At 44.7% G+C, this 117,366-nt stretch overlaps 3 protein-coding genes across 3 annotated transcripts in view; 1 reads left to right on the top strand and 2 right to left on the bottom strand.

The window, feature by feature from the left end:
* The first annotated feature begins 32,996 nt into the window (after positions 1-32,996).
* CYSTM1 (cysteine rich transmembrane module containing 1) lies at positions 32,997-69,054 on the top strand. The gene is made up of 3 exons (XM_028738261.2): positions 32,997-33,156; positions 46,349-46,602; positions 68,443-69,054. Exons 2-3 carry the CDS (start codon positions 46,368-46,370, stop codon positions 68,547-68,549), a joined length of 342 nt encoding a protein of 113 aa, XP_028594094.1. The 5' UTR covers positions 32,997-33,156; positions 46,349-46,367; the 3' UTR covers positions 68,550-69,054.
* A 5,022-nt stretch (positions 69,055-74,076) lies between these two features.
* PFDN1 (prefoldin subunit 1) lies at positions 74,077-102,876 on the bottom strand. The gene is made up of 4 exons (XM_028738259.2): positions 102,727-102,876; positions 96,321-96,487; positions 86,695-86,779; positions 74,077-74,337 (listed from the first exon to the last, which is right to left on the bottom strand). Exons 1-4 carry the CDS (start codon positions 102,808-102,810, stop codon positions 74,254-74,256), a joined length of 420 nt encoding a protein of 139 aa, XP_028594092.2. The 5' UTR covers positions 102,811-102,876; the 3' UTR covers positions 74,077-74,253.
* A 10,430-nt stretch (positions 102,877-113,306) lies between these two features.
* Positions 113,307-117,366, bottom strand: part of HBEGF (heparin binding EGF like growth factor) — an 11,824-nt gene continuing 7,764 nt past the window's right edge. Inside the window, exons 4-6 of the mRNA XM_028738258.2 lie at positions 115,469-115,624; positions 114,488-114,579; positions 113,307-113,870 (exon numbers count right to left, since the gene is read on the bottom strand). Of these exons, the coding sequence (XP_028594091.1) occupies positions 114,507-114,579; positions 115,469-115,624 (229 nt within the window). The 3' untranslated portion in view covers positions 113,307-113,870; positions 114,488-114,506. The remainder of the gene's footprint in view (positions 113,871-114,487; positions 114,580-115,468; positions 115,625-117,366) is intronic.

Here is a 117,366-nt window from a genome sequence, read left to right as displayed (position 1 = left end):
GTTTGTACCTGGTTTACAAACCTTAGTTAACGTTAAACATAGTGCAGCGTTATGTGTGAACCCAGACCTCCCTCAACTATGATTAAGGAGCCATCACAACCTAAAAGTATTCAGAACCAAACTCAATCCTAGACAGTATTCTGTGATGCAATAAACCAGGCACATCCAACTCCCAAGAGACTGTGATCTACCCCCAGTATAAAACAACCGGAAGTGATCTACCCATTGTCTTTGGTGGGGGGAGGTTAGAATTGCTGAGCTTTTTTTAGTGGGGGAGGTCAGAGTTGATGAGCTATTTTGGGGGGAGGGAGGTCATGAAACACTCAAAAATACACCCCCACTAACAAGCAGACGCAACGATACGGACAAGTTTAGTATCACAAACGACAGCCCATTTCATGCTAAAGACAGACAGAACGAGGGCGGGCGTGGGGGTGGAGACTTTTGACACAATGCTTTTATCAGCCTGAGATTGAAAGGGAGCCTGCAATTGACCTGATCATCTGGGGATCTACATGTCGATAGCGATCGATTGGTTGGACATCACTGCTCTAGAGCTTAACTATGGTGCAAGTTAGAGGCTGCAAACATCCATGGCTGCAAATCTACAAGCACTACAGTTGGATTACAAGGTGCCTTAATGGTGTTAGAACAGCATTGCAAGGAAGGTTCCCTAACAAAAAATTACCAAAGAAATCAAAGATAATGGCCTTTGGCATTATCTCTGGTATACGACCGGGCTTCATTTTTTTCCTGGGTTCAACTGCTCATCTGGAGCTACTTTGTCTTATCTTTCCTCTCTCTCTCTCTCTTTTTATTTTTTTGGTATGTGAGCTCTGCTTTATTGATGTACAAAGTTGTACTCTACGACCTGATGCACCTGTTTACAGTAGTAAATCATCCTGATTATTTATAGAGGATAGTGCTCAGGAAACATGACTGAACTTGAACACAAAACACAACACTGCAACAGGCACACAAGCATGCCAAACAAAAGAAAACTGGTCCGAGATGAGGAAACTGGAGCCTCATGAATTAGGAAGAGGAAACCCCAAACGAAAGTGACCATTCCGCAGAAGTAAATCAGCTGCAATACATCCCTCTTTGGCTAGTGAACACAAAACATGACATTGCAACGGGTGCACAAGCAACTCCTAACAGCTTGAGATGTGGGGAGTGTATCAGGTGAAAGGTTTTTGACTGCGCTGCTCAGCCCTTTAAAGTGCCATACACGAAATCTGCCATTTTTAGTTTTTTACATTATAATAAACCAAGGTTTTAGGTAATTGTCTGCAAGATGCCTCAGCTTTAACTATGGTTAACATTAACCATGGTTTGGTGTTATGTGTGAAGCAAGCCACTATAATGTTTCCAATAAGATCGAAAATGTCATACTGACTTCCTGTGAACTTCTTGGTATTTTCTTTCTGGAGGTCAGCCATATTCTATCTGACTGTGGAATACAGTTCCATGGGGTATGAGGGATTTCTAAAATATTTCAGTAATCAGAAATCTAAATGCATAGGGAATTGCACAGTGACTGTTGGACAATAGGAGGGTTTGGATGTCTTGTGCTTTGTAGTTCTTGTGTTTCCTTTGGTGTACTTTATACAAGAACTTAATGTAAGAGGTAGGCTTGACAAAACAATTTGTGGTTACATCAGTTTTGTTTTACCTGACTGTATAAGGGCTCTACTGATGTACCTGATGAGCTGGTAGACAGCTTTGATGGACCAGTGCATCATCTCAGAGGGTCATCATTCCTGGAGGCCACCTGTTCCATGGCAGCCTGTTTCCTAACTGATAGGCCCACTCCTAGCTTTCGTTTATTGGTGAGAAAATGGTTTCCAGTTCTCATGGTTTTCCAGAGAAGCTTATACTGCTCTTTGCATTTCTAGAAAATGCGAATGAAATTTTAAAAAATAATTGAGTGTAATATACATTCCTTTTTTAAAATGGCACTTCCCACTTTTTGTTTCTCAGTGACATTTGCAGAAGATGCTTTTAAGGTGCTCTTGATGTCAAGCTGATTCTGCAGCTTAGTTCTAGGCTTAACGGAAAATTAACTGCAGCAACTCAATGCTTCCTTCTTCCTTTGAGATGATTCAAAACTCTTCAAATTTAGTTGCATAGAAGTATTTTACAATAAAAAGCCACCCAATGGATTGTTTATTTAAATATTTATAAATCACACTTTTGTCAAAATGCACCCTTCAAAAATGACCAAAACAATAAAACACCAGTAAAAAGATGCATGAATACTAGTTGGCAAAAGGAAAATTCACATTTCAAAGGCCTGTCTAAATGACACCATTTTCAGGAGATGTCTTTTAAAAAGCAGCAATGGCTCCTGCTGAAACTCTGCTGGCAGGGAGTTCCACAGTGCTGGGCTTTCCACCCTAAAGGGGATCTCAGAGATCAAGGTGGAACCAAAGGACTCAGGCCGTCCTTAAGGTACTTTGGACTCAAGTTGTTTAGGGCTTTGTGAATTAACACTAGGACCTCAGAACTGGCCTGGGAGCAAATGGACAAGCAGAGCAGTTGCATTTTGCTCCTGTGGGCAGTCTGGCTGCTGCGTCCAGCTTCCAGACCTGATACAAGGATAGCCCCACTTAAAGCGCTTAAGAATAATCAGGTCTTGAGGTTAACAATGCATGGACCACTGGGGTCAGGCTATCGCTGTGCAGGAACAGTCATAGTCTTCAATACTGTGGCCCCAATAGAAATACGGCCAGTATCATCCCTACTAATGTTCAGGTGCCTGGTTAAATTGGTTTTATTTTGGGTTTTTGCACCATGAATGATGCTCAGATGCTTTCAGGTGTTTTAAATTTTGTCTAGTGTGTATTCTCATTTGTTAGTTTCATGCAGATGTGAAGAAAAGCCAGGAAATAGATCCACACAAACAGAACACCAACATCTTAGAAATTGTTGTAAGAAAGTATGTAATCCATTTAGTGTGAGTTATTCTTGCTGATGCAGGATCCTAGAAGGAAATGACAATGGAGGCTAAAGCGGTATTAAAAATCTAGAATATTCTTAATAACACACAGTTATTTGTTTTCCTAGCATCTAAAAATTAAGATAAAAATAAATGTGAACAGCTGCATACAATGTGAACAAACATACAAAAGTGGAAGGAGCCCCACTTGAACGAAAGAGATGCTGAGATACCATTCTAATGTAACAGAGAAAATGGTGAAATAGCAAATATATTTATCAGTGATATTCATAAGGGCCAGTAGTTGGTAACACATTTCTAATTAGATTCAGATATGAAGTGGCAGGTTCTGGTGACTAGGAGGCACCTTGAAGAGTCTTGCAAGCGAAAACAGACAAGTCGCTGTTCCTGGTAACCTACAACCAAAAAGAGGTGATTGGGAAACAAGAGGGAGGCGAGAAAGAAACAAGTGCCGGGTGGATGGACATGTACAAATTCAGTTCTACGTGCTTAAGTTTGGCTGCTGTTGACAATAATGAGGATATGCCAACGGTCACCTATCACCAGATGGTCTACTTGCTATGTTTAACTCACATTAGCAATGCAGGAGTACAGATATCACTCCAATTTCACTTGTATGCCGGGAAACTCTAAAATACTGTAAAGGGGCCTAACCACCTGCCAGAATCCCTTCTAGAAAGGCACACTGCGTAGGGCAGTAGCCTTTAATGGGGAACAGTTTTTGTCAAAGATCTCGTTTACCTTTGACCTGCTTTGTTTAATTGTGACCCAGTAGGCTAATAGTCCATCTCATAGAGGGTAGCTATAAAAGGTTATTTATACTCCCATGCTAGCTGCAGTGGCATCTCAGTGCTGACGTTGTCCTGAGGGCAGTATGAAGGTCAGGCGCACCACTGAGAGACTATTAGCATGCATTTGTTTCTGTTTAATCCGCTGTGAAGCTGGTCTGACCCCATGTCAAGCAGCCAGAGGAGCAGGAGAGGACCCAGGGGGGAGAAAGCGCCGTGAGTGGAGGGGGGCCTTTCTCCATCCTCTGGACCCCCTGGGAAACTCAACAAACATGCTGCACCTGGAACTGGGTGTGGAGAAGGCAGCTGGACGGGACACGGCTGTGGACAGCCTGAGGAAGGGCCATCCCTCGTGGGCCTGCCCATAAAAAGCAAGTCTAGAGGGAGAGACTAAGGTGATGGGACCAGCTGGTTCCAGGAACTCTTCTTGTTGGGAGTTTTGTGGGTGAGCTGAGAGTTTGTTGGGTGAGAATCAAAGGACTAAGAGGGAGGGTGTGTCAGAAGGAAAATGAATTGATAACTGATTTTTATATATGTTAGTAACTTTGTATTGATATAACATTTTTATATGTAACTGTGTATTTTTGTAACTTTTTAAATGTTGTCTGTTGTTGCTTCTTTTTTTTACAGCTTAGAGATGCTTATAATATATTAAGCAGTATAGAAATCAATCAATCAATCAATCAATCAATCAATCAATCAAGGCACAGAAGCACATGACAGAACTGATAAGTGTTCCCCTCTATAGTTCTCAATTCACTTTTCACTGAACCTCTAGGAGACCTCATTAAAACCGTTTGCACAATCTCTGAAGGTTGGCTTCTTCTGAGATATTTAGGGTTTTGAAATCCAGAATCCCCAAATTTGGACAACTTAGGCAGCTGTTTGCTTATATTTGCATTCCACCCAGGCACAATTTCATAAGATGACACAATGTGTATAGAGAAATGTTACATTTTAGGCTTTTGTTGTTGTTGTCCTTCTGCACCAGACATGTTGGCTTTTCGAAAGAGATGAAGAGTTAACTTCATGCCATTCAGACTTAGCAGAGTAGAACCTATGTGCAGTGATTGATCTGAATTCCTCTCTATCCCAAATCCAGTTGGTATCTCCCTAGCTGTGTCTACATATAACACAAAGATAAGCTCCCCAGAAGGAGATTGCAGTTGTTTTGCTTCTCCCTGGTCCTTACAACTGAAAAATGATCTAAACTCTATGTACACATCTGCATGCGCCCCATTATATTTTAAACTTAGAGAGGCCTGTGAACATACATCTTATTTTAATGAATTGACTTTTGTGCAACTTCAGAAAGCTTTTAGAGTTACGATTAAATTCAATAAACTCTGCTTATAGAGATGGGAGACACAGAGGCATACCAACAAACGAACGTGTTTGCATTAGGGGATGTCCTGAAATAGAGGACCTTATGCATTATCTATTGCGCTGCCCCTTATATAATGAAGCAAGAGAAAGATTTTTAGCACCTATAATGACAAGCTCCCCTGGCCAGAACCCCTCCGACATGATTTTATATCTCCTTGCAGACACAGATAAGTATGTGACCTGGCGTGTAGCACTCTTTGCAGCTGCCGCTAGGAAAATTAGAGCAAATTATATAGCCAATGTAGCCACCAACCGTAAAGGAGATGAATTTATTTGACCCTATCTACATCAAGCTATATTCTATCTTTATCACCAAACTCCAAATATAATTGCACATTGTATTAATTAACATTATTTTTTAATATATTAGTGGCCATGTGATAATTTTAGCTTACAAATTTTATTGTTTAATGTCTTAACTTGTATATTAAGGTACTTTTATAGCTCTGTTTAGAGCAGGTATGTCTTGATAATATAAATGTTTTAAGTTTTTTGTATCAATCCAGTGTATTTTCTTTTAATTGTTGAATGATTCTGTGTACTTTGCGGCAGCCTTTGGCTATGTGCAATAAAACGGACTGACTGGTCCTTACAACTGAGCACAGCAGCTGGTTAAGCAGAAGAGAACTCCAGCACAGTCATGCGTTCAGCTGACGGACTTAACCAAGCTTCACTTTACCTGCTGCACTGCACTAAGCAAAGCAGCTACAATATCTTCTCCAGGATCCAGGACATTTGCACAACCCCAGTGCACCATAATTTGGCTTACTGTGACATGTGAACCAGGCCCATATGAGAGGTCACATTTCAACAAGGACCTTTGCATACTAAGTCCAGGATGTGTAGTTAGAAACAGTGTGATTTTGGAGGGATACAATGGCATGGATTGGGCCTACGCACATTGGACCCTAGGCTCCTTTTCGTTTGGGGGCTCTAATTCTTTTTAAAATGGGGAGGGGTGTTGCCCCCCCTGCCCTACACAAGTAGGATAGGCAGTAAAAGTTGTTGGCGGCTGGGGGGGGGGGTGTCCAGCAACTTTATAACAGTTAACAGTGGGAAGAATGAAGCACAGATGGGCTGATTTAAAGGGAGTGATAAAGAGAATGTTGCTGTTCTCTAGGTAGAAGCAGTGGCCCAGTCCTTCCTGCCAGGGTGCTCAGAGGGGGTGAGCAGGAGAGAGGAGCTAGGAGCAGAAGCAGAAGCAGTAGACCTCAGAACAGCTGCTGCTATGAGGAGGGTCTCCCCCTGCCTTTCTAACTTCTGCTGTGGGGAAGAGGAAGAGAGGTGAAATTGCTATTTACTGTTCATTGTATGGTTGGCTTCTTTTCCTCAAAACAAAAAAGTATGCTTAAGTAATCTGTAGTGTAGTTTGACCCCTAGTATTTCCTTCCAACCAAACTATATGGGATGAAGATGCTGCAGTTCAACAGAAACGTCTCCCACGCGGCCTGGAGCATCCCTCTTTATTCAAGATGGCAGAGGAAGAAGGCTCAAAGAATGGAATGGAATGTGAGTAACAGCTCTGAATAATGTCAAAGAATATATTGTGCTCCTAAGTACTTTTTCAGTGTTCCAGTTGTATTCTCCATCACTGAGAAAGACATATATACAAAAAAAAAGGTGCTATTGAAAGCTCTGTGTATATGAGCACTACAAATATTCCAGTTGTGATGACCTTTCCACATTATAAGCAAATGTGGGAACTGTGAAAATGTAGATTCTTCGCATTTATCTTCACTGTGAAGATGTAGGGCAGATTCCCTTTCCTAAGCTTGAGTTTTTCAGCAAGGAGTCTGAGGAACTGAGGTACACAGTAGTGACAAGAGATGAAGTTCTAGTCCTTACTGACAAACTAAAAAATAAGAAAATATCAATCCAAACGTGAAATTGATGTTTTAACAGAACTATGTAACTTCTCCCTAAGATCAGCCTCAGAGGACTGGAAAGGAACCAACATTAACACCAATTTTTAAAAAGGTATTCAGGGGAAATTAAGGAAATTACACATCTGTCCTGGGTAAAATGATGGAAAGATAAGATGACATTATGAAGCATATTAAAGAACAAGTCTTGCTGAAGAAGAATCAAGATGGCTTCCACCAGGGTAAGTCCTGCCTCACTAATCATTTAGAGTTTTTTGAGAACAACAATAAGCATGTGGATTGGGGTGATCTAGTGATCTGATGGGCTCCTGACAAGAGACCCTGGGAGCATTGGGGGCACATTGAAATGATCACCCACAAAAAGCTCAACAACTCATGGTGATTGCTTGAAAGAAACTCAATAACTTTTGGAGCAGTCTCTCCAAAAAAGCTGCTGATCGTCCAGATTTTTACTTCTTGAAATATGGCAATCTTATTATAAAGGATCTTAAGTTTAGGTTGATAAAGGGATGTCTCCAAACTGGATGAAAAGGTTAAAATGGTAAATGCAGTTCAGTATAAGTAAGTACAAAGTGATGGAGCCTGGAGCAAAAATCCTAACTTTTTATATACATGTAAGGGTCTGAGCTCAAGGGTCTCCATGTCATGGTGTATAGCTTAGAGAAAGCATAGACCTAGTTTGCGGCTGCTGTGGGAAAAAGGCAAATTCTTTATTTGGGATAATTAGGAAAGGGATTTGCAACAAAGCTTGTCAGTATCCTTAAAGGTTTTATACAAATCTATGGTTCGACTGAGGTTGTTGATATTTCTTCCAGCAATCTTAATTCCGGTTTGGGATTCAGCCAGTCCAGCATTTCGCATGATGATTTCTGCATATAAGTTGAAAAAGCAGGCAGACAATATACAGCCTTGCCATACTCCTTTCCCAATTTTGAACCAATCAGTTATTCCATATCCAGTTCTAACTGTAACTTCTTGTCCCACATAGAGATTTCTCAGGAGACAGATGAGGTGATCAGACACTCCCATTTCTTTAAGAACTTGCCATAGTTTGCTGTGGTCGACACAGTCAAATGCTTTTGCGTAGTCAATGAAGCAGAAGTAGACGTTTTTCTGGAACTCTCTAGCTTTCTCCATAATCCAGCGCATGTTTGCAGTTTGGCCTCTGGTTCCTCTGCACCTTCGAAATCCAGCTTGCACTTCTGGGAGTTCTCAGTCCACATACTGCTTAAGCCTGTCTTGTAGAATTTTAAGCATACCTTGCTAGTGTGTGAAATGAGTGCAGTTGTGCGGTAGTTGGAACACTCTTTGGCACTGCCCTTCTTTGGGATTGGGATGTAGACTGAGCTTCTCCAGTCCTCTGGCCACTGCTGAGTTTTCCAAACTTGCTGGCATATTGAGTGTAGCACCTTAACAGTATCATCTTTTAAAATTTTAAATAGTTCAGCTGGAATATCATCACTTCCACTGGCCTTGTTATTAGCAGTGCTTTCTAAGGCCCATTTGACTTCACTCTCCAGGATGTCTGGCTCAAGGTCAGCAACCACACTGCCTGGGGTGTACAAGACAGCCATATCTTTCTGGTATAATTCCTCTGTGTATTCTTTCCACCTCTTCTTGATGTCTTCTGCTTCTGTTAGGTCCTTTCCACTTTTGTCTTTTATTATGGTAATCTTTGTACGAAATGTTCCTTTCATATCTCCAATTTTCTTGAACAGATCTCTGGTTTTTCCCTTTCTATTGTTTTCCTCTATTTCTTTGCATTGCTCATTTAAGAAGGCCCTCTTGTCTCTCCTTGCTATTTTTTGGATATCTGCATTCAATTTCCTGTATCTTTCACTATCTCCCTCGCATTTTGCTTGCCTTCTCTCCCCTGCCATTTGTAAGGCCTCATTGGACAGCCACTTTGCTTTCTTGCATTTCCTTTTCATTGGGATGGTTTTAGTTGCTGCCTCCTGTATAATGTTACGAGCCTCCATCCATAGTTCTTCAGGCACTCTGTCTACCAAATCTAAATCCTTAAACCTGTTCCTCACTTCCACTGTGTATTCATAAGGGATTTGATTTAGATTGTGTCTTACTGGCCCAGTGGTTTTTCCTACTTTCTTCAGTTTAAGCTGCAATTTTGCAATAAGAAGCTGATGATCTGAGCCACAGTCAACTCCAGGCCTTGATGACAGAAAGTGAGGAGGAATTAAAGAACCTTTTAATAAGGGTGAAAGAGGAGAGCGCAAAATATGATCTGAAGCTCAACATCAAAAAAACTAAGATTGTCATCACCTCCTAGCAAATAGAAAGGGAAGAAATGGAGGCAGTGAGAGATTTTACTTTCTTGGGTTCCATGATCACTGCAGATGGTGACAGAAGTCACAAAATTAAAAGACGCCTGCTTCTTGGGAGAAAAGCAATGACAAACCTAGACAGCATCTTAAAAAGCAGAGACATCACATTGCCGACAAAGGTCTGTATAGTTAAAGCTATGGTTTTCCCAGTAGTGATGTATGGAAGTGAGAGCTGGACCATAAAGAAGGCTGATCGCCAAAGAATTGATGCTTTTGAACTATGGTGCTGGAGGAGACTCTTGAGAGTCCCATGGACTGCAAGAAGATCAAATCAAATTTTATTAAACGGTCACAGACCAGGTTAACTCGTACAGCTAGTCAGCGAAGCATAACACCGGAAAAAACAAAGGACAATTTCAATACAGATTAGGCCATAACAGCAATTTGAAATTAGACAGCATAAATAAAAGAAGATCAAACCTATCCATTCTTAAGGGAATCAGCCCTGAGTGCTCACTGGAAGGACAGATCATGAAGCTGAGGCTCCAATACTTTGGCCACCTCATGAGAAGAGAAGACTCCCTGGAAAAGACCCTGATGCTGGGAAAGATGGAGGGCACAAGGAGAAGGGGGCGACAGAGGACGAGATGGTTGGACAGTGTTCTCAAAGCTACGAACAGGAGTCTGACCAAACTGCGGGAGGCAGTGGAAGACAGGGGTGCCTGGTGTGCTCTGGTCCACGGGGTCACAAAGAGTCGGACACGACTAAACGACTAAACAACAACAATTGGTTGGACTGCACTTGCAATACTCTGTACAGTTGTGGTCACCTCAATTCAAAAAGGATGTAGAGTTGGAAAAGGGCAGTCAGGGGCTTGAGCATCTTCTCTGCGAAGAAAGGTTACAACAAAAGCTTTGGGGGCTTTTTAACTTAGAAAAAAAGGCGACAAAACAGAGGTGTATAAAATTATGCATCGTGTAGGTCAGTGATTTCCAATTACTACCATATTATCAAAATTTTCAAAAGAAGGGGGTCTACGGCTTGGCTTTTGAAAAATAGGAGGTCCTCAGTAATTAGCTAACTGGTGTCGAGAAAGTAGTTAGATCTCTTCCTCTACTCCCAGTTTCCTTCTGCACCATCTCTCTCCTTAGGTTGTAATCCTGAGGGCAGGGACTGTTTCATCATTGGCAGGGCCTGCCTCCCCCCCCCCCCCATGACGCAAGGCGAGGCGACTGTGGCAGAATCCACAGGAGCAGAAGATCCCAATATAGGTCTTTATTCTTTCTTCCCTTGTATTTATTTCTGATCTCCATATCTTCAGACATGATGGGTGTTTTTGATGCTGAACTGATTCCTGAGCTCCTTTGCTTGGCAGTGCTGCCTGCACCCTCCTCCTTTGCCATTATGGAGACTTGTGCAGGAGCAAGAACCCTTCTCCCTTTCCAGACATCATGCGTTTCAAATGTGCCATCTGTAGTACAGTAAGCATGATTGCTCTGCTCCCTCGTGCTCATTAAGCTTCTTACATTTTGCATTTCTTCAGAATATAGAACCTTCTTTCTCATCTTGAAGGATAATTGTGTTCTGGGGGCTCATCAGAAACAGCAGCACACAAATTGGTCATATCCACACGGTGGTTAAGCTGCAGGAGGGCCCAGAGCCTTTCATATGATATATCCAGCCCTGGTCATGGGTCCTTGTTGACAAAAATGGCAAACATATACAGCAGAACTTGTCTACTGCTATGTGGAAGGCTCCAGAACACGCTTCAGTGGCAGTGCTCCATGTGCTGGGCATAACCTTTGTACTGAGCACCTTTGTACATGTGAGTCAGTTCAAGTACATGTTCTCTCGGATAGCCAGTTCTGGCATGGAGATTCCAGTCATTTGGCCTGACTCACTATATGCTCAATGCGTGTGACTCTAGAGAAGCGTTTGGTGGCCTCCACATGGGATGAGGAACAAAGAAATGACGGCTTAGGTACCACAGGAAAGAACAGGAGCGAGACTTCTCATCCTGTCATAGGTAGCTTAGCTAAACATCTGCAGGAGGAGTGAGTGGGAATGTTTTGTCGTAAGCAATGTACCAAAGCTTACCAATAATTCCTGAAATAAAGTTGCATATATGAAAATGGTGTTTCTTAAACAAAAAAGAAAAAGATATCAGCAGTTTTTCCTGAGTAATTCCTAAGAAGCCAGCCTTCCAGCTTCCCCCCCCCCCAAAAAAAAAGAATCTTCATTGTCTTTGTACTAAAAGCCTAGATCACAGTTAAGGCACAAACTAATCAGCTCTGTTTAAAACTAGGTCAGCGCTGCCTATAAGTGAAAAATGAAGAGGAATTTAAAGGGGCTCTAGGCTAGTTAAGGACCTAAGACAGCTAGCACATATTCTTGTCTCTATCTGCCTTTTCCTTTTATCAAAGGTGCTTTCCAGTTTTTCGTACTTCTTGCACTTACTGTGGTAGAGGCCAGGGATTCCTTTCACCCTCCTCAGAAGGTTTTTGGCTCTTTTGGCCATGTTCACAATCTGCGGAGCATAAATTTTAAGTCAAATCTTAGACTACTGCAGGGCGAGGAAGACCCCGGAAGATGATGAATAACCACTGATCTGCAATCTCAACATTCTCCTTGTTAGAGATGGCAGATTTTTCAACAGAAGTCCGGGCTGCAATTTTATCCAGTTGTTACACCACACTTTTGTCCCCACGTATTAGCCTAACAAAAGCCCTTTGACATAGGCTAGACTGAGGGAAATTGATTGAATCAAGCTCATGCCGTGCATTTGGCAACTTAATGAGAATTTGAACCTGGGGTTTCCATATTCAAACTCAAAACACTCTAGATAATGTGTCACACTGGCCTTAAAAAAGATAGAGTGCAATATAAACTCCACTTTCCACCTTTAGGATAATATCCTGGATAGACTTTGTGTCATAGCCTGTCTGAAAACCCAGCTGGCAGGATTCAGCAGCCTTGCCTGGGAAAGGAATATCAGATTTGAGAGAGCAACTTACTACAAAATAAGCATCAGGATTTCCTTTTCTGTTATCAGCCACACTGGAAAAGGCATGGGTCCCTGCTTTCTCTGAAAAAACTAGCCTGCTGTCTGTCCCCATCAATTTTATTATTCAGGAAGAGCGTCCTGGGCATTCTCCAATGTAGCCATCAGACTAACTATCCTTTGCAACATAACTTATTAAATCGTGTGCCCTCACTTTTCACAGACCACCACCACCAATAATCACATGAGTTGTTCTGGCCATTCATGTCCACTTTAAAGGAACTAAATGGAAGATGGACCACTGTGAATTGAAGGTGGGTGGAAAAAGTAGTATCTGCTCATATCACTTCATTGCTGCTAAAGTTTTTACAGGTGCTTATAGTGTTTCACCTGGAGAAGGAACTGGCAAGCCACTCCAGTATTTTGCCAAGAAAACTCTTGCCAAGGAGAAGCTTTGAGAAGAAAGTGAGAGTTTCCAAGGCATGCTCTGGTTCGTGGGGTCACGGAGAGTCGAACACGACTAAACAACAAACACAATAGTGTTCCACAGACCTGCAAAAGTGGCCAGAGTTGACCAGAAAAAGGTATGTATGCACGCTATGAAAAGCAAAGCCTCTCAAGTTAGTTACAGCTCTCTTAAAACTGTTGTCTCTCTCCACCCTTAATGTGTCTTACTGCCTTCTCCAAAAGCTGAGGAGGCTTCATGTCCTCTTTTTAGGAGACCTGCTCCATCCAGGCACTTGGAAACCAGACCAGCCAGACAAGCAGAGTTTGGTGGCCTCTCACAAAGAGTAGCAGGTCACTCTGCGCAAGGACTGTGCCATTCTAAGGAAGCCACAGCCACCTTCATGATCTAAATGTGATTATGGTGATGTGGGGGAAGCTTGTATCTCCTGGTTTTTATTATGGTGAAAACTAAATAAATGTTTTCCAAATGCCATGAAAATATAACTCCATTTTCAGTTGCTGGAAACAGCAGGAATGTTTGTCCCCGGAAGTGGGGTTCAGAGGAGAGATGGGAGGCAGCTTGGGTCCTCAGAGGGAAATAACATCAGCAGAAAAAGTGTCAGGAGCGCTGGCCAAGTTTTTCTCAGAGTAGACCCACTGAAATGAACATGACTAACTTAGGTTCATTCATTTCAATAGGTCTACCCTGAGTAAAACCTACTTGAATGCCACTCATTGTCTTATGGGGGGGGTGTAGGTGGTAGGTGGATTTTCATATGAAGGATAATAAAATTAATTGAGCTATAATTAACACATTTCAGCAGCATGCTGAAATCAGCAACAACAACAAAAAAACCCACCCAAGCCTCTTTCCTTGTTCTTTGGAGAGAATGAATTTGTTATAGTACAGTGGTACCCCGGGTTAAGTACTTAATTCGTTCCGGAGGTCTGTACTTAACCTGAAACTGTTCTTAACCTGAAGCACTTAACCACTTTAGCTAATGGGGCCTCCTGCTGCTGCCATGCCACCGGAGCACAATTTCTGTTCTCATCCTGAAGCAAAGTTCTTAACCTGAAGCACTATTTCTGGGTTAGCGGAGTCTGTAACCTGAAGTGTATGTAACCTGAAGCATATGTAACCCAAGGTACCACTGTACTTTTCTTCTGAAGGGCTGTTCTTGCCCTTCCAAACCAGAGGGCGAGAAGCAAAAAAGGAAACATCACACCCATCTGCTGTATGGTGTCTACTCTCTTTTGCTGCATTTATGGTGCATTTTTATGGTCATGTGTCTGGCTGCTAGTGAGAAGGTTGGTGGTTCAAGCCCACCCAGCGACAGGTGTGGGCAGGATACCTCCTGCGTTGCAGAAGGTTGGGCTAGGTGACTCTCAGGATCCCAGGCCGCAGCTGAAGACTTTGGGCAGGATTCAGCTCATGAGCCCTGACAGTGGAGCCTCACGCAAGGACTTCCACTCTCCCTGTGGTGTGTTCAGTTCAGAAAAAGAAAGAAGAGCAAGATTTAAAATCTGCCACCAACCCAAAATGTGCTACTTCAACACTCCCATTACCACCACCACAAAGGCTTAATTTAGTAAAATGTGAAAAACTCTGGGAAAGCCATAGAATCCAAAGTGGATGGTCCAGCAACTAAGGCAGGCTGTTGCCTTTACTATTATTTATTTTTTGTAACGGCTTTTCTCTAAGCGTATGAGCATCACGCTCTGTGGATGTGCAAAAAGTAAACATGAATGCACTACTAGATATGGTTTGTACAACAGACTCAAACGGAAGTGTATAATAGCTTGTAAACATATGAATTGACCCATTCCCAAACCCACACAATAATGACGATGACAGTGAATAGATTTAACCTTGCGTTGAAGGTTTTGTTTTTTTTAAAAAGAAAATGTAATGTTTTTTGAAGATGTTACTCGTTTCGAACAGTTCTGTTTCCTCTGTTACACAAACACACACACAAGTATAATTAAATATTTGGAACTATATAAAAATAGCAAGAATCAAAACTTACACCATTAATAGGTTACCCTGACACAAAGAAACAAATAGGTTTTTATTTAATTAGACAAGTTCAATGCAGTGCTAAATGACAAAGAATTCTGTAGTGGCTCCCCGTTTGTGGGATGTTCTCCCCAGGGAGATTTACCTGGCGCCTTCATTAGACACCTCTATGTGCCAGGCAAAAAAGCTCCTCTTTAACCAGGCCTTTGACTGATGGACATCCAACGTCCTTTTAAAGTGTGTTGGGGAGGGGACGGGTTATTAGGTTATTTGGGGTTTTTTATGTATTTGGTGTTATTATATTGTGATTTTATGTTGTAACTGCCCTGAGACCTGTGGGTATAGGGTGGTATACAAATAAGAAGAAGACGACTAGGAAAACATCATAGGTAATAACTGAAACACAATGATGGTAAGTGTATACCAGTTTTTCTATGCTCAAACTGCAGTTATGTCATCCTTAATAGGACTTTTCTCTCTCTCTCTCTCTCTCTCTCTCTCTCTCTTTCTCTTTCTCTTTCTCTCTCCCCCTCTATTCCTTGGTTTATATTGCTTTCTGTACAACCTCCCCATTACTCTGCCTCCATCACCTCTCTCAGATTCGGATGTTCTGGCTTCAGGTGTTCTAGCCCGAGGGAGGCTAGTCTTTTAGGGCACGTCATTTTAAGGGGTGCAACTTAATTTTTGCAAATTTCTTCATTAAGGTTCTTTAAAATGTTTTTGGGTGTGAGGAATTAAAATCTGCTATTAGTTTTGTATTTGGACAACATTTAGCTTCGTGAGTCTGTTTGATAAAGAAGCACATAAAAACTGCTTTCAGAAAACCAATTTTGATTTTATCATCTGGGTTTTAATTTTACCATCTGAAAATGCCAGTTAATGCTAAATAATAATAATAATAAATAAATAAATTTTATTAGTACATAATATGACTGCAAGTACTTGGCAAACATTTTTAATGATTTCTATGTAATTTTACACACAGTTTACATATGAAGCAAAACTAAATAATATTAATTTAACCATAATATCTTTTGAAGCCCCCAAGTCATGTTACAACATTTTAGCCCCTTTCATTTTTGGAATTTGAAAGTTGAAAAATTCAAACGCCCTACTGGCCTGTGGTCTAAAAACTCACAAATTCTCTTCACAAGTTAATCTAAAAAATAAAAAGATATACAAATCCAATTACTATATATATATATTATTGATTTTGGCCACTGTCTCCAAGGAGTCTGTTACTGGTTAGGCAGCCTTTTATAACATAGAATAATATCTTGTGAGCATATAATAATGTAATGTCAGAAACACGCCGACTGCTTTAATTTGTTTCCATATTATTTCCTCCAGTGGAAAGGTGATTTCGCCCCATGTTGTAAGAACAAAAACACATCCACTCCACATTGTAACAAAACTTTTCCAGTGTCTGTTCCAGTATCTGCATGCAGACTAATAACCAGTGACTTTGTTGTTTGTTCTTCTTGTAATAGGTTAAAGATTAGAGAGGGAGGCTCACCCAAGAAGGGGGCGATGTTCCATTTTTTCACATGTGGTGGGAATGTAAGAAAGTGAGGGGGGTTTGGGAGATGATACATAATGAGTTAAAGAAGATGTTGAAATATAATTTTGTAAAGAAACCAGAAGCCCTTCTTTTAGGAATAACAAGAAATGAAATAAATAGAAAGGATCATAAACTCTTTCAGTATGCAACAACTGCAGCGAGAATATTAATGGCCCAAAAATGGAAGCAGGAAGAACTACCGACCCTTGAAGAATGGAGAATGAAATTAACGGACTATGCAGAACTGGATAAACTAACTGGTAAAATAAGATACCAACGAGATCACAAGTTCATTGAGGATTGGGGAAAATTTTCTGAGTATTTGAAAAGTGTATGTGAGGAGCAAACAACGCTAGTGGGTTTTAAAGAAGCTTTGTGAAAGAATAAGGAATATTGCAAGAATGCAAATATGTTTGTAAAGGTATCTTAAAAGGCGATATTAATTTTGGGAATGCGTAGATAATAAATTCAAATACGAATGATTGTCAGAGAAGTTGAGGGAGGTCCAAAAGAGAAAAAATATGTTAATTGGGAATTGTTAATTGGAGATATTTGTGTGAAACTTAATAAAAATTTATTTAAAAAAGAAAAAAAAGAAGGGGGCGATGTTCCAAGTCAAGGAGCAAATAGGATAAGGAATGTGACCCAGACTTGTTATATTACTGTAAACGGGCCAAAAGAATGAAATCAAAAGTTGGTGATAAGATACAAGAGGAGCTGCTACAAATCCAAGCCTAGAAGAAGAAGAAGATGGAACATTTTGGCAGCATCCACCCCAGCAGCTGAAGAAGACAAACTGTGAATGTGCATCTGTGTCTACAAAACAAGGACTAAGGTCAAACTCACCTTCCCAGTTACCCTTTAACGTCTGTTGAGATTGAAACACAAAGTAATCCATAATTCAACCAGGAAGATTCCCTCAGCAGTTCTGAGGACAAACACGAACTGCCCCTGATCCTGAACATACAAAATAAGGATGATCAGGTGAAGGAGGAGGGGCTGTTGAAAGTGTATTGCAGTCTAAGGGGCTAAAATACAAAGTGTACAGCAACTCATAAAATGATCTTGTCCTGCACTTAAGGCAAAAAGGCTCACTATGAATGACCGAGGTGAGGGAGGGAAGAAAGAGAGTGAGCCCTGGTTCTCACATAACTGACCTCCACACTCTTTCCCCTCCAAAAATGCTTGAACCTCTTACATAATGGTTCATACGGAGGCCCCACCCATGCGATTTAATTCTCTCCATCAAGTGTTGCAAACAAAATCAGGTGATCAGACAGAAGAACTGTTTTGGGGGGACTCCCTGGTCCTGAATGGGGTAACTGTGCCCCTGAAGGACCAGATGCGCAGCCTGGGAGTCATTTTGGACTCACAGCTGTCCATGGAGGAGCAGGTCAATTCTGTGTCCAAGGCAGCTGTCTACCAGCTCCATCTGGTACGCAGGCTGAGACCCTATCTGCCTGCGGACTGTCTCACCAGAGGGGTGCATGCTCTAGTTATCTCCCTGTGATGCACTCTACGTGGGGCTACCTTTGAAGGTGACCCTGAAACTGCAATTAATCCAGAATGCGGCAGCTAAACTGGTGACTGGGAGCGGCCATCAAGACCACATAACACCAGTCTTGAAAGACCTACACTGGCTCCCAGTACGCTTCCAAGCACAATTCAAAGTGTTGATGCTGACCTTTAAAGCCCTAAACGGCCTCGGCCCAGTATACCTGAAGGAGCGTCTCCACCCCCATTGTTCAGCCCAGACACAGAGATCCAGCGCCGAGGGCCTTCTGGCAGTTCCCTCATTGCAAGAAGTGAGGTTACAAGGAACCAGACAGAGGGCCTTCTCGGTAGTGGCGCCTGCCCTGTGGAATGCCCTCCCACCAGATGTCAAGGAAATAAGCAGCTATCTTATCTTTAAAAGACATCTGAAGGCAGCCCTGTTCCGGGAAGTTTTTAATATTTAATACTGTATTGTTTTTAACACTTGATTGGGAGCCGCCCAGAGTGGCTGGGAAAACTCAGCCAGATGGGCGGGGTATAAACAAACAAACAAACAAACAAACAAACAAACAAAATCCTACAGGTGCCTGGCTCACTTATTCTTCCAGGCACATGGCAGGGAGGGGGGCACCCACCTCCTCCTCTGTTTTTTGAAGGCCCCACCAATTAGCAGAAGCCAGCAAGAGTTTTTGTGCACTGAGGATGGGGGAGGAAGTTGACTCCAGTCTTCCGATGGGGCTTCCGTGGATCAAAATTAACCAGCCGGCAGGCTTTTTGAGGACGGTATCGCTATCATCAACTTTCTGGTTTGAATTGGGTGGAAGAAAGCCTGGGTCCCCCCCAGACCTTAACGCTGGTTTTATATCTGACTTCCCTATGGGGTTAAAAAAGGGAGGAGGAAGCCATTTTGAGACTTAACTTGGCTCTGTTATCTGCCATTTCACCTTGCCCTTGATCTACTATGCCTCTGCATGTTTTTGAGATTTAAAGGGACATGCACCAAAAGCCAAATAGGAGAATTTAAATCAGCATAAAGAACACTTCCTGAAGAACCTCCAAGTCTCCTGTAAAGGGCAAACTTTGGTGACGCCAAACTTTTATAATTGCACCCTATAAGAGGGCAAAGAATATAAAAGGTAAAGATTGATTTTTTTGTGTGTGTGTGTGAATAGTCTGACGCCTATTATCTGTTATTACACTCCAAAGCCAGACCCGGTAACTTATTTACCCATCAGAGACTATCTGCGATCCTGTGCCTCACCTCTTTTTGAAAGACATTAGTGTGGTGGACCCTAAGACCTTTTAAGCTTACAAAATGACAAACGGTGCAAAAAAGGGGGTGGCAACACCAGCGGAAAGGAGGCCTTCAAGACAAGAGGATGCCAAGGAAAGTAAAGAAATTAAAGACTATAGTAGCCTGATGGCCGAAATAAGGAAAGAATTTAAAAATAATGAACAATATATTGAGAGAAAATTACTTGAGGTACAGGACATTTTGGACAAGAAATTGGAGGGAGTGGTGGGGGAATTGACAGGAAAGGTTAAAGATTTATCAGTAAGAACTAAGGTTTTGGATGATTCAATGAAAAAGGTGCAAAAAGATATGAAAACCAGTAAGAAGGAGGTGGATGGAATTAGAGCAGAAGTTAAAGAGATAGAAAGAGTTCAGGAAGAGCTGTTGGACAATATGGCTATGATGCAAATGCGGCAAAATCAAACCAACCTGAAACTGAGGGGTGTACCAGAGACCCCAAACGAAAACATTAGATTTAAAATGATAAAAGAGCTGGCAACTTGGTTAAATAAGAGTGAGGAGGAGATAAATGGTTATTTAGTAAACATTTTTCGAATAAGACCAAAATCAGATAGAGCCAGAAAGAAAAAGCTGCCAGGTGATATAATTGTCATGTTCAACACTTTGGAAATAAGAAATGAAATACTACAACAGAACCACATAAAAAGGTTATATATTGAAGGAAACCCAATTATTATTTTTCGAGAAATTCCTTCGAGATTTCTTCGAAGGAGAGAGATATATAAAAAACTAACAAACCAATTGAAGAAGAACGGGATACTGTATAGATGGGAGTTTCCGGAAGGCATTTCATTCTACTTTAAGGAAAAAAGGTTTAAATTAAGCTCTAGTGTTGAACTCCAAAAATATGCGAGGAGATATGAGAAGGACCTGGGGAAAATTGAAGGGGAGGCGGAAAGGGAGGAACGACAGAGAGACGAGGAGGGTGAAGGGAGTGAAGAAGAAGAAGAAAAAGAGGAGAGCTTAATAGGAGAAGGGGAAGAACAGGAGGAGGAGAGTAAGGAACAGTAGTGTCTATTTAATCTAGTTAAATTAGTCAGAAGAGTTTAAACAGATGGCTTTAAAAACAATAAGCTGGAATGTGAACGGTTTGAACAATAAAAATAAGAGGAATCAGATTGCACATGTATTGCTGAAAAAGAATTGGGACCTAATTTGTCTTCAAGAAACGCATGTTATAGGAAAACATAAGAGGGTATTAAGCAATAAAAGGCTGGGATTGGACTTTGTGACTTCAGACAAGGTTAAGAAAAGAGGGGTAGTAATTTATATAAAGGAAAAATATGACCCGCAATTACTGTACAAAGATGAGCATGGGAGAGTAGTTGTGGTGCAGATGGTGTTTCATGGAGAAAAAATAGTTGTGGTTGGAATATACGCCCCGAATGAGAAAAAATCAGCATTCTTTTTGGAATTAGACAATATATTAATGGAATGGACGGATCAGAAAATGATATTGATGGGAGACTTTAATGGGGTGGTGAGGCCGAATATGGATAGATCAACAAAAAGACGAGATGGGAAAGAAGGTAAATTACCACGATCTTTCTTTGACATGGTAAATAATTTGGGATTGACGGATGCTTGGAGACTTAAAAACCCCACTGCAAAACAATTTACTTTTTTTTCAAATCCGAATCAGAGCTGGGGGAGGATAGACAGTATTTGGGTCTCAAGGGAACTGGTACAGAACCTAACCAAGTCTGAAATTTGGCCCCGAACTTTATCTGATCATAGCGCGGTTTCCATGGAGTTAAAAGGCAGAGAGGTTAAAACAGCCAGATGGAGAATGAATGAATATTTGTTTAATGATCAAAGGATAGTAAATAAGGCTATAGAAACAATTGAAGAATACTTTAGGTGGAATTTAAATGGAGAAACTTCCATAGACATGGTGTGGGATGCAGGAAAAGCGGTTATGAGGGGTTTTTTGATTCAGAAAAATAGCCAACTAAGAAAAGAAAAAGAAAAAAAGAAAGAGCAGATTTTAACACAGATTATGGAAAACGAGAAAAAATTAACAGTTAACCCTAGTGAAGAGAGTTTAAAACAGAACTTAAAAATATTACAAGCTAAATTTGCTACAATAATTAACCAAGAGATAGAGTGGAAAATTAAGAGGATGAACCAAAAGAACTTTGAATTTGCAAATAAGATAGGGAAATATCTAGCGTGGCAGCTGAGAGAAAGGAAGAAGTTGAGTATGATCAGTAAAATAAAAGAAGGAGATGTGATTATGGAAGAACCAAAAGAAATAAAAAGAATATTCCAAAGATATTATAAGGATTTGTATAAAAGAGGAGAGGAAACAGAACAAGAAATAGATCAATTTTTGCAAAAATTCCATCTGGAACAAATTGTAGAAGATGAAAGAGCAGCACTGGATGAGATAATAACACAGGAAGAGATAAAAAAGGCTATCAAAAAGATGAAAGCTGGAAAGGCGCCGGGACCGGACGGCCTTCCGGCCAAATATTATAAAATATTAATTAACCAAATATCACCAGTGCTGGGAGAGGTTATGAATAATATACTGAGAAATGGAAAGATACCTAACACCTGGAAGGAAGCCTATGTTACATTGATTCCTAAGAAAGAGGTCGACACTATGGAAGTAAAGAACTATAGGCCAATTTCATTATTAAATAATGATTATAAACTATTTGCGGATATAATGGCGGAAAGATTAAAGAAGGTCTTGACTAATAAAATTCATGGTGATCAGACAGGATTTCTCCCAGGGAGACAACTACGGGATAATGTAAGGAACCTGATTGACATTATTGAATACCTGGATATGAAAATAGACAGAAAAGCTGCATTGGTTTTCATAGACGCCGAAAAGGCATTTGACAATGTATCATGGAACTTCCTAAAGAAGGTTTTGGAGAGGATGGGAATTGGCGAAACATTTAGAAGAGGCGTAGAAGCAATATACAAAGAACAGAAAGCAAAGCTGGTGATAAATAATAATACAACAGAATACTTTAACATTTACAAAGGGACCAGACAAGGTTGCCCCCTATCCCCCTTATTATTCATTATAATTTTGGAAGTACTTAATAAGAGACTGAGAGAGGCAACAGAAGTGAAAGGAATTAGAGTAGGAAAGAGGGAATTTAAAATTAAAGCCTTTGCCGATGATATTGTTTTGACTTTGGAAGACCCACAAGATAGTGTAAAAGAAGCATTACAAAAAATTGAGGAATTTGGAGAGGTGGCAGGTTTTAAGGTAAATAAGAATAAAACTAAAATGCTGGTTAAAAATCTAACTAAAGAAGAAACGAAAGATCTAGAACAAAAAGTGGAAATCATGGTGGTGAAAAAAGTCAAATATTTGGGAGTGTGGATCACGGCAAAAAACATAAATCTATATAAAGATAATTATGAAGTTACATGGCAAAAAATAAAGAAAGATTTGGAAATATGGGGGAGGATGAAATTTTCCTTCTTAGGGAGGATAGCAGTGGTTAAAATGAATGTTTTGCCGAGGATGTTGTTCTTATTTCAAACTCTTCCAGTTATTAAAGGTTTAAAACAATGTAAAGAATGGCAGAGAACCCTGATGAAATTCATCTGGCAGGGGAAAAGACCAAGGATTAAAATGAAAATATTAACTGATAAAAAGGAAAGAGGAGGTTTTGCTCTCCCAGATTTGAGTTTATACTATGAAGCAGCGTGCCTACTTTGGCTAAAAGATTGGATAAAATTGGAGAACAGAGATCTATTGGATTTAGAAGGTTTTAATAATTGCTATGGGTGGCACGCATATCTCTGGTATGAGAAGGTGAAAGTCCATCGGGCTTTCCTAAATCATATTTTCAGGGGCCCAATATATCAGGTCTGGGAAAGAAATAAGAATCTTCTTGAAAGAAAAACACCATGGTGGATCTCACCGGTAGAGGTCTTAACAATAAAAAAGATCAACATGGAAGGGAAGACAGCCACTTACGAAGATTTGGTAAGAAATTCAGAACAAGGGCCTAAACTTAAACCGTACGAGGAAATAAAGGATCAATTCACCGGTTGGCTACAATATCATCAGGTGAATGATATGTTAAAGCAAGATAAAAGAAAAATGGGCTTTGAGGATAAGAAATCAAAATTCAATATAGAAATAATAGAAGGTAAAAACAAAACTTTGTCTAAATTATACGACATATTACTGGAATGGCATACAAAGGACGAGGAAGTCAAAGAGGCAATGATTAAATGGGCATCTGACTTCGGCTATAACATCGAATTTGAAAAGTGGTTGAAATTGTGGAATAGAGATATTAAATTTACGGCCTGTACGAGCTTGAGAGAAAATGTTTGGAAAATGCTCTATAGATGGTACCTCACGCCGGCAAAATTGGCTAAAATGTATAGATCAGAAAATAAGACATGCTGGAAATGTGGTGAAGTGCAGGGAGACCTTTACCATATGTGGTGGCAATGCAACAAGGTGAAGGTTTTTTGGGAAGCAATTTATAATGAACTTAAAAAAGTCTTTAAATATACTTTCCCCAAAAGACCTGAGGCCTTTTTGCTGGGAATTATGGGTAAGGAAATAAAAAATGAAGATAAAAAAATATTTCTCTATGCCACCACAGCCGCAAGAATTATGCTGGCACAAAACTGGAAAATAGAAACTATACCTAATGTAAGTGACTGGCAGGTCAAAATGATTAATTATGCTGAGCTAGATAGATTAACAAGCAGAATACGAGACCAAGATGACCAGAAATTTCAAAAAAATTGGTGTAAATTTTGGAAATATATTGGAACGGAGATATAGGAGGAACTGGCGGTATTAGAAAAACTTTATCAGCTAATAACTATAAACTTTAATAAACTAATTACGTTACCTGGGATTTATTTGATACTTACCAAAAGGGTGAAGGGAAGTCAAGGGCTAAGTAGAGCCCAAGGTTTATATTATTTGTTGGTATGATTGTACGTTTTTATTTTTGTATAGCATGAAAATAGGATGAATAAGTTATGTTAAAATGTTTATTTTTGTATGTGTTTGTACTTTTTTCTTTACAAATTTTGAATAAAAATTTACTTGCAAAAAAAAAAAATTAACCAGCCAAACGTTGTCTACAGGTCTCAAAGTATAACACGTACAGAACTAACAATGCAAAACATTTGGTTTGTCATACAGTAAAGTGTTACTTTACCTCTGGCCCAAGGAGAATGAAATTCTGGAAAGCAGTTTTTTGTTTTTAACTCTTTTTTACTGATAATGTTATTGTTTTAGTCTCTTTGTAAACCACTTTAAGGTGATGGTTGTTTTTCAGTTAAGCAACATATAAATTTTATGAAATAAATACATTCCTTCCTCACTCCCATCCGTGTCACAGTTTGCGTGCCAAAAAGTAGCTAAAAATCTGGGCAAAGGCAAAAATGTTGAACATAATAACTTATTAAGGAGGCTTGCACAACTTCTTGCCTAGCACACTCAACACAACCCGCTTGCAGACCCTCCAAGTGTCCCCATTTTCCAGGGACGTCCCTGATTTAGAGAAGCCATTCCAGTTTCTGATTTGGTCCTGGAATGTCATGCTTTTCCTTAGGACGTCCCTATTTTCAATGGAGAAATACTGGAGGTATGGAGTTATCCGACCACTGACCCATCTGAAGGCAATCCTGTATAGGGAAGCTTTTTAATGTTTAATGTTTCTATATATGTTGGAAGCTTCCCAGAGTGGCTGGGGCAACCCAGGAAGATGTGTTGGGTATAAATGGAATGGGACGTCCCTATTTTCATCAGATAAATGTTGGAGGGCATGCACTTGCTTTTTCGGCCTGTCTGAGGCTGTGAAAATGGAGAGGGCTTGTCAGGCAAATGACAGTACACAGTCTATAGCTTTGGGTGACGTTCAGCTCGGTGCATCACATGTTATTTATATTATGTATACAAAGACAGACTTAACTTAGATTACAGCATTTGGAAAACTGATGGCTAGTATTTAGCTTTTTAATAGGATATTATTTAATTTATATAAATTATCATTCATTATATAAAGTATAGAGAGACCTGGGTGGCGCTGTGGTCTAAACCACAGGGCCTAGGGCTTGCCAATTGGAAGGTCGGTGGTTCGAATCTCTGCGATGGGGTGAGCTCCTGTTGTCCGATCCCTGCTCCTGCCAACCTAGCAGTTCAAAAGCACATCAAAGTGCAAGTAGATAAATAGGTACCGCTCTGGTGGGAAGGTAAACGGCGTTTCCGTGCGCTGCTCTGGTTCGCCAGAAGCGGCTTTGTCATGCTGGCCACTTGCTCGCTTGGCCAATAAAGCGAGGTGAGCACCGCAACCCCAGAGTTGTCTGCGTCTGGACCTAATGGTCAGGGGTCCCTTTACCTTTATATATGATATAATTTTACTTCAATTTGTATCACGCGCCCACCTGCTCCCAATCCACAGAGCCAGTCCAACAGGATATCCTGGTCCCATTTTATCAAAACCTGCTGAGAAGTTGAGGAGGATCAACAGGGTCACTCTCCCCATCTCTCTCTCTCAACAGAAACCATCCATGAGGGAGACCAAGATCCAATCCACATTAAGGATCGCCTGGAGTGGTTGTTTTTCCTTTTCTTTTTTTGCAGTATTGCTGCTTCCTGGCTGTTCGTGGTATGGATCACATGGCAAATTCACCAACCCCAACTTATTCCACTACTTCTGCTTTGTTATTCCAGAATTTTTCAGGCTCGCTTTTTTGTTTGGGTTGTCCTGGCAACTGTTGATTTCCATGTGTGCCAATGACTCGTTAATATTACTGTTTTCAGTGGAAATAACTTCAGTTCTGCAGAACTGGAGGGGCACACTTTTCCCTCACCTTTCTCCCCCCTACCTGAACCTGAATTTGTGTGACAGGAAGACAGTTTGATCCTCATTTTATGCTCCATGACCAGACAGTCGTGATAATTTCCTTTTGGATGCAGCTGTGGGAGAGGAGAGGAGAGAGGGTGACCAAGATGCCACTGTTTAAAGAATGGAATGGAATGCATTCCAGATATTTCTTTTCTGTCTCAGAATTTGGAGCTTTCTTACAAACATTGACATTTTGTATTCCAAACTTGTAATGTTATCTGAATAGTGAGATACTTGTTTCCTTGGACAATCACACAAGTGCTGACTTTTCTCTCTCTCACACGTAAGCAAACTAAGATATTAGAGGGATTTTTCGTAGCATGGTTTGCTCTTTGTAACAATCCTTCCTTTTTCTCTACACTAAGTTTTGACAGCCAACCAAAGCTCTATTTATTCTACTTGTTTGTTTTTATAGTCCATTATGCAAAATAGTTTCCTAACATCAAACATTTCCATTGAAGGGATATTTTGCCACAAATAATTGCAACACCTCACAAGAATGTGCTTGGGAGCAAGGGCAGCCCATCCTGGTTGGCCTCCGGCTTCAGAGAACACCTTGGCCTTTAGCCCAGCTCTAGGATTCTAATTGCTTCATACTTAGGATAAATGAGATGCTTGGGATGCAGTTGCTGATTTGAGTACTTTTTTGGCCGCTAAGAAGTGCTATAGATTTTTTAAAAATCATTTGTTGAAAAAGTTGTATGTTTGGGGGGTTTTGTGTCAAGGGGCAATAAGCACCACCTGGAAGATCAGAAATTTATCTGGTGCATTAGCGACTTTCAAATATTGCTACAAAACCAAAGGAAGGCAACCAACAATTGTATGATATGTTCCTGGTTTATCTTCACTACTGAGGATTGGTTTTTGCCGGGGGGGGGGGGCGCTGCAGTAGATGAGAATGTGAGGGCCTTATAGAGACAATCCCCGGCCTAAGTTAGAAAGAAACTGTACTGCTTCCTTGCCCAAGCCTACAGATGCACTCTCCATCATCTTGAGATTATTCAAATTAAATAAATAAATGTTTGTCTAAATTTAAAAGAAAAAATAGACCAAAAAGCAATGGCAATGTGTACATTGCAATTCATTTTCCTCATCCATTAAAAGTGTGTGCACATCTCTTGTGGAAGAAGACCCTGTTTAAAATTCAGAGCAAAGGGGCATATCATGGACTTTGCTGGCACGACACAGCTATAGTGGTTATTTTCAGGGCTGAGAACATCAGATGAACCCAGTGATCAAATTGCCGTCATCTGAGCAATAGAAGCAGTCAATGTGGAGGAAGCAGAAAAAACACAGCAACTCTTCTAGGCCAGCCGAGTTTCCCTAATCGCAGCTGAAATACAAGAACTGCTGCTTAATTTTCTTTTTTCTAAAAACAGTGATTTTGAGGACCCAACAATGTAAGAATAGAAAAATGTGGTGGCAAGATAAAAAGAAATAAGAGGCATGAACTTTAAGCATCCAGGCTAGTAATAACTGCATTGTCTTTCTTATGTGTCCACAAACATTCCTGCTCAAGAGATTTGCTGCCTGCATGTAGGACAATGTCTTCCAAACTTCTGATAATTGAGATGCATCTTTTTACCACTCAATTTAGAGTTGTTGCCAGGTAAGAAACTGTATTGCACAATGCAATCAGGCTGAGCTCCCCCCAAAAGCAACTTCCACTTTTGGTTTAAAAAGCCATCCATTTACGATTGATTTACATACTGTGGTACAGCCTTCTCTTTTCTTTGCAGGTAGAACTAGAGAGGGCACTGCCACCTTGTGGCCATTTCCTCTCTCCACAACCACCTGAAAGCAAGCAGGAAAAAATGGGAGCGCTTTGGGAGAGTGCATAGTCCTGCCTAATAATGTTGTAATATAATATAATATAATCCATCAACATCTAGGGACCTAAGGCGGAGAAAAGCTGATCTAAACTCTCATATCCCAGCTCAGTCACTGAGATCATCTGCAGGAGTGTTGCTGGTTGTCCTCTGAGTTGGTGAGGCTCATTTGACAAAATAGAGCCATTTGTGTCATCACCCCAGTCTTGTGGAATGCTGTGCCAATAGAGATTTAGCAGGTGCCTTCTATTTTAACTTTTAAACACCTGCTGAAAACTTTTTTTATTCTGCCAGCTCCATGCAGGAAATTAAGAATGCATCTTTTCCATAATAGTTTGTTGGTGGTCTCTCATTTTAAATTTGTAGTGTGTTTTTATTATGTATATAAATTATGTAAACCGCTTTGATATTTTTTGTGATATAGCATTGCATAATTTTAAACATAAAAGAATGAATGTTGGGGAAAGACCTCAAGCGCTGATTTCTACCTGTTGTGCAAAACGTAGTGCCTGGAAGTGGGCACACAAGCTAAATTTGAATCCAGCCAAGATGGAGGTGAAGCTACTGAGATATCCCAATGGTCTTGGAGTTATGAATTTGCCTGCTGCCATTGGCTGTGTGACCAGATGCCAAAGAGGGCCAAGATCCTGCACCTTCAATAGTTATCCAGAAGGGGAAATTTCTGCAGGTGCAGCTTGCAGAAGTTTGCAACACCCAAGATAGGAACAGGTTTTCAAACAGCGTCTCAAGTGTTGTAGTCCCAAAGAATCCTTAGATTCTGTAATTTGAGCCCCAAATACCCACCCAAACGCTGCCTCCTGCACCTTTTTTTTCCTGTTTTGGCAGCTTCTTTGTAACACTCTTTGATGAGAGGGAACTTGCTTGCTACTCGAACCATCTGTGCTGCAGAAATAAACACATCAACAGCGCAATGATGGGGGAGAAATAATATTCTTTAATCTACCAAATCTACCAAATCTACCAAATCCAAACATTCCACAACAATACAAGAACTGAAAACACAGCCAGCCTTCAAGATTCAGGATGATCCAAACTTTGTTTTGCTGTTGTCACGGTCCGTAAGGAAGAAGCACCCACCTGATAGTTATTATCAGGAAGAGATACACTTACAACAGTTTTCTCAGTGCTCACACACACGCTTTGAGCCTCTGCAGCTGTCCACAGGTCTGGGCCCTATGAAGGAATTGCAGCAACCTCTTCCAGCTTATATACCCTTCTCTGACAGGTTGCATGTCCAGAACCTGAGACTTCTGCTGCACAAAAATTGCCTCTGCTCTTCCCTTTCCAAGCCCCTCCTGGTTCTAAGAGACAGTGGTGTGGGGGAAGAGGGGGAATTTACTGACCCATCCTTCATCTGACCCATCTTTTCTTCCTCCGCCACACACTGCTACAGGGCAGGAGTCGGGAGCAGGGCAGGAATAACTCAAAAGGTGTCAGTGAAGTTAACTCTTTATTCAAAGAAACAAACCAGCTCAGGCCTAGGGAGCGCAGCAACTCTTCCCAACAGATCTTGCCCCAATGAGGCAGCTGTGAGACTGAAAGTCCCCTGCCTTTCCACAGCTCACTGTCTTCTCCTTCCCCTGGGTCCTTCCCACATAATCTGAGATTCCTGGTGCCTTGTCTGTCTCTGCGCTGCCCTCTTCATTCCTCTACAGGTTCTGGGAGACCAGCGGGGAGGGCTGCTGGTCACAGCAGGAGTGGGAGATCCCCTGGCTTCCTCACCAGCCTGACTCATTTCTGCCTCTTGGCCCCCCTCCTCTCCAGCCTCTGACTCAGCCTCTGATCCTAAACTGCTCTCTGCCACACATTATTCCTGGTCACTAAGCCCTGTTGAGGGACACGGGTGGCGCTGTGGGTTAAACCACAGAGCCTAGGACTTGCTGATCAGAAGGTCGGCAGTTCGAATCCCCGTGACAGAGTGAGCTCCCGTTGCTCGGTCCCTGCTCCTGCCAATCTAGCAGTTCAAAAGCACATCAAAGTGCAAGTAGATAAATAGGTACCGCTTTGGCGGGAAGGTAAACGGCGTTTCCGTGCGCTGCTCTGGTTCGCCAGAAGCGGCTTAGTCATGCTGCCACATGACCCAGAAGCTGTACGCCGGCTTCCTCGGCCAATAAAGTGAGATGAGCGCCGCAACCCCAGAGTCGGTCACGACTGGACCTAACGGTCAGGGGTCCCTTTACCTTTACCTTTAAGCCCTGTTACATCTTAAGCTTCTGACACCTCCTCTCTCTCCGACACCACCTTCTCTCTCTGACCACTCCCCAGACTCTGAGTCTTCTTCCCTTGGGGTTCCCCAGCTGGTGCCTCCCACCACTCCAGCCAGTCTATTACCCCTGCACACCTTTCTCTGCCTTGGACTGCCCTGCCTCCCCCTCCTCAACTGGCTCCTGCCTTGTGGGTTGCGCCACACCCCATAAATCGCTGGTCCCCTCTAATCACTCCCCTAGTCCTCTGCTTCAGGCTGATAGGCAGGGCAGCCTGTGGGAAGCACTTGCCCCTCCCTCCCTGCCACTGGGAGTCTCTTGCTCCCTCACCTTAGCTCTCTGCCACCTCTCTTTGACTCACCCAATCCCTACCCAGAGTGGCAGGGGGTTAAGTGTAATGGTTTTAACTGACACAGAAATGAACAACGGCTAAAGGTATATTGCAGAGGTTTAACACAGGTTTTTTTCCATGGGGCACTTGAAGCTCTTGCTAAGTTAATGATTAACTAACTGATTGTTTTTCTCTGAGTGTTGTAACTTTAGATCATGCAAGAGGTATTGGGTTGCAAAATCTCCATTTTGAAGGGATTTGCCTTTGAGTCTTTGTCTCCCAAACTCAATGGAGTGAAGATGTAAAAGAAGCTATCCTTAAGGGAGAGCAAACAGTCTGTGGAGAGAGACCTTTGCTTATAGGTCTGTGTGGATTATTTTGTGTTTTGTAAGATGCTGAGCCTAATGCTGGACAGCGCAAGATATTGTATGGATATTGTATGGATATTTTAGACATATCATTTGATGTATTCTGTTTTATTTTAAAGAGTTCTATTCGTAAAAGTTTGAGTAATATTTTCATGGGTCTGGACAATGATTTATTCCAAAAGGAGTCAGTTCCTATGCTTCCAGTCACTTCAAACTGCACAATATTAATATCTGCAACGCAGGTCAGGGGAAGGAGAGGAGAAGGTGACAGCTCTGGTCACTAGCATGCCTGCAGCCCCCCTCCCAAGTGCTGGTGGAGTGGGGTCCTCCCTGCTGTGCTATCCAGAAAGTAAGCAGGCAGGGGCAGAACCTCTACCCATTCCCGCTGGGCAGTGCCATGGGGTCCAGTCCCTCCCTGCTTTACAGGGCTAACTGAGGACAGGGAGATTGGGAGCTCTCCATCTTGGGCGGCAGGATGTAGAAGAGGACAAGGCTTGTTCACTTTTCAAAGTTGCAGAAATCCCCTCTTCCTACACAACACTTTGTGCAGTACATCCACCTGCTTTTGCGCACGCACGCACGCATGTGCACACACACACACACACACACACACACACATCCCTGAGATTAAGAGCCTCATGCTCTACTGACTAGGGTCCCCAAAGCATGTAGTCAGCCCACAGCCTGTACCTGGTGCCACCAGGACCCCACTGCTTGCCAAGAACCAAGTGTGGCATGCTCCGTGAACCTGGGCTGATTTGATTCCTACATTGCCCTACCCTCCAACATTTCTGTGATGAAAATAGGGACACCTTATTCTCCATCAGGGAGCTTCTTCTGCCTTTGATTTCACTGCAAACATAGACGTCATATACACATCAACACTGATCACCTTGAGCCAATGACAACCTCTCAGCCTCACCTACCTCACAGGGTTGTTGTAAGGAAAAAATGTTCAAGAGAAGGGATCATGTATTACACCTTCAACAGATAAATGGAATGAAATAAGAGTTTAGCTGTAAGCTAACTTGAGTCACTGTCAGGGAAAAAGGCAAGATGTGATGATGATGATGATGATGATGATGATGATGATGATGATAATTAATGGAAACTGTGAGAAGGATCAATAACACATCAGAGAGTAAATCTTATTGAACTCAGTTGGACTTAGTTCTGAGTAAAAATGCTCAGGATTGCAGTGTAAGGTTGCACAGTTACCTGGGAGTAAGCTCCATGGAATCCAGTGGGACTTACTTCTGAGTAGACATGTAAAGGCTTCCAGTGTAAGACTCCATTTACAACAAAGGAATCAACACTCCCTGTGTTTCTTAGGAAATGGCTGGCTGCTGAAGCACTGCAATTAAAGAATTTAAAACAGATTGGTGAGCTTTTCCTTTCAAAATTATAGGAAGGACGTCCTATGCCAGGGTGACTGTTTCCTTCATTTGGTGCAGGTATTTTATTTTCAGGTTAAATGGACTCTGTTTTTGCACCCTCACCCCTTTTAATTGTTCTCCAAGACGTGGAGGTGAGGAAAAAGGAAAAGTAGGGCATTCTGGAATCAAATCAGAAAGTGGGAAGGCTTCTGGAATTCCGGGACAATCCCTGGAAAATTGGGGGGGGGGGTCTGCATTGCGGGGAGTTGGACTAGATGACCCTCGGGATCCCTTCAAACTCAATAATGCAGTGGTCCTCAAAGGGAGAATGGCAGGAGAGGATGGCAAGTGTGGTGGGAAGGTTCAAGGACAATCCAAGAAACAGTTAAACATTTCAGGGTAGTATAGTATAAAAATATTTTTATCTGCAGCATATGGGTGAGAAGATGAACTTGCTTGCCTCAAATTCAACCTAATATAAATGAGATCACCCGGCAAAAGCAAGTTCACAAGCTTCATTGAGTTTGTATAACACCTAAGAGGCTTGATTATAGATATATTTTGGGAGTGATTCATGTTCTTATGTAGCTGCGTTGTTTTCTGCTTTCTGGCTGTCCCATGATCATGTTCTAATGCTGTGCTCTGAGTTATAAATCAAGCCCTGTACGAAGTCACTTCCTTTTGCTTTCCGATGTATTCCTTTGCAATGTATTGGCAAATCTGGCGCGGCGCGAGCGAGCAACTTTTCCTTCTGAAAGCGAGGACCAGAGCGACCAGTCCGCGCGCAGGGTTGCTCTCCTGCGCGTGCTCGCGGCGGCGGCGGCCGCGCGCCTGCCGTGACGCAGCAGCAGCCCCCGCCCTCCCGGGCGGTCGGGTGACTTGGCGGCGGCGCGCACAGGCTCTGCGGCTCTAGAGGCGCTGCTGCCCATCGCGCGCCCACTTGCCGTCGAGCGAAGCAGCAGCAGCAGCAGCAGCACCCGGAGTCGGCGAGGGCGAGGAGAGCGGGCGGCGGACGAGCCTTTGCGCGGGGCAGGTATGGCGTCGGCGGCGTCGGGGAGGCATGGGGGGGCGCGGCTGGCTGCTCTGCTCGGGGCGCGGCTCTTGGAGACCCTCGGCGTCGCTGGCCCTCGGACTCCCCGGGCGGGCGGGTGGGCGCTGGGGGCGGCGGCGGCGGAGCCTCCTCGAGGGCATCCGCGCTCCTCCGCCAAGCCGAGGGTTGGACGGGGCCGGCGGGCGCCGAGCGAGCCCTGCTCCGGGGCGCCTTTTCGGGAAGGTGGGCGGGTTTGGGGTGGCGCGCCTTGGCGCAGGCCCGCGACGGGGAGGCGGGCGCCGCCCCCTGCCCGAGCCAGGCGCCCCCAGGCGCGCCTCTCGCTCCTCGCCCCCGTTTCCCGGCAGGTGCATCTCCGGGCTCGGGGTCTCTTGGGCTCAGCCGGGCGATCCTAGCCCGCCCCCGCCTTTGTTCCTTAGGGGCTCAGGAGACGCTGGGAAAGGGGGGCGAGGCTATTCAAAGCAGGGGGGTCCCTGAAATGCAGCTCCTCGCCAGTGCTCGCCTTAAGCTGGGGGGTTTTAAAAGGGGCGGGTGGGGAGAAAATCTGTCCCCACATTATAGCTCTGCTGTGAAGCTCCCTGGGTCATCTTGGCCTGGTCAAGCCCTCTCAGTCCTCGTATGGGAGTTTGGGCTGAGAAGAGGAGGAGGAGGAGGACTTGGAAATCTATATGTTGCCCTGAGGTCTCTGGGTTGGAAAAAATGCATACAGTTTTATTCAAAGTAGACATCTGACTGCAGCATATTAATTGGTGTCTTGCTAACTTGGCAGTAGTAGGACGGTTTTTTTGTAGCAACAAATTAACATTTCAAGAATGTCTTAGAATCTACCTAGGGAAGTCCATGCTGATCCCGATTCACTATCATGATTATATTACCTGTCTGAAAGTATGAAGCTTGTTGCAAATCTGTAGCTATGTGGCCCATAGAATAGAGGCAGGTTCTTGTCTTAAAGGCCATTTTGCATTTGCTCCTGTCTCCATTCCTTTTGTTTATTTTTCCTCCCCACATGCTCTTGAAATTTATTTTATTTTATTTATATCCCACTTTCCTTCTGATGAGCTGAAGTGCACAGTTCTCCCTCACCCCATTTTATCCCTGTGAGGGAGGTGAGGCTGAGAGCTGGTCACCCAGTGAGGATTCAGAGCCTGGTCTCCCAGGCCCTAGGCTATCACTCTCACCACAGCAGCATGCTGGCTCTCTTTAGGCAGTTTCACATTAGCTTTGACGTCACATACAGTTTCTGATTGATCAAGATTGTCTGACACCTTCTTTCCCATTAACTCCTGAGTAAAGTTTCACTTCCTGAATTTTCACCTCGTAGGCAAAGGAAAACAATACCCTGCATACGTCATGGGCCATGTGGAAGATGCTCACTTGTTAAATAGAGTGTTTTAGCTGCTTCCATGATTTGCAGTAATTGTGTGAGTAATCTGTGAGTGCTCCAGTCCTGCCTCTCTTAACCCAGCTAAAGGTTTTTGTAGGCAGCTGCACTGAAACTTTTCCACTGTAATTGAGTCGAGATGCCCATTGCTGGTTTGCATGATCACATGCCACAGTTGTCACACTGTGAACCTTCCCCTTCTGAAGGTGCAGAGTGCTTCCTCTTCCCTTCCTTCCAGTTTCTCCAGTTCATTTCAAAAAGTTTGTGCAGGAGACATGACTTATTTCCAACATTTATTGCCGTTTCGCTTTCTGTCTTGCTTTTTAGCCGTTTCGCTTTCTGTCTGGTTCACAGTAAGATAAAACAATCAAATTACAGCAGTTAAATAACACATTTAAAACCACATGGAATATGAAATAAGGCCATGGATAAAAATAGTAAATTCGGCAATAGATAAAATAGAACGGGATAGAACAGCAGGAGCAAAATAAAGCAAACCTACTACTATCCATGGGAATGCTCAGAGAAATAGAAAGGTGTTCACTTGGTATTTATGCAGTGGCTGCTGGTGCAATTGAAACATGGGGGGTTTTTTCCACCTTGGGCACCAAAATGTGCCCTGGTGACTTTCAGGATTGGAGCAAAAGTGTATGAAAGCAATATAAGTGCAGTATGGCTAGAGCCCTAGTTGGGCCTTCAACCATCATGTGGGGGTGGGGAGTGTGTAGGGGCATTGAGGTAGGGAGTGTGCTAGACCTGCCTTCAAAGTCCCTTCCCACCCCACCTGCAATAGGAGGGTCTGGGGGAGGCTGCTAGGTGTGTTTAGACTCTTGCGCTGATAAGGCCAGTACATGAAGACTGAATTCATTTAGAATCCCCCTTTGCAAACCTTCCTGTTGAATGTGGGAAGGTCTCCTGGCACGGCTGCCCCAGCCCATGTTTCCTTTGAACTGCCTGAAGAAGGTTTGGTTGTTTCATAGTTTTATTTGGGTCCTCTTTCAGCTTACTCTTCAGAATCTCCTTAGCAATATGCTTATCTGCAGGTTGATAGCTGCTGAAATGACACAGAACCGAAGTCTGATCAGATTACCACTGTAAGCAAGTGAGGTCATCTTATTTTCAGGAGAACTCTGAATGACTAAGAAGTTTCCTGTTGTGCACAAAACTAACGTTTGAGGCCCAGTGTGGAGGCAATATGAAATGCTTCCTGGAAAAGTGCAAAGGATACTGAGTTTGGAAAGTTCAGCCTCGGGAAATACTGTAAGAAGAAAAAGAAACTTGGCTCACTTGAAAAAGGAAAATGGCTGAGTGTTCATGATGGATATAGTTCTGTCTTCATGGCATAAGACTTCAAATATTATTGTGTGTGCAGGGATTGAATGATGCTGCCACCTATTCAACATAATATTTAACACTAATGTTATTTGTGACTCTTGACTCTAATGGGCTTGAACAAATGACTTAGAACTTGCTTGCTGTAACCTGAATTCCATAGGCTTTGTGGAACCCGTCCAGAGGCACAGCCCGTCTAGTCCAGCAGTGCTGGGAGTATTACCTGGTAATGTGGGGAATAGGGCTGGGCAACGTCAGCTTTTCAACATTGCGATGTATCACCAGCCCAACATCGTGATCTGGCAGTAATACACTGCAGTGCTGAAACGGAAAGCGGAACAAGCTGTCTTGGCCATGAGCTGAGGTCAGCACAGCTTCTTCCTCCCACAGGACGCTGGGGTCAGAGGGAGCCAGCCGGGCTGTGGTAGCACAGAGTCCGTCAGGCTCTGTTTGCAAGGAGGCCTCCACCTTTGCTTGGCGGGGCAGGCAGAGAGAAAGAGGTAGCCTGCCCAGCACACACCCCATGCCAAGGTGGTGGCGGATGAGACAAGTGCATGTGGGCTTGCCTCAGCCGCCACTGCCTTGGCACAGATGGGGGGAAAGTCTAACTGAGCCCCCCCCCCCATCTCTGCTTTGCTTGAGCTGGAGGGAAGGGACTCTGTTAGACTTCTCCATTGAGGGGCAGGCAGCTGTGCACCCCTCAACAGAGGAATTTAAATGAGCTGCCTGCCCTGCTCGGCCAATGTAACTTGTTCTTCCCTCGCCGGTAGTGAGGTGTCAGTTTCACCCGGTGATATATTGCAAGTGAAATCGTCATTGCTCTTGAGTCCCTCTGCCTCCAGCACCTGGCTGCAGCTTGTTTCTGCTTCGGTGTGCTGGGCACTGGTGGCAGAGGGACGCAGTGGCAGCAATGTACTGCCGGGTGAAACTGCCATTGCAGTCTGGCCCTCGTACCAATGAACAGTATTGATACATCGCCCAGGCCTAGTTGTGAAGAGTGGTTTCAACCAGGCCTAGGCTGTGGTTTCAGATCCTGGATTATTCTTACTAATCAGAGTTTAAACAAACCATAGTTCCTAAATTCAGACATCACTGGGAACTGTTGTTGGCTACATTCCTTCATGGTTAACCTTCCAGGGACCTCCTGATGCTAGGGAAGATCTAATGTGAAAGCGACTTCAGCAATGGATGCTGCTCTTACTGTTGTACAGGAGGCTACACTGGGTATTGATATCTGCCTCTCTGTGCAGGCAAGCAAGCAGGCAGTACCACAGTGCAATGGCCTATTTTAGCCCTGCAAAAGCACTCAAGCAGGTCTGGTGAGGGGCATGGCCTGGTGTGGGTCCGGCAGGCTAGTAGACATGCTTAAGCTATGCACTGAAGGTTCCCATCCCTGGTCTAGGCATGTAATAAATGGCAGTGAATTGGAGAAGTCCTGTGTTGTGGTTTCCCCTTAGCTCTGGGTTAGACTCACTGCCTCTTTTCTCCTTAGAGCCTTTGTGAGGTTGGTTTCCCAACCAAGTTGACTTTCCCTCACAGCCGTTGATGTGTAATGGATGCCACAGGGGGATTAGGGTTTCACAGTGGTCAAAGGCCTCCAGACAGGTGGCCATCCAGGGCTTGCCCCAGTGCTTCCCCAGCAAGGTAACTGAGGACATTTCGGGCTTCCGCTCCCATCGTTGCTTACCACTGGCCATGCTGGCTGGGACTGGTGGGACTGGTACTCCAGAACATCTGGTGGACACCAGGCTGATCTCCGGTGGGTTAGGGATAGAGGTGAAAGCTATTTCCTGGTTCTGCTGAATCTCTCGGCAACTTTCGATACCATCAACCATGGTATCCTTCTGGACTGTCTAGGAGGGCTGGGAGTTGGGGACACTGTTATGCAGTGATTCCGCTCCTTCCTCCTGCGTCGTGCCCAAAAAGTAGTGGGGGGGTGAGTGCTTGGACCCCTGGGCGCTCACTTGTGGGGTGCCTCAGGGCTCCATCCTCTCCCTCTTCATATAGATGCTTTTTAACATCTATATGAAACCGCTGGGAGAGATCATCAGGGAGGCTGGGTTTTCACCAATATGCAGATGATACCCAGCTCTACCTGTCATTTAAATCAGAACCAGGAAGGCAGTAAATGGGGGTATCTGGATGCTTTTGGGGAGGGGGTGGATGGTGGTCAACAGATGGAGGTTGAATCCCAACACAGAAGTACAGTTTCTGGAGGACAGGGCGGGCAGGTGTGGGGGATTCTCTGGTTCTGAATGGGGTAACTGTGCCCCTGGGAGTCATTTTGGAATCGCAGCTGTCCATAGTGTCAGTAGGGGAGTCCTTGACTTATGACACACCCAACTCAAATCCCTCCCTCCCTCCAGAATATTCTGTTTAAATTCTTACAGGCCTGAACAGGTCAATTTCCTCTCTCTCCTCTGACCCCCATTTTCCTTGGGGGTGGGGGGCTTGTTTTCAAGCGAACTCTTAAGCTCCATGTCTCAATTGCCCTAGTTCTCTTTCTTTTCAACTCCTTTCTCTTCCCCACACCATAGAGGTAGGAAACACCTATAGAAAACATTGGACAAATCTAGGATTTTAGTTTTCCCATGATTGGGTAGCAGCAAGTCTCTTCCTTGCCTCCCTGAACACATAGATCGCAGCAGCGACGGTTGCTCCTATCTCTGACATCCCCTTGTATTAGGTAAGCCCTCAAGACTTTTCCTGTTGCACATTGATTCTGAAGTAACACGTCAGTGTGTGTAGCATTGTAGCCATTCCTCTTCTTTTTCTCCCTGTTTAGTTTCTGGCTGTTTTACACCTCTCTTGCTTCCTTTCCCATCTTTTGTGCTTCTCCTCTCTTGCCTCATTCCCATTCCTTCCCCTCCCACAGCCTGATCTTACGCATTGCTACTTGGAAGCAAGTCCTAGTAGGTGGGACTGGTACTCAAGGAAGTCTGCATGGCAGCAGTGTGGAGACTGGGGGGGGGGGGAGGGTCACACTTAATTTTATATTGATTGTGATTATCTTTCCACTTTGTCCTTTCATGGGGCTGCCTCTCCAATTTTCTTCTGTTAGAGCAGTGCTCTTGTCTTCCCTACAGAATAATAACAGGCACCTGGGATTCCTTGTGTTGTAGTTACCAAATGCCAAGAGAAAGGCACTTTGCATGTGCTTGGGTATAGACACGTCCTGCATGCCTCCCTCTTTCCCACTAATACTAGCAGGTGGTTAAAGGGAGCTCACAGGACACCACGCCTTGGAAGCTCAAGAGGAAAACTGAGCAGAAATTCATACTTTCTAATGGGAATGGGGAATGCTTGCCGTTGATAACTAATGGTGTGGGAAAGACAACCTGTCGCTGTTTAGAGGCACGACTTCTATTTTCGTTCCAGCGGTTCTCAACCTGTGGGTCCCCAGATGTTGTTGGCCTACAACTCCCATCATCCCTGAGCTCTGGCCTTGGTAGCTAGGCGTGATGGGAGTTGTAGTTCAGCAACACCTGGGGACCCACAGGTTGCGAAAGGCTGGAACTTTAGGCCATGCTCAGTGAGAATACCAGACACACCTGAGAAGGTAGCAGCAGGACGTAGCACAGCAGCCACCCAAAATAATTGCTGGCAACCAAGCCTAGTCACAGTTTGTCCAAAACTGTTTCTGCCAGGGGTTAGCAACTGGTCCAAATCAGGCCCTCAGAGGGATGCTTCCTAGACACCCCCCAAGTTAATGGTGAAATGTGGATGAATGGGGAAAAGGCACAGATGGAGTACAGCTGTGGATCTTGGCAGCTGGGAAATCTCACTGTGGTCGTGCTAGTGTCACCTGCCTGTGGAACGTCCTGTTGGAGGTTCTCCTTACTGAGTTCTCAGTAGCATTCTAAAACGCATCTCTTCACACAGGTTTTGGGTTTGTTTTTTTAAAGGTAAATTGCCTAGGATCTTAACCAGTGAAGGATGGTTTGAAAATATAATAAAGTATTGCTCTGGCAAAACTAGTCTTTTAGTTGAGGCAATACCTGAATACACAAACTACTGTTGTATAAAGCAGGGTGACTTAGTTTCAGTTCAAATTCAATGGGGCAGGCAAAGCTGGGATCCAGTGGCTGCTGAATTAAGTGGCAGCATCTTTCCACAGCACTAACGTCAGAAACAGAAAGAGTTCCTGTGAGGTTATTAGGGAAGGCATGGCTTGTGGAGAGCACATCTTCCTGGAATGTGTTTTGGTCAATGGAGATGCTACTCCCATAAATTGCTAAATATAATACGTGTGTAGGAGAGTCAGTGGTTGCGCTTAGGCTACTCAATTGCAACACGTTTTAAGGAAATAAAACACGGAGAGATAAAAGTAACTTGGCACGCCATAAGTATACTGTACAAGCATTTCTGTTCTTCAGCTTTTAATTTGATAAGGAAGGGAGGTAGAAATTTTACGTATGTGTAGAGAGCAGCCCTGATAATGGGCCAATCACAAAGCAGCAAATGCTCTGTACGTTTTATGACGTGCTTGTAGTGTTCACAGCAGGGTGGATAAAAATCAATGACTTTTAAAAAATATATATTTAAAAAATGGATTTTTAAAATTTATATTGGATTTTTACAATAAAATGCTTTTGGAGGAAAAATCTTTCTAAAGATAGTTTTCTATTTAAGTTACATTATAGTCCAAAGGCAATTCATCAGGAAATAAGGATTTGTTTTAAGTTTTTCATGTGTGCTAAAACTCAGTCTAAGTTTTTTTTTAAAAAAAACCATTTAACCACATCAGTTATCAAACATGGATGCATATGCTATAATGTTATTGTTTTAGTTAAATAAATTGATTAAATTGTTATTAAGAAAATGATTATTTTCCCCCTTCCAATAAAGTACAGCAGATACAGTTAACTTTTTAAACCTCACAATAATTTCATAATTACCTGTCTGTGTATTTCTAACAGTATAACCAAATCTGTAATTTTTGATATAACTGTAAAAACTACTTTGAAAATTTATTATTCCTGAAATTTTATTATTCCAAAAATGAAACCTTCATCTGGTTGTATATTAAGATTATACCAGCAAGAATGAGTCTTTCTGTAAAAAAAAATTATTTAAATCAAGTCTTACTGACTAGCAATTTAAATTGTGATTTAAATCGTGATTTAATTTGATTTGATTTAAATCTGCAGATGATTGATGTTTTCTAAAATGCAGCACTCCATCCTTGTGTTGTGGCTGGCCACATACTCTGTTTCTTCCTGTGCCTTTTCCTGCAGCTTCATCCCTATAGCTGACCATTAATGTTTCTGGAAGAGGGCCAAAATTTGTTTTTGCCAGGAACTCATTATTGCTCTCAAACTACTTCCCATTTAGCCACTCCCTTATTCAATGAGGACCATTTTAAAAGCTTGACTAGAGGTTTCAAAAACTAAAAGCTGTGTTCCTGGTCTTGTATCTGCCGGCAGTTCTCATGGTGTTGGACATATATTAGTTGCTGAAATTTCTGGAAGAAAATGTGCAATGCCTGAAGGACCGCCTACCTACCTGGACCTTGCAGTCATCTGAAGCCCTTCTTCCTGTGCCTCCTCCACGAGAGGCCCCGAGGGTGGCAACATGAGAATGGGCCTTTTCTGCGGTGGCTCCCCATTTGTAGAATAGTCTCCCTAGGGAGGTTTGCATGGCGAAAACATTCCTCTTCAACCAGGCCTTTGGCTGATTTGCAGTCTTTTAGATGTGTGGAGGAAGGTGGGGGTTATTGGTTGGTTTTGTTCTTGTTTTAATTATGTCTTGTGTGTTTTTATATTGTAGTTTTATGCTGTGAACTGCCCTGAAAGCTATGGATGAAGGGCAGAATACAAAATTAATAAATAATAATGCTATTAATAAAAGTAGCTCAAGGGTGAGTTGAGAAATAAATTCCCTTGTTCACATCTCATGCCAGTTGTGACCTCACTAGAGAGCCCTCAGGCAAGAGAAGAGAAAGCTCAGCTCATGAATATAGGAAGGTCTATCTATTGTCCATCTATTGTCCAAGCTGACTCTCCGTGGGGCTCCAGGGTTTCTGGCAGGGAGCTGTCTCAGCCCTACCTTGAGATGCCGGGAATTGACCATGCTCTTGTCCCTGAGCTACAGCCACCTGCTTCCAAGCTGACAAGAGATGGAACCAGGCAGCTTCTTGCCAAGATCTCCGTCTCCCTGTAACAGCCATGTAACATGGCCTGTGTAGCTTTCCTGCCCCAGCCAGTGAGGTAGAATGGAGAAATGGCCAAAATGCGCAACACACAACACCTTGGCACATTTTTGCAGTCTTCCTCAACATGGATGGGAGAAGGGGGAAATGCCACACTGGGGTGAGCTCCTGTTGATGGTTAATCAATCAGTCAACTTCAGTCTACTTGAACGCTCCCTGGCCTCTTGGCTACTGCAATTGTGATGTATTGGCTTGTTTTTAATAGCACATTGAAATGTCTTGTAGCGAATTGTTTCATTGTACATTGTCTTGGTATTGTTTTCATTAGGTGGTCTATCAATATTTTAAATAAATAGATAAATTTGATGCTGCAGCCCCATATAGAGTCTGTGACGAATGCTGCTCTTGGAAGTTCTTGTGAAATATTCCTGAAGAGTGTTCCTGTTTGAAAGGGGTCAGACTCCGTTATTATTTCTGTCGCTTTCAGCCAGGCTGCCTCTCTTGTCTATTCCTAATATTAATTTGTTACAGGGACCTCAGTACAAGTGGAGAGCAGCAGCATTCCTTTAATGTTGCGCCCCCTGTTTTGTTTTTGTGTAAGCCACAGCTCAGTTGGCCTGTCTGCTTTGTGGGGGATCAGGCTGCTTTTACACTGCTTTGGTGTTGGATGGATTAAAGCCTCTCTGCCTGGGAGGACGGAGCCATAATTTATTTGTGGCCGAGTGTGGCAATTGCTTCAGGTTCTGGGGCTTTTGAGAAAATCAGATTAGCAAAGTGTCACGGACACCAGCAGGAGGCATGTGGAAAAATCACCTCATACTGATGACTAGCTAAGCCAGGTTGACATGTAAATAAGCAGAGGAACCATGGATTGCACCTTGGGGGATGACACAAGCACATCCTCTCGAGATGTTGAACTGAAGAGTGTGTAAACAAAGCCACTGAGAAGGCCTCTTTTAGCACATAGAAGTGGGAGGCCAAAGCTCACTAGTGGAGAAGGCAGAAAAGCGGGCTCTGGGGACTCTTAGACAGTGATGGGGAGGAGGCCCTGGAGAACCATTCTTCTGTCTCTGATCTTCCACTTGACCTGTACCCTCCTGCAACTTGTTCTTTCAGGAGGTTGACCATGCCTTAGAAGGGGCAGTGGGCCAAGTGGCCTTTGAGACCCCTACAGTTATATCATGTCTAATAAGAAAGACAGGACCTCGAAAGCTACCTGCTCCCTTTTTTTCAATGGCAGTTACTTTTCTGGGAAGGCTGAAATGGCTCAGCGTAGTCAGGAAGCTGCCTTCTGCTAACTGCAGGGAGCCAGTCTCAGCGGCATGGGCTCCCGCTGTCCCTGTCAGCTGAGGGTGCCTGAAGACAGCGATTCCCTTAGGCTGTGTGGCCACTTTTGTGACATGCAGCAGGACAGACACGCCTGACTGCTTTGGATATAATCAGACTTAAAGATCACATAGTCACAAGAGTGACGTGGATACACAGGGCTGCAGGCTGGGTTACTAAAGGGATCTACTGCGTTCTGGGCTGGTGTGGGCCTGGTATCTGTTGTTCAGAAACTGGGAGCCAACCTTGTCCGGCCCTGTCTGTCCTTGGATCATTAGCTCTCCTCAACAGCTGATTAGCATCTGGGAGGGTAAACAGGTTTGTTGTGTTAAGGCTAATCAGGAACAAAACTGGTTCAAGGCAACTGTTTTATCTAGAGAGGTGAAAAAAGATGTAGAAAAAACAGTTTTTTAAAAAAAAAGCAGCCACTGAGGGGTGCAGAATGGTTGGGGGGGGGGGCTGAAGATGCCCTCCTTACAGGGGTCTGGTGGCACATTTTCTAAGTGCAGAAGCACATTTTGACAGCCCTCATAGCTGGAATCCAAAATATGAAGGCAGATATGTTGATCCGCTATGTAGCTATATAATAAATACCCCCCCCAAAAAAAAAACCCCACCAGCTTTACATAGCATAATTGCCTTTTGATCAGGGTCATCTGGTGGCAATAGAATAGTGAGTAGCAGAGGTGATCTAGTGGCCAGCCTTTGGGGATTTTTTGGGGGGGAGATTGGGGGGGGGATTCCCCATCCCTGATCAGACATGTGTTGTCACTGCAGTCCTGCACATACTGTTGAGGGAGGGGGCGCCACTGAACTTAGTGGTGCTTGCTTCTGACCACATCACTTCAGCTTGTAAATATATCAGCCAGCTGAAATGCAGCCTTTATCTTTCAAAACTAGAAGTGCAAACAATCAAAACAAAGGTTTTATCTGCTAGCGTGAAGCAGCAACCCTGCCATCAGAAAAAAGCAGCTTCTGCTTAAACATTTTCCTCCTGTGCTCATCTGCCATACACAGAAATACTAAAAACTGCTTGCCTGCTTTTGCCTTAAGAGCCTCTTGATCTTGAGGTTTGCACTGCATGCAGCACAAACAGTCACGCCCAGCCCTGGATCTCTTATCAAAGTCCAGTTCCAAATCCATGCAGCTCAGCTCAGTGTTTGCTCAAAAGCGATATCCACATAGTCCAGGCACACAGTGACCGCTTGCAGTGCTGCGTTAAGAGAGGGCGCAGAGCCCTTGCAGGAGCAGGGAAGAAGCAGCTTTCCAGGAGGCCTCCTGGCCCCTGTGCATGATGCCATTCATCTTAGGGGAGTAGATCTGGCCAGCCAGATGGTGCCCTGGGGAGTTGCAGTCCGACAGGCATGAACCAGGACGCGCTGCACTCTCTTCTCTGCTTTATGACTTGACAGGCGAGAGGGGGAGGGAGGGTCCTGGGCTGAGAATGACAGTCAACTGAAGGCTGGATTAAGTTATAATGCTTCCCATTTTGTAACTCAAGTTTTCTGAGCAGGCAGGAATATCCTAACTTTGCTGTAATGGAAAAATGCTGGTTCATGTAACGAAAGAGATGGCTTATACAACCTTGGAACATAGTCCACCAGTGCTGCAGAATTTTGTTGCTTAGAGACAAGACACCGATTTCTGCTTGTTTTCTGGTAGGGATGCTGCCGTGTACAATTAGTTGAAAGCATTTTGTTTGTTTGTGGGCTGGTCATGTGGGGGTGGAGGCCTGGAATGTAAATAGTGCTTATTTGCTTACCTGCATTCCTGTGCATAAATATATTTAAAGCAATTCCCCTTGATCAAAAAGCTGAGTTTAGTCCTAAGCAAACATGCGAAGGATCATGCCCAAGTGTTCAGAAATGTTCACAAGCAAGGGCTGTTAGCCACCAGGCAAAATAGTGTTTCTCCATGAGATGAAATGTAAATGCTTGTGCTGACAGTTTAGTTATTCATAATTTGCAAACTGAACATATTGCAGAGCTTGGAGGCTTTCAAATAGTATGCAGTCATCTTCACAGCTGTGTGGACAATCCTGGTAAGATTCAGGGTAGCAGATCAGGCATAGGCAAACTCTGCCCTCCAGATGTTTTGGGACAACAATTCCCATCATCCCTGACCACTGGTCCTGTTAGCTAGGGATGATGGGAGTTGTAGTCCCAAAACATCTCAAGGGCCTTTGCCTGTTCTGGATCCTTGCTGATCTCTGCATTCACTAGAAAAACATAAGAAGTATTTGACTTATTTATATTAGGGGGGACATATCTTCCCATGTCCATGATGTGTATATGTATATTTGTATAAAGATGTATACTTGTTGATTTAATTATGTGTAGCTTTGGGTTGCTGCTTTGAAATTGAACTGGAATATTTCCTGAAAGAGTACTAGCATTTAGATCTAATGGCTCCTGGAGTCGGGCATAGTTTGGGCTGTGTAAGTTTTGTGCTTTATCATAATACTCAAAATCATGTGCTTGACAAAACTTAATTCTGTGACTTCTGTGTATCAGCAAAACAGCAGTATTTACTTTCTGCAAAGTCATGGAAGGGTTGCAGAATTCTGTGGAAAGCATTCATGCACTACATCTGATCGCTGGACACATGAGTCCTTGTCAGTCATGGTCTGAATATTTTCTGAACCCTGTTTGTACAACCTTAGTGGGTAGGAATTTGCTCTAATTTAAAAAGAAAAGCAGACACCCTCAGCATGCCTTCTTCTGTGTGCATAACCCTGGGCATCAATCATGCATTGATGTTGTGTGTCTCTCTAGACATTTTCATGCCTAAGCCACAGCTCTGCTTGGGCAGATGTACTGTGTAAAGCCTATGACTGACTAGACTGACTTAGAGACCCTTATGGTAGGAGATCAGTTTGTGAGGGACATCACGATTAAGTATTTTGTATACAAAAGTTGCTGTTGAAATGGCTGGTGGTAACGCATGTTCCTTGTGTAAGTCAAAGTAAAATCTGTCTCTGTCCTTAGGAAACACTTGGCATTCTACATGAACTACGAAAACCCTCCGCCATATCCTGGCCCGGGCCCAACTGCCCCATACCCACCTTACACCCATCAACCAGGTGGACCACCTGTTCCTGGTCCCTACCCTGGCTATGCACCAGAGCCCGCAGGGCCATATCCAGTAGGACAGCCAGGCTACCAAGGCTACCCAGCCTATGGATGGCAGAATGCTCCTCCACCTCCAGGACCAGTCTATGCAGATGGACCTAAGAATACAGGTAATATTGTCTGCTGTACGCATGGAGCTGCGCTGCTTCATGCTTTTTCATGAAGGTTTCCCCCTTCTGTTACAAATCTGAAACAATGTGTATGTATGTTCCAGTCCTCTGAATAAGGGGGCTTGGTAACAACGTGAACTTGGGAGGAGGGTACTTATAATATTCCAGGTGCTCTGCTCCATCTTGTTTGTTCTTTTGAAAGAGGAAGAGATTTCTGTTATGGTTCTCCATATTGGAGGCCACTGGCTTCCCTCTGCCTGTAGTTGCACCTCTGGCTTTCTTGGTAAAATGTGTGACTTTCTGACCGTAGGAATTTGCTATCCTTCTGTAAATTAAGTTCCAGCCCCTTTTTTCGACACCTATTTTAATGGTTGTTACCTGTCCTGGACTGGCAGGTACTGTCTTGAGATACTGTAGCATCTTCCTGTTTTCTTCAGGCCCTGTGGCAATAGGTCACTGCAGAGAATGCTAAAGAGCAAACGCATTGGCGTTTGCACAGTAGCAGCCTACTCCACGTTCCATGGGTGTTTTTGAGGATGGGCTGGGATTCTTTGCTTTAAAACAAACCCAGATTTAGTGGCTATTAAATTATAGAAGATAAGGCAGTTAAATATATGAAGGTTAGGCAACTTTTAAAATTAGTTCATGTGACTTGCAAATGCTACACAAGTCTTTCCTGAAACAATGGAGGCTGCGTAATATTGGGACTTCCAGGGTTGTGTCATCCGTCAGCTGAGGGTGTTTTGCATATAGAGGGAAATAGTCACTCTCCTGTGTGAAATCCCAGGTAGCCATTACTGTCACTTCATGTGTCAGGCTTGAAGAAAAGGCTCCTCCTTCTCTGGGGGGGGGGTGTCCTTGGGGCTCCTTCCTAGGCCTGTTCTCCACATTGTCTCTTCTCTGATGAGCTGAGGACGCCCAGTGCTACCTCTCTAACCCAGACACTCCTGCTGTTCCTCTCTCATCATGCATTACCTTGACTTCTGCAACCTTCTCCGCTGGCTTCCTGTGTCCCCACCTAGATCTTTTCACACCTATCTCAAACTCTGCTGGCAAAGCTGTTGACTTTTTCTGGACTCTGTCTCCATGGAACCCTTTCATTCACATCCAGCATAAACTTCTTGTCCTCTGAACATGGCTCTGCCTTTCCCCACTCTTTTCTGTCTTCTGAATGAGTCCTGCTCTTCCAGACATCTCTCAGAGTTATTTCCCTGAGCAAAAGTGTGATTCTTTCTTCCATCTTTAAAAAGCTCTTTTAACTCGCCTTCTCAAGAACACAGCACACCTTTAAAGCACATCCTTTCCCTCAAGGAATTCTGGGCACTGTCGTTGGTTAGGGGTTGCTTGGAATTGTAACTGCAGGGGCAAACTACAGTGTCCAGAATTCTCTGAGGGAAATGATGAGCTTTAAAGGTATAGAGTGCGCAAAGGCTTTTTATCACTTAATCATCAGAGAATGTGTAATTGCATTTGCTTGCATGTGCAAACTGCCCTTATTTATCCCTTCTCCTTCCTCTGTCTTTCCTGCTGTCAAAATGCAGGTTGTCAACACCTGGGAGAGCAACATGCTTGTTTGTATCACACCCTTTCCCCCACTGCTATGTTTCTGTTACTGTTGTGTATGTTGATGGCATTGCATCAATCTTCCCTACAATTTTTTTTTGGGGGGGAAGTGGCTGCTGGCACGACAAAGTGCCTGAACTTGGGCAGTGCATCAAAAAATGCCCAGGCACTGTGTTGAATGCAAAAATGTGCATTTTCTTTTCAGTGGGTGGCTGCCTGCTCTGCTTGTCATCTTCCAGCCCCACTTTCTTCCCCCATACTGCACATTCTGTCTGTAGGTCTGGACTCTTGAGTTCTCCCTTCTCTGCAGCTGAATGTTTACCTGAGACAGTCCTGTCCTTAAGGTTCCACTGTAAAAATCTGCCAGGCTCTCTTTACTTCCCTTCCATTCTATAAAGAGCAACGTGCTCTTCAAAGTTCCCAGAATGAAAGCCACATATTCCTGCAGCTGCACCACCACCACTCCGGGTAACTAGGCAAGGAGAAAGGTTCAGGAGAAGAGTGTAGAGAACCCAGAGGAGGCTACTGTCTAAATACCAGTTGCAGCATCAGGTCTTGGCCTGCATGTGTGAAAAAAGCAGAGTCAGCCAGCGCACAGAGCCATAGACTGTGCGCACACTGAAGTGTTAATGTGTATATGGCTTGCACAGTTCCAGGGTTTCCAGTGGGGTTGGGGGTGTTGCATGTTCATCCACACATGAGGGCTATCAATCGAAAACTGTCTCAGTCTTTCCCATCCACACTAGTAGGCAATTATTGATGGGATGTATTAATATTGTGTATTGCTGTCCCCTCACCTCAATTACTACCTCCCCACCCTCCCTGTGTTCCAGATGCCTGAGGTCCATCTGCCAGCTTTGGCCCAATGGCAATATCTGCAGTTGTCCAATGTCTTTATAAATAACTTGGATGTAGAAATTGGGGATATGCTCATCAGATTTGCAGATGACACTAAACTGGGAGAGGTAGCCAAAATCGCCAAATATTCCAGATGACCGTAACTGATTGGCGAACTGGGCCCAAACTAACAGAATGAATTTCAGTAGGGACAAATGTAAGATGCTACGCTTAGGCAGGAAGGACCAACTGCACAAATATAAGATGGGGGACACCTGGCTTACTAGTAGTACACATGAAAAGAATCTAGGGGTTTTGGTGGAACACAAGCTTAACATGAGTGAACAATGTGATGCAGCAGCAAAAAAAGGCTAATGCTATTCTAGGCAGCATCAAGTGTAGTATCCAGATCAAGGGAAGTAATAATACCACTCTATTCCGTCTTCCATTCACAAGTGGTGCTGCCAGTGTATTTATTGGCCACCCATAGCCCAGTAGGAAGAGTTCAGTTGGGGCAGAGCCAGTGAGGAGCCCATTTGAGCTCCTGGGACCCTTGGCTGGGGCCCAGCCTGGATGACCGCTTGCACAGGACCTGACAGAATGGACTCCTTTTCCTTTCTATATCTATGTGGCATTAAGTGAAGGATTCCAGTATTTCAGGAATTATTAATTACAAAATTATACGTGTAATGCTAGCTATTACAGCAACACATTCCGAAGCCTCTCTGTTCCACATGTCCTTAAAGCTCATTTTCATTTTATTGCAGTCTCAGGTTATAAACTGACTGCAAGGAAACGAGAGGTTCAATAATTCATAGGAAGATAATATTCCTGCAGTGACAAAGAAGGGGTGGAGTTGGGGCGAAGTTTGCAAATATATTGGCACAACAGTTTCTCGTAGTAGAAAGTCATATAAGATGTTAGAGCAACTTTTTAAATTTAGAAAACCGTTCAGGATTGGGGCTAGTTAAAGGTCTTGTGCTTAAGGATGAATAGTCATGCTTAAAATGCTTTTGTATTGCTTAACAGGTTTGGTATCTTTTGGATCGCCCTATTTTATTCTGTGTTTTAATCAATGAGAATAGATTGATGTGGCAGAAATATGATCAGGTAGAAGAGAATAGGTGTCCCATTTACACTTTTGATTGTCTGCTGGCAGTGTCATGGTTTTGCTTGGTAGTAATCCTAATTTCATTAACTTTACTCTATGATTGTCATGTCTTTGTCATTTTAGCAGCCTTGGAATAGAAAAGTAGCACAGAAGTAATTTGAAATGTACAGACCTTGTGATTCACGAGGTATCAGAGGCCTTTATTTGACACCCCATGAGTCACAAAAGGGATGCATGTTAATTCATGAAAGGTTTTGGAAATTTGCAAAGTAAATTTAAATCAGTTGAAAACAGACCCCCTCCCCCCGAAATCCTATATATCTCTTACTTTTTGAATTTATGCAGCAACTAATTAGGGAAGTAATGAACTCTCCTACGTTAATGTTTTTTTGGGGGGGAGTTACGTAAAAATCAGGGACACGGGTGGCGCTGTGGGTAAAAGCCTCAGCGCCTAGGGCTTGACGATCGAAAGGTTGGTGGTTCGAATCCCCGCGGCGGGGTGCGCTCCCGTTGTTCGGTCCCAGCGCCTGCCAACCTAGCAGTTCGAAAGCACCCCTGGGTGCAAGTAGATAAATAGGGACCGCTTACCAGCGGGAAGGTAAACGGCGTTTCCGTGTGCAGCTCTGGCTCGCCAGAGCAGCGATGTCACGCTGGCCACGTGACCCAGAAGTGTCTCCGGACAGCGCTGGCCCCCGGCCTCTTAAGTGAGATGGGCGCACAACCCTAGAGTCTGTCAAGACTGGCCCGTATGGGCAGGGGTACCTTTACCTTATGTAAAATAGCTGAAATTCTAGTTATTAAATGTATATTGAGGCAAGAGAAAAATGGACAACAAATATAGTATAAAATTCTATTGAACACTGAGTTTATTTACTATGATGTAAGTTATTTTATAGTGCTTCTGTATTAAAATAATTTTAAATATGCATATACAAGCAGTCAGTGAAGATATGTAATAAAGGGAATGTTGCCTTGGCATTGTATAATCCAGTGGCTGCCAAATTGGTTCTCACTGGTCCCAGAGCACCCAGGATTTCCTTCTCTAATGCCCTGAGCAAAGGTCCTGGACTCTGAACTCCCAGCCCTCCTAAGGAGAAATGGATGAAGCGAAATGGACAGGTACCAGGCCTTCTAAGTGATTTCTGTGAAGTGAGTCAGCCCAAGTGAGTTAGCCAGTGAATGACTGATAAGCAAGTTGTTTGAACACCAGGCCAAAGGAATCCCTGGGCTGGGTTCTGTTTTGCCCTCTCCTTTAGCGTAATTTTCCCGCTTCTGCCTTACTTCTCAGTAGCTTGCCTTTCCTTTTTCCCTGTTAACCAGGATGCTTCTTTCCTGTGGTGGTTTCATTTGAAAATAGGTACTCTCTAGATATTTTCTGTAAATACTACCGCACAATAAGTGTTGGTGAATTTTAAATAATTCCCCCCAACCTCCAAAAAGGCAAATATGAAAATTTTGCAGAGAAACTTAAGGACTCATTGAGAATTTACATGGCATACCTATCAACTCAGAATTAAGTCTTTTTGTATTTAATGGGCATTTAAAGGGTACAGGATGACAGCCTAGGGTTTGATTTAGGATTGGTGTTGTGGGGAAACAGAGTTCCTGGACGTGGCAGACATAAATTCAACAGGTCAATTATTTCGTTGTATGGGAATACAATTATGGGGAAAGCTTGTAATTACAATGATCCTTGCATTCCAGATGGGAACAGGCCACATCATTGTTTTTTATCCAGCCTTGGAAGAGTTAGTTTAATTAGGCACGTGGGCTGTGGTTTTTTTAAAACAACAACAACATGTGCATCTCTTCTTAGAAAGGAAAAGGTTCTGGCTGTCTGCACTCCATGCTGGCTTCATGCAGGTTGACATTTGTGTGGTCAAACGGGCACAGAAAAATTAAGACACCTGGGATTGCAGCCTCTCCTCCCCTGCCCCTTCAACCTCCTGTATTTTTCATTTTCATGAAACAGAAACTTAATCTGTATAACATTTTAACTGGCTCCAACCAGATTATGCAATAAAGGAATTATGCAATCCTGGATTGATCTCAAGCTTAAAGGAAAACAATTGCTGGCAATTCAGGACTCCTAGTTTTCTACTCTGCCTTTTCCAGCAAGAAACGGAGACCAATCAGTGTGAGAAACTGGGAGAGAAAAGCTCTTTGCCACGTGGCTCCTGGAACCCGGGTTACAGGTGCAAAAACAGAATGGCTAGTTGCCTCTCTTCCCACCCCACCCCCATGCAGTTGCACTTTCTATTTATTTTTTCAAAATACGTGAACTAATGCACAATTCACATCAGTAGCACATTGATAATATCACATTTTTAGTAGTGATTCGTAATTGGACACCACAAACATAAATGTGGCACAGCCCTGCAGTTGTCACCAAAGCTAGACATCATTTGAATAATAAATAGTAACAAATACCAGAATGTGTGTGTATAAACACATGTGTAATGTAAAGTATTGTGCTAGATTTACACTCTACCTGAAAGAACAAGTTCAGAGCTGCTCGTTTCCTGGATCTGTTTCTGTGCTGGAGGCACAGGTTGGTTTTTGCCACTTTAGGCCAAGGCAATCTAGCACTGGACAACTTAACAGATGTAGGGGTAGTTTACTATTGTTGACTTTTTTCTTGTAGAATCTTGCACAAAACAACTTGTAAGGTTGCTCTGCCAACATTCACACTGTGTTTGTAAGTTTTCTATCTCGCTAAGCCAAATAAGATGCTTTTATAATTGAGAAGTGCCTCCACTCTTGTCGTATATTTGGTTTTTCCTTATAATAACGTGCATGCCATTTTGTCTTAACGAGTCAGTCAGCTGAAATAACCAGTCATTACAAAACTAGAAATAACCAAGTTGACATGGGTGATCCCCAGCACATTTCATGCGATAAAATGTTTGATCTGTTAGGCTGCTAGAGGAAACAGAAATCTTATACAGTGCAGGCAGCAGTCATTTTAGGCGCGTCAGATATGTGCACGACCAGGAACATGGGCATTGCACCAAACCTGGAAGTGACCCCAAAACGTCAGAAAAGGGGTGGGGGTGAGGAACGGGGTGTTTGCAAGCTTCTTCAATGGTGTTTCAGGTATACATGATTTCAATTAAATGTGCGGTGCCTTGGAACGTATCCCCTGTGTAAATTGGAACATATTTATCTTTATTAACCAGTAAATAACAGGTTTTCTTGCTATAGTTCAAAAAGGAAACTGTCTAAAAAATCTTTCAAAAACCTGTTCCTAGGGGAATTATACATTCCAGGGGGAATATAAACTCTAGCTAAGGTAAAGGTACCCCTGCCCGTACGGGCCAGTCTTGACAGACTCTGGGGTTGTGTGCTCATCTCACTCTAGAGGCCGGGAGCCAGCGCTGTCCGCAGACACTTCCGGGTCACGTGGCCAGCGTGACAAAGCTGCTCTGGCGAACCGGCACCAGAGCAGCACACGGAAACGCTGTTTACCTTCCCGCTATAAAGCAGTACCTATTTATCTACTTGCACTTAAGGGTGCTTTTGAACTGCTAGGTGGGCAGGAGCTGGGACCGAACGACGGGAGCTCACCCCGCCGCAGGGATTCGAACCGCCGACCATGCAATCGGCAAGTCCTAGGCGCTGAGGTTTTACCCACAGCGCCACCCGCGTCCCTCAAACTCTAGCTAAAAATGCATAAATTCATTGTATTTCCCCTCCAAATATATTTGCCTCATTCAGCCACATTTTCTCTTAAACTATGGTTAAATATTGAACATGCCTCTCCGCTGCCCTCTGCGTGCCCTTTTGGTTTCTCACCCTCCTGGTGCAGCTGAAGGAAGCCGGAGTAGGTCTTGCCATCCACCCATAGACCTGAGTCAGCCAGAAGTAAAACGAGAACAAACCTTTGCAAGTGGCAGAAGCTGCATGACCTGGGCAAGGCATGGTCACGATTAAGCCATGGTTTAAGACAAACCAAGTTGTGCTGTGTGAACCAGACCACTGTGGGCATAGCATGGGAGCTCAAAGCTGTAGGTGCTTTCCTTTTTGCACCAATAGATAATTCAGAAAAGTAATCTGGAAGACCATGATCAGATTCAGTAGAAAAAAGAAATGGTGGAAACGATATAGTTTGAAGATAACATCTAGTTAACAGAAGATCCCCCCCCCCTTTTTAATACCCATTTGTAGCTATAGGGGTAACAACCCTAAGAACATCTGAAATCAGGGCATACATGTAAGGAAGGGTTTCACCCCAACTTTATAAATTAGCCCCAAATACCATTTGGGGGGCAGCTCTGTGTGCCATATGCTCCAAATCCCTTGCTCTTCCTTTCTGAAGGTAAAGGGACCCCTGACCGTTAGGTCCAATTGTGGACGACTCTGGCGTTGCAACGCTCATCTCGCTTTACTGGCCAAGGGAGCCAGCGTACAGCTTCTGGGTCATGTGGCCAGCATGACTAAGCTGCTTCTGGCGAACCAGAGCAGCGCATGGAAACGTTTTACCTTCCCGCTGGAGCAGTACCTTTTTATCTACTTGCACTTGACATGCTTTCAAACTGCTAGGTTGGCAGGAGCAGGGACTGAGCAACAGGAGCTCACCCCGTTGCAGGGATTCGAACTGCCAACCTTCTGATTGGCAAGCCCTAGGCTCTGTGGTTTAATGGCGCTGTGGTCCATGCTCTTCCTTTCTACCTTTATATTTAAAGTGAACTTGAGCAGCCCCCACTTCCCGTTAGAGGACTGTCCTCTGTAAAATAGGGCACATGGCCCCACTGTGCTGCAATTTCAACCAGTACAGAAGCAAGGCAGTTTGCACCCTGGACAGTACTGGAGAAAACACAGCTTCACATCTCCCACACGGGGGGTTCAAGAGTGACCCAAGAATGGAATTGTGCATTCATAAAGAAAATCCCTGGAGTGTGTGCCTGTTAAACAGGTGTTTGTGGATAGAGGAGACACTAATCTGCCCCCCCCCCCCCGCTTACGTTATTCTTTTCTGATAGCTAAGGGGGATCTTTGACTCCCCATTGAGCACATTGCCTTGCCTTGCTTGGAAGGAGGAGCTTGGCGAGTAAAAAGGCTTAGTAATCTGAGTGTTCCTTCCCAAGAGCTTTCCCCTGTAGGTAAACAAAGCAGATGTTCAGTGCCAGTCCTATAATTAGGCTGGCCCATAAAGTTGGGAAATAACTTATTTTTTATTTTATTCGGACAAATGGCCTGTTTTAGGTAAGTCGCTGATTTTGTTCCAAGAGCCTCTTTTCTTGCTACTTGCTGCTTGCATTGGCTAAGCTGATCCAGCTTCCCAGGTGCATCTAACTTTTCACAGTACAAGGGAACATTTCTAAAAATCAATTTTCTTAGGTTAATCATTAGCTAATCATCCAGTATGGGCAGAAACCAAATGTGTGTACCCAAGATAAAGGTCTCTGCAGTAAGACAAAGGTAATGCAGTTTTTTAAATTAAAAAAAACACACCCGTGAATATTGTTTACATTGTGTGGACTGGTACCTGGTGTATGTCTCAACACCCAGAGATGATTAAGCACAGCGCTCTTTTCTCTGCAGCTGATTAGATAATGAACTTCCAAGGTGGTGGGAGTGGCAGTGGTTCGGATTCAGAAGTGTTTTTTCTGCCTTTAGGACTCCAGGTAGGAAGTTTTTAACTCTATCCGCTGCCATAAGTGGCTCAGCGAGTTTCTAGGAAGAATCTGCTTTATCGGTTTTAGAAAAGTAACTGATTCTAGAGTGGTAGTTCTGAGCTTTGGGCATGGCTAGAAAGGGTTGCATGGCTTACAAATTTCAGTTTTCAGGATTCTCACAGGTGGGGCGAGATCCTTCTGATATGCAGAGGTGAGTGCCTTCCACTTTCATGGAGGTTAGTGTTCTTGCCTTGGGCCTAATCCAAAACGTGAACAAATAATGTTACTTTTATAATTAAAAATATTCATGAGTATTTCTTGGCTGCCTCATCCTGAATTCTCTAGATAATATACAATCTCAATGAAACAAAGTTTAAAACATAACCATAATGTTATCAAAATCCATATTAAATCCAAAGTAGCACAGAAGAATTAAACAATTGCCAACCCAAAGATCGCTTAACACATTTGATGTAGAAACTGCCTCAAATGAAAACCCAGCCTAAGGTACACAAGAAGCTGGCACAAAGCAAGCCGGTGTAACGTTACACCAGGTCTGAACTCTGTTCATCCCCAGGGCTACTGCTCATCACAGCTGATCTTGCTATAGGATTGCTCCCCCAAAATACTAACATCAATCATATTAAGACAATAAATACAAAGGAGTCTTCAGTTGGTATTAAAATGATGTTAAGAGCAATTAAAAGCAAGGTTGTGAGCTGAAATTCACAGTCTTGCAAGATTCTGTGCATGATCAGTGAAGTTATTATAACTGTTGCACCTTGTGTTAGTAGCTTCACATCAGCAGCACAACCTTCAGCCAAATGAAGAGCTTTTGTTCCTCAGCCTTTTTCCAACTTTTTCCACATTTCTGCCAGGAGTGGAGTGACACCAGCTGACAAAAAGCCTCCTCCTTTGTGTTTGGTCTATAGTTAAAGAGATCCCTTTCCCAATTCTGTCTGTTGCCTGGGGTCTCCATTGCGTAGGGAGACTGTTGCAATAGCTTCCTGCACCTTATTTGTCCTGCTACAGATGCTGCCCCATATGCCTGCTCTCTCTCTCCTAGCTGGGCTACTTGCAGCTTCTGGGCTTTGTCTCCACATAAGGAAAATATGTAGAACCCAAATAGTTTAAGGGAGGAGCAGACCCCAGGCTTGCCTTGTGTGCTGGGCCAAGGGTGGGTGGTGGCGGCAGCAGCAGACTCTGCATCTTCAGACCTGCACCTGCTGCAACAACATCCAAAGTGTGTTTGTGGGGGGCTGCAGTTTGCCCCAAGTAGAAGGGTGCTGAACCCTCTTGGCACGCTGTTTCCCCTTCTGCAGCTCTTCCTTCCTTCCAGGCTGGCATACTGTGGGGACCTAGCTGGGAGTGGGCAGGAGGGGAGAAGGATGGACTACAGGCTAATGTGAGAAGTTTCAGACTCCCCCCCCCCCCTCTACTGGGGCAGTCAGTAGGCATTGTGCACATCTCTGCCTTCGGGTAGACATGGTGGGGGCAGATGCGCATCTTGCTGACACAAGTGTCTCACTGCTGCATGTACCGTATTTTTCGCTCTATAAGACGCACCAGACCAGAAGACGCACCTAGTTTTTGGAGGAGGAAAACAAGAAAAAAAAAAATTCTGAATCTCAGAAGCCAGAACAGCAAGAGGGATCGCTGCGCAGTGAAAGCAGCAATCCCTCTTGCTGTGCCGGCTTCTGGGATAGCTGCGCAGCCTGCATTCGCTCCATAAGACGCACACACATTTCCCCTTACTTTTTAGGAGGGAAAAAGTGAGTCTTATAGAGCAAAAAATACGGTATCTTGGGAGTGGGGGCTTAAGGGGCTTTCACCACGTTCCCTAGGAAAGTTATCCGTACAGAGAAAGGCACATAGCAGTGTTATAGGTGGGCAATATGCTGGTGAGATCTAAAAAGGTAAGCTGTAATAATCCTATTCCGTAGCCTGAAGCCCTGGCCCTGTGATGGAGTAGGGAGTCTGGCTGCAAAGGTTAGGGGCATACTGTAAGGGAGGGAAAGCCTACACAGTCCAAGAAAATTCTGGAGGAGTTACACTTTTCAGAATTGGAATTCTCAAAACAGCTAGCATGTTTTCAAAGCTAAGCAGAGTCTGCTATGGTTTCAAATTGGATGGGGGACCATGTGTTGAGATTCTTGCATTGCAGGGAGTTGAACTAGATAACCCTTGTGATCCCTTCCAACTCTGCAATTAAATGATTCCATTAAAACCCTTGTTGATTGACACAGAACAATGAAAATACCTACTTGCTGAGTCCTCTTTCTGGCTAGTGGCCCATCTGCCTGCATGGGACCGGGAGGGGTCCAGAGCCCAGGTACCCTGACATGACCCAGATTTGATTTCTTGAGAGGCCTTGGCTGAGTTGCCACCTTGCTTCCTTCTCTTATGAGGGCCAAATACAGCCAGTCAAAAGGCATAAAGTGAAGTTCTATTGCTTTCAGCTACCCTGTGGCGTTTTCAGCCTCCCAAAATGATCTTTGCCTTGGTTACCTCTGCCTGCCAACCTACCCCTTCTCTTTCCAGGGTCTGTTTCCCTGTAGCCCAGATTAAGCAGTCTTGAAGATTACAACTGCTTGGCCTAATAGGTGGGGTGTTGTGTTGAAAGATCTTTAGTCTATTCCATAGTTTAAAAGGGGGTGGGGACCAGGTAGGGGCTTGACACTGGGCAAGAACCTTTGCAGATGGACCAGAGGGACAATGCGGATGGTGGCAGTTGGAGAATATGGTTGGAACGATCTATGCAATATATATTTTTGACCTATGCAAAGCAGCAGCTCTCCTTCTCCAAATGTTCTCAAGTTGTTTTGGAGCATGCGAGCGGAGCTCTTGTTACACTGGCTGTTGGCACAGGATCAGGTTTCGCTTGCCTCCAGCTTCAGGGGCTGAGCCACACACACTGCCTTTTTATTTCAGGGGTGCAGCAAGTGTAAAGTTTTTGACAGGGCTTTGGAGCAGAATTAGCTGCAGGCCTTGCAAGTTTTATCAACAACTTTTGGCCAGTCTTGCTTTTGTGCATTTTAACAACTTATTAGTTCACTTGTTGGCTTCTGCTACTATTTTAATATATTGGTATGGTGAGATGGTTTGGAACAGGTGTGTCATGGTCACACATTTTAACTCTGGATGTTTATATTAGTGCAATTGGTGCAATTGTTTTAGAGTCCATGTTAGTAATGAGTATTTGTGTTTCTTTTTGCAATCGTTTTTATGCTTGTAAACAGCTTAGAATCCACTTTGGCAATTAAACAGTATATAAGCTGATAACAATTGGGAAGGGCGGAGAAGAAGGCACCTGAATAAGTGATTTAGGTGGGGGGAGAGGTCAAAATGGGGCAAGAGCAGGTGTTGAGCTACCAGGTGAAGGAAAGGGCAGATCAGACACTTGATGCCTGTTCTGTCTTCTGGACTTGCCCTCAGCCACAGTATCCCTGAGTTCTACCAGCTTCTAAGGTCAGCTGGTGGTGTGATTAAATGCCAGATCATTCCATAATGAGATCTTGCTTGCACATACTTTAATCCAAGACCACCCCATCCCACCAGGTGTAACCAGCTTGCGTTACTGAGACCTGGGCACGTGGGCTGGGACATGTGGGTCGCTCTTTCTGGCTCAGCAAAAGCAAAGGGCCAAGCGGTGCTGGTGGTCATCATCCAGAGGGAGCCCATCTTTGCTCTCCAGCATCCCTTGTCTACTTTGGCACCTGCCTACCTTGTGATGGATACTTGTGGCGGATCGTGGGTTCCGATGGTGCACTTTCCTCCCCTGCTACTGAGCGGGTTTCCTCCCTTACCTGACTGGGGTAGTCCCAGAATTTGTGTTGAGGATTTTAGTAGTAAAGGCTCTGGGAGGCCTCAGCATTCCTGTCTCAACCGGAGGGTATCAATACTTCATAGTTGCCATGGCAACTGTAGGTGCTCAACATTGTCTCGAAACCATTGGAGTGAGGTGGTCCAAAGATTTGAGCTATGAGAGTCAGTATGCCAGTGACACCACCCAGGTTTATCTCTAGTGAGGGGGGGGGGGTCGGCAAGGTAAGAATAAGGAGAAGAAATGCGTAGAAGGGAGAAATGGCTCTGGGTGGGAGGCAGCCTCTCAAAATGATTTTTTGTGGGTCTTTCATTTTTGTTTCATATTTAAGATGCAATTTCTTAAATGTTCCCTCTCAGGAACCTCTAACCGATGGTTACTGTATGCTTCTCCAGTCCCCGCCTCATCTCGTGGGGCAAATAGCGAGTTTGGGAGTGCTGACTTGCACCCTGAGGAATTTTGAAGTAGAGTGGTACCTCGGATTACAGACGCTTCAGGTTACAGACTCCACTAACCCAGAAATATTACCTCAGGTTATGAACTTTGCTTCAGAATGAGAACAGAAATTGCGTGGGGACAGCGGGAGGCCCCATTATCTAAAGTGGTGCTTCAGGTTAAGAACAGTTTCAGGTTAAGAACAGACCTCCGGAACGAATTAAGTACTTAACCCGAGGTACCACTGTAAACAAAAAAGTCTGGAAATCTTGAGTTCCCACCGCCTTCTGTCACTCGGCCCACATACTTTGGTTGCCATCAGCTCCAGCCAGCATGGCCAGAGGCTGCGGATGAACGGAGGTTGAGCACAGCAGCATTGAGGGGGCCCAAGGCTCCCCCCTCCCCCAGTAACCCCTGGGCTCCTTGAATCCTTTCAGATTTTCTGCCTGCTTTCCAGGAGTGAAACATTTGTTTGCATCTGGTTCCACGTCACTTAAAGTGGCAGCTTGCATAGTCTCTGAGCCCGGAGTGACACCGTTTAGACAGAGCACTTGGGCCGAGAGAGAAGAGAGCAGAAGCTCCCCTTTGTCCCCAGTGTGTGATCTTGCAAAATTCTCCCATTGGAAATGGAGCAGGGCTCTCAGCTTGTGTCCTGCAATGAAGTTTTACTGCCTGTTGTATCTAGGAATCCTTCAGCCTCCCGGCCTCAGATCAAAGATCTCTCTAAGCTGTTATTGTCTTTGTGCAATGTTTGAATCTCCTGACTGCCTTCCCGCCCCCTGCTGACTTTACAAAGATCAAAATGCTGTAGACCCACCCAACATACTTTTTTCCAATCCGGAATGCTCCCTTACTTATTTCTAAATGGAGTTGCGTCTAATTGTGGAACTAGTTAGTCACACTTTGAGGCTATTTTTATCTTCTTTCTCCCCTAAGAGCCAAGAGGCGGCCAGAGTGTCCAGGATGCCTGGTCTTCCTCTGGTCAGAGAGGCACTTAAATGAGCTCCAGCACAAGTGCTGCCCTAGAATTGCAATTTTTATTTCCCACCCTCTTTTCTTTGCCCAAGTGCAAGCACTGAGAAGCCCAGGACTGTGCGTCTTCCCCGCATTCGTGCTTCTCCCCACATACGTAGCTGAGTTGCACCAGTCTCCTCATTCAGCTTGTGTGCTGTCACACACACACTCCATAGTGAGCAGTTGTGCCATATGGGGTGGGGATTTTATCATAGGAAGTTGGAAAGGGATGGCCCCCTTCATCTTTAGGGAGAAAATAGCTGTTCTGTAAATGTATTTCCATATCTCAAAGCCTGCTTCTGCTGGCAGTTTTTCCAACTCATTTGTTCCAAATTGGAGATTATTTTATTTAATAAATATTAATGTCCCATAATGTCCAGGGCAGCTTCCAAAATTGTTTGAAGTGTGCAAAACCACTCCGGGGACAATTATGAGGCCCTTTTTGCTGTGGTGAGTGAATGAGGTGGTAACAAGGCTTTCAAGTTTTACTTTTGTTAAAGGATTAGCCTTCAAAGTTATTAAGATAAGAGGAAGCCAAGCAGTCACTGAGAATGTTTGCTCAGTTACCTTATCTATGCTAATCAATTGGCGCAAGCCAAGAGCCCAGTTTAAAATCAAGGCTGAGGGGGTGGAGTTTGGTTGTCTTTGCAGCCCTTGCAGTTCCTGAGAGACCTTATGAAAGCTTTTCTTCAATTCCAACTGTGAGGAACTAAATAGCAAAGATGGTCAAAGCAGGAGGGTCCAGCAGGGTGGGTCTGTGGGCTGCAGTATTCAAGAAGCAGCATTTTAAAGCCTTAAAAAAATATTTTTGTGTCCTACGTTGTTAACAAAAACACGAACATTTGTTTGTGTATTAAATTTGTTTATTAATTGACTATATTAAATCTATTAATTGTGTATTTAATGATATATATTTAATTAAATATATTGATTGTGAATATTAAATAATATTAAACATATTGTGAACACTTTTAATTTACGATATGGAAATTCGATCCAGCAGTTTAAATGGTACTTCTTTGCGAGATGATTTGTATTTCTAATGTGAAACTCCTCAGCTAAGATTGTCAAAGGTTGCTGAAAAAGAGGCATTTTACCTAGTTGTGGGGAGTGGGGGGCCGCCAAGTCCCCCTGGATTTAGAGTTTGATAGTCTGAGTGTGACCACAGATAAAGTCCTGTCCCAGAGACTTCCTTGCAGGTCCCAATGAACTGGCAAACTCAGTTGGGGGTAGCAGAGCTGTAGCTACGGGGGAGGAATAGCCAGGTTTTTTGTCCCGGGTGAAGCCTCCAGTGGGGCACCATGGAGGCTCCCAGCCTGTGTGTGCCTGTGCAAATGCATGGAGGGTGTATGTGCCAAACTGGGTCTTGAACCTGGGTGAAATAAAACCTAGTAGACAGAGAGGGAGATCCACCCATGCAGGTCTCAAACACCTGTGCCCGCCCCTGTGCCATTGGGCCTCTGGCAGGAGGGAGCGGGGAGAGGCATGTTGGGATGGACTGGGGAAAGCTTTGAATCCCAAGTCCTCTTGTTCCATGACACTCCTTCAAGTTGGGGGGGGGGGGGGCAGAGCACACCAGTCTATGTGGAAGATGCGGCCCCATACCTCCTGCCCAGTTGGCACCAGCCTGGCTGCGTGTTGTGCAGCGTAGCTTGAGTTCTCCCTCCCCTGCCCCTTTGCCTTTCCTTGCCCAATGTAGTTCTGAAAGGCCTAGGAGCAGAGGGCGGCAAACTTTTTCATCAGATCAGGGGGCCGGTCCACTGTCCCTCAGACCTTGCGGGGGCCGGACTATATTTTGAAAAATATAAATGCGGTGAGGCCTCGGACCATCGGCTGGGTGAGGACTGCAGGGCCTGCTCCCTTCCAGGGCCTTTTCCATCTGGCCCAGGGGGCGTGGCCCAGGCCATCTCTCCCAGCTATAAAGGGACTCCTGCTGCGGTGAGGCCTCGGACCATCGGCTGGGTGAGGACTGCAGAGCCTTCTCCAACTGGCCCAGGGGGCGTGGCCCAGGCCCTTATTTGGAACAAACTGTTGGGGAAGTGTGGGAAGTGTTCTGCCATTGCTTCCCTGTTCCAGGTGGCTAATGTACTTTAAAATGTCCTCAAGCAGTCGGTGGCAATTTAAATTTTTATTCCTTTTTCCCCTTTTTTCCTTTGTTGGGGGTGGGTGGGTGGGTGGGATTGTTGGTTGGGGATTAATTTTAGTATAACTGTTGTGTTCCTTTTTGTTGTTGTTGTTTTATTGGTTCTGTATAGTTTGTGTTTTGTTTTTAAGGGGTGGGATCAGGGCTGCCTGGGAGTGGCTCCCCAGCCAACACGATGGCTGGGACAAGTTCCACAGGGGGGGAAGCACTGGGACATCCGATCTCGGTGATCATGGGCAGGAGGCGGAGTTACGCTAAGACCAGACCATGTCATTACCGAGGAGGCAGGTTTAGTCGTTGTTTGAAGACTATCCCTGCCTCCGGGTCTGGCCTTGACCGGATGGATACTGGAATCAGCAAGGGATACCCACATGACCTGAAAGTGTTGCTGTGCAATGCCAGGTCAATGATGAATAAAACCACTGCCATCCACGACCTGATTGTGGATGGAGGATTTGACCTGGCATGTGTGACAGAGACCTGGTTGGAGGAAGCAGATGGGCCTGTCCTTGCCGCTGCTTGCCCACCAGGTTTCTCTTACGCACAGCAACCCAGGTCATGTGGGCGGGGAGGGGGGGTTGCAGTGATTTTTAGGAAGTCACTAGCTTGCACCGGGCGTCCTACTGGGAAGATCCAGTTTTCTGAGTGCATGTTCTGGAAGTTGGGCAATAGGGGCAGTACAGGATTCCTTTTGGTGTACCGACCTCCCCGCTGCACCAAGGATTCCCTGTCCGAGCTGCTTCAGGTCGTGTCGGATTTTCTCCTGGAGACACCTAGTTTGGTTGTCCTAGGGGATTTTAACATCCATGCCGACACGACCTTACAAGGGGCCGCTCGGGACTTCGTGGAAAGCATGGCCTCCATGGGGCTGTCCCTGAATAAGTTTGGCCCAACTCATAGTCATGGACATGCCTTAGACCTGGTGTTCACCTCTAGTGACGTGGGTGATCTGACACTAAGTAAAAGTGAAACAAAAGAAGTGCCATGGTCAGATCACTTCCTGGTGCAACTGGACTTCTCCGCGACCCTTCCCCTCTGCAGGGAGGTAGGACCAATTCGGATGGTCCGCCCCCGCCACTTAATGGATCCAAATGGTTTCCAGAGAGTGGTAGGGGATGCTTTATCCCATGTCGATGGCCTTTCAGCTGATTCCCTGGTGGCCCGCTGGAATGCGGAGTTAACCAGGGCTATCGACTGTCTGGCTCCGAAGCGCCCTCTCCGATTGCATGGAGCCCGGACAGCCCCGTGGTTTTCTTCGGAGCTGAGGGCGATGAAACAATCGCTGAGACGGCTAGAGCGTCGGTGGCAGAAAACGCACTCCGAATCTGACCGGACACAGGTTAGAGCTCAACGTCGAGCCTACCAAGTGGCGATAGCGACGGCGAAGAAGACTTTCTTCGCCGCCTCTATTGCATCTGCAGAAAATAGTAGCAGGAGACTCTTTCAGGTGGTTCGCAATTTAACGGAACCACCTTTACCACCGGGGCCTTGTAAAGACCCCAAGATCTCCTGCAACGATTTTGCAAAGTTTTTTGCAGATAAAATCACTCATATTCGGAAGGAGCTAGACACCACCGTGGGAGCAGGGCTGGGGCGGGAGAGTGCTGGAGCTCTGTCTGGTCAAGTTGCATGGAATCAATTTCAATCCGTTACCCCCGAGGATGTGGACAGGCTGCTTGGACGCGTGAAACCAACCACCTGTCTCCTTGATCCTTGCCCATCCTGGCTAATAAAAGCAAGCCGGGAAGGGCTGGGCGATGGGCTCTGCGGGGTGGTGAATGCTTCCCTCTGTGAGGGAACATTCCCAGATCCGCTGAAAGAGGCGGTCGTTAAACCGCTTCTTAAAAAACCATCTTTAGACCCGGCCAGTATGGCCAACTATCGCCCAGTCTCAAATCTTCCATTCTTGGGCAAGGTGATTGAGCGCGTGGTTGCTGAACAACTCCAGGCACGCCTGGAGGATGCGGACCATTTGGATCCCTTCCAATCGGGATTCAGGCCTCACCATGGGACTGAAACTGCCTTGGTCGCGCTGGTTGATGATCTCCGGCGAGCTAGGGACAAAGGTGAGAGTTGTTTCCTAGTTCTGCTGGATCTCTCAGCGGCCTTTGATACAATCGACCATAACATCCTTCTGGACCGCCTAGAGGGGCTGGGAGCTGGGGGCACTGTCATACAGTGGTTCCGCTCCTTCCTCCTGGGCCGTGTTCAGAAAGTGGTGGTGGGGGATGAGTGTTCAGACCCCTGGGCCCTCACTTGTGGGGTGCCTCAGGGTTCTGTCCTCTCCCCCATGCTTTTTAACATCTATATGAAGCCGCTGGGAGAGATCATCAGGGGGTTTGGACTGGGTGTTCATCAATATGCAGATGATACCCAGCTCTACCTCTCTTTTAAATCAGAACCAGTGAAGGCAGTGAAGGTCCTGTGTGAGTGCCTGGAGGCGGTTGGAGGATGGATGGTGGCTAATGGATTGAGGTTGAATCCTGACAAGACAGAAGTACTGTTTTTGGGAGACAGGGAGCGGGCTCGTGTGGAGGACTCCCTGGTCCTGAATGGGGTAACTGTGCCCCTGAAGGACCAGGTGCGCAGCCTAGGAGTCATTCTGGACTCACAGCTGTCCATGGAGGCGCAGGTTAATTCTGTATCCAGGGCAGCTGTCTACCAACTCCACCTGGTACGCAGGCTGAGACCCTACCTGCCCGTGGACTGTCTCGCCAGAGTGGTGCATGCTCTAGTTATCTCCCGCTTGGACTACTGCAATGCGCTCTACGTGGGGCTACCTTTGAAGGTGACTCGGAAACTACAACTAATCCAGAATGCGGCAGCTAGACTGGTGACTGGGGGCGGCCGCCGAGACCACATAACACCGGTCTTGAAAGACCTACATTGGCTCCCAGTACGTTTCCGAGCACAATTCAAAGTGTTGGTGCTGACCTTTAAAGCCCTAAACGGCCTCGGCCCAGTATACCTGAAGGAGCGTCTCCTCCCCCATCGTTCTGCCCGGACACTGAGGTCCAGCTCCGAGGGCCTTCTGGCGGTTCCCTCATTGCGAGAAGCAAAGCTACAGGGAACCAGGCAGAGGGCCTTCTCGGTAGTGGCGCCCGCCCTGTGGAACGCCCTCCCATCAGATGTCAAAGCGATAAATAACTACCTGACATTCAGAAGGCATCTTAAGGCAGCCCTGTTCAGGGAAGTTTTTAATCTGTGATATTTTACTGTATCTTTGGTTTTTATGGAAGCCGCCCAGAGTGGCTGGGGAAACCCAGCCAGATGGGCGGGGTACAAATAATAAATTATTATTATTATTATATTATTATAAATACCCTGCAAGCCATTCCCGCAGCTGCCTCCGGACCTAGAGGAAGAATGCACTTTGCACGCGCTCAGGAGCACGTCTCAGCACCGCCATTGTTGACGAGCAGCAGCCGCTCCGTCGTCCGAGGCCAGGTTGGCAGGCAGGCCACGCAGGTGGAGTGCTGGGAGGACGGTGGGCAGCTCATCCTCCAGCACCAAGCCGGGCGCCGGGCCAGTAGGTGCACCAAGCTCCGGCTGAAGACCCATGATGCCCATGGCACGGCCCACCTCTCTGTCCACCCACCTCTCTGTCCATGGCCACGCCAGATTTACCTCAGTGTGCAGGCAGCAAGGCTTCAGATTGGCTGCAGGAGCTTCCTGCAGGCAATCCGAAGCCGTGCCAGCATCGCGGAAGTCAGTGTGGCGAGGCGTCCACAGCACGCGGGGACTGACCAAGCGGGCAGCAGGGTTCACGGGCTGGATTTACAAGCCGGGGGGGGCACATCCGGCCCCCAGGCTTTAGTTTGCCGACCCCTGGCCTAGGAGGGTAAAAAGTACTTTGCTCTTCACCTGGCACCCAAAGGATATTAAACATAGGCGCTGGGTGAGCCTCCCTGGGAAGGGCTTTCTGTAATCTAGGAGCTGTCTTTGGAAAGACCCTCTCTGCCCAGGGTACCTGAAGGAGGGTATACACTACATCAAATCCTTCAGATAACTGGTCCCAAATTTAAAGATGTTGTGAAATAGCTTCCATTCACAGATGGGGAGAGAGAAGGGGGCTGATTCTTTCGCACACCCAAGGAGGACTATGAGGAATGTCCTACAGTAACACTGAGGTGTCAGTGGCCGTGTGGGCAAGAAGCAATGGGGGTGTCGAGAATGGAGCCATTGTCGGGTCGGCTGATGCTGGAGCCTAGCAAAACAGTGTGTTCTCTGTGTGCAGACAAACATAAAACGGCATTTGCTAGACTCTCCTCATCCATTCAGGCTAGCAACACAAAGCAAGGTCCAGATAGATTTCAAGACAAACCTGTTTGGTTAGTTTCAGCCTGCCCTGATCGAGATTGCCTTCCTCCAGGCATTTGCCAAATCCAAGAAGGCCCCACAAGGACAAAGGCAGAAATGTTTTTTGGGAAATGATCCTTAGCGCAAAAGGGTGATCAACACAGAGTAAAAAATCTAAGTGCAGGTAGTTTTATGTTAAATTGTTTATTATTTGTATTAGTTTTAGTGGAACTGTTTTTAAGAATACCCAGGTGCCTATCAGTTATCCCAGCACCTTTTGCTTTCATTGGTTAGAATTCTGGAATGCAAGAGAAGGGTTACTTTCTGCTATTTAATTGGGTAGAGTACCACCTTTCTAGGGATGTGGGTGGTGCTGTGGTCTAAACCACAGAGCCTTTGGCTTGTCGATCAGAAGGTTGGTGGTTTGAATCCCCGCGACGGGGCGAGCTCCCATTATTCGGTCCCTGCTCCTGCCCACCTAGCAGTTCAAGAGCACATCAAAGTGCAAGTAGATAAATAGGTATCACTCCGGCGGGAAGGTAAACCGTGTTTCCTTGTGCTGCTCTGGTTCACCAGAAGCGGCTTAGTCATGCTGGCCACATGACCCAGAAGCTGTCTGTGGACAAACAGCCTATAGAGTGAGATGAGTACTCAACCCCCGAGTTGTCTGCGACTGGACCTAACGGTCAGGGGTACCTTTACCCTTCTACATTAGTAAAGGAATGAGATGCTTAATTTTCTTTAAATGTGCAAGATGAACATTCAAGAACCTTCCAGGCTTCTCTGTGTATATATCTCTCTCCAGGTTACCTGCAAGCAGCAGGGCAAATTCATGTTGGGCAATACTGAGCCCCACGACCCTCTGAGTGTCATTAGCCATGGGAGAACAGTTGTGTAAATAAAGTCTTAAGTTGGCCACAGGCCTCTTCTTGCATTGTGGGTGATGGGTCACAACTGGGTGCAGCCCCTCTGACGTGTGTTTTTCTCTTCTTCCCAGTGTATGTTGTGGAAGAACAGCGAAGGGATAACTCTGCCGAAAGTACCTGCCTGACAGCGTGTTGGACTGCGCTGTGCTGCTGCTGCCTTTGGGACATGCTGACCTGAGTGCCCTGAGAAGCCAAGCCTCAGTACCTCTGACTTAGAGTGCTATGCATTCTTCTTCTTCTTCTTCTCCTTCTTCTTCTTCTCCTCCTCTTTCTCCTTCTCCTCCTCCTCCTTCTTCTCCCCCCTCCTCTCCCTCTGATCTTCTCAACTGCTTTTTTAGTACTGTAATGAAAAATCTGCTTTGCACAGGCGACAGGAACACCTGCCTGCCTTAGAGATAGCACCGTGATGTTGGTTATGCACTTTTTAGTTTTAGTGGAGGAAAACCTCCCTTTCCCCCCACGTCTTTATAGCATTGTTTCTACAACTTTGTGGTTCTTTAAAGAATGTGCTAAATATTTTTTTTGGCAAAAAGGCTTTTACTACAAATTATGTATTTATAATTTTTACCATTCTTAGAAATGGAATAATATGCAATAATTTAAGCCAATCATTGTTTGTTTTTCTTACTTGCTTTCACTTCTGGTTTAACAAATTGGGCTCAATAAAGATTTGGGTCCAGTAATATGAAGAGTATCGGTCAGTTTTTGTTATTGTGTGTGTGCTTAGAGGGCATCCAAAGGTAGAAATGCCCAATAGCTGCCTGTTTGTTCCCCAAAAGCTCTTTTGGAAGCTAAAGGTAAAGGTACCCCTGCCCGTACGGGCCAGTCGTGACCGACTCTGGGGTTGCGTGCTCATCTCGCTTAAGAGGCCGGGAGCCAGCGCTGTCCGAAGACACTTCCGGGTCACGTGGCCAGCGTGACTGCTCTGGCGAGCCAGCACCAGCACAGCGCACGAAACGCCGTTTACCTTCCCGCTATAAAGCGGTACCTATTTATCTACTTGCACTTAGGGGTGCTTTCGAACTGCTAGGTGGGCAGGAGCTGGGACCGAACAACGGGAGTGCACCCCGCCACGGGGATTCGAACCACCGACCATGCGACCGGCAAGCCCTAGGCACTGAGGTTTTACCCACAGCACCACCCGCGTCCCCCTCTTTTGGAAGCTAGCCTCTGCTTAAGCTGCTTCAGATGTATTTTACTGAATAGCAGGGCTACATACTGTGAAGAACTTAGCACCCTTTTCGTACCTTAAGCTTGCTGGAAAAATATTTGAAAAGCTTGTGCTGAATCTACCAAAGGCTCAAGGAAGATTCCCTTCCTTTCTCCCAGTTTAAACCTCCTTGCCAAATACATTCTCAAGTCCAATGGACCTTAAATGTTTTTGCTGTCAAGCTGCAGATCTTGCAGATTCATTTTTCTAAGCCCACAAAAATTACTAGCCTGCAGAAAATGTTCTGAAGCCTGCTGTGAGCTAGAGGAGGAGAGGGTGTCCTTCCCATGGCAGCTGGCTTGCCTTCTGAGCCAAGCACAGGGAGGACAGCCCAACGTCCTCACCAGCATGCAGTTCCTCGTCACTTATGGCTATCAAGCAAGGACTTAAAGACAAGGTTGAGCTAAAGTGTGCCACCAGAATATATTATGCCTGCATGTAATATGTATTTGAAATAATCAGTGGTGGGGGTTGCTCAGCAATTTGGCATTGAAAGACTATGCCTTTGAAATACATGGATACCTGAGAGTGGGCATTTTTCAAAACCTCATTTGGCAGGTAATGGAGCATCTAAATTAATTTAGCCTACTAAGAAAAAAAATGAACTAGATTGTGGTGGCTTTGTCATACTGCTCAATATGTTCTCAGATGTTTCCCAGGAATCTTTCAACTGCTACAGATGATGTTAGGAAAAGTGGCTGTAGCGTGGCCTAATCTCTTTAGGCAAGGAGCAGGAATTAGAAACAGACTACTCACTATTGTAAATTCTTGGAATCGCATTGCGGCCAGTTTTATCTGCTTCATGCTTATACTCGTGTTAAGCTGCTTTGTGGATCATAATATTAGCATGGAACAGTGGAATATGAATATTTAAAGCACCATAAATCTGTCGGACTTTCTGCTGAGAAGAGCAGCTAGAGGACAGTTGGGCAATGAAGTTACAGTAAGGTCCGTCGCTATTGGACAGACATTACTTTAGTCCTCGCCCAGGTGTGTGTGTGCCTTGCTTACCTGCTCCACCTGTGCCTTGTGTCAAATAGGCCACTGCAAAGGAAACCTTCAATATATTGTTTTCCAAAAGAGTCCCTCAAACTTACCAAAGGTGGAAGAAATAAAATCTAAATTGGTGTGAACACTTGGGCAGTAAATACACCCCCATGTCTTTCTCACACAGAGAGAAAACACCATGGTGCCAACCTACAGCTCCCTCTTGGTTCTAGACAGATGGTTTTTTTTAAAAAAAAAAATACATTTAAATTATATTAAATTAAATTTTAATACAAGCTTGGTTTTCAGAAGCACAGATGTGTTTTCTTTACCCTTCCGGGAAGCAAGCTGAAAATATCTGAGCAGTTTTGCAGTCTCTCAGTCAATATTTCAGAAGGTATAGATGTTGGCTGGACAGCTAGAGAATGAGGAGCTAAGGAGAGTTTTAAGTACTAACTAGCCAACAGAGATGCAACAAAAGTGCTGCTAACACATAGCTGCCACCAGAGGGAGCTAGCAATCTCTAAGATGGCAATCCAACGCCAGCTGGTATCAGAAGCAAGGAAAAACTCCCATGGCGCCATTGCCAGGGATTCAGCAGGCTCTCCATTCGTTCTCCCGCTGCGGCCCAGTCATGAACAGGAGCACAACACTTCAGCTTTTACTAGCCTCCTTTGAAATGAAAATTCCTCAGAAGCATTGTGCTGCATTTGATCTCAGAAAGAGGAACAAGGATAGGATTTTTTTTAAAAAAATTACACAAGTGTTCCCAAAACCTGTTTGGAGCACCAAGAAGGGTTGACAACAGAGGAGGGCAACCAAAATGGTCAAAGGCCTGGAAACGATGCCTTAAGAGGAACGGCTAAGGGAGCTGGGCATGTTTAGCCTGGAGAAGAGGAGGTTAAGGGGTGATATGATAGCCATGTTCAAATATATAAAAGGATGTCATATAGAGGAGGGAGAAAGGTTGTTTTCTGCTGCTCCAGAGAAGCGGACACGGAGCAATGGATCCAAACTACAAGAAAGAAGATTCCACCTAAACATTAGGAAGAACTTCCTGACAGTAAGAGCTGTTCGACAGTGGAATTTGCTGCCAAGGAGTGTGGTGGAGTCTCCTTCTTTGGAGGTCTTTAAGCAGAGGCTTGACAACCATATGTCAGGAGTGCTCTGATGGTGTTTCCTGCTTGGCAGGGGGTTGGACTCGATGGCCCTTGTGGTCTATTCCAACTCTGTGATTCTATGATTCTATGGTTCATGCCTTCTTTGTGCACTAATATCTCCTCACCAAGGCCTGATGCTCAGTAATGCACTTTCAGGTGTTCCCCTGTCTGCAGCAACTGAGCAAACGGATGGAGCCAGTCCTGTTCCACCGGTGCCTCCAACAAGCTTCTCTACCCAAAGTGTTGAAGGCCAGGAGCTTCTGTTATCACCTGTTGGCTACAACCCTCAAGGAAGGGCACAGATGGCACTGTAGTGGACTCTTTAGAATTCAGATATTGCAGAAGAATTTAATTACAGATAATTCAGATACTGCAGAAGAATAAATTATTTTCCTATTCTGCTATGTCAAGTATTATACATAAAGGCAATCCCCATTTTGCACAGGGGTTTGGTTCCGGGTCATTCTGTCAGTGGAGTGTGTCATTACGCCCACAACACTCCCATGCCACCCTCTTCTGGGACCAAAGATGTTGTTGAACTAAAACTTTCATCATCCCTAGCTAGCAGAACCAGTGTCAGGAATGATGGGAGTTGTTTGGAAGAGACCAGCTGGTACAGGCTAGAGGGTTGTCTGAATAGGATTGTCAATGTTTACCTTGCCTAGACTTGGTAAGTACAGCCAGAATCTGTTAACTGGATTAAAACTGGGTTTATACCAGAAGATGGCAGCATCAGATGTCTCTACACAGACAATATTTCTGTTTAGTGATCTGTTAGCAGCAGCCTATAACTGGAGAAATTCTAATTCCTGCAGAGAAGTAAGCAAAAGGCAGCTGGACTCAAGAACCTGAACCCCAGCAGGGAGACCGAAAGGGATCCAGATTACAGTAGCACAACGGTGTGCCAACAGACCCCTCCCCTTTTCCCCTCAGCCCAACCTTTTGTTTAAAATCGATTCTACTCAGGGCTTAATACTGCTATTCATACCTTCTGGAGGGCTGTAGAGAAGCATTGGGTGAAGGACAATTATGGGCTTGAGCTTGGAGTATTTTTCAAGTTCTGACTATAACTTGGTTTCTTCCCAGAACAGACTAGATTTAGCACAATCCAATTTAAACTCTGAATACAGCCTGATATGCAGAGAGTGTGTGTGTGTGTGTGTGTGTGTGTGTGTGTGTGTGTGTGTAAAAAATATGATGGTGCAGTACCCTAGGTAAGATTTTTGCCAGGGCCAGATAAGATTGTAACTGCTATACCTATTACTCAGAGCAGACCCACTGAAATTAATTAGTGTGACTAAGTTGGGCCAGTTAAGATCAGCAGGTCTACTTAAAGTGAAACTTGAGCACAATCTTCCCATCTCCCCAGAAGTGAGGGCTCAGTGTCCCTGCCATTTACAGATGGAGAAATACTGTCCTCAACTGGTCTCTTCTGTGTTAATTCAAGCTTGGAGCAGGGGCATTTTCAATGGGGCACCGTCAACATGGATAAAACAGGAGCTGTTTCAGGTTAGGACAGCTAGGAGGCAGTATTTCTCTGGGTCACTGTCTCTCAGCCTAATCTACCCAAGTTCTTGTGAGGATAAAATGGGGGAAGCAGGCTTCATGGTACAGATATCAGCCACAAGGTGGCAGCAGCATGACATCCTCCTCTTACCCTTTAAGGGCTGCAAATGTTACAGAGTCCTGGTATATTTTTGGCAACGGTTTATGGGCGTCTTTCACAGCAACAAGCTGCTTGTTTGCCCACTGAAAGGGCACTCCGACTGCGCCATGCCAACTATGAACCACTCCCACCATCCTAATCGCCTCGACTGTGGAATCCATCCCCCCCTTCAAGCTTTGCCACACCAAAACACGATCCTGTTGAAAGCCAAAATCCAGCCAGTGTACATCCAGTTCCCCCAGTTCCTATGTACTGCTTTTCCTAGTGTTCCTGGTCCCTAGACATTAACTGCCCTGCACACCTTTTTCTACAGGGAGAGGCAAGCGGAAAGGAAGAATCCTAGCACTCTGAACAGGAGTTCTGCTTCTATCTTCCCACAATATCCCCCCCCCCCCCCCCCCGTGTAACCAGAATTAGGTTAATCCCAGATTGACTGGCATAAGCATGGCATTCAGGAGGACAAACAAAACACCAGTTCCTTTCCGCAAAGACCTCGTGCTTATTGCTGATGGTGCAGAACAGACCAAGGCTGACCAGGCCTTATTCTTGAACTACAGCTCGGTTTTCAACAGAAAAAATTGTGGGAAGTTGAAACTAGAATAATGCAGATGCGGGACAACAGAAGAGGCGTCTGAAAAATGTCCATGTTAACAGAGAACCCAGGACAGGTCGGGCAACCACATTATATAACACAGAAAGGATTTACTGGTGCAACAAAATACAGGGAGGGTTTGACATGACATAACTCAAGCTCCTTGTGTCTTCAACAGGTAGTTCTATATTGCAAGGTTTCAAACATGCTTGGCTTCCAACTGTTCAGTCCAAAGGTAAGGGGCAGGCAGTGGTGGAGATGAAACCCTCAGTGTGCTCTTCTGGCCATCAGCATTTCCCGGATGTTATCTTCAGCTTCCTTCACACTCCGCTCCAGGTACGACTTTCTCTGCTGAAAGGCACAAAAGCAACAGCAAAGAGTTGTATTCCATCAAGTTCCACTCAGAGTAGACCTGAACCTTAGCTGCTCATGTCCATCAACATCAGTGGGCCAACTATCAAACTGAGGCTAGCACTGATTGAACAGCACCCCTAAAAAGAACCATACTGCAAAGGTTAGAGGAATTTAGATGTCCTTAAAAGAGGGTAATAGGGACGCGGGTGGCGCTGTGGGTAAAAGCCTCAGCGCCTAGGGCTTGCCGATCGAAAGGTCGGCGGTTGAAATCCCCGTGGCGGGGTGCGTTCCCGTTGTTTGGTCCCAGCGCCTGCCAACCTAGCAGTTCGAAAGCACCCCCGGGTGCAAGTAGATAAATAGGGACCGCTTACTAGCGGGAAGGTAAACGGCGTTTCCGTGTGCGGCTCTGGCTCGCCAGATGCAGCTTGTCACGCTGGCCACGTGACCCGGAAGTGTCTCCGGACAGCGCTGGCCCCCGGCCTCTTGAGTGAGATGGGCGCACAACCCTAGAGTCTGGCAAGACTGGCCCGTACGGGCAGGGGTACCTTTACCTTTACCTTTAAAAGAGGGTTAGAGAAAATTGTGGAGGATAAAGGTATTCTCCTTAGACAAGATGGATAATGGCTACTAGACACAAGGGCTACTGCTCTGCCTAGAGATGGGGTTTCACCACTTCCTCTTCCTGACAAAGGAAACGAGGGCTGTACTGCTCGGCCCTCATGCCCCCCCCTTGCTCCAAGCAGCAGGGTGCAAGCCTAGCTTTAGGCTCCCCCCTCCTCTTTGCAGGTACTCATGAGCACCTAACTAATGGCAGGTGAGAAACACCTTGTTTTTAAGCCAGGAAAGAGGCAAATGCCAGCACAACCCAAAACAGAGGAATGTTGCTTGCAAAAGTATGTCAGCCATTCCTCTAGGCAGACAAACCTCTGATATCTAGTTTTCAATATGAGTTTTACTCAAGACAGAAGAGCAATATAATTTTCAATCCAATGTTTTATTTAATTGAAGACACAGGCTGAACACTTAGTAAATGACCATGTTTCTAAGCTGAATGATTTTCAATACCTTTGTCAGGAAATCCTGACTAAAACATCCTTAAAGAGGTATTACAAATGAGTTTTAAAAGGGCCTGGTTGAAACATCCACCAAATATTTCTGCTCTGGGAACTGGGGACAAGGTAGATGGTTTGCACAGATCTATACGCATCACTGCAAACTTCTGTGCTAGCACAGCCAGCGCTGACTCACCACTGTGGGTGCTCTGATGCAGACTGTGTCATACAGCAGGAGTATTTGGGGCAGGAAAGAGGGGTGACAAGAAAAGAACGGAGCTCAAGCCCCTTTAATTCCTTCTCATTGCTTTCCAAATGAAGGGGAAGTGTTCTTTTATTTAAAAAACAAACAATCCTGGGGGAAAACCAGAGGAACCCCAGAACTCTCTTCCACCCTCATTTCTGCCCTGCCAGCAAGAGTGCAAGGGGGTGCTGGCTAAGGCAGGTAGGACCACCGCTCACCCCCATCGCAAGCCCTTACAACTGCAGCCACAAAACCCAAACCAGTAAGAGGATGCAATATCAAAATAAGCAAAAGGCATGCGCACATTAAAAAGTCTCCACCTGGTGCTGGAAAGATAAATGAGTTGATGCCAAGCAAGCCTCTCTAGGGAGGGCATTTCAAAGATGAGGTGCCACCACGGTGCTTTGCCAGCTCTACTCTCTTGTTTGCCTGCCGTTTCTCTCAAAAAGCCCAAAGACCAGAAAGGTATGTTGACTTTCCAGTAAGATAGAAGGCCTAGTGGGAATGTGGTGGGTGGGTGGGTGGAGGTTAGACTCATACATAGATGAGAGAAAGTAGTGCACATGTAGAACGGTTCCCTTTTCATGGGTGGAATTAGTACACTTGTCCCCACAGCCATTGTTAATAACTTTCCAACAAAAAGTGAAGCCATTTCCCCAGCAGGCACACCACCCAGAAAAGGGCTCATATATGCCAAGGAATGCTGGAATGGCCGCATCATCGTTCCCATCCAGATTCCCCAGGTGGGATTCAACCTATGTCAGTTATCTCTCTAGTGGCTCTGAAGGCTTGGGCCAGTTAGGTGCCCCAGCTACCAGCTTCCTTCGAGAGTCTGGTATGATTACCAGCTCCAATGTCGGATCCCAGGACAAAAATGGGCCATCACCGCAAAGCAGGAAACACTTTCTAGCTTTATACTATTTGTTTCCACCTGACCACATGGCAGCAAGAATAAAAAGTTGTACAAACCTGTACCATGCAGGTACAGGGCGGTATACAAAATAATAATTAATAATAATAACAACAATAACAATAATAATAATAATAATGCAGAAGGCACCATAAGTGTAGGAAGTGGGAAAGTAGGAAACTTCTTAACTCTCATGAACAAAGCTTTTCAAATGGCAATCATCATCCATGAGAACAAAGGAAAAAATTGATTTTTGAGAAGTAAGTGTACAACATTCTGGCTCAACATACTTATCAGAAGGACAGTGATCTCTATTAATGCCACACAGAGAGCCTGCTCAAGAAAGCAAGTTCACCTGGCAGCTGTGCATGGGGAGCTAATCATTCCAAGTCTGACAAATATTTCTCTCTAATGAATCAACACAGTGGGAATGTCTGGCTGCTCTTTGTCCTCTGAGAAATCAAATCAATTGCAAAAAGGTAGCAGAATTTCCGGTGTAACCACCATCTTACCATCCAGAATGGATTTCTCAACCTCCAGCACACTGGCGGAAGAAAAAGCCACTTGCCTGGTTCGGCCACTGCTGACTCTCCCACATTCTCTGCCAAGGCCTTAATGGTCTATGGCTGAGTCAGCCCTGCACAACTTTTGACCAAACTGAAGATGTCCCAGCCAAGAGCCCCCGGTGGGCTCACAACTTGTGCAGGCCCTTAATCGAGCAACCTGCTGTTATCCACCCACCCACCTGGCTTTTGGCTTCCAGCATATCTTCAAAGCAATTTTCCTAGCAAAATCTGTAAATAGCTGCCATTCAAACAGGTATCCAGAAAAGAGATCAAGGCAACAGTCACCCTGCAGGAATTCCACAACCACACAGGAACCCGTGAGTCAGACTCCACAATGACTGACTGATGAAAACTAAGCATACAATTTCCTGATCAGCGTCTGCCTTGCACGGAAGAGAGATTATACAGCTACTTACTATATGTTGGAATAGGTAGCTGAACTCCTGATTCTGGCTCAGGTATAGGATGCAGCATTGAGTTGTTCATAGGGCAATTGCAAATATGAATCAAATTATTACAATCTTGGCAGGTAAGTGCTACATTGGCTCATGGCCAATCCATCTGATTGAAGCTTTTGCAGCAATATCTCTGAGGATTAGATGTTAAGACACTGTAAGAAATGTGTTCCATTTATTCCCTAAAACTAACTTCCCAGTTTTCGGCAGCCCATGCTAACAAAGGCTGATGGAAGCTGAAACCTCTGAAGGGCAACATATCAGAGAAGGCTGGTTTGTGAAGTCTGCTATCCTTACAGAGCTGGCAATCTGAACAGACTAGCCAGTTTCAGTCACAGGCTCCAAGCAGCAGCAGCAGAATGCTGCTATGTCTGGACTAAAGGGGACAGATAGATCAGCATCCCTGCATCTACAGAGCTAAATGGCAGGGTCAGCTTCCTTTTCTGAAGATGCTCTTCTCAAGCACTGGCATCACATTTTGAAGTGTCAGCCTGTTAGATGCTCATAATCAGATGCCTTCATTCACGAAGGCTTGGAATCCTTGGGTATGATACAATTGCCTTGAATTAAAACCCCTGATGTCAAGTGTCTTGTGACACAGTCTCAAAAAAATGTCTGGCCTGGAGTTTATGAATCTCTAAAGTTAACACTTCTCATTTTTTACATTCTTTTGACACTGTGTGTGAACACTCTTAGGGAAAGTGATAATCATATCTCGAGACACAGCAGGGCACTCTCGCTTCTCTGGAGAGTATTCCTCTCTCCAGCCCCAAAGGGTGGGGGGGGGAGCTCCTGTCCCACAGGGAGGTGTCAGACAGGAGCAATGTGAAGTTACTATGGTTCTACTGAGTTTCTGGAGCTGCCGCCATCACTGGAATGCTTAAAATTGCCCACATAGTTCTCAGCTGAATGGAAAGATGTAACCATCTGAGGGCAACGAAGTCAAATATTTTTAACTATCCTATGATCCGTGAAGTTTATCTTATGTATTTAGAAAATTTACAATCTGCTTTTATATCAAAAGATTTTCAATGCAGAGAACAAGCAAGCAAGCAATGATATAATCACACTCTAAGTGAGAAGTCTTGAAGGCTTTGTCTCTTAAACTAATCTAACTGAACTCAAAGGAAGTAAGTGACCCTGTAAACTCATCTAAGGGCAAACAGAATATGCTGTTACACATCCAGATTTAATATATATATCATTCACAGAACTCCTCTATTTAAGGCCAAAGAATCATACCTATCTTCTGTCACCCATCTATAGCAATCGTCCACATGCCCATTCCTCTCATTCCAAAGTTACTCAATCCAATATGCCCAGCTTGTTTCATGTACCTCTCTAAAGAAAATCTGCATCCAGGACAGGGCAAGGTCTCCAAAATTTGAGCAGCATCAGTTCAAAATAAATCAGAGATGAATCCACCTAGATTTCCTCATATTCCAGACTCTGGCTAAGTTGTCTGTGTTACAAGGCATATAAATAAGCAACTTAAGATAGACAGATACTATCAAGTTACTCATTTGTCTAGTAATTTAACTGGAGCATTGAAAATCCATTCAACAGGATGCAACAGATCACAAACCAAATAAAAATGGAAAACAAATTGTACACCGCCACCAGGAGCAAAGAGGACAAGACCAGTCCACCTGCAGTTAACAGGTACATACAGTACACCGGAAGGCCCAACCTCAATGACTGAAAATCACAGGCAACTAGTAATACCTGGTTAAAGGTGGACATAGAAACCCACACAGCACGCTTACGTATCTTTTGCAGTGCAGTGAATTGCCAAAGACTGCTGAGGTGCCAGAATCCTTACAAGGTGGACTGTATTTCCCTACTCGCAACACAGGCGGCGGCTGTGTGTGTCTGGCAAGCGAGTACAACATGTAACCTGACCCAGAAGTCTAGCACAGCTTTGCACACCCTCTTGTCATGTGGAATATAAACAGAAAGAAATCAGATTGTCAACCCCAGTTGGGTGCCAGATAAAGATCAGCAGTGCACTGAGGTCCAGCTCCGAGGGTCTTCTGGTAGTTCCCTCCCTGTGAGAAGTGGGTTACAGGGAACCAGGCAGAGGGCCTTTTCGGTAGTGGCGCCCGCCCTGTGGAATGCCCTCCCACCAGATGTCAAGGAAATAAACAACTATCTGACTTTTAGAAGACATCTGAAGGCAGCCCTGTTTAGGGAAGTTTTTAATGTCTGGGGTTTTATTGCTTTTTTATTTTTATTATTATTATCATTATCATTATCATCATCATCATTAATTCTGTTGGTAGCCACCCAGAGTGGCTGGGGAAACCCAGCCAGATGGGTAGGGTATAAATAATAAATTATTATTATTATTACTACTACTACTACTACACGTGTCACTACTACTGGTTATCTGCCCCCCGCCCCCCCGCCCTCGGACTACTGCAATGAGTTCCATGTGGGGCTATCTTTGAAGGTGACTCAGAAACTACAAGTAATCCAGAATGCGGCAGCTAGACTGTTGTCTGGGAATGACTGCCGACACCAGGGGTCAGCAAATGTTTTCAGCAGGGGGCCGGTCCACTGTCCCTCAAATATTGTGTGGGGCCGGACTATATTTTGAAAAAAGAAGAACTAATTCCTTTGCCCCACAAATAACCCAGAGATGCATTTTAATATAAAAACACACATTCTACTCATGTAAAAACATGCTGATTCCCGGACCATCCGCGGGCTGGATCTAGAAGGTGATCGGGCTGGATCCGGCCCCCGGGCCTTAGTTTGCCTATCCATGGCTGAGACCATATAACACCGGTGCTAAAGGATCTACATTGGCTCCAATACATTTCTGAGCACAATTCAATGTGTTGGTGCTGACCTTTAAAGCCCTAAACAGCCTCAGCCCAGGATACCTGAAGGAGCTTCTCCACCCCCATTGCTCAGCCCAGAAACTGAGGTCCCGCTCCAAAGGCCTACTGGCAGTTTCCACACTGCAAGAAGCAAAGCTACAGGGAACCAGGCAGAGGACCTTCTTGGCAGTGGCAGGCCTTGGCCTAGGGAACACCCTCCCAATCAGATGTCAAGGAGATAAATAACACTGCAACAAGTAACTATGCAACTTTCAGAAGACACCTGAAGGCAGCCCTGTATCAGGAAGTTTTAAATGCTTGATGTTTTTATATGTGTTGGAAGCCATCAAGAGTAGCTGGGGAAACCCAGCCAGAAGGGTGGGGCATAAATAAAACAGCAGCAGCAGCTTTAAAAAAAATCAGATACAATTCATGAGGGTTCAAGCTGTATAGACAGCTTGTGAAATTTTGTTTATTATCCTTGCTGAATACTGCTGGCCATTCCCAATGTGGCAAATGAAGAAAATTATTGCATCTCTGCCTATCACAAGTTCTGGAAAAATGCCTTTGAGAATTTCAGGCAGACAAGTGACAAGCTGGAATACAGCTGGGTCTCCCAGTGAAATTAATGTAAACAATCTAATGTAGTGTATAAAAAAATCAACTTGTCTATAAAATGGGCATGCTGCCCATCTGTCTGAAATATGGTAGGACTGGTGCATGGATGGTTGGCAGCAGAACACCAGAAAAGATGCCATTTGATGGAAAACACAAAGGATGCAGGCAGCAGAAGAATGGATGAATGTCTCATCAAAATGGATGGGAAAACCAAAACAAATGAACTAATTCCAAATTACTTATTAAAAGGAAAAGGAAATGAAGCATTAAAATGAAGCAACTAAGCCATTTTCCCTCTTTCACATCTTTATTATCTGGATAATTAAGTCCCACTTGTTCACATGCATAGCTTTATCTTCGTTTTTTGTCTCTTGGTGACACTAGTGAGTGTCTTCTCAACTTTTACAGACTGGCAGGTGTAAACTCAAAGCTGTTTGCTATTAGAAACCATTTCTGACTGTAAAGGAAATCTTACATTTTTCACATATCTGAAAGCAAGGTATCAACTATGGGTCAATAAAAAGCCCAGCCTTCCTGGCAAACACTTTTATGTGCCCGACAGTTATGTACAATAGACAAGGAAGGGCTCGTCCCATCTATTAACATTTAGCTGCAAGCGAAGTGAAAGGTGTGTAAAAATGAGAGGTGTGGGCCAGGCAGGAAGTTGTGACATCACAGCCACATACCTGAACACTAAGGTGTGTTTAGCTAGGATGAGTCAAAGCTTTGTCAGCTCTGTTCTAAGCAATGCTACACACTAGTCTGTATAAACATGTCCTGCTCCTCCCGGAAAAGGCAAAAAAAATCTATTATTCTGGTTTTGCATAGCAAACCAAAGTGAGGAAGGAACAGCAAGGAATGTGTAGGGTGGGTCATCATACTTGAGATAAATGCAAATGAAATTAATTCTGTGAGTAGATATTACTCGTGCAATGACTGTCAAAGTATGGCCTAGAGCAATGTTAAAAGACCTTGAGGGTGAGATATACTCTAGCAAGTGAGGCTCTGTAGAAAAATCACAGATGTAACTGTCCCAAGTGGAGATATCAGATGAGTTACTATCTCACTGCTCTGAAGTCAGACAGCACAATGCATAAGACACCATCTCTAAAACCCACTATACAAGGTGGGTAAAGGTAAAGGTAAAGGGACCCCTGACCATTAAGGCCAGTCGTGATCGACTCTGGGGTTGCGGGGCTCATCTCGCTTTATTGGCCGAGAGAGCCAGCGTACAGCTTCCGGGTCATGTGGCCAGCATGACTAAGCCGCTTCTGGTGAACCAGAGCAGCACACGGAAACGCCGTTTACCTTCCCGCCGGAGCGATACCTATTTATCTACTTGCACTTTGACCTGCTTTCAAACTGCTAGGTGGGCAGGAGCAGGGACCGAGCAACGGGAGCTCACCCCGTCACGGGGATTCGAACTGCCGACCTTCTGATCAGCAAGTCCTAGGCTCTGTGGTTTAACCCACGGGTGGGTAAAAAGTGGGTAATAAATCCTCTATTTACTGGCAATCCTGATCCAATACATGGAGACCAGGTTTAGGTGCAAAGTGATTTCAGCACAAATTCCAAAACCTATGCTCAAGACAGCCTAATCATCAACAAGGACACAGATACTTGGGAGTAGTTTTGCATTTCAAACATGCATTTTCAGTGGAAGGCACTTAGGACAACCCAGAAACATTCTGTTCAAAATGTCTGAATTTTGAAAACCAAGGAGCAGCAATGCAGATTTGGTGGGGCAGGGGAAGGAGGGTGCAAAAGTGCCAAAATATTGATTTATTTAAAGAGCCAAAATCCTTGATATGGCCTTGGCCATATATATTTCCAACTGTCAGCAAGCTGAGATACACTTTGCAGATGGGAAAGAAGAGGCACTTTGGCGCTGACACTGACCTGAGGGACATCCCTTCTAAAGTGCTCAGAACAGAACGAAGTTGGAAAAGCAGAGGGCAGAAAATCAAGAAATCAGAAAACTGCCATCACTCATTAGGAATATTATCATGATTGTGCAGCTGTGTCAACATTAGACAACCCAGATTAAAATACTGGTGGAAAGAAACAGGGGGAGAGGGGTGTTTTGCTATGGCGGGACTTTGGGAAGAGTCAGTTTTACTTGGCTCTATGGGAGTTGGCTTGTTTTAAAAGCCTTCTCCACTGGAAACTTACAAAAGGATGGAACTCTCACAAAGATAAAATTTATTTTCCAAAAACAGTATGTCGAGACAAAGGTGATTGAGAACAATCTTTTAAATCACCGATTTTGAAAGTAACACACTAAAATGTGCATACATTATTTTCAATTTAACGTATTCATATACTCAAGAAAACTACAGTAGAAAAGAGTGACAGACCAAAATAAAAACAGGTTCAGAAAGTATTTTAGAATGATACTGTAGCCTCTGTACATACAAAAGGTGGCTTTAAAAACCATATGCAGGTGAGAGAAACCTGGTTGGGCAATGTATTTGTATTCAGAGCAGAGAGTTTCCTTATAACCCACTCTCAGCCCATAGAGCTATTATCATTTTGAAGGTATATCTAAATCCCGTGGCCCTTGGCAAGCTCTGCCCCGTGGCACATGCCCATTCACCTTGCAACCTCTCCTCCAGTAGCGGCTGGTGGGGCAGGGCGGCTTCCCACCACTGTGGTCACGGGCAGTTTCCAAGAGGAAGAGGTGAGGCAGCAGGGAGGTGTTGGCACCAACCTCTCCATCGCCTCACCTTCCCTCCTGTCAGTCACCTGCCATGACCCCAGCCCTGGGAAGCCAGGTAAGCAGCACACCTGGCCATTCCGCTAAAACTCTCCCACACTACTCCCCTTTGCAGCTGGAGCCAAGCAATCTGTCCCTGCTCCAGCAGCCATGCATTCATTGCTTCCCTCCACTATGGAGAAAATTATCTGTCAGAAGACTGGGACAGCATGGTATCACAGGCTCACCCATGTCCTGCACAGCTTCTCTTAATTTGCAACTTCGGCAGGCCTGGTGGACTGATTAGAATAGCCCTCACTGTACAAACAGTTTCCTTAAAGCATGTTGAATGGGGGGTGGGTGTTGAAGAGACGACAGCATCTTCTACTTGCCAAGGAGTAAAATATTAGTCATCACGGTAACAGGGAGAAGGTAAAAAAAAATGAAGAAGATATCAAGCAGAATTGTGGAGAGTTCCCTGCTACTTGAAGCATTTTGCCAAAACTAGATGCCTTTCTAAAATGAATGATTAAGTTTAAGCAGTATATCTAAATTTAACAACTGAATAATGAGATGAAACTCTGCACTTATTTGTTAAGGAAGAACCCACTTTAGATCACAAGCCCTCTAAAACCTACCAAGAGATGGCCCCCATAGGCTGGAACAGTATATCCCATTTATCAAGAATGCCAAACAGGCCTTCTCTCTCCCACTGCCCAGCCTCCCCCATCATATGGTAAATATAAATACAGCAAGTCGCAGTAGTAGAGAAATCCACCTTATAGCAGCCTCCCCCTTATTTGTTATTTTTAGCCACTTCGTCTGACAACGCCCAACAACTAAGCAGGCTGAGAATAGTAAGGGGGAGAGAAGGATTATCAAGTACTAACAGTGAAAACACACGGCCATAATCACTTCCTCCACCAAGGAGGAATGGGTGTTCTCCATGTCTTTACAGCATCAGAAAACTTGCTTTTTCTCAAATGCCACGCTGAAACACTAAGCACTATCATGTACCACAATGAAATCAAATTATTCTTTCCTGAAATAGTTTCTTCCAGCATTTTTAAGCAAAAAAAGCGGGCTGTTATCATTTTAGGATGCTTCCAAAACAGATCTCGCCCCACCTCCCCTCATGCACACTTAAAATATACTGTATTGGCCCGAACATGAACCACACCTTGTTTTCCAAATTCCAACCATGAAAAGTTAAAGTGCGGCTTAAATTCACAACCTTACAAAAACTGGCTTTTACGATATCGCTGCTAAAACAGACATACGGTAAAACGGAACAGGTGTGAGTGCCTGTGGAATGTGAAGGGAGCGGCTTATATTCGGGAATTGTCTTTTTTTCTTTTTCCCCCTTGAATTTTAAAGGTGCGGCTTATATTCGGGCCAATATGGTATCAAGAATATTCAATATTGTCAAGGCTGTGGGAGAGGCCCACATCATCAGCAGGAAAAATGCTTCCCACAGCTGCAAGCAGTTCTGAGGAAAGGGCCATGGGTCAGCCATATTCATATATGGTGAAGGTTCCAGTCTTCGTCTCAGTGACAAAATACCTCAGGCAGTGGGACCTTGAAAGATGTCTGACCCAAGATCTCAGAGAGCTGCTGCCAGCTGAAGTGGACAATACTGGACAAGATGTATTAATTCCATAGGAGTAGCTTCAGGGCTTCATTTGCACGCAGTGCCAAGCCAACTATGACTTAGTGTGAACATGCAAGCATGCTGGTGCAATTAGTAAATCATGGCAGCCTTGCTTCTTCCCCACTTCTGCTGCCACCATGCTATGGAAGCTAAACCTTGGTTTGGTTTAGCATTACAGCCCAACTCAAGCTCATGGTTTGTCTCCCCCAAGCAAATCACAAGTCAATTTCGTTTAGCTCAGCAAGCTCTCTGGAAGTTCAAAAAGTCAAGTACCATTTCCTACCACAAACAGAAGCTTAGCAGAAGCCACAATGTATTGAAGACTCATTATACAAAGCTAACTATAAAACCAGCCAAAAAAAGAGGAAACTTTGTTCAGAATGCTGACCCTGAACCCCAATGCCAACTGTTCTAGCAATGAGGCTGTGGCCATCATCATGGAGAAATGACAGCTGTTATTTCCAAATGCATTTTTGAAAGAGGAACAAATATAGCTCTAATATGTCTGCCATTTTTCCTCTAGGGCATCTGACCTGCACTGGCCGCCAAGGCTGTCCTTAGCTGCCGAGTCAAGCAGACTTTGTCTTTATTTGATGAGACCTGACATTCAGCCCCAAATGTTATTAAAATGTTAGCTTGCTTCATATCATTAACACAGTTGTTCCTGAACGTATCTATTCCCTCCTTTCCATTAAAATAGCTAAAAATAGATGTTCAAAGACTAGGAAATTGCTCTCTCACTACAAGTCCTTTTTTTAAATACTGAACACCAAGAATATATTTGCCATGCCAATATTTTTGCCAAGGAAATGTTAAGGTGAATAACTCACTGATTTGAGTATGACTGAAAGCTCCGAAAGCTGAAACAATCCTAGGACAAGTTATCCAAAGGGTGTTTGGCATGTCTGCCTTTTCATATTCTTTTCTGCAGTGGATGAGATCTCTGCCCATTTCAGTACCTGCTCCTAGACTGCTGCAGCTTGAGGATATGCAGGCACTACAAATTTGCCCACTGAGAGTGAGATGCTGGTGATCTCCATGTGACCAATTAGGGGGTTAATAAATGAAAACCATAAGCCTCTTGTTCCTCAAATACAATTGTGAGCAATAACTTATTACACACATTAACATGGTTCACATTATCAATTCACAAGCGATGAAGAAACAGCACTGTGCAGTTAACCTCTGGCATCACTTCTGTTGAGACAATAAGGGAGCAATCCTTATTGGCATAAAGCAAGCAGGTGTAAGTTAAGTCTGCGCTGGGACAAAAGGCAGTATAAAACAGAAAATAAAAAATGCAATAAATGGCTGCCGTTTTACCAACCCCAAACTTACCTCTAATTCCTTAATTTTCTCTTCCGCTATTTTTTGTTTGTCTAAGAGTTGGCTATGAATTACTCCTTTGGACTGAAGGATAAACCTACAAAGTGTGAAAGAAAGAGAAAAGAATATGGCAGTATATTCAGCATTCATGAGTTGGTGCTGTAAATAACCAAATAAAATCTTAATGAAAAGGACACTGAATTCTACATTGACAGGCTTGTCTTCCATTCAGAGCATAAAGTCAGCTTGTCTTATGAACCTCTACTGGAAAAGGCTTCTGGATATTCTGTACAGCAGGACTGCCAGATGTTGCTGAACTACGTTTTCCATAATCCCTGATGATTATCCAGTGCTCCCTTGCCATTTGTAACACCATGAAAAACAACCGCTCCCTATTTTCCCCTCCAAGATTTTCCTCATAATTAGAGGCATTATGCAAGCCTCACCATGGGTACCCAACAGTCTACACCCTCCAGGCTTGATGCTGGCGATAGTAACCTCCTAAGATTTGCCTCTCTTCTTCTAGCTTCTCTCCTTGGGGATAGACCTTGGGGATAGCATAGAATCATAAAATCACAGGATTGTATCATTAGAAGGGACCTTCTGCAATGCAGGAATCTCAACCAAAGGATCAATGACAGAAAGTCCACAACCCCCCAAGATTCAACTGAATCATTTTTGGCTCTCTAGTACTGGTGCTGTTGCATATTTTGGTGGTTTATGACACTTTACTTTTATTGCTGGTTGTCTTATTGTGATGTCTGTTTTCCATATTTTAATGCTTTTATTTTAACACCATTTTACCAAGAGCTGCCAAGAACAGTGGGCTGACATCCACCGCATTCACACAGTTGAAACTAGAGACACCACCCCCCCTATTTGCGCTGGGGCTGCATTCTTTGCCCCCATGCGTGTCAGTGGAGCATGCATAAGCCCACCCATCCCCAATCCACCTTCTTCCGGGTCCAAAATTACCTGCACATCAGCAGTCATGCATCAATTAATTATGTAATAAACTGATTAGGACAAGATTGTCCTAGGAACCTTGTTGTACAACGCCCTAGAAATGTGATATGACCTGCCAGAAAGGATAACTATTGCTCAGCTTACTACTGATACACAGACACTGAAAGGTTGAGCAGACAGGTGCATACCTGCCTCTACTGTTGCCACCTTTTCCCACTGATCTTGCTCCTTTACCTTTACAGCAGTGGGGCATGCAGAAATTTGCCAGTTGAAGCTTTCCCCAGCATGAAGACACAGTGATAAGGGGGGGAAATCACCTGTTAAACTTATTGTAAAAGGTATAGGGGCAGGCAGTTTTTTTCCAGGAGATACCTGTTCTGAAGGTATGGAATGTAATTTGCCTTACATCTAATATTTCCATTAACTTGCCAGGGGGCAGGGCTGGTCTAGAGCTCCAACATATTATATTACTTAAGTAAACAGAAATAACCATACAGCTTCCAAATGGGACTTCTTGCATTGCTAGACACTTAACTAGAGGGTAGATTTATACCATTGTTCAATGTATTAAAAAATATTGTGGAGCACCTCTATAAAAGTGTTTGAAATAATATGGCATTGACAAAGGAAGAAAGGGTTTGGCTCTGAAACACTACCAGGGCAGGATTAGGGGGAAGGCAAACCTTATGAATATCCATTTATAAAGGGGTTCAATTTACACTTTACAGAACATGTTAAAAAAAATTTGAAAATTCAAGGCTAAAGCTGCATTTTAACAAGATACATCCCAGCATCAAAACAGAATTAATGCATCAAGACTTCCACTTCCTTTCTACCTTCGTTTCCAGCATCCTCTCATGCAACAAACACCAAACAAAAGCATAGTTTAGCCTTCGTAGGCTTGTTGCCTGTGCCAGGGCTTGTGCTGGCACACATCTTCTAACTGTGGCTAAGTGAGCCACAGAGGCCTGTAGGAGCATACAGCCCCTTCCCTTGCAGCACTTTGCCTCTAGCCCCTTTCTGTTCTCATGTGAATCCCACATCGCCTGCCTCCCATTTTTACATTTATTTCTGTAGTGTGTTAATTCATTAAATGTGTTAATTTATTTAGCATTTAAAAGTATTTAGTATGAAATCAACCCATAATACTCTTACATTTACATTTGTTTCTAATAATATGTATAGTTCAACATTTTCTTGTATCTTGGTAACACCAGCGCATGATAAAAACACTAAACCTTTCAATAAAAATATGACTGAAGAGGAATAGGTCTCACATGGTGTCCCTCTAGTTCAGTATGGTCTATGCCAGTGTTTCCCAACCTTGGGCCTCCAGCTGTTTTTGGACTACAACTCCCATCATCCCTAGCTAGCAAGACCACTGGTCAGGGATGATGGGCATTGTAGTTCAAAAACAGCTGGAGGCCCAAGGTTGGGAAACACTGGTCTATGCTGATGGGCAGCAGATCTCCATGATTGTTACCTGGAGATGGTGGCAACTGAACCTGGGACCTTCTGCATACAAGGCAGATGCTCTGCCATTAAGCGACAGCCCTTTCCCATTGGGGTGTCTATCTTCCTTCAGCCTAACTATCTCCCAAACCCTTAACGTTCAATAATCTAATGCAGGCATAGGCAAACTCAGCCCTCCAGATGTTTTGGGACTACAATTCCCATCATCCCTGCCCACTAGTCCTGTTAGCTAGGGATGATGGGAGTTGTAGTCCCAAAACATCTGGAGAGCCGAGTTTGCCTATGCCTGATCTAATGGCATACTCCGTTTATTTTCAATGATGACAAACCATTATGCAGATAGCTGTTAAAAGATACCATTTCTCTATCATCCAATACAACTAAATCTTTACCATAACCAAATAATGTAACTAATCAGTATGACAGTATTTCACCTCCAGTTACAGTTTCACTTTCTTTTAATATAGCTGCCCCAAAGGTTCTTTTAGGAGAGGACCAAAATATGATACATATCAATATTAATTGTCTTAAAACTCCATATTATTATTTGCTCCCCTTTTGATGCAATTATACATTTAATATTTTTTAATAAAAGTTTCCTTTCAAATTTATACTAATAGCTTGTTAAACAAATTGCCATAACCATTTCCTTATGTCTAGTGATACCTCATGTCTCAAATCTTTTTTCCATTTTATTTATAGGTGTTTGCTGAAATATTTTTATCAATGAGCATTCTGTATAACTTGCTCAATAGTTTTTGTGTATGAACATTCAACAAAAAACTTTCCAACTGTTATTCTCAGCAACGGCCATACTTCATCGCTAAACTATAGGCGATTTTTCTTGACTGCAAATATTTTGGGGAGATGAAGGGTTGTTGCATTTCACAACTGATTGCATAATATTTAAAAATAATCTCATTTTTAACAAGGGTTGAATATTGGGTGGATACTAATATTAACGGGGAATAACACTAAAAAGCACTCCTCCTTAAACAAGATTGGAAACTTCAGGCGGTTCCAGGCCCTTGTGGTGGCAACAATTGTCCATGTTGCGATGAGGGAAGAAACCCCAACAGGGCAGCATCACTAGGAGCTCTCCAAGGTGCTGTTCTGGATGCTGAACTTGCAAGCTTTGCAATTACCCCTGAGGTGGCAAATACAGTCCAATGTCTCTGTGCAGGCAGAACTTAAATCACCAGCATATATCCTCGCAGTTAGTTGATTTCAAGGTTGCCAAAAACAGTATCTTTCACCCAACGCAAGGCAGCTCACTAACAGGGCCTCCACTGGTAATCATAAGGCCTGTCAGTTGATAACAGAAGTGACCTTTGTGCTTCTGTTTGATTCTGAATCAGAGGCACAAGTGTGAGATGTGAGAGACCTGGCTTGGAAGCAATACAGTGGGCCAACCACTTACAAAATGGTTCAGTTCCAGGGGTCCATGCACAAAGGCAAAATCATGTAAAGCCACGAACCTCTGGAACCACCCCCTGCCCTGAACAACCATCCTTACCTGTCTGGGGCAGGCTTTGCCCTCAGCCTTGCTTACTGGGCTCTGGGAAGGTAACACAAGGACCCTGGCATGCTTCCAGAGACCTGAAACAACCTTCCCAGAGCCCAGTAAGTGCTTAAATGGGTTTCCCCCATTTATTTATTTATTTAGCAGTCATGTGCCTAAGGTCATGATTGCATAAGTAGATTACATTTGAGTTGTGGCCTCACTGTGCATATGAAAAGGATCTAAGTGTTTTAACTGACCATAAGTTGAATGAGTCAGCAGAACTATGTGGCTGCTTGATTAGCTAATGCAATCCAATGTGGTTAAAAGAGCTGGGTATGTTTAGCCCGGAGAAGAACATGATGGTCTTAAAATATCTGAAGGGCTGTCTCACAGAAGATGGAGCAGGCATGTTCTTCACTGTTTCCGTGACAGGACTAGAACCAGTAGGTGGAAGTTGCAAGAAAGAAGGTTTCAATTTAACACTAGGAGAAACATCCTCACACTAAGAGATAATCAACAATGAACCAGACTGCGTCAGGAAGTGGTGCGCTTTCCTTCCTTGGCTGTATTGAAGTAGAGACTGAAAAGCCATCTGTCAGGAATGCTGCGGGTGCATCCTTCATCGCTTTAGAAAAAGAATCCTGCATTGAGCAGGCATTGGAATAATGTCCTCCAAGGTTCCTTCTGTCACTATGATTCTATAACAAGCTCAAAACAACCCACAAATCCAACTCAATGGTGTAACATTGGAAAAGTGTCAATCACTTCTCCTATCTTGGCAGTTATCTTTCCACAATAGCTGACATTGATGTTGAAATCCAGCATCGCCTGCACTCTGGGACTGCAGCTTTCTCTCGGTTGAAATGTAGAATGTTTGAGGATCAGGACATTTGCAGGGAAACCAAAATGCTTGTTTACAAAGCTATTGTACTACCAACCTTACTGTATGCTTGTGAAACATGTAGAACAGCCTTTACCTTAACTTATTATTAATTATACAAAACTTATTAACTTATTAATAATTATACGAAACTTATTAATAATTATACGAAATACAAACATGGATGTCACAAGCTTCACAAAGGGTAGTAAATACACAGCTTCTTTTAAACTTCAGTTGCTTATTTTCAGTTATTACTCTTCAGTTTGGTGTTACAGGTTTCTAGACTAGTTGGTAAATGATCAGCTTCTTTAAGGTTATTTCACTTCAGTTTCTTAACTTAGTTGTTGCATGGATGTTACAGCTTAATACTTTGGTTCTTAAACAAGGTGGTACTTTCTGTCAGTCTTGCAACCTTTTATCAATCACAGTTTGAAATACTTCTAGCCGTATAACAGACGCAGGGGATCACCACACCCCTCTTAACTGGCTTGGGATTCTTCTCTGTCTAGAAGATCTCTCTCCTCCTGTATGACCCAAGTAGTCTGTATCCTCCTCACAGCTTCTACTTCTCCTGGCTCAAACTCAGCCCTCCAGTTAACTCCTGTCTGAATACTCTCCCAAGACACTAAACCAGGGGTAGGCAACCTAAGGCCCGGGGGCCGGATGCGGCCCAATTGCCTTCTCAATCCGGCCCGCGGACGGTCCGGGTATCAGCGTGTTTTTACATGAGTAGAATGTGTCCTTTTATTTAAAATGCATCTCTGGGTTATTTGTGAGGCATAGGAATTTGTTCGTCCCCCCCCCCCCAAATATAGTCCAGCCCACCACATGGTCTGAGGGACGGTGGACCGGCCCATGGCTGAAAAAGGTTGCTGACCCCTGCACTAAGCACTGTTTTCCAACCTAACCTCAGAGACTCCTTTCTCTAGCTGTAGATATTTCCCTCCGAGTGGATGTTAAACACACAGACCAGAACCAACTCCCAACTCCCTCCTGCACTCTCTTAAAGAATCTCTGAATCCTCTCTCAGAAACCACTCCTTTTAATTTCCCCTCAAAGTGCCGTCACCCCTCCCGCTAGCTGTCTTGGTAGCCAATCAGGGAGAGGCCCCAGCACTCTGGTGGAATTCTGAGGCTACGAGAATTAGACTCTCTAATTAGACTTAGAGAGTCTAAGAATTAATTAGAATTAGACTCTGGCCTGACTCAGCTGTCCATCACAATATGCATGGTGGTGATTCATCTAAAACCATCTTCTTGACAATATGCATACATATGCACCAGTCTTTCCCAAACCGGTGCTCTTCAGATGTTTTAGGCTACATCCCTGCCCACTGCCCACTGAGCTGCAACACAAAACATCTGGAGAGCACAAGATTGGGGAAGGCTGATACATATATACAATGGCTTGAATCCTAAATTAAGTAAACTTGAGAAAGTTCACAGTAATAAAATTTCTTACTCCTGCCTCTACTGCAACTACAACCCATCATAAAGATCTCTTTGGAAAGTCACGGGTGGTTCCTGGACAATGTGGGGTGGAATGCAGGCAGAGGGAAAGATCAGCCTAAATCGGGTGGACCTCCAACTATTTGTTGTCAATTCCTCACTCCCTCAGAAGTGTCCAATCCCACATTGTTCAGAAGGATCCACTAACCCTACAGAGATAATTTTTGAGGGTTAAATGTGGCTGCAGAGAAACAGGCAAAGACAGGAAACTTCCCTTCTGTGAATTTTTAAAAATTCAAGCCAATATCTATATAAAATAATGCATCCAAAATACAGGTTTTTAGGCATCCAGCCCTAAAAAGTATTGACAAGAACAATACTATTTATACAAAGAAAGCTAGCAGTGCATGGTGGGGAATGATGAATTGGTGCATACTATAAGCAACAAGTATCCATTGCTCAGAAGATAGTGCAGGCTTCTGGCATCTTGCCAGTACATTTTAATTCTGTGAGTTCATATTCTTTTGAAAGACTTGTTATGTAGCCTGATACACTCACCCACACCAATGTCTAGTTTTGCTGCTTAAGCTATTTGTGAACTGACGTCAACATTTTACTTTGAGAAGTATGATGAAAGTTCAAAATGCACAGTGGTCCTGTCTGAATCTTTGCAGATGTTTCCCTTTACACCATCTGAGCACACAGATAATTAAAAGAACTTGTCAGAATACTTATATTCCACACATTGCAAAGCTCATGGAATTTCTTATCTTAAAACTGAAATAAAAAACTTTTTCACTGGAACTGTTCAGTTATGGGGAGTCAGTCCTATACAGCGGTACCTCGGGTTACAAACGCTTCAGGTTACACACGCTTCAGGTTACAGACTCCGCTAACCCAGAAATAGTACCTTGGGTTAAGAACTTTGCTTCAGGATGAGAACAGAAATCATGCTCCGGCGGCGCGGCAGCAGCAGGAGGCCCCATTAGCTAAAGTGGTGCTTCAGGTTAAGAACGGACCTCCGGAACAAATTAAGTACTTAACCCGAGGTACCACTGTAATATGTTGTGCACAAGGCAGACTGTAAGACCTGCAGCTAGAATTCCAGTCATGGAACAAGGTTTACACAGGTGCTGCTTAAGCTCAGCCTCATTATCTGCACTGCTGCAAGATTAGTCATTGGGTTGCTGTACTGGTGCTCCACGGACACCAAAATGTTGCCACAGGGTAAGTGGGAAAGAGAGCAATGATCACCCCCAAATTCAGGAACACCACCCAGGAAAATTAAACTTGGCACATTTCTAGTTCACTGAAAGGTAGCAACTTGGGGTAGAAAATCCGAAACCCTCTATAAGACATAAAACAATTTCCCCACATTCTGAAACTCTATCAACTTCATTTTCACCAGACTTCACATCGGGAATTCTCTCCTTTTCCAATATTGCTGTTTATTGATTTGCAATAAGATTCTCAACTCTCCAAATCTGAGCATGTTGTTGTTTAGTCGTTTAGTCGTGTCCGACTCTTCGTGACCCCATGGACCAGAGCACGCCAGGCACCTCTGTCCTCCACTACCTCCCGCAGTTTGGTCAAACTCATGCTGGTAACCTCAAAAACACTATCCAACCATCTCTTCCTCTGTCGCCCCCTTCTCCTTGTGCCCTCCATCTTTCCCAGCATCAGTGTCTTCTCCAGGGAGTCTTCTCTTCTCATGAGGTGGCCAAAGTACTGGAGCCTCAGCTTCACGATCTGTCCTTCCAGTGAGCACTCAGGTCTGATTTCCTTAAGAATGGATGCATTTGATCTTCTTGCCGTCCATGGGACTCTCAAGAGTCTTCTCCAGCACCATAATTCAAAAGCATCAATTCTTCGGCGATCAGCCTTCTTTATGGTCCAGCTCTCACTTCCATACATCACTACTGGGAAAACCATGGCTTTAACTATACGGACCTTTGTTGGCAAGGTGACATCTCTACTTCTCAAGATGCTGTCTAGGCCTGTCATTGCCCTTCTCCCAAGAAGCAGGCGTCTTTTAATTTCGTGGCTGCTGTCACCATCTGCAGTGATCATGGAGCCCAAGAAAGTAAAATCTCTCACTGCCTCCATTTCTTCCCCTTCTATTTGCCAGGAGGTGATGGGACCAGTGGCCATGATCTTCGTTTTTTTGATATTGAGCTTCAGACCATATTTTGCGCTCTCCTCTTTCACCCTCATCAAAAGGTTCTTTACTTACCAATATATCAAAAAGGGACTCCAAAGGGATAACAGAAGCAGTTTTTAGAAACAAAAACAACCCACTTTTCACCCCAAATGAGAGAAGCAAAATTCCAAGTAATTCTATAATCATCCATTTAAGAGCCTAGCAAAATTGTTTCTATCACCAATTAAGTTACAATTCTCACCCCTAATTTCCACTAGACTATATCCAACTAACTCCAATTAGTAGACCCACTGAAATAAATTGATTAAAGTTTGCCATGTTTATTGATTTCAATGAGTCTACTCTGAGTAGGAGTTAGTTGGCTAGAACCCATTCTATCTATCAGACAGCTTGCTCTTGCACCTCCCTCCCCACATCCTCACCATTCCCACTACCACCAGTTCCCACTCTGCTGGGTTTAATGAACTACAGGCTCTCTCCAGGAATAGCACTGCACATAAAGCCAGTCTTATCATTATGGCAGGGAAATCGGGCACTAAGGTTCCAATTTGCAACTACACATCACATGGCTATTAGTCTGTTTTCAATGAAGATTTTATGACATCATTACATAAACAACACATTTATAAAGTTTAGAAATAGAGGTTATTTAAGATTTCCCTCATCAACATATCTGAAGTTTCCTAACATTCAATACTCAAGACTGTACTTCAGAGTGTGGCATAAGCACTTCCAATATACAAATGTTTAGCATATTTTTAATGCTGTGAAGAATTAATTCAGAATCTTCAGAACCTATGAAGACAAATCAAAGTTCTCTCTACTCATATCTCATATTTCAGCCACAGAACACTACATGTTAGTGAGAGTCCTTGCGCATCAGAAGCCTACGGCTGAAACTATATCATGTTTACCCTGGCAAGTATATTTTGGCAGATATAACCAGAGAGTCACACCAGTAAATGTTTCCACTCAGTTCTGATTTAAGTTTACCTGAGGCCTAAAATGTTTTCATTCAGTTTGGATTTAGTCTAATCAGGGTTAGGTAAACAGTGGCATTCCCCAACCTGGTTCAGCTGTGAAAATATGGCAAAACAGATTTTCAGAAGTGGTTGGAGCAGTATTAAAAGTACACAAAAGGTTTTCAGGGAGTTACTAGTAGCCAAGTCCTTCTGAAAGGGAACCAGTGAGACATTTACTTACATTCTTCCTACACCTTCATACATTCGGGTTTCATCAGCCAAAGTCATAATCTCTGTATCAGTAAGATGTGCGTGCTTTTTCGTCCTGTTCAGTTGCTCTATTTGCAGATCTGCCAGTTTCACTTTTTGCTGGGTATCAATGACCTTGGCTTGAAGTTCTGTAAAAGCCTGATATGGAAAGCAACAGCATAAATGCAGCTAGAGTTAGTAAAACTATCAATGACTGACTTCACACAGAGTTTCAGTGTAGTTGTAAAGTATACATGCAGTAAACCCAGCACGGATTTCTCAAAAACAGATCATGCTAGACAAATCCCATTTCTTTTTTGATAGAGTTACAAGCTTGGTGGATTAGGGGAATGCTATGGATGTAGTGTATCTCTCCTTCAGTAAGGCTTTTGACAAAGTCCCCCATTATTGCAGAAAAGCTAGTAAAATGTGGGCTGGATGAGGTAACTGTTAGGTGGATTTGCAGCTGTTTGACCAAACCCAAAAAGTGCTCACTATTGATTCCTCACCATCCGGGGGGGGGGGGGGGGAGTGACAACTGGGGTGCTGCAGAGTTCTGTGTCAGGCCAGTTGTTGTTCACCATCTTTATAAACGACTTGAAAAAAGGAATTGAGGGGATGTTTAACAAATCTGCAGATAACATCAAACTGGGAGGGGTAGCTAATGCTGCAAAAGATAGAATCAGGAATCAAGATAACCCTAACAGATTGGAGACCAAGGAGAATGTGGCAGATAGACTGGTGACTGGGAATGGCCTCCAAGACCATATAACACTGGTACTGAAAGACTTACATTGGCTCCCAGTACGTTTCCAAGCACAATTCAAAGTGTTGGTGCAGCCGTTTAAAGCCCTAAACAGCCTCGGCCTAGAAGGAGCATCTCCACCCCCATCATTCTGCCTGGACACTGAGATCCAGTGCCAAGGTCCTTCTGGCAGTTCCCTCATTGCAAGAGGTGAGGTTACAGGGAACCAGGAAGAGGGCCTTTTCAGTAGTTGCAACCACTCTGTGGAATGCTCTCCCATCAGATGTCAAGGAAATAAACAACTATCCAACTTTTAGAAGACATCTGAAGGCAGCCCTGTTTAGGGAAGTTTTTAATGTTTGATGTTTTATTGTGCTTTTAATATTCTGTTGGGAGCAGCCCAGAGTGCCTGGGGAAACCTAGCCTGATGGGCGAGGTATAAATAAATTATTATTGTTGTTGTTATTATTATTATTACCAAGATGATCAAGAGTCTGTAAACCAAGCCTTATGAGGTTGAGGGAGTTGGGTATGTTCAGCCTGAATAAGAGACTGAGAGGAGATATGTTAGCCATCATCAAATATCTCAAGGGCTGTCACATGGAAGATGGAGCAAGCTTGTTTTCTCCTGCTCTGGAGGGTAGGACCCGAACTAATGGCTTCAAGTTACAAGAAAGGAGATTCTGACTAAGCATAAGGGAAAACTTTCTGAAAGTAACAGCTGTTAGACAGTGCAACAGACTCCTTTGGGAGGTGGTGGACTCTCCTTCATTGTAGGTTTTAAGCAGCGGTTGGATGGTCTTCTGTCATGGATGCTTTAGTAGGGATATCTGCATTTCAGGGGGTTGGACTAGATGACCCTTGGGGTCTTTTCCAACTTTAAGATCAATGATTCTATGAACCTTTTACTAAGAAGCTGTGCCTACTATCTCCCCAGTTCACCTCTTATATCTCCTGACCAGATTCAGCCAACTATTGAATGGATAAAGAATTTGTCCCTGGCTGCAAGGACTGTCAAGAAAAGGAAGCAAAAGCTTCCAGCAGAGGAGAGGAACCATAAGCAATAATAATAATCGCAATTTAAAAATAACAGTAATAATAATACCCTGCCCATCTTGCTGGGTTGCCCCACTTGTTCCCATCTCTTGAAGATGACTAGGAGCTCAGGAGTGGGAGCATGCATGTGCAATAGGGAGTTGTTCTGCTCCCCTCTACTGTCCTATTGAATACCGCTACAGGAAATGCAGTTCTCAACAGAAAAGGGTTCCCCATCCCTACAGCCCTTCCAATTTCACCTGGTGCCACCACTGATTTTTTCCTGCCAACAATACTTATGTGATCTTATGTGATCTTCCCCAGCCATCAACACCTTTCCACACCTCCCTCTGTCTGCATTTTTGAATAACTTTCCTCTATGGCTTAGCAGCATTTATCATCAATCTGGTGTGCTCGATAGTCTGCCTTGGGACAGCAGATACCAGAGCTGCTTCAAAGCATCTGTTCTGGTAGCTATGCTCAGAGGACCAACCACATAGTGCACCACATAGTGTCTACTTGACACTCTATCTGGCATGCCATGGTCTGGCATCACAGGTCAAAATCAGTGGCAAGTACATGCTGTTGAATCACACAGAAAAAGTCTTGGAAAGCACGTATCAGGGTGGGGCCTGAGAAAAGAAATGAAGAATAAGTGACAGAATGAGCAATTGGGGCAATGCAGTGAAGTTTTAAAAACCGGGCATATATAAAGATGGGTGACAGCACAGTGAGATAAAGCAAATGTAAGACACAATGGATGGATGATGGATGGATGAAGCACATGCTTGTGTGTCTGAGAAAGAAAGGGTGGATAAATTGATTGGTCGATGAATGGGAGAAGCTGGGGAACAGAGAACAGGCAACCACTTTTGGCTTTGGCCCTGCCCACTCCCAGCTCCTTCCAATTCAGGTGTCCAGCTCTGAACCATTTTCCCTTGAGGGAATGTGTCCAACTTCAAAAAAGGCTGCCCACTCATGACTTACAACCTATGGATCAACAGTCAAAAACGTATCAGGTAACAGTATCAAATTAATCAACAGTAATATGATTACACTGAAAGTAAAAATAATTCTCCAAGAACTAAGCAGCTAGGGTATATGGCCTCTGCTACATCATCCCTCTGTAGCATTTCTGTTCCTCTCCAGTAAAACAGCTGGCCTGACTCATTCATTGACATTTGCTTAGCTAGCCAAGCATTCACCAAGCCGCCTCCCTTCATTCAACAAGCAGCGAAAGTTTGTCCTACACAGCAACAGTAGGTAGGGAGGAAGCGTAACACCATTTATTGCTGTGGAGGGTAAACTACTACAGAGCTGTTAATTGTTAACTATATGACCTATGAGTGAAAGTTCTCAGTGAACTGAGGACCTAACACCCCCCTCCCACTAAATGCATATTTAATATATCAGTTGTAATAGTAATAGACAGCACAATGGCAATGCTATCAATATATCGTCCAAAACCGCTTTGAAGTTCACATAACTGTTTCATAATGTATGACCTGGCAATATTTCACAAATTACAATGTGTGAGAAGGCTGGGCGATATCTGGTTTTCAACATCGCAATATATCACCAGCAAAACACTGCAATATATCACCAGCTAAACATCACAATGTCTGAAATAAGGATGGAATTATGCAGAGTGAACAGGGTAACGTACTGGCAATCGCTACTATTTAGGGGTCTAAACCAGCTAATTGATGATATTATTAATTACCACACGGCCACTTTCATCAGCAGGAGCCAATATGCATCCAAAATACATCACAATATATCAATATATCACAACAATAAGGATGGAACTAGGCAGAGGCGAACAGGCAACTGCTACTACTTAAGGGTCTAAAACTGATAAATGACAATATTATCAATTGCCACCCAGTCACTTTCATCAGCAGGCAAGCCAAAATGCATCCAAACAGGACTTTTGCCTCTGGGCTTAGCTAGCAAATGTGATGAGTCACAGTGAAGTCAAATAACTGGGGGCTGACAGCAGGCTTGCTGGGCAGCAGAAATGGCGGTGGCCTGGCGGTGGCCAAAACAGTGGTTGCTACAGTGGTGGGAGGTGGTGGCAGAAGCCACAGCAGCCTACAAGGCCATTTTGCGATGCCGGCAGGAGGAGGTGACAGAAGCAGTGGCCTGCAAGGCTATGTTATTGCGGCGACACCCTGGCAGCAGAGTCACAAGCAGTGATGGCATGTGAGGCCTCACCACGGTGATAGCAAGAGCAACAGCAGTCTGTGAGGCCTTTTTGTATTCACAGGAGCAGCAGCACCCTGTGAGGTCGTGTGGTGGCAGCAGCAGTGGCCTGAGAAGCCTCACCGCAATGAGGTGCCGGGGCAGGCTGTCCCCTCTTCTGCCACTGCCATCACAAAGCCATGCAGGCCGCCTCTGCAACACCACCTCGCAGGCTGCCACCACTTCTGCAACCACCTCCCACTGCTGTGGCGAGGTCTCACAACCCGCTGATTATTATGCCACTGTTGCCAGGCTGCTGCCACTTCTACCGCTACTTCCTGTTGCCACAGTGAAGCCTCACAGGCCACCACTGCTTGTGCTGCTGCAGCCGTGAGGACCTGCATGCTGCTACTGCTATCACCTCCCACAGCTGCAGCGAGCTCTTGCAGGCCGTGGCAAGGCCTGGCAGGCTGCTGCCACTTCTGTCACTGCCATGACGAGGCCTGCAAGGTTGCTGCAGTTTTTGCTGCTACCGCCACCAGGCTACCTCTGCTTTTGCCACTGCAAGGCCTTGCAGGCCACTGCTACTTCTGCTGCCAAAAGGCCTCTTAGGTTGCTGACACTTCTGCCACTGCCTCCTGTGGCAAGGCTTTGCAGGCTGCTGATTATTGTTCCACTGCTGCCAGGTACTGCTGCTTCTGCTGCCACGACATGGCCTCGCAGGCTGCCACTGCTTCTGCCACCGTCTCCCGCCACCACTGTGAGGCTTCACAGGCAGCCACTGCTTGTGCCACTGCCATAAGGCATGGAAATTAAGATGGGGCCCCTTTACTTTACTTCTGGTGCATGACAGAACAGGCCTTACCCTTAACCCTGACATTTTCAGTGTCTGTAATAAATTTATGAACAGGCTGGGACAAAAGTAAAAAGAAGAGAGAAAGTTTACCTTTTCTCTCCTAATGTGGGGCATGTAATGAAGCTGAGATACAGGGCAGCCAAATTAACATTTCTCTATGTAGTCTTTATTTCTGAACCTTTTTATAATGTTGACGGAAGAGGCGTGGCGACGCAATTGGTGGTGGTGGTGGCTATTGGCTTACATGATTTGAAAAGGAGCTTAGCCAAATTCATGGGAAACAGATCAAACTATTAACAATAACATGAAGAGAAGAAGAAAAGGCACCAGACACTTTTTGTCCCGAGTAGGTAGTAGGGAGTGTTGTAAATAAAATATGCCCTTATCCCTTATGGGGTATCCAAGAGCCCATATAGAGTCCTTACATAGGTTCCCTATTGGTAGGAGAAAATAACAGAGGCCAACCAGAGAATATTGAGAAGCAAAGCAGCTAGTAAGCTTGATCTTTATTGATCTGTTGCAACAGGGTACTCCCTCACCCGCAGGAGAGGAGGAGGACCCAAAAAAATGCTGTGCAAGGGCTTATAAAGACTTTTGAAATTCCCATTCTCTAGTCTAGATCAAGACCACCCCCAGAAACATTATGCATACATCACAGAAGGGGTGTAACCTAAGACCACCCCTCAGATACATCCCACCTACATCACAGAAATTTAAATGTTGTTTTTCTCCTGTCACAGTTTATCTCCTGTCTGACAAGTTACTTGATTGGATTTCCCGGGGAGCCTGGCCATTCTTTTGTAGTGGTAAAATACTTATTTTCTGGGCCAGGTCACAGGCTCACACCTTAATAACACATCTTAAATGTGTCCTTAAGACAGGATTTGTGAGGAAAGAGACAATGGGGAGACTTTTCCAGTTTGACTTTGCAGAGAAAACATTTGGTCAGTTTAGGAATCAAAATGGTTCCAGGTTGGTCTTCCTGTGTTGATCTATGTATGTGCAGTTATGAACATTACCATATATCTAAGACTATAAAATTCCTATCACAGGAGCAGGGATACAAGTCACGGGGTGGATATGTTTATTTGTATTGTTTTGGATCTATGAGGAAACCCCAATAAAAATATCCGGGGGGGGGGGGAGAAAACTATATAAGCCACGACGGTTACATGGTTCACAGACCCCCTCCCTGGGGATGAAGGGGGGGGGGGGTCTGAGGAGTGCCTTCCCGCCTCCACCCGGCTGAGAGAAAAGGGCGCCCGGGGCGAGAAGGGCTCTCCCAATGCTCCGCCTCAGCCTCTCTCCCCTTGGGAGGGAATGAAGACGGGGGCAGAGACTCCTCGGGGGGGGGGGGCGGCCCTGACTGCAACTCCCACCCTCCCCAGCCAGCAGAGCCAGAGGCCGAGGATGACGGGAGTTGTAGTCCACGAGGAGCATCCCTCAGAGACCCTCCCGCCCCGAGGTCTGAGAAGGGCGGGAGCGATGAGGAAAACCCCGACAGCCGCGTAGCCCAAAAAGGGCTGGCCGCCGACGAAGCGGCCTTGCCCGGCTCCGTCCCCGCCCGCCATCAGGTACCTTCTTCAGCTCCAGATCCACGGGCGCCGCCATCTTGCCTGCTCTTCGGTTTTTTTTCCTATCCCCGAAGACAGGGTTGCGCATGCGCACTGGGGGCGAGGCGTTGCTCTCCTTGCTTCGCTGCTGCTGCTGCTCCTGCTCGCGCGGATCAGCGCGCGCATGCGTGGTAGAAGGGAGGCGAAAGCGGACTTGGTTCGGGGCTGGGGATTATAGAGTTACTCAATTGTATACACTTAAATCGCAAAAACATGACGCGACTAACCAAAACTGGGTCACTAGGTGGGCAAAATACTATCCTGCTGGCCGCTTTCTGAGTAAGCGATAGACTTAAGCCTACAAGCGCGCGAGGGATAGTGAGCAGGGCTGTTCTGGGGATCCCCCACCTCCGTTGGTTCCCTGCAAAGGGATCCCGTGAAGTGATCTGCCTTTCTTTTGCTGCTGAAAGGATCACAATACAGTGGTGCTTGGCTGCCTTCGCTTAGCTAGGAAGATCCGGGGGGGGGGGCACTGGCCTCGGAGAAAGCACAAATCTCCTTTCACATCTTGCAGTTGCGTTGAGAAGGGTGGATGGGCGCGTGCATGGACGCAGGCTGACCCTCTAAATCAAGTAAATCATTAAAAATAAACTAGCTGAGGTTCTTTCCTCCCCAACTTGAAGGTGGATGGGTGGCTTATGTGGGCCAGCTTTTATTAGTTTGTTGTTGTTAAAAGTAAGTCAAGTTTCTTTTTAAAGCATACACTGTTGAGGTGTTGGGAAGCTGCTTGGACTGTGATGAATAATGATGGACTACTTACACATTTCCAAAAAGATAACAGCTGCAATTCTAATTAAAGTGATTCACTAGAAACAAGCAAGATTCCATCTGTAGCATAATATGTTACAGTACATGTTAGCAGCCCCTGGGTTCTGTGCTAATCATTATAAAACTAGAATGTTTCTCCCTTGGGCCAAGGTGACTCTTTTTTTTAAGGGAACAATTTGATTGTTATTTTTGTTTTACCGGTAATTTTAGTTCCCATATCAAAGGCTGACAGCTGTGCCATGAAGACCTCAGCAGACTTCAAAATTTTAAGACTGTTAATACTTTGAAGGGAGCCTTGCAAGGAAAACTATCGTATGTATTGTAGGAAATGAGGTGCATGATTCATTTGTTGGCACTTATTCCTCTGAGTCACTGTTAAGTCAGAGACTTTGCACAGCGATAGCGGGTGCTCTGCAACTGAGGGATCTCTCTTCCAGATGTCATGAAGCCAAGATGCTGGCCAGTGCCCTTTCCACTATGTTTGAGGTGCTAACTGGAAAAATCCCAGCTGTGGAAGTTTCAACAACCTGCACACAGTCTACTTCTCAAACATCCTCCTTGGAGTAAATGGAAGGAAAAGGAAGGGAAATAAAACCCAGCCTCCCCTCCCTCTCTCTAACCCAGGGGTCAGCAACCTTTTTCAGCAGGGGGCCAGTCCACCGTCCCTCGGACCATGTGGGGGGCCAGACTATATTTTGAAAAAAAGTAATGAACGAATTCCTATGCCCCATAAATAACCCAGAGATGCATTTTAAATAAAGGCATACATTCTACCCATGTAAAAACATGCTGATTCCCAGGCCGTCCGCGGGCCAGATTGAGAAGGCGATTGGGCCGCATCCGGCCCCTGGGCCTTAGGTTGCCTACCCCTGCTCTAGCCCCAGCCTTGATTCTCTTGGGCAGACGCAACTCCTTTCTTACATTTCTACTGCATCCGTAAAGGTAAAGGTACCCCTGCCCGTACGGGCCAGTCTTGACAGACTCTGGGGTTGTGCGCCCATCTCACTCAAGAGGCCGGGGGCCAGCGCTGTCCGGAGACACTTCCGGGTCACATGGCCAGCGTGACAAAGCTGCATCTGGCGAGCCAGAGCCGCACACGGAACGCCGTTTACCTTCCCGCTGGTAAGCGGTCCCTATTTATCTACTTGCACCCAGGGGTGCTTTCGAACTGCTAGGTTGGCAGGCGCTGGGACCGAGCAGCGGGAGCGCACCCCGCTGCGGGGATTCGAACCGCCGACCTGACGATCGGCAAGCCCTAGGCGCTGAGGCTTTTACCCACAGCGCCACCCGCGTCCCTTGCACTGCATCCATACTTATGTTATAATTGGGGGCGGGGCGGGGGGAGAAATGTTAGTAAGGCAAGTTATGGATTCCCTCTGAATTGTGAAGAAAATAGCTGGCACACGAAGGGTAACTAATTTGCTGTCCCCAGTTTAAGGACTGGAGGTAGCAGGATGATTGTCATCTGTCTTGAGCAGAGCAAACCTAGCTGAGTGCCTTCCGATTGTGCCTGTAACTGCCATTAGTGGAGGGCTGTTTCATGGGGACTGTAATAGGGAATTGTTTATTCATCCTGAACTGCTGCCAAGCAGAATATACTTTGTTTCGGCTAGAGGTGACTTGCTACTTAGAGGTCTGCACTAACTGATCATCTTTCTAGTGCAGTTTCAATTCCTTACTTTGAAAGAGAGAAATTTACTCCCTTGTCATTCAAAATTTGTTAGTGCCACAAAATACTGCATTTGGCAAGATGACTTGTTGCAACTTCAGACCAGCACTTTCTGACTAGGAACCATTACTCTGGGTTTGTGGCTCATGCCCATGTTCAAAACACGAAACACCGATCCTGTGAAGATTAACAAATGCAGTAAAATGAGTCAGAGTGAATTTTGCCTCAGTTGCTGAAGGTGCTCCTTTTTCCTGCCTCAATTGTATAGGAAATTAGCTGCAGAAAGAGAGGAAGAAACAAAACAATGATCTGAATGCCTCCTGGCATCACTTTCAGGTTACAGGGTCAAGCATGTCTTTATTTCAGCAGGACAGGAAGTAATATGTTGATTGTTTGCTCCTCAGAGTGAGGGAAACTACCTCAACAGCAATGTGCTGTTAAGGTCACATTCCTAACTAAGTCCTACAGCCCTTTTGCAGCTACCAGATGCACATTCTAGCACAGCTACATCCTCTGCGTCAGTACTCTGAAGAAAATCAGCATTGCACTGCAGCAGTCCAGTCCAGCCCTATGCAGAATTACTTGAAAGAGCCACCAAGTTCAGTGAGGCCACCTCCCAAGTAAGTGTGACATTTTAAGCTGCAAGATCCAGAAAGTCCAGGCAGTGCTACGGCAGGAAGGGAAGGGCTCTGTTTCGAAAGACGAAAAAGGGCTTAGCCCACCATCATATTAAGACAGTTTAGAGAAACTGCTTCTGAAATGCCAAATTGTCTTTCTCTCAGCATTAATATCAAGAGCCAATTTGCACCCATGTAGATTAGGAAGAGGGACGCGGGTGGCGCTGTGGGTAAAAGCCTCAGCGCCTAGGGCTTGCCGATCGAAAGGTCGGCGGTTCGAATCCCCGCGGCGGGGTGCGCTCCCGTTGCTCGGTCCCAGCGCCTGCCAACCTAGCAGTTCGAAAGCACCCCCGGGTGCAAGTAGATAAATAGGGACCGCTTTCTAGCGGGAAGGTAAACAGCGTTTCCGTGTGTGGCTCTGGCTCGCCAGAGCAGCGATGTCACGCTGGCCACGTGACCCGGAAAGTGTCTCCGGACAGCGCTGGCCCTCGGCCTATAGAGTGAGATGGGCGCACAACCCTAGAGTCTGGCAAGACTGGCCCGTACGGGCAGGGATACCTTTACCTTTACCTTTTTAGATTAGGAAGAAGGGACTTTCCTATAATGACACACACACACACACACACACACACACACACACACACATTTCCCACAGGGCCTGGGTGAGCATCTGCACGCTGCTTTCTGCTGCCCGGGATAATATTCTCTCAGAAATAAGAGGCAATGCTTGCTCATGAAGTTTGCTGCCCCTTAGTTTTCTGCAATGGCAACAGCAACCATCCTTCTGCTATCTGCCCTTCCTCAAAGTGATTGCATTGCCTGTCGTGTCCCATCCTTCCCCTTGCTGCCTGCTGTCTTTTGCCATGGTCTTGATGGTCACTCTTTCATGATCTGATTGTAACCTCATCTTGGCTTTTCTGTGTGCTGATTCAATCAGGGAATGCTGTGGCTGGTGACAAATGGGGGTTTCCCCCCCTTCCCTTTCTGTTTTTGACCCTGACTTGGTGCCCAGGAAAGAAAGTGCCAAGATGTGCTTCATAGAGGAGGTTAAACGCTTGCATTCCTGCATATTTTCATGTATATCATATTTGGCAAATGCTCTATTCAGCCTCTGTCCCAGCAGACAAAGAGGGGATCGGCGTCATCAGACTGGAAAAGCTGCTGGAGCTGAGGGTCTCCGCTCTGTCTGCAGGCCAAGGGTCAGGCAGTGCATGTAGAAAGAACTGGGGAGTATTCTTCCATGGTGGCACATCTGACCTGAGGACAGAAAACTCTTTATTGCTTCTAGCACACAGCGGGGGGTCTCTCACCACTCCAGCTCACAGCCACAAGGGGCAGGGAGGGGGCTGCATTTCTGTAGACACGTCCACCTCACATCTCCCAAGCACTGCAATAGCTGAACTAATTCCACTGCTGCCACCAAGCTGTTCTGGCTACCACACTTCTGTGGGGGCCCAAAGAAAGACTTCTGATGCCATGCACTCAGAATCCCCAGAGAAAGGTCACATATTTGGGTACAAGCAACACTGATCCGCAGGGCCACCTTAAGCATATCCGGCACCGTGGTGCAAAGCTCCTTCCGGCGCCCCCCCATCCCTGTTTCCCAGAGTTTTTTTAGGGAAGACGTTGCTGCTGGCAGGGCTGGAGGAGGCAGGCAGTGGCTGGAGGGCGGCTCCTCTGGCGGGGAAGAAGCGGAGGCTCAGCTGGATGCTTCATGCCGCGGTGGCCACGGCAGGCGGAGGTTCCAGGCGTGGCGCTGCTTCGGCACGGCATGGTGGAGGCGAGTGAGGGCAGTGAGTTGATGCCGGGAGGCGCTGCATCCAGCCTCCACTTCTTCCCTGGCGCCCTCCAGAACTTGGCACCTTGGTGCCCCGCACCACTAGCCTCTATAGGTAAGACACCCCTGCTGATCCGGGGCCTGCAGAACCGGGGCCTGCAGTTGGCTCTCTTCCCAAAAAATAAAAGCTGCAGAGAAAAAAACATGTAATGTGAAAAACTGGTCCACTTTGAGAATTCCATCAGAAGCAGAAGACCAGACCCTCCAGGTGTCCTTATTTTCCAGGCACAGTCCCAGATTTATAGAACCCATCCTGGTTTCTTGATTTGATACTGAAGTGTCCCACTTTTCCTTAAGACGTCACTATTTTCATCATGTTGGAAGGTATGGAGTTGTGTGACCCCCAAGCCAAGGAGATAAATAACTATACAAATTTTAGAAGACATCTGAAGGCAGCCCTGTATAGGGAAGGTTTTAAATGTTTGCTGTTTTGTTGTGTTTTAATATATGTTGGAAGCCATGAGTGGCTGGGGCAACCCAGTCAGATGGGTGGGGCATAAATAATAAAATTATTAGTATCATTATGAAATAGGACGTCCCTATTTTCATTGGATAAATGTAGGTGCGTATGGAAGGCGTTGGCTCTGCTGGGGATTGTGCTAGGGCGCTATGCCACTCTCACTTCTTTAGATCCAGATTTATTTATACATGAACAGCATTAAGGAAGTTTCAAGAGAGTTAGAAGAGTCACGTGGCCCACATAGCTTTGCTACACCAGAGAGGGAGAACTGGCTGTGCTGGCAGGGACCAATGGGAGTCAAAGTCCAACAATGTGTTGTCTGCCATAGAATTTTAGAATTGTAAGGGGCCTCAAAGGTCATCTAATCCCCCTTGAATGCAGGTTACAACACTGGTATAGGCAATTATTAGGTCACAAGATTTGCCTTGCATCTGTTGGAAAGTAACCCTATCTGTTTCGGATCGACCCCCACCCCTTCTCCATTGACTATAATGGAGAATTTAGAAGCACCTATATAACTTTCCTCCTTTTCACATAAGTGAATGAAATCTGCAGAAAAAGTTGCTCCTAAAGAGTGGATTCAGCCTGCCAAATTATGGGCAGATCTATCTATAGGTGTTTCTACAAGGAAACTTTAAAAAATATTAAAAAGAGAAAGGCTCTCAACTTCTCCCAGAACTGGGTGGAACTTTCTGAGTCTGCTGACTTTCAGAGTGGGAGATGTTGTAGTTGCCCCACAAGCCCAGACTCTTCGATTGGGTGGGGGGAGAAATAACCTCCCCTAGATTTTTGTGGGCAATCGGTCAGAAAACTAGTGACACAGGGATGTGCCCCCCCACCCCGGGCAAGTGAGTAATTAGAGGCTGGCAATGAGCAACACAGTTGCTAGATTACTTAAAGAACAAGCGGGGAGGGGGGAGAGGACCTAGCAAGGGGGAAACTTTAATAATAAAAATATTAATTGTACTGCACAGCAAGAATCCAACATTGTGAAACCATAGGCACCCCAACACTGAAAAGAGTGCGTGAAACTTTCAACAATAACACCGGAGGGAGGGGGACAGCAGGAAATGGAGAGGAAGGGAGAGCACAGCGTTAGAATTTTACAAAAACTAAGGAAAAAAGAGATAACACAATTCAAGTAGGGTTTGTTTTGTTGGAAAACAGAGATTAGAATAAAAAGGAACAAATAAAGCACAAGAACTCCAAGCTGCACAAGATGACGTGGTTTAGGTCTTCCAGAAGCCATCTGCACAACTCATACACTTAAACCGTCCAGGAAATATTAAAACTGATTACACATTGCACTTAAAACATGTTTTGCAAAAGAGCTTGTTGGGACCTAATAAAACCTAAACCTTGAAATCTTTTTCTTTAACTGTAAGAGGTACTTGGAAGCGGAGCTGCATGAAGTGCTGGGCTCTGCTTCCTAGAAGGTCCCCTGTGAGGGACGCAGCAGCTATGATCCATAATTGGTCCTCCGGGCTAGAAGTTCCCACACCGCTGCTTTAGCATTTGGGTGTCTCCCTAACTAAGTATTCCATCTCAAGATCACCTTTCACATTTTGGTCAGGAGGGAAACCGTATGTAGCCATTACTACTACAACATGGCCTGACATTGCTATCCGCAGTGATTCAGCGGAGGAGTTTGTTCCCATTTCAGATTTCTCATTTGTTCCCATCTGTGTGTTGACTAATGATGAAGTACATGCATGTCTGAACCAAGCTTCCATCATGCAGAACAGAATAAGTCTCCTCCGCTCTCTGCTTGCAGCAGCAATACTGAGAAGAACAGTGTTAGAGATTCAGTACAGCACTGTGCTGCTAGCTGGTAGACAAAGTTAATTATCTTACTTTCCCACAGGCGAATGAAAAATCCTTGGCTTGTAAACACTTTGACTATTGTCATGCTTTGCGGGTTTGGAACAGGGGAAGGCTTCATGCCCTATTACTAATCCTATGAGCCAGTCTCCATTGTTAACCACCCACGGCCACTATTAACATAAAAATGCCAAATGGCTTCGGAAGGGCTCACCATTGGCTAAAAGAGTGATGTCACCTAGCTATTAAACAAGGAATTTGCAGTGGCCGCTGAAGGAGCAGAAGGTCTTCATCTGGCATGTGGGTAGAACAGCATGCAAGGAAGGAGGGAGGCCCAGGGAAGAAAGAAACTTAAATCTTCACAGTTTTAAAGTTTGCATGTATGACGCACCAAAAGGGTGCAAATGTTCCAGTTCCTCCTCAGGATGGATGTTTAGGAAAGCAACTGGGGGGGGGGGACCCTGGCATGAAGCCGCAGGATCTGCTGTTGAAACAGTCTGGGGAGATTTGCATATTGGATTCATCTCTAGGTGCTAGCAGATTTCAGGTTGCACCAACAGTTGCTGGGACAAAGGGGCAAGCATTTTAATAGAATACCTATAATACAGATCCATCTCTAGCACTCAATGCAATGCAGCAGAGACAGATGCAAAGAGAAATGATGCAATCTTTGTACTAGCAATGCTGCAGAATAGTTTTAGTAGCACACGAGGTCAAAAGTTGGTCAAGGTGGCATGAAGATGACCATGCTTCACCTCAGCCGGCCTAGGTAGACAGTAGGAGTGTTTCCCAGACATCAACCACTATATGAGCAAACTGAGCCTGCATGGGATGACCTAGCCAAGGTGTTGGCCCACATCAAGCACAAAACCTAAACAGACTTTGAGGCAAGCTTGCTTGCTTTCCTCTCTGCATAACAGACCCTACTGTAGGTTGATCTAACGGAACTACCTACCTGATGTAGCACCCTTTAGTGCAGGCATGGCCAAACTTGGCCCTCCAGATGTTTTGGGACTGCAACTCCCACCATCCCCAGCTAACAGGGCCAGTTGTCAGGGATGATGGGAACTGTAGTTCCAAAACATCTGGAGGGCCAAGTTTGGCCATGCCTGCTTTAGTGTTTCCTCAACAAGGCAAAGGGTCTAACAAGCTTCTGAACACCAGTTGCTGGAAACCACAGGAGAGGAGAGGGCATCTGGTTGGCATCTGGTTGGACCAGATGTGCCATTGGCCTGATCCAGCAGGCTATTCTTATGTTCTTATGCAAAGTTACTCTAGCCTAGCAAGCTGAGCACTTTCCAAACTGTGCCACAAGTCACAACTGGGTACATGGCAATGAGAAGCTCTTGACTTCAATCCAACCCTAGCCAGAAGCCCAACCAACAAGCATTAGAGATGTCTCCCAATGCCAAGATTGCCAACACATATTGCCTTCACGCTCTTAAGGGGGTGAGGAACCCCTCCTCTTTTAAGGCTTCCAGGCATCTGCTGGACCTACCGCACCCCGTTAAAGATATTTCCTAAACCTTTGGTTCCTATAGGTGTGCTTTTTCTCTTTAGGGCCTCTCCAGATGCCAACCTTGCAAGCTACAGATGTGTGGTGGTGCCTCAGCTGTTGTGGGGGATCCTGGTGTCAATCTTATTACAAGAAACTATTTTCCCCTAGGTTTCAAAATGCAGCCCTGTGCCATTGAGAAAATGTAATTACCCACATGCTCAGCTTGTGGAATATATCCCTCCCCAAAACATAGCTCAGTGGGGTGGAGGGGGAGAATGACTGATAGTCTGGGCTTGAAATGACCAGATCTATGGCAGCAGGGGAGCCAATTTTTCCAACCAAACTATTAGCAGAGGCCCAAACTCTGCCTTCTGGAGGACGTGGCTCAGAAGGAACTTGGTGGCTCATCTGCATCTTCTACAGTCAGCCCCACTGTTGCCAAGTCCTCCCCTCACATTTGGCAGGTTAGGCTGCCAACGGTTTCTCTCTCCAAAATGCCATCACTATATAGATAATAAGGAACTCAACTTTTCTGGCTTCTGTGTAACAGGATTCCTAAAAAAACTCCTAAAGAGGAAAATTGATCATGCTTGGCACTTAATTCCTGTGCGTGTGTGACAATTTAGAATTACCCACTGGCTGGCATTAAGGAGAATCTTCCTCTCTCTCGTCAAACCACTTCAGAACTGATCAGATGGAAATTCAGCCAAGTGTCTATTATTCATTAAAAAGCCGACTCAGATGCCCCCAACTACCCCATAAAAAAGAGGAGGAGGAGGAGGAGTTTGGATTTGATATCCCGCTTTATCACTACCCTAAGGAGTCTCAAAGCGGCTAACATTCTCCTTTCCCTTCCTCCCCCACAACAAACACTCTGTGAGGTGAGTGGGGCTGAGAGACTTCAGAGAAGTGTGACTAGCCCAAGGTCACCCAGCAGCTGCATGTGGAGGAGCGGAGACGCGAACCCGGTTCACCAGATTATGAGTCTACCGCTCTTAACCACTACACCACACTGTTATTTGAGGCATCTCCTAGCCCTGAAGTTTGAGATAAATAACAATAGTCATGCTGCGTGAGAAAAAGGTTTAATTCTCACTGAGGTCATAAACCTAGTACCTTAGATTCACCACTCCAGATTGAGGGATGAGGCTCATACAACTGTATACACTTTCATGCAAGATTAAGCAAATAAAGTGGGAAGGTGTCTCAGCAGAATCCTTCCCCCTGACTGCATCTATTCTATGTTGAAGAATGTGTTTTTTTTCTTCATATGTCAAAACATTAGCATGTAAACCCCTGTATGCAACATGGGGTGGTATAAACCAGGCATAGTTTTATCCCTTTAGGCTTAAAATTCAGCAAGAGCAACTGTTGCTGTCCCCACCCCACAAAGCCCATGACTATATTTATCACCGATGGAGCATAAGACTCTTAAACTTAGGGCCATGGGTCAAGCCCCACATTGGGCAAAAGATTCCTCATGGTCCCTTCCAACTCTACAGTTTGGATTCTTTGATTCAGCAAAAGTATGCCTGTGAGACAACCTTTGGTAATCTGTTAATTTCCAGATGTTTTGGAATACAACTCCCATCAGCCCCCACTGGCCAGCTGGACACCTTGATAAAACTATTGTGAAGGAAACATTCTGAGATTTGCAACCAGCATTCCACATTGATTCATGTGCTCCTCAAAGCAAAATCTTAAGTACCTCCAGCTGCAACAGATCTGCCCTGGGAAGTTGCCCCCCCCCCCCGCCCCGCACACATTTTTTGCATGATGCCACTGCAAGAAGGTTATGTTTTAAGGATTAGAAATTATCATTTTGCAACCATTCTAATTGATTCTTCCCTAAATTAATATTCAAGTAACAGCAAGTTATAACAAAGGGTTATTTATTAGAGAATGTTACACTGCACAATCCTTCTGCCTCTCCACTTGATGACAGAGCTACAGGATCAAGCCTAAATAAATAATATGTACAATGTATCTAAAATAAATATATAATTTAAAATGAAATATCTTGTTAAATAGTTTCTGCCCCACTCCCCAGCATTTAATAGAGTTCCAAAGTTAGATTTCTTCAGCAGAGTCCAAGTCTTTCACAGTTAAATCCTCAGCAGATGTCTGAAGAATCCAACTTGCTGGTGTACTGTCTTCTTGCAAAGATGTTTCTTTCCAATGATACCAAGGCAAAGTCCAACTCTTCTCCTTAGGCTGTGGCTCCACATTTCAGGAAGAAGCACTCAGTGGAGAAAAGTCTCTCTCTTGGAAAGATCTTCCTATTTGGAGGGGATGAATTGCTTCTTCAACAAAGCAAAGATCTGACACAGTCTCTTCCACTCATACAAACTCCCTTTTGACGTTGAAATGTGTCTTGGGGGGGGGGGAAGAGTTTTGTCCACCGGATTGTGGAAATTAGAGCTGCTCCAGTGCTGAATCCTGCAATGTAATGGAAGGAAGCATCACATCTAAGTTAAATATGCACCACTCACAAGAGCTCCAAAATCGTGCCCTTCTAACTGCCCTGCCTGTGCAAACATTGCAGCTTCCCAAATGGAATGACCCCCCCTCTCCTTTCCCTATGCACTGTTATGGGGGCTCTCCTGCCACCACCCCCCGAGCCAATTTTCAGGAGAATGGGGGAAGACCCATTGCACAAATGGAAGTCTTTGTGCAAGGTTTCTTTCTGCTGATGGGGCTAGTTAGCTAGACCCCACCCTGCATGTGCAATTAAAAAAAAAATCTACCAAGAAGGTTATTCTCCATATCCCACAGTTATGTCGGCTGCCACCTCGAAAGAGAATAATTCCATTGAAGTCAACTGGAGCTACTCCATGAGGACTAGTGCAGAATAAGTGATTTGAGACCTAAAATGATGCACTTGTGGAATTCAATTGCCCTTTGTGACTCTCCCTACTTGCTAGCAGTGAATCCTTTAGTTTGCCATGGGATAAAGAAACTTCCCTTCAGGCTAAAGAAAGGGCAGAATTTATTGAAATCTCTTCGCGGCACACTAACACACATTCTTCCCATAGCTTATGTGCTTGAGGGGTTACCTTGCAATCTCAGGACATCTCAGTGGTTGACAGTGATGCCCAGTTTAACCTTCTCTTCACTCTCTACATCATACACTCCTTGTTTGTGACACCTGGAAAAAAATAGAAAGACAGAGACCAAGATAAATTCCAGTTCTAACCCTGTACGATAATTGCACCACCCCACCGCCACTGGCTAAAAGGACCTGTTGCTGTCACCTTCCTGATCCTGGGATCTGAGTATGAGAAATTCCATCTTGCATTTCTTGGCAGGGGACCAGTCACAAGATGTGGAATACCTTAGACTGAAATGGGACTCGCTGGCTCCCTGCCCAGGCTTCCTCAACTGTATCCTCAACAGGGCAGAAAGGCTAGGACGCCATTCACAGAATCATTGAACTGGAACGGGTTCCCAAAACTACTTAGCCCAACTAGCAGCACCAAAGCAGGATTCATTACAAATTTTGACAACAAGTCAATTGCCACAAGGGGTTAATCTGAAAGCAGGCTGCCCAGAGAACCCCAGCGACAGGGCGACAACAAATAAAGTCATGGGGAAATTGACAAAGTGGTGGATTTGGACCTCAAGCAATTCCTAGTTAAACACTGGTGGGCAGAGATCCATCAAGTCTCAGTTCTCAGCCAGTGGAATTAAAATGTAAAGGATTCATATCCCAGGAGTTGATGGGGAACTGAATAAAGCAAGGACCACAAGGCACTTTGTTTCATAAAGGACTTGGTGATCACAGACCAGGTGTGCAAACACAGAACTTGGGATTCAACAGCAGCTCTGCAGAGTCCAGAGTAGTAAGCAAGGAACCTGGTCTGCCTTTGAAGCTGTGGAGGTCTGGCCCTGTCAGCAGTTTTATACTTGCTAACTTCACATAATCCACCTCAGAATAAGACCAGAGGTCAAGTGTGAACTTTCCCCCATTTGGCATACAGAAGACTGCACTGCATCTCAATTCCTGCATCTCTTCTCAGCCCTGCCAAGCAGCTTACCTGAGCATCAGCAACACAGCAATGATGAGAAGACATAGAGATGACAGCACCACTGCTGTGACTGCCAGGATAGTTGTGTGGTTGTAACTACGGGAGGGGTTCTCCACTGGAAGACTAAGAGCGTGGCATCGCGCCCCGTGGTACCCTTCTTCGCATCTAGAGTTGCAGATGAAAAGCAAACAATGTATAAGGCTTGTTCCAGACCGTAGCAATAAAATGATAGCTAGTGACATTGATATGACGGACTCCTTTCATCTAAGTTTAATGCTCAGAAGGCTATTCATATTTCAAAGTGCAACACACCTCTTTTTCCACCCCCCTCCCACTGATATAATCTGGTATTACATGGTAGAACTCATGAAATGAACTCTTGTGCCTTTACTCCATCAGCTATACATGGCTAACATCAGTAAGACACATACGCTGACATTAGTCTAAGTATTATTTAAGTCATTAAAGCCATTACGTTAAAAATGACTAAAGAGTTGCAGCCTCTAGAGACAATTGCACACAGTTGTCTTTCAGAATCTTTGCTGGAAATCTATTTAGGTCTCCCTGTGTTACAGACCCCAGAGGAATTTTGAGAGTGCAATATCTCAGCAAGGGATAAAGATTTTTTCCTCCAGCTATCAAAGGCTTGGCTAAAAGGAGAGTTTTTGCATCCATCGGGCTGTTAATCTCTACCCACATACTTAGTATTTTCACTCTCAAAGAGAAGGGGAATTGCCACAACTGACTCACACTTTCCCATTTTCCTACCCTCAACAGTAGGAATATTTTCAGTCTTCCTTGGGGACAGAGCACACTTCTTAAAGAGAATAAGTCTCTTGCTAATTTATCCTGACAGTTACTCACACAATTAAAGAATGTGATGGGGCCAGCTCCCCAAATTATCTTCCCACACATTCCCACCCCCCGCCTGGATGAGTAAAACTAAAAAAACAAAGCAAAACATAGAACCAGCTTTGCACTAATCAGGAAGGAAAGAGGGTCTTTCCAATCACGCAGCTCAAATGTCTGATGCTTAGAAAGAGCTCACTTGAAAGCAGCACATTCCACAAATCAGTGTCATCTTCAAGCTCCAATGCTCAGATTACAAGGAAGCCAAAGGGAGAATGGCATGATGAGGGATGATGCAGACCCCAGCCTCCCAATGCTCCCTGCTGCCCAGATCCAGGCACTAGCGACCTCAGCTAACCAGCCAACATGATGCACGGCCCTATTCTAGCAGTGACGTGATGGGCCCAAAGGGGAAATGATAATAAAAGACCCAGCAGCAGACAACAAAACAGCAGCCATCTGCCAAGGGAAGGGCAGAGAGTCCCACAATTGCTCTGCATGTCTGAGAGTGCAACAGGGCTGGGTAAGGCAAAACTGATTTGGAATTCGTAATACAGCATACTGTATGGTAACGCCACCCTGTAAATGCGTTTGCAAACTGTAAGGATAAGGGGCTGAGGGTCAGGGGAAACTGCTTTCCCAAGGCAAAACATTGCCAATCTTGTTATTGCCATTGGAGGTATGCACTGGCAAACAAGTCGACTTGAAGAAAATCAAGCCTCCGTATGGGGAACACAAAACACATTCCTGATGCTCGGTTTCCTGAAGATGCTGCAGTTCTTGCACTTAGAAGCGAGGTGCTTCCCCTTGCTGGTCTGCAGGAAACTGAGGAGTAAAGCCTAAAGCTAAAGGGCAGGGGGTGCTTTCGAATGGATAATCACAGGTATTTTCATAGCTGGGAATAGTTTATGTTATTTGCAGCAAGGACATATAGCATTTTACTGTAGTCCCCTTGGTAGTAAAAACTTCCACTTTCTCCACTGCAATGAAATCAAATTATATGCATACATGGAGATTTCCCTATCTTATCTTCATAACACTCCTGTGTGCTAGGTCGG

The sequence above is a fragment of the Podarcis muralis genome, chromosome 8 (genome assembly GCF_964188315.1).
Source record: "Podarcis muralis chromosome 8, rPodMur119.hap1.1, whole genome shotgun sequence".
NCBI lineage: Eukaryota > Metazoa > Chordata > Lepidosauria > Squamata > Lacertidae > Podarcis > Podarcis muralis.
The sequence above is the reverse complement of the archived record's forward strand: the minus strand, read 5'-3'. Positions and strand labels throughout refer to the sequence as shown.

Excerpts from the sequence above, each read along its gene's own strand:
- CYSTM1 (XM_028738261.2), top strand. The coding sequence starts at position 46,368 with ATGAACTACGAAAACCCTCCGCCATATCCTGGCCCGGGCCCAACTGCC. Across the intron at positions 46,603-68,442 it reads AGATGGACCTAAGAATACAG|TGTATGTTGTGGAAGAACAG; the intron begins GTAATATTGTCT and ends TCTTCTTCCCAG.
- PFDN1 (XM_028738259.2), bottom strand. The coding sequence starts at position 102,810 with ATGCGCAACCCTGTCTTCGGGGATAGGAAAAAAAACCGAAGAGCAGGC. Across the intron at positions 96,488-102,726 it reads TGGATCTGGAGCTGAAGAAG|GCTTTTACAGAACTTCAAGC; the intron begins GTACCTGATGGC and ends TTTCCATATCAG. Across the intron at positions 86,780-96,320 it reads TATGAAGGTGTAGGAAGAAT|GTTTATCCTTCAGTCCAAAG; the intron begins GTAAGTAAATGT and ends CACACTTTGTAG.